The 144,179-nt window shown below is 40.7% G+C and overlaps 2 protein-coding genes and 2 non-coding genes across 7 annotated transcripts; 2 read left to right on the forward strand and 2 right to left on the reverse strand.

Annotated features, from left to right (window-relative positions):
- Positions 1 to 514: 514 nt before the first annotated feature.
- On the reverse strand, positions 515 to 119,306 carry GALNT1 (polypeptide N-acetylgalactosaminyltransferase 1). 4 transcript variants are annotated; one of them, XM_043444350.1, is made up of 13 exons: positions 118,540 to 118,554; positions 74,663 to 74,720; positions 64,908 to 65,149; positions 55,628 to 55,802; positions 33,799 to 33,965; positions 27,787 to 27,994; positions 23,178 to 23,348; positions 20,939 to 21,056; positions 19,298 to 19,478; positions 18,132 to 18,271; positions 9,375 to 9,473; positions 8,762 to 8,896; positions 515 to 2,727 (listed from the first exon to the last, which is right to left on the reverse strand). In XM_043444350.1, the coding sequence occupies exons 3-13, from the start codon at positions 65,044 to 65,046 to the stop codon at positions 2,581 to 2,583; spliced, it is 1,680 nt and encodes a 559-aa protein (XP_043300285.1). In that variant the 5' UTR covers positions 65,047 to 65,149; positions 74,663 to 74,720; positions 118,540 to 118,554; the 3' UTR covers positions 515 to 2,580. The 4 variants fall into 4 exon arrangements, with proteins under 4 accessions (XP_043300285.1, XP_043300288.1, XP_043300286.1 ...); XM_043444353.1 differs by lacking the exon at positions 118,540 to 118,554 and having other exon boundaries at positions 515 to 1,037; positions 2,554 to 2,727; XM_043444351.1 differs by lacking the exons at positions 74,663 to 74,720; positions 118,540 to 118,554 and adding an exon at positions 119,288 to 119,306.
- TRNAG-CCC lies at positions 28,720 to 28,792 on the forward strand. The gene has a single exon. It is a non-coding gene; the product is annotated as a tRNA-Gly (tRNA).
- Positions 43,323 to 43,394, reverse strand: TRNAC-ACA. The gene has a single exon. It is a non-coding gene; the product is annotated as a tRNA-Cys (tRNA).
- LOC122425750 (septin-2-like) lies at positions 81,637 to 84,443 on the forward strand. The gene has a single exon (XM_043444354.1). It carries the CDS (start codon positions 81,684 to 81,686, stop codon positions 82,683 to 82,685), a length of 1,002 nt encoding a protein of 333 aa, XP_043300289.1. The 5' UTR covers positions 81,637 to 81,683; the 3' UTR covers positions 82,686 to 84,443.
- Positions 119,307 to 144,179: the final 24,873 nt, after the last annotated feature.

Below are 144,179 nucleotides of genomic sequence, written 5' to 3' on the forward strand. Positions count from 1 at the left end.
TTGTATACCTTTTTTCACAGTTACCACCTCAGGAATACTACCTTCTTTCTGATTTCCTTCTCCTTTGAAGAACATGTAACCCTGGAGTTAAATTTTTTCTTGGTATAGTTCTTGAAAAATGGAGACAGCACCAAATCTTTACAGAGGAACCTTTGTTTTTCAACTGAATGTAGCACAGGGAAATGAGGACGTGGCCTACATGCTGCTGCTTATTTGCAGAATGGTGAACAAAGTACTATTTTTCAAGATCCCAATTAGACCAGAAAGACATATTAAAATGGGTTGGGACTGGAGTAGGGTGAACAGATTTGTGAGATTCAAATTATCTTTAACGGTCACATTTATGAATGATTCACTGGTCAAGTAATCAAATCTTTTCATCGTCTTTTTCATTCATTCCTTTCTTCCCAATTTAATTTACAACAGTGAGTAGCACACTGCCTAATCTACAAATAGCTATAAACAACAGGGATACATTTTTAACTTCAAATAAAACCAATGTAAGGCACAACTATTCAGGAATATTTTATATTTTCAACGTATTTAGGAATTCTTTAATTAGAAAAATAAAGGCAATGGGATTATCTATCAGGTTCTAAAAGTACCCATGAATGAAATCACTCACATCCCCCTCTTAAAAAAAACACAACAAAACCTTAAATCACATTGTTGGTAAGTTTTCTTACAGTAAGAAATAAGACCAACCTACACTAGGTACAAAATCCTGAAATTCTGAGCATGAAAATAATTTAGACATCCGGTTTATTCAAGCATAAGGCCTACCAAAGATAGAATGAACACAGCTCATGGAGTAGGGAGAACCCCACCCAGCACCTGCTTTGTCTCAGACTTCCCGGGCGCAGAATCCACGCATTCTGCACCACAGCGTCACTCTGCAGCAGCCACGTGTGCTTGGTGTCGACTTGAATGTGGTGTGAGAGACCTTTTGTACACTCAACTTGGCAAGTATCATTAGTGATGCAACTTTCAGAAACAGTCTTAGGCACAAGAAATAGCACTGCCTGCAGTGAGAGTCTCTGATAAAGAAAAGAATATCATTAAATATAATCTTACAAACAGGAAGGAAAATACACGTAATTTTGGCCAATGGATTGCCTCACATATCAGGAAAAATGTTACAATTAGATTTTCTTTCCATTAGATTAAAACATTAATTTAATTGATACTCAACTTTTAATTGATCCTCAGGTTATCTTGTATTTAAAATCGGAACAAGAAAACCGTTTTACCTTAAGTGGAATTTTTAGGGAAGAAATGCAGGCCTAATAATGTGGTATAATAGCTGCACTTCTTTGGTTAACTCATTAAAAAATGCCAATTAAACATTTTCAGTCGGATTTTATTAAAAAAAAAAAAAAAGCAGCAGATCAACATTACAATTCAAGAAACTAATCTAAATATGCACTTGACAATGACGCACATCCGAATATGGAGTGAAAAAATTCTTCCAAAAAACCATCAAATGTATCATCTCCAAATACCCAAATTATAAATCACTTCTGCAGGCCTTTTGTTGAGTGGAATCATAAACAAAAAACAAGATTTATTGCTGTGAAAACCAATCTGTAGTACAGTAGTATGAGTCTTGGGTGTTAAGTAAGCATAATCAGTTGAATCAAGTTAGGAAGTTGAAACTCTAATAAGAAATTTGTGTGTGTGTGTGAGGAAAGTCTGTAAGCCAGTTGACCCAAGAACAACTGAGATATCTAACTTGTTCAGTGACACCAGACACCACTTTAAATCTCCATTTTTTTGAAGGCAATTAAAAATTACAATTCCAACAGCCCACAAACCAAAAAAAAAAAAAAACTGTAGAAAGCAATTAAAACTACGTTCAAAGAGCCACTTTTTTCAGCTCAATTTCAGCACCCCAAGGAAAAAAAAAAACATCCATGACTATCACAGATGAAAATAGAATGAATGTCATTGGAATCAGTTATTTTTCCCCACTGAGGTATAAAATCTATATAGAAATTTGATACTATACTATAACAAATTGTACTTTTCATATTTCTGTTTTAATTTCCTTTAAACCCTGTTTAATATAGTTTGCTTTTTAAATTGTTGTAAAAATGTTTTCATAATTCTGAATCTGGTTCCAGTTCTTTTTCATTTATTTTTATATCAGTATTTAATATACTGGCTACCAGTTCTAATCAGAAAAAATCTTAGACATCTCTTCATTATGACAGCACAATTCAGCGGAAATCACTGATGTGCAAGCAAACCATAAAAGGTGCAGCTCTCTGGAAAGCACATTTCGTAGATTGTTTCAGTCTGAGTATTCTTTACGATGACTCTTGATGAACAACTCTTTCAATCTTGTAAACATCAGTGTGCACAGTCTCGCTACTACGTAGTTGCACGTCCTTGGACAGGAAGGCTGGTTCACAGCTAGTGGAAGCGAGGGCAGTCTATAAAGTTTTAATGGCTGATAAACCTTACATCCTGCAGAAGGAAAGCACTTTTCCTTTTTTTGCTACTTAAGAATGTGGCAGAAATGTATGCTGAGGTAGCCCAGTCAGTCCTTACGTTTTCCTCTTTTGTGAAAATTTGGTCTCAGAATATTTCTGGAAGGGTGACGTTTCGAAGAAGCCACTGCTGGGACCGGCTCCCACTGCAGTCTCTGATGCTGGGCACCTGGCTGTCCTCGTCTGTGGCTTTGTCCAGGCACTGGTTACTATTCACATGCTGCAGGGTCAGTTTCTGAGAGAGACAGGAAAGGAAGTCTTAACGTGAAAGGGGAAGACGGAAACCAAAGCACCTCCAACATCGTATTTTTGTGATTATGAAGTTCCTCTGTAGAAAAGTGTTTTGTTTTTGCAATATGAAATACAGATTATTTAAGACATTGGAGGAATATATCTATGTAAAGACAGCAACGCTGGGGGGAGGCACGGACTACAGTGGGTTATGCTAGAGCTGCGATCAGATGACCTCAATTCTAAGTTCCAATTCTGTGGTAAGCTCTGTAATACTGTGAGAAAATCCCTTTTTGTGCTTTGATTTCCTAAAAAAAAAAAAAACTTATTAGTGATTCCCAATTTAGGATCCTCAGCCTATTTTCCAAAAGGTATTTCAAAACTGCTTCATTTTCCCATGAGAAGGCTGTTCAAATTAACTCTGATTTCAAACTTCAAGTTCTTGGAAACTCAGGTCTTTCTGAAGACTTGAACTCATAAGATTTATAAAACAGTCCTTAATTAGTGGCTGACAGATGTTGCTATGTATCTTCCTCTCTACTTGTCTGCGTTCCAGACCTGATGCTGTCATGTTGATTTTTAGGAAAATTAAAAAAATAAAAATAAAAAAGGACAGATGGGCATTGAGAGACACATACTGACCATACTAATGAATATGATACCAAGCCCTGGTCAGGTGAAGAACTCCAAAGCAACTATGTAGGAAAGCTAATTACTTTACAATATTGTGGTGGTTTTTGCCATACATTGACATGAATCAGCCTTGGTGCACATGTGTCCCCCATCCCGAACCCACCTCCCCCTACCCCATCCCTCTGGGTGGTCCCAGAGCACCAGCTTTGAGTGCCCTGTTTCATGCATCGAACTTGGACTGGTCATCGATTTCACATATGGTAATAGACATGTTTCAGTGCTACTCTCTCAAATCATCCCACCCTTGCTTTCTCCCACAGAGTCCAAAAGTCTGTTCTATGTATCTGTGTCTCTCTTGCTGTCTTGCATATAGGCTGTCATTGTTACCATCTTTCTAAATTCCATATATATATGCATTAATATATTGTATTGGTGTTTTTCTTACAAGGCCTCTTTTGTACCTATTTGAACTTCAAACAAAGCAAAACCTGGTGACTGTCTACAACACAGCTATCTTAGCTTTCAGTCATTTCTTCTTCTGTATTGTGGCCCAAGCAGAAGCTGATAAAGGGCAGTGCACAGTCGCAGATGTCACAGTTTACTATCAACACCGACTTAAGGATTAGATACTTAATCCTTATAAATGCTTCAGAATAGGACGTGCAAGAGTCAGCATGGCTGTGGCTGGTTTTATTTTTATGCACATGCCGTGTAGTTTATGTGTTGAGGAGATGGGCTCTGCAGTTAAGACATTTTTGGAGTGAACCCCAGATCTGTCACAAACCAACGACACGCCCTGAAGCAAAAACCTCTCTGCGCCCCAGGTTCCTTATCGATGAAATGGGGAGACATACTTCTCGAGGCATGAGGAAATATTAATACAGTGTACAGAGAGCGCGGCCAACTCAGAGGCACTCGCTGTCGGAACGTTCCATAACGTCCTGAGCGGCTGTGGACGGTCTGGCAGCCCCAAGCACCGAAGGTCCCCACGCATACCACTGCTGCCAAGGCCTTCGGTCGTGTGTAGGACAAAAACAGAGCACTTTAAAAAGAACCCCCTCAAACGTTCCACCGGCCCTTCAAAGCTTCTCTGGATGGCCACCTTCATCAGGCCCATTGTTAGTATTAATAAAAGTAAAAAATGCATTATTTCACTTATTTAGAGTCATTAAAATAAGTTCGTTAACAAAGAGGTTACGATCCATGCTGGGTATTTAACTGCTCAAAATTAAGACAGAATCCCCATAATTTCAGGGGGCTACCCTCCCTTCAGGAGACCTGGCTGCTGACTGCAGGGCAGAGTTCTGGGGCTCGTGACCATGTTGGGGCTGTGGTCACTGTACGCAGCAGAGTTCTGCCAGCACTGACCAGCATCTGCACAGAAAAAGGGTTATGAAGGCAATGGGCTAACTGTAACCTCTGAAAGGAGGATATAGCTAGTTATCACTGCATAAAAAATTTGCTGCCCCCTGCCTCTCATGTAACTGTGGTAAAAATCTACATTTTCATTCCAGAAAGGACAGCTACAAGCAGTCAAAGCAAAAGAGCCAAGTATCATAAACTCTGCAATATGTAATATAAACAAGACTTAAAAGATGTAAGAATAGATATTAAATAAAAGATTAATTCTTTGCACAGAATCCTTGTTCAAGAATCCCTGGTTTGTCTGAGATCTGGTAGCACTGTTTACCTGCTCTGTGACCCTGGGCAATTAATTTCTATTCTGGGCTTCAATATTTACATGTATTAAACAAGGCCCTGAATTTTATTTCTAGGGTTCCTTTGAAATCTAAGATTTCACAACTTTAGGTTTAGATGATACATTACTGACATAAATCTTATTTTTCCAGAGTGCTGTTTTCGACTGGAGGCAGCAGAACGCTGACCGGCCATCCGGAGCTCCCTGTGCAGTAAGCCAGGCTGTGAGACCCCCGCTGCAGCCTAACTCCTCCTCTGCCCAGTTCTGCCATCTCCCTTTTCACAGGTGTTGATCTAAAGGGTGCTCCCTGGTAAACATCCTGAATGCTAAGGCTTGACCTCAGAGTAGAGCCTGCCTCCGGGAAAACCCAGCGTGCTTGCAAGATGCTCCAGGGGTTTTAAAACTTGACACTCGTAACTGGTTCTTTCAAAGTATCCTAAATCACCTGAAGCACCTTAATTTCTAATCAAATATTTGCTTTTTAAAAAACTGTTGTGGTAGACTATATAGGTTATGCACAGTCTGCCAAAAGCCATCCCCACCCTTGTCTCCCAGCTACATCCTACCGTAAAGACTGGAAAAGCAAATGCCTGCTTTCCCAGCCTCCCGCGCAGCTGGAGGATCACTCTGAGAAGTTATGGCCCATAAGACGAGGATCCAGGAAAAGCTTTGGCTTTCCTGATAAAGAGGAATTCAAGGAGCAGCGTACCAGTCGTCTTTTCTTCTTGCCTTGAACTGGGAGTGACGGTGAACTGAGGCCGCCTTCTAGGGGCCACAAGAAAGCGGCCGAGAATAGTGCTGCAGTTACCTGACAGCGCTGTGTCACTGAACCCATACCAGAAGCCACTTACCTCCAGACTTAAGGAAAAAGCCCACTATTTGTTCATGCTACTATAAATAGGTTTGTTACCTATTTAAATACACTGTCACTTTTCAATAAACATATACAATTGGGAGGCTTTTAAAAATATTTTGGTTTCATAATGACTGTGGGGTGCCACTGATATTTACTGTTTGGAGTCAGAGATGCCATATATCCTGCAGTACCTGGAGCAGCTACACCCAAAGTGGCAACAGCATGCACCATGGAAAACTCCAGAATATTCAGTCCATTTCCAACAGTCATATTAACTGAGCTACTGCACACACACACTTTCTCATACATAGATATACATGTATGTATGTGTGTGTGTGTATATATATATTAACTGTAGTTTGATACTACAGGATCCTCTAGGATCCTGCTAATAGAGGAGAAAAAGACTGGGAGACAAATATTAAGATTCGTGCAAAGCTAACTGCAGTTGCATTGTTGAACTCTGTTATTAGAATGCAATCTTAAAGTTATGTTCTACATCATTTTAAAGCACATTTCTTGCTTTGTTTGCTAATGACTTATTACTTGCTGTGTATTTTATATCATTCTAGAATAGGGAGATGATATTAGACAGAAAGCAGATTCAGGCAATTTTCTTATACGAGTTCAAAATGGGTTGTAAAACAGCACAGACAACTTGCAACATCAACAAGGCATCTGGCCCATGAACTGCTAATGAACATACAGCGCAGTGATGGTTCAAGAAGTTTTGCAAAGGAGACAACAGTCTTGAAGATGAGTGCAGTGGCCGGCCATCGGAAGTTGATAACAGCAATTGAGAGGCTCATCGAAGGTTAACAACTACATGAGAAGTTGCTGAAGAAAATGATGACCATTCTATGGTCGGGCATTTGAAGCAAAGTGGAAAGGTGAAAAAGCTCAATAAGGGGTGCCTTCATGAGCTGACCGCAAATCAGAAAAAGTTATTTTTTCTTATTCTATGCAACAATGACAAACCATTTCTCAATCAGATTGGGAAGTGCAATGAAAAGTGTATTTTATATGACAACTGGAGATGATCAGCTCAGTGGCTAGATCGAGAAGAAATTCCAAAGCCAAACCTGCACCAAAGAAACGTCATGGTCACTGACTGGTGGTCTGCTGCCGGTCTGATCCACTACAGCTTTCTGAATCCTGGCAAAACCATTACATCTGAGAAGTATGCTCAGCCCATGATGAGATGCACTGAAAACTGCAACACCTGCAGCCAGTGCTGGTCAACAGAAGGGCCCAGTTCCCCATGACAACGCCTGGCCACACGCCACACAACCAAGGCTTCAAAAGTGGAATGAATTTGGCCACCAAGTTTTGCCTCATCCGCCATATTCATCTGACCTCTCGCCAACCAACTACCACTTCTTCAAGCATCTGGACAACTTTTTGCAGGGAAAACACTTCCATAACCAGCAGGAGGCAGAAAATGCTTTCCAAGAGTTTGTTGAATCCTGAAGCATGGATTTTTATACTACAATAAACTCAGTTCTCATTGGCAAAAATGTGTTGATTGTAATGGTTTCTATTTTGATTGAAAAGATGTGTTTGAGCCTAGTTTTAATGATTTAAAATTCACGGTCTGAAACTGCAATTACTTTTTCACCAACCTAATAACTACAGAGAAGCACAAAATCACAGGGGTCAGAAACAATTATAATTAAGACAGAGCTAATTTCTGGCTGGGAGTGATGTCAACTCTGGGCCCTCAAGAACAGGCAGGATCTGTCAGGCAGAGTGAACAGTATGACCTTAAATATAAAGTAGGAAAGAACAGGATATGGTCAGAGATAGCTGGTCAAACATGAAAGTAGACCAGAATTTGTATGTGACATAGTATAAGGAGAAAAGGCAGCCAAAGTCAAAACTTGGTTTGGATCTCATTTAAGGGGTAGGGTGAAGCGGCAGAGTGACGCAAGCAGAAGAGAGAAAGCTATTTGAAGAAACTGAACAGTCGGGCATCTACAGGCAACATGAAGAGGATTTAGAAAAGTATCTGCTTAGCAGTCGTAAATGCTATAGAGAAGTTAAGGACAAGAGATGAGAAAGCTCTGGCTTTGCATCCAGGAGCTGTTTCTGCAGTGTCAGGCCAAGGCAGGAGCCAGGGATGAAGAACCAGAGGCCTGAGTGTCAGCCGTTCACTCGCCGTCACGAGAGAAGAGTAGGATGGTATGTAGAAAATGAAGTAGCAACAAAAGTCTGTCCCGATGTGAAGAGAAGAAAGCCAGTGCTGGAAGCAGAAGAAAAAGAACCAGAGAAACACATCCTGAAGATGCCGGTGCCGGTTCCAGAATGGTAGAGCACAAGCATCAGCCGGGAGGTTAGTCGGGCACGAGGAGAGGAAGGGAGGTTTATTGGAGAGGCTCTGAGTCCTCTCTCTGAGCACCACACGGGTGGTGCGGAGGGGGCACAGCTCCACAGGAGAGCAAAGATAAAGTCACTGAAAAACAGGAGCCAGAGAATTTCACTAATGAAACGTACATGTTTAAATCAGTAATTTTATAAGCTACTTACTGTTCCACTTCCACCACACTGGACGGCAAAGCTTGAGGACATGCAGAGGGAAGAGTGGCTAAGTAGTAACACAAGGACCCAGGGCCTGGAGTCAACCCTAATTTAATTACTGGAGAGATTATAACGTGTGTGTGTGTGTTTTGTTGTTGTTAACTTATATTGCTTTTCCTGTCAATTTTGGGAGTATAAGAACAATTTGATCTATAGTATGCAGGCTCCATAAGAATTCATTCTTTTAGACATAAAGTAGTTTATATAGTATACCCTATGACACACAATTTTATTCCTATATTTATTCCTATTTTCAACTGGAATACAACTTACCACCGGGTCATACTCCCAAAGCTGGTTGCCTTTTAGGTGGTGGCATTTGAGCATTGTGACTGGGCCATTAAGTTTGGAGACATCCAAGCAAAGGTCATCTGTTCTAATTTCTTTGTTGGCAGTGTAAGAGAAAACCTGATAAACAAAAATGCACATATAAGCTTTAACAGCGAATTAAGTTACTGTTTTATGTGCCCAAGGATCTGGCAGGGGAATAACAAGTATTGAAAATAAATGCTTTTTGAACTTTTATTAGTATAATAGAGAATAAATGACTCAGAAAAGCCACCACTATTTTTGCAAAGGAGAAGAAAAAATGACCTTAATTTCTCTGTAAACACTGAGTTTATTGTCAAGAGCTGTCATCTGTTTGACTAAAAAGGGCAAAATAAATCTCATGTACAACAATGTAAATGTGGTTCTCACAAAGGGCCGTCTACAAATGTTTCATTTTAAAAACAGTCATTAGATTGAAGGCTCCATTCTTCTAAAGGTCTTTATTATTTGCTCTTTAGAAGTAGGAAAATACTTCCTGAATGATGTCATAAGACAAAAAGGGAAGATTAAAACAAATCCAAAAAGTATCCCTTTAAAGCTTTACTAAAATACTCACCTGATTACCTCCCATACCGTGACAGTTAAAAATCCCAACTTTTTCATTCTCTTTTCTAGCCATGTTATCTAGACACTGATTTGTTTCCACATTTCGTATCTAGGGGAAAATGAATAATGAAAACACCACGAGTTAGAGAGGCTCACTAGACAGACACATACAGATCTACACACACATTAAAACTGATCCAAACTTCCCACTAAATCTTTAATTCCTGAGGCAAGGTCTATGAGTTGGGGGCGTGGGGGGACACATCATGGCCTAAGATTCTGTGGTCTAAAAAGCTCTTAACTATTTATATAATAATTTTTGTGTTTCAAGGAGAAATCCTTTAAGTTCTTATTTCTTTTATCCCAAGCTGTTCTTCTGGGATTTGTATTTAACTCAGTAAGCTCCACTTTGCCTAATAATTTTACAGCAACTGAACTCCCTGTGGACACTGTTTGCCTCCATGATAAGAGGGCAGTACTTTTGATAACTACTTTGATGACTTCTTAGGAGACTTAAGGAGGGTATTTTCTAAGCAAAGAATCTAGAAGTTGGCTTAACTGGGAAGCCTAAGCATACTGCAGTGCAAACACCACTCTTCTGTTAGATATTTGTCAATTACTGTAAAAAGCTGAATCAGTCATCAGAATTAGGAAGAATATTTTAAGCACTGTTCCTTGATATTTGTTTCCCTCTGAACCACTGTAGTTTAAAAGCATATGGCAAATTAACAGACATTCGTAAAGCCCAAATCTATTCTCATGCGTTAGCAGGTAAGCCAGAAGAGAAATGTGTGACAAACTACTTGCTATGTAGATGGAAAGAAAGTTGTGTGTGACAGATAGCATGGCAGTAAAGCTAAAACCACAAGTAACTCATTTATTTTCATAAACATGTGCTGTCTACATATTATTCTGATATTTTAATAAGGCACTAACAAGTCCAGATTCTTTTTTTTTTCATATAAAGATACAATAGTCTAAGTATGAATAACTATTATTCCCAGAGGGTCAGAATAAGAACTGGGGCTTTGGCCTAAGAGGGGGCCTAATCCAGACCCTCTGAGGACAATCTCCTAAGAGTGACTAGTTAGCTCTATGCTGAGGCTGGGTGAGACAGGGCATCCATGTACCTACTCTGGAGTCCAGCACAGAGTGGACTCAGAAATAGTAATAATCTGCACTGCTGCCTCATCACCAGTCACCTCCATCTGGCTATTCCATCAAAACCTCAAACTCGGTTCAAGCAAATAAAGGATTTTTCAAGTCCTTAATGCTAACATTTCTTCACCTGAACATTTTAACATAACACTGCCACTCCTAACTCTGAGGAGACTCCTGGGTATAACATATCACATCAGTCTCCAGGAATTCTTTTACTGCGTAATACACATCATCTTCTTATCCATTATTTTAAAGCAGAAATCTATTACCTCATAAGTAGATTTTATAAAAGGTTTTATATTTAGATACAAATATGCATGAAAGACACCTATCTGCACCCCAGTGGGTAGTCAATTAATACTTGATGATCACGGCTCTCGTATGTGACAAAAAATTTAGTTCCAATTTTGACAAGATGAGTCTTTATCTCATATATCCATATAAACTGATTATTTCCTTATACTGTTGAAAAAGTTACCAATCCCCAGTCCTACATTTTCTTCAATTTTTTTTTTCTTTCAAATATAGATGTAGAGGTTTCTGAAGACAAGTGGTAAATGTCACAGAAATGATTAGGGAAGAACCAACATTATTGTCAACTTCTCCCTCTCACATGAAATGATCTTTTGGTTAAACACTTACCTTTTACCAAACTGAGTATGAATCAAAATTTAAAAAGTACAATTCTCCCCAAGTGTAACTGGACTTCCTGTTACTCTGTAACTATATCAACGTTAGTGATTCTGTTACCATAACTGATGTTGCTAACAATTACAGCAAATAAAGTACACTTACTCTGCACTAGGCATTGTTCTATGAGTTTTACCTGTAACATTTTATACTATTTTATACATTTCTAAGAACAATTCTGGATTGTTTTCTGGCATAAGAGATCTGAGCCTCCATCCCTCGAGGAAACTACTAACTAGATGTGAGAAGTAGAGTTCTCCAAAGACTGGAAACCACGGCTTCCCAACACCTGTCTTGGTGACAGTGAACCTTGACCAGCAAGAAGTGGCCCCACGGAGATGGGTGATCAGGGACTGAGAGGTCAGTCCTCTGCTGGGGCTTGATGGCTCTGCTCCAGAGCACACGGGAAGCCTGGGGAGAAGCACTGCACAGTGAGAAAGCACTTCTGTAAAAGGGCAGCTGTGATGCGTGGTCTCTGGGCAGAGAGGATTCTGTCTGGCTTAACATACAAGTGGCATCTCTGAGCTGCTCTCCAGGCAGTTTTTCCATGTGCTGATTGCTAGAGAAGACACTTTTCAGGGAATATCCTCCTCCTTTGTAGGAATACATATGGGCCACCTCACCTATGGAGTGTGTGAGATGATTTTTTGAGGACATGAAAAACCAGGATGACTAGGGGTGAATTTTGGGAACAGTTCTATCCTTTATGATGTCAAGAGGCAGTAGATCATTTAATAGGCTGGTGTGGTGGGAGTTAATTTTGGAGCCTTTGGAAGAAGAAAAAATTAGGGACAAACATTTTTAAAGAAATGTTGGATTAGATGTTCAACACTATAATTCTATATACAGCCTTAAGGCTATGTAACCAATCACCTGCTTTCCCGTGAACTATGGAAAGTAGAAATGGTGGTGATATATACTTGTTTGAGTGTTCATACTGGAATGGAAATAAGTACCAGACTTGTTTACTCAAAATTTGACACTTAAAATCATAACAATATCTGAGGTACGCAGTCAGGGGGCAATGGCCACTTTCAAGGTGTCTGGAGGCAGATGGATAGGCATGAGAGCTCAGGGCTGGGGGACGTGCAGGGCTGGGCCTCATTACTAGCCATGTGACCTTGGCGGGCCAGAATTCTAAGAGTGATTCCAAAAACTATGATTTACACAACAGTACTTGCCATTAAACAAAGGATTCTGTGATCAAGTATGTTTGGGAAATACTGGATTAACATCACTAACTCAATGGACCTGAGTTTAAGCTCTGGGAGTTGGTGATGGATAGGGAAGCCTGGCATGCTGAAGTCCATGGGGTCGCAGAGAGTCAGACATGACTGAGTGACTGAAGTGGATTAACAAATTTAAATAGATTTTCTTTACTGAACAACTTCTCAAAGCCTTTTAATAGACTGCTGGTAGGGGTGGGGACTGAAGATACAGAAGAATATAAGATATAAAGAACAGCATTTCCCAAACATTTTTGGCCATAAAATCCACCTCTCCTCCCCTGTCCCTTGCCTTTCTAACAGGCACCTTAGAGAGACATCAGACATCAGGAGGAGAAGTTGCTGTAAAATCTCATTTTCTCACCTGTAAGCGAGGTAACAGACCCAGCAGAAACCAACACCCAGTAGGCCCACAATAGCTACCGATTTTCCTTCCTTAGCTTAGTGACACGGCTGTCACTAAAATGTTATTTTCTACCTTACAAGTTGATGATTGTGAATGTGAATGAAATCAGGCAAGAAATCAGAGCCTCAGTTTCTTGGTTTCTGCTATAGTCTCCTCCAGAATTCTGACACCTTATTGGGGGGACAGTGTAAGCAATTAAAGGTATTTTGGGATCTACTACTAAGGAATCTAGACTGACTTTTTCACTCTCTGCCGTGAGATTCATGAGTAATATTGGTTAGACATGAGAAAGAGTATGAGTGTCAGTGGTTATGAGCACAAGCTCTCAAGCCACACTGCTTGTTTTCAAACCCTGTCTCTTCCACTTTGTGGTTGTGACCTGAGCCATGTTGCTTAAATAATTTCTCTGTGCCTTAACTGACGTACCCATAAAGTGGGGGATAATAACACCTACCTCAAAGTGTTGGGAAAATGAGTTAATATTCATAAAGCATCAGACTGGTGCTTGACATAAAGTTCATGCTCAGAAAATTTTAGGGTGGAAAAGCAAATGGTCAGTCCTTAGACTGGTTAAACTGTGAAAGACTGGATTTATTTGCTTTCTGTGGCTATTGTTTAGACAGTTCAACTCCTGGATTAACAATGATTAGAGATCACAATGAAACACATTTATTCAGTTTCAGCTCCTACCAGAGTTATAATTACAGAGCGGGATTTCATGAATCCAGACACACTAAATGTACACCTTCTGATTTCTCTTTCTGCTCTAAAATCTGTGACTTCAGGTTTCCTTGGGCCCTTATAAGATGACAAGTGATCCTTGATGGGCTAAGTTCTAGTCTCTGGGGAAGGAAGGCTCACACAGGAGGAGCTATGATCACAAGCACAAGCTCCCTGGCTGCACTGTGGCAGGTGCTTGGAAACAACCCCAGTCCCCACAGCAGCACTTCACCCGGGACAGCGTGGCCTGGTTTGAAGGGCATAAGTGCTTAAAACCAGCTGTTACTAAGGCAATAACAAGCAGGCCAGAGAGGGTAAAATCTGTTCTTTATACACAAAACCTGCTGGCAAGAGGCAGGTAAAGGGCAAGCTTGCCTTGGCAATCAGCTACTGTGGGTTAGACAAGCAGCTCTTTGTAATACGCCTATATTCTGACCTAGCTAACAATGCCTAAGTGTTGTCCAAAACTGGGTCGGTTCAAAGAAAGAAAAAAAAAAAAAAAGCTCCTCAATCTTTATTCTAAAGGTGCTGTGCTGTGCTAAGTCCCTCAGTCGTGTCCGACTCTTTACCACCTTATGGACTGAAGCCTGCCAGGCTCCTCTGTCCATGGGATTCTCTAGGCAAGAATACTGGAGTGGGCTGCCATGCCCTCCTCCAGGGGATCTTCCCAGCCCAGGGATCGAACCCTAGTCTCTTACATCTCCTGTACTGGTGGGTGGGTTCTTTACCACCAGTGCCACTTGGGAAGCCCCATTCTAAAGGTAAGCAACTGCTATCAGTCTTCCCATGGCCTCACCCACACTGGGCCTTCCTTGACGGGAATGAGGATACAGCAAAGGGAGCAGGTGCTCACTAATGAGGCAAGGAGCTCCACATACCCCTCGTGTGTTTGAGGTGACTTCCTTAAATCACAACAAAGTTCAGAGGCAGGGAGCTCACATCAGCCCTGAAGCAGCCTCGGTAACTACCAAGGACAGACACAGGTGTCCATGCTCGCCCTGGCTCTGGAGATGCTGCGACCAGGCAGCTCCTCACTGCCCTGCAGCTCCCCCTGTGATCTATTTGCTCCACCGTATCCTATTAATCCTTTTCTATTTTACGTCTTCCCCTCTTTCCCCAAACCGCCACCACCAACAATCCCCCTTCACTCTCAGCCAACAATCTTGTGTTCAGCTGAAGAATCAAGTCACCAGACAGCTTCCTCTCACATCCACCTCAAAGTTCCAGCTTCCAGCCCTCAACCCACAGTTCACCTGACTTGGGCCCACCCCTTTACCTTCCCTCCTGGTGCAGTGGAGGACTGCCTTCTCCCCCAACCACCTCCCCACTTGTGCATCAGAGCTCACCATGAACCCCCTCCACGTGACTCCAGCATCAGTGGCTCTTTTCTAGCATCTTCAAATTTTCTCCTTTGTATCACTGCCATCAGCACAGTTTCATCTTAGTAAAATTAAATAGAAAAGCCCTTCTTTAACCCCATTGACCCCTCCGGCTACCACTCACTTCTCTGTTCAGCTTTATAGCACAATTTCCTGTCCACGCTTCTCATCTCCACTTTTTCTCCTGATCTCCTGTGAAGCCATCGGAGATCCCGTCCCTCCCCATCTCCAAGGAAACCCGCCCGACTCTGTGAGAGGCGCTTCCGGACAGTGTCTCCCTCACGGACCCAGTGGCCAGTTCTCAGGACTCGTCTTCCTTCTCTGCAGTGCTCCACACAGTTGATCTCGTCCTCTTTCTTAATGCAAGTCCTTCACTTACTGGCACATCATTCTCCTGGGTATCTTCCTATTTCAAAGCCTGCTCCTTCTCAGTCTTTTTAGCTGATTCCCTCTCACCTTTATAATGTCTAAATTGTGGAGTTTCTTAATGTCTTATTCCTCATTCTTTCCCTCTTGTCCATCTACACTCACTCACCCCAAGGTGCTCTCATCAAGTTCTATGATTTTAAAAACCACCTATACACTGACAATCCCTAACTTTAGATCTCCATCCCAAACTTTCATCCAAACTACAGGTTTTTTTTTTTTTTAAATACAGCTACCTACCTAAAGATAGGAAACCATAAACAAAACCAAGACAACCCACAGAATAGGAGAAAATATCTGTACACGATGCCATCAACAAACGATTTAGTCTCCAGAATTTACAAACAGTTCCTGTGGCTCACTATCAAAAAACTAACGACTCAATCAAAAAATGTGCAGAAGACCTAGACAGACAGTTCTCCAAAGACACACAGATGGCCAAGAGGCACATGAAAAGATGCTCAATATCACTAATTACTAGGGAAATATAAATCAAAAGTACAACTAGGTACTACGTCACACTGCTCAGAACGACCACCATTAAAAAGTCATAACAAGTGCTGGAGAGGTGGTGGTGGGAATGTAAACTGGTATAGCTACTATGGAGAACAGTACGGAGATTCGTCAAAAACTAAAAACAGAGTTGCTGTATGATCCTGTAATCCCACTACTAGTCATATCTGGAGAAAACTGTAATTTAAAACATGCACCCCAGTGTTCACTGCAGCACTGCTTACAATAGCTAAGAGCTGGAGGTGACCTAGATGTCCTTCCACAGGTGAATAGATAAAGAAGGTATGGCAGATATACACAGGGGAATAAAAAAGAATGGAGTAATGCCATCTGCAGTAACATGGATGGACGCAGAGATTATCAGGCCAAACACCAAATGATACCACTTATATGTGGGATCTACAATATGACACAAGTGAATTTATCTATGCAACAAAAACAGACACAGAACAGATTTGTGGTTGCCGAGGGGAAGGTGTGGGAGAGGGGTGGATTGGGACTGTGGGGTCAGTAGAGCAAACTATTACATATAGAATGGATAAACAACTGTAGAGCACAGAGAACTATATTCAATATCCTGTGATAAACCATAATGGAAAAGAACACGAAAAATAATGTATACATACATATATGTATCAATCACTCTGCTGTATGGTAGAAACTAACACAACACTGTAAATCAATGATACTTCAATAGATTAAAACAGAAACCATCCACATCTCCTGGTGCTTAGGAGACAAATTCCTGATAGAAAGAGACTTGAAAAAATAACAACTGGTCCTCCCACAGAAAAGGGTGAGAGGCTAAAGTACTAACGTCAAAACCTCAGAAAGGCAAAACTGTCAGGGCTGAGGAGACAGAGACCCCTCCGTGCGATTACTCAGAAACTTTGAAAGACCAGGCCTAAGAACCTACCTGAGCTGGAAGTGAACTAAGTCTTTATACAACTGCAATCCAGCCCCACCTAGCTCAGTCTCTGTTACAGACCAAACTGTGTCCCCTCAAATTCACACGTTGGAGTCCTAACCCCCATTACCCTCAGAATGTGACATCATTTGGAGACAGGTTCTTTACAGAGGCAGTCAAATTAAAATAAGGTCATTAGGGTAGGCCTTAATCCAGTATGATTTGGTGTCTTAGTGAAGAGGGAGGATTTGGAGTCAGATGTGTACACAGGAGAACGCCATGTGAAGATGAAGGCAGAACTCAGGGTGATGCTTCTACACACCTTGGAACACCACAGACTGCCAGCAAACCACCAGAAGCTAGAATGAGGCAGGGGAGAGAGTCTTCCTCACAGGCCTCAGAAACCTGCCCACACTCTGATCTCGGATTTCTTGTCCTTAGAACCGTGAGACAATACATTCTCATGTTCTCTGCCACTCAGTTTGTGGTATGTTCTAACAGCAGCCCTAGGAAAGTACTGGAACTCCTGACTTGATCACACCCGTGAACTAAGGGAAGGACCCATTCAGATTTCCTACACACAGCACAGCTTTGGCTGGGAAGCAGAGAGACTGGCTCTTGACATCCTAGGAACATGGCGAGGACAGGGCATAGGAAATACTTCCCTGAGCCCACCTGGCAATTACACCAGAAGGTAAAAGGGCAAGCCTCTTTCAAACCAGATCCTCTACTATCGGCATCGAAACTCCAAAAGCACAGCTAATTGTGTTGACTAATTATAAGCATTAATAAATAATTTCAGGTTTCAAGAAGATTTGCTGCTGGATTCTAAGAGCAGAGACTAAAGTCATCATTAGAGTAGGCATGCTAACGCACAAGCCCAAATGGAGATTTTGGGCCCTGAAAGGAAAATAAACAGGTGTTAAAAACACAACTGATTATACACAGTCTTTCAAGTTTCCTTGTCAGTTCTTTACAATTCTACTTTGAAGTTCCTCAAACTTTGATTCAGTCTAGTTAATGCTCGGATATCACCTTCAGGAATATATGGTTTCAACTAAATGGACCAGCTTGTTAAAATAAGTCTATTGAAGACACTAATATAACAAAAGTCCAATTGTGAAAGGTGAGAGGTAAAGCCTTATTTTAATAAAATGTAACATGATAAATTAATAAGACTTCAAGTTATGAGGCAGACTACATCAACTAACAAGGACTTTCCCATACTTGAGTTTAAGTAATTTTAACATACAGGTACACCCTTGTTAGAAGTTTAACCTCTATTCTTTTTTTTTACAAATCAGTGAGAACCACACAGAATACATTTTTTTTTTTTTACCTCTCCCAAAGAGAAATAGTGACGTGGAATCTGAGAATCAGGATAAATATTCTCTAGGTACCAAGAGAATGGTCTGCATTGGAGTTTGTGCCTTAGACCAAGTCTTGATGATATATCTCCATAATCTACCTTTGTAACACCTGGTAAAAGAAATAAGTCACTGAATTATTAATGTTCTGTCAGGCAATACATTTCTATTTAAATATTGCATCTAACAAGCCAAACAGGAAAAGCAATATCATTTTGGTGACATACCACAAATCTACCTCCCAAGGTATAAAACAAGAAAATAATGCGTTTTCCAAAGAAAATTAAATTCACATGAGAACAGTTTACATGCCACTAACAATACACACAAACGTTAAGTTACATGGGATCACAAAACTTTAATATTTGCCAAGGCAAAAACAAAGATCAATTTTGCCCAAATATGAAACAGATGTTAAACAGAGCAATTGTTTCCAGTCAGATATTTCTCACACAGCTCCCTAAATTGTGCACCCCACCTCCATCCCGGACAGTCTCGTGGTGACTGGAAGAGGATAGAATCATAATGTCAGGCAGATTTATAGCTGACGGAACAGCTGTTGCCACAAAACCCTGAAGAGCACAGAAAAACTCCTGGAGGCATGATACGGGGTTTTGCACTGGCCTTGAAATACCTGACCATTTCATGTAAATGTTAAATGTTGCAGTTAGGTTTAAAAAAAAAAAGAAAAAAAACATGGAAAGTACCTGGACTAAAACAGTAATTTCTGCAATACTGGATCATGTATTATTATTGTTCCCTTGTGCGTGCTATGTCACTTCAGTTGTGTCTGAGTCTTTGTGACCCTATGGACTGTAGCCCACCATGTTCCTCTATTCATGGGATTCTCCAGGCAAGAAGACTGGAATGGGTAAGCCATTCCCTTCTCCAGGGTATCTTCCTGATGCAGGGATCGAACCTGTGTCTCTTGTGTCTCCTGTGATGTAAATATTGTACCAGGCTTTTGCTAAGCACTTTCTATATATGTAATTTCATTTATTCTTTACAACAACCTCTGAGGTAAGTGTCTTGCCTCTGCTCAAAGCTTCTTTTCCACCCCTTCTTACCTCTCCTCAGAATGCATTAGGATCAAACCAAGAAAGTTTGTCTTGTGTTTCTAATGCAAAATAATGCTAACCTGGAGAAATTATATAGAAGAAATTCTTGAATTCATCCATCCATACTTCTGCAAGTCGTCTGTTATTTTTATTGATAATCTGCCCCGTGCCTCCTGGAAACGTGTAGGGTGTAGCTTTCCGAAACACATGTCCAACATGTGAGCAAGTAACAATCTCCAAAGTTCCTCCACACTGCCAAATCTGGAAGCAGCCACAAAGGAGACGCCTTTTAAACACCGGCAGTTAAAAAAAAATTGTTCACATCTACTGAATTTCATGGCTGGAATTTCACAGAATCAAGGGTGTATGTGCAGTGGAGCTCCTGCTACATGGTCCCAGAGTCAGTGCCTCCTCAATTTCTGGTTCTGATCAAACCAGAAGTTGAAGGTTAAATTTAGAAAAGACGTGAGGTCCAAAGCAGTGTTTTTCTAACTGCAGTCCATCAATCTTATAAGGGTCATAAAATTCAAATTTGATGAACTGGAACCAGCACTTAGTAACAAGACATACTGTTTGATGAAATGCTTACATTATGGGTTGTATGTATAATGTATTTAGTAATATGGTTCATGGTCAAAAAACTTTTGACCATGGAGTGTTCAGCCGGAGCCCTATCTGTTTGTCCTCCAAACCTGTGTCACAACCTATACATTAACCAGAACCTAGGACTCTCAACTTGTGGATTACTCATGAGTTACTCAGTGGCCAGTGAGAGCAGTCTAGTGTCTTTGTGAGCATAAAAACAAAAAAAGGGGTAAAAGGAAGATCATTAAGTGTGGTTTCACATCCTTAATCAATTATCCTTCTATTCCTTTCAAAATACATTTTTCTGTAAGTTAAAAGTCTGTTTAACTGTAGACTATTTTCAATTACAATGCTTTTTGAAAAGTCTTGACTTTGTTAAATACTCAGTGTGCCTACTTTAACGTTTTCCCAGGATCATAAAGTGATACAGCCAAATAGGATCTCCAAGATGCTCTGGAGTCCAAACCTCTCCTCTTATAAGGAGCAAGGTGATCCACCAGGAATGCAGTGAGCTAGCAGGGTTAGACTTCTGTGCAGTTCACTATGGTTTCCAATAAGCCATGTGTCTAAAGTTCATTATTTTCAGAAATACACATCATTCTAAAAATAAGTTGATTTTTGTGAACATGAAATGCATAAGAATTAAGGCTGACTGGGTTAAATTAATTTAGAATAATTTCAGAATTCTTTTGCCTTTTTCTTTTTATTGAAAAACAGAAAGCTGGTAAAGTAGCCAGGTTTAAATAAGAGAGAACAATTCTCAAACCAGAAGAACACAGAATATTAAAGAAGGTAAAATTATGTTTTTGGCAGTTAAGGAACAAAGTAGCATTTATGAACTACATGTTATTTTTATTTACTTTTAGAGTTTGAATTACTTCTTTGAAAGTAAAGACAACTGGGGAATCCTGTGTAAATTTTACAGGTGGACTACTAATATAACTGAATTATTTGCTTAAAAAACTTTAGAATGAACCTTTAATAGTATCTCCAAACTTTTTATGGGCTGAAGGCTGTGAAGTCTGATTAAACTCATATTAAATTCACTTTTTATTTTTTCTTTAGAAAGAACACAAATATTCAAAGCATATTCATATTTGAGGTTATACAGGTTACTTTTTTCAATGGGAACTTACCCTAAAGGAAATTTCTAGGTTTTCTCCTCCCCAAATATCCATTCCAGCATCATATGTTCCAATTTCCTGAAAGTAATCTCTGTCTATTGAAAAAAGGCCTCCTGCCATTGTAGGTGTTCTGAAATTCAATCATAATACTATACTGTTAATTGCAACAATTTAAAGTTTACTATCAGTTTTTGTTTTTAAAAGTAGCTTTTTAACTGTTTATGGAATAAATGTTGATTCTCACACTCTTCAGAAACTTTCACAGGCCCCAAGGGCTTTGTTTTTATGCTGAGTTATTTGGTTTCCAGATATGACCTGCACCCCAGTCACGCTGTCACAGCTCCAGCCTGGACACCCTTCCCTGCCTGGTCCCAAGGGCTCTTACTGTCTTCAGTACCATTCTTGATCCTCAGGTCCTGACTGAGCTTCCACCCTAAACTCCGTAAGTTGAAGCTATTTCTTGTGATCTTCTTCATCTGACTGTCATGCACTCCAGAGTTTCGAGCAACTAAAAATGCAGTTGACCATTTTAACCAACCAGACTCACGTCAGCAGCTCTAGCAGGCCAGGTTTTAAAGGGTGGCAAACACTGCAAAGATGTACCATTAAACAGGATGAAAACAATGCAGCTCTTCTTTTTTTTTTTTTTTTTAACAATGCAGCTCTTTTCCTGAACTTTAAGGAAGGAGATGAAGTACAGGATAAAATCAATATATTCCTCCTAAGGGGATCATCATCCTGACCAAGTAAATTGTCTGCCACAAAACATCGCTCAGGTATGCAGAGTGGGTGGGAATAGGTTGAATTAAGCAGAGAAATGATAACAAAGGAGGAGTTAAATAAATGAATACCAAGTACTGGTTTACTTGAAGAGTGAGTATGGGAGAAAAATGGGTTCCAACTAGGGAGAACGTAATTAAATTCTAGGGACAGAGGACACATGGAGATAATAGTTTAGGATGAACTGGTCACCTACATAACCCTGAAACATTCTCATTCCATGCACTGCTGAGGGAGGTAGCATTTGCTTTTACAGAAGAAATAGTTGTTTCCACCAAGAAGTTAGGACTTACTTTGATTTTAGAAGACAAAAAAGAATGAGAAAGCCTAATATCTTAGGGGTCAAAGGAAATAGGCTGACACCCAGCATTATCCTTCAGTGCAGGGGTTTCCTGACCTAGGTTTGGCATCTAATTTTCCTAGAACTGTTATGCAAACCCGTCTGTTTATACATGTAAAACAGGCATTTATACAGGCATCCCTGCCTACCGCCCTACCCCCCAGTTTAGGGAAGACTCCTAGCTTTTATCAGATTTTTCAAAGCAGTCTATCATCCATGAAATGTTTAGCAACCCGTGGTTTAGATGCTGATTTGAACTGTGAGCCAAAGAGTACTTGGGCTGGCTAGGGACAAACAGCGCAGAACTAGTGAAACCTCTCTCCAACTGTCAGAACTGGACTCAATTCAAAGGCAGACAGATCTGGGAAGCCTAGGAGAGGAGAAGGCTAAAAAGGCTAAAAATCAAGTCTCAATTACTACAGAAGCAACAAGCTGATGCAACCAGAATAAATCCTAGGATGGCTCAGAAGGCTCAAGGTCTCTCTCTAAAGGTCCTCAATAGCATGAAGCTTTTTATCCCTTTCTGGAAAAAAAAAAAAAGATCTACATAAGACCAAATACAGAACAAAAGAAAAAGCAGAAATGCATCAATGGATATCCCTTTTATACTTTTGTCAATTCTAGTTATTTTTATACTTGAAACAAGTTTTTTCTAACCTTGTCAGATGGTAGATGTCTGAATTTAAAGTCTTACATTTTATTACCCAGTTTTAGGCAATATTTTCACATCTTGGCACTTAAAATTACTGAAGGGATGGTTTAAGTTAAATATTATTATCCTTAGTGACTGAATTAAAGCATAAATTACAGATTTGCAAACTGTTGTTCATATAGGAATGAAAGAACATATGCATGTCACTATCATTTCTCACAGGCACTAGATTTATAGAAATGAAAAATTTGAACTTATTTTTTTACTTAAGAAATCCGTCTTTGAAATAATGACATTATTTCAAATAAATAATAATGATATTATTTCAAATAAATGAAAAATGGCTCTTAACTTCACATATGGTGAACAAATCCTTCATGTTTTTCAAAATACATTTAAAATCCTTCTAATGTGATTCCCGAAGCTTCACAATCCCCTGCCAGTAACACTTTGGGGAAAATGTTTGACGAATCAATTACCTCACAGGAAGAGTCCGATCACCTTTCCTTCTGTCCATTTCTCTTTGGGGAACGGGATACCAGCGAAAGTTGAGCTTCCAGTTGAACCCGCCGTAGGTCATGTCAGAACCTGCCATGTACTCAAAAGTGTCATCACTGATCACATCTATGATGGGACAGACCACTGTCTTCCTAGAATCATAAAAGCAGATGAAAAATCTTTGAAAACTTTCCTTTTTGAGGTCTGTCATAACAACTACGTAACAAGTACATACTAAGTGTTTTTAAAATAAAAATGCATTCTATAATGTTAAAGACAATGGTGAAAAAAATCCCCCATTCTATCCTACCGAGCTAGCATCATTTATCCTATTTATTTATAACCCATTGAAAATAACCTTCCACCCATTTTCCATTCAGACTTTTTACATTTTTTGCCACATGAAAAGTACTTCAAATATCTCTACAGTATTAAAAAATAACACTTTTAATGACTACATATTTAACAGTTTTAAGCTAATAACTTTCTTAAAAAATAAACTTTCGGACATTTGTGTTTCTTATAGATTTTTGCTGTTAAGAAACTAAGGGATCATGTTCATATATATATTTTCACTTTTGCTTGAAGAGTAAACTTCTAGGAGTGAGACTAGTGAATTAAATAATTTTTTGTGGCACTGCTCATTACTGCTTTCCAAAAATGTTTTTTATATATATATATACAGCTTTCTTATAATGCCATCAACTTTGGATGCTATTTTCTTACAACTGTGTAATTATAATAATGTTAAATAGTATCTCTGGGTTTAAAAAATTTATCTTTTCTAATTATTAGAATGAGTACTTTTTATTGCAGTTTGTATTTCTTCATATAAATTGTCTGATCATACACACTAAAATTTTTTCCTTTTGGTTACTGCAATTTTTATGCACCTGAAAAACCATACATGACCATAGCTCTTTCTAAGGAACACTGCCCCTTCTCAGAGCCCTTGGGAGCCACATTTTAGAGTATCCTCCCCATCCAACTGGTGTCTTATTTAAGAAATCTTTCCTTACTCCCAAATCATATTCTCCTATATTATCTTCAAAATGAATTATATTTTGCCTTTCACATTTGTCTTTAGTCTTCATGAAACTGATTTTGGGTTTTCATGCATCAAGTATCCAACTTCGCTTATTTTCCTTATGGGTGACCAACTGTCCTAGTGCTACTTATCTCACTGTCTCCTGTAATCATAAGGGCCAGCTCTGTCATAATTCAAGTTTTCACATAAACATGGACTGGCTCTGTTTCATGAGTCTAATCCCTGCATCAACACATCACTGCCACAATTAAACAGCTTTAAAATAAGTCTTGATATCTAGTAGGACAGGCCTAGTTGTACTTGACTCTTCTTTTTCATGGGTATTTTAGCTATTTTTTTAAAAATATGTATTTCCATATAAATGTCAGCATCAGCCAGTTCCTCCAAGAAAATTCTGCTGAGATTTCAATTAAAAACACATTGAATTTATAGATCAATGTGGGGAGAAATGACATTTTTATATTGACTTTTCTATCCAGTAACATTATCCTTCTCTCTGCTCAGATTATTTTCCAGTGAATTTCAACCATTTTCAATTTCATGCATCATTTGTTAAATATATTCCTAATCACAGCCTATGATTTCCATTGCTATTATAAATGGTATCATTTCTTTTCTTCTTTTTACATTATATTTTCTAACTATTCCTGCTGGTATGGAGAAAGCAACTGACTTTTCTATGGTGGTTTTATATTTGGCAACACTGCTAAACTCTTATTATCTCTACTACTTTGTGTATAGATTACTTTTCTTTGTAAAAAACACACCATTTGCAATTGATAGCACTCGTTTTTTTCCTTTCCAATTCTTACACCATTTATTTATTTCTTGTATTATTGCAAAATCTAAGGCTTCTAATAATACTGAGTAATAAGAATAATTCAGGGCATCCTTATCTTGTGCAAAACACTTTCAACATTTCTCTGTTATGTTTGCCAGTTAACATGTGTGTGTTTAGCTGTCCTTTCTAAAATTTGTAAATTTCCATTCTGTAATAGTTTACTAAGTATTTTAAATCATAAATCAATGCTCATCTTAATCATAAATGAACATTTTTTTCCTGTATCTACTAAAGTGATTATAGAGTTTTAATGACAGGGTTTTAATCACAGTTTCAGAAATATGCTAACATTGTCTACTTTGTGAATTGGTTTTGTAATATTAAACCAAGTAGTAATGATATGTTACATATACACATATATACTGATAAATTATCAGTGGTCCCCCACTTTTTTGGCACCAGAGACTGGTTTCATGGAAGACAATTTTTCCATGAAAATGGAGTGGGGGAAGTGTGAGTTTGGGATGATTCAAGTGCATTACATTTATTGTGCACTTTATTTCTATTATTATTACATCAGATCCACCTCTGATCATCAGGCACTAGGAAGTTGGGGATCCCTGTGTTTTTTATATATGTTGATATGATATTAATAAATCCCAGTTGGACTCAGCTTGCTGGTGGTGTGAGATTTTCGTATTAGGGTTCACCAGTGGGTTTGAATAATTTTCCATGTACTTCTTTTCTGATTTCTTATCAAGGTTATACTAGTCACATAAAACAAGTTGAACTGGTATCCTCTTTTTCTGTATCCTGCTTACAAATTCTTGAGAGAGATCTGTTTTCCCTCCTTCGCCCCATATCAAGGTTGAAACAGCCAGGTTGCCTTTAGTATGCAAGAATTCACTTCTCATTCTAACCCAGAAGTACAAACAACAGAAGTCTAGCTTTATGCAGATATTTGCTATTTCTCTTCACACTGTAGGCAGGGCCCTGGCCTTGGCTCCTATCCTCCCATCTGTTTGTCTTTCAAGAAGTTCAGCAGGAAACCCTGTAGGTGAAAGCTGGCTTTAGTGTCTGGACTACTTACTTGTATGCATTTCGTTCTGAGAGCTGCAAAATTTCTTACTTTAGTGCCAACCTGGTGATGCACTTAAAAATGTGTTTTGTATTTATCCAGAATTTTGCTTTTTCAGTTGGAAAAGTTATTCAGGATACCTCATCTACCATACGGTCCAACTGGAAGTTGTTGTGGTTGTTATTTCAGGCAATTTCCCTTTCATATTTCTGTCATCACTTCACACTGCTTTCTCCAAAGGTCTAGGCTCCTGCTTCATAAAGGTTACAGACTGTCTTTACGCAAGAAAACACTTCCTGAATCAGTCATCTGTTACATACAGAAAAAAATTTACAGATAAACCTATGTCTTTTTCAGGCAGTGTTCTCCTTCCTAAAGCTACTGTATCTTCTCATTGCCCAGGCAGTTCATCTTTGAAAGGGGAGAGATGTAGGTCTAGCATTTGCTTACAAACAGAATAGATGCAATGACAAGCTCCCACTAAACTCAACTTGGGGGCTTCCCAGGCGGCCCTAGTACTAAAGAACCTGCCTGCCAGTGCAGGAGACATAAGAGACTTGGGTTCAATCCTTGGGTCAGGAAGGTTCCCTGGAGGAGGGCATAGCAACCCACTTCAGTATTCTTGCCTGGAGAATCCCATGGACAGAGGAGTCTGGCAGGTTACAGACCACAGGGTCACAAAGAATCGGACATGACTGAAGCAACTTAGCATGCACGCATGCTCAATTTGACTAAAAAGAGTTTACCCTGCTGAAATCTAAATCTTAATGTTAAGCTGACACAGCCAGCCTCTGGTTCAAACTGCAATGACAAAGCAGAAATGCAACAAACCTAGGTCCTGCAGAATGAAGTTAGTTAGGTTTTTTCCTGATATCTAGGAACTAAGCCAGAGCCCAGCAGTAGGCAATTCTTTGAAAACTGCATCATGAAAGACTACAACCATGAACTTGCACTGCTCCCAATGTTCCACCTGTATTAGCCAAGATTACAGTGCTTATTTTCATATACAATCAAGCATTTCAGGGGCAACGTGTATCTCCTCACTCCCTTTAACTCTGTGCTACAGGCTGAGAGATACAGCCTCAGTAAAGATGCAGACAGAGAGGAGATGACCTGCCCAGACCCTCGTGTCAGCCTTAGAGAGCAGGGACAAGTACAGGGCTTTTTATCCTACCACCCCTGAGATAAGTGTCTATATGTTCTGCTCCTGTTCAGTGAAGAGAGCAGACAATAAACATCCTAACAACACGTTTCCTAACCCAGCCTCACTAGCAAGACAGTCTGCAAACAGTGCTTCCAGGCTTTAGAATGTGGTCTTCACATTCAGTCTAGAGCACTCTTCATGGGGCTTCTCAGATGGCTCAGTGGTAAACAATCCGCCTGCCAATGCAGGAGACGAGAGTTCGATCCCTGAGCCGGGAAGATCCCTTGGAGAAGGAAATGGGAACCCACTCCAGTATTCTTGCCTGGAAAATCCCATGCATAGAGGAGCCTGGTAGGCTAGTCCATGGGGTCACAAGAGTTGGACACAACTCAGGAACTGAGCACGAGCACTCTTCATAGGTATTTAAAAGGAAAACTCAGATGAAAATATTTTTATATTTACTTTGAAACAGAATTTTGCAACTTACCATAGTTTAACACAAAGGCACTGAAAACAATTTATAAATCCCATCAAATTACCTGTCGTGTTTGATCCTGGCTAAGAGAGGTTCCAGCCATCCCACTGTGCACTCACAGTGAGCATCTAAAAAGGTGATCACTTGGCCTTTAGACACAGCAGCGCCTTTTAACCTAGCTCTGATCAATCCAGAACGCTGCTCCATTCGAATGACGTGAACGGGTACTTTTAATTTTTTCACGTAACTCTCTAGAGGTCTTTTTAAAAAGTCTGAAAAGGAATAAAACAAATTAAGAAAATAACATGAAAAACCTGTGAGCTGGCATTACCCAGGTGGAAAGCAACTTTGGATTGCAGTATTCATTTAACATGTATTTACTGAGCACTGTGAGTGAGGCTCCCTGACTCACAAACCCAGTTCACCCAGGAAGGCTTTTTATTTCCTGAGAGAATGTGCCAGAACTGCCTCTCCTTTGTTAGAGGAATTAGGAGAGAGTCTCTGGGCTCAGGCTCAGTCAAAGGCATGTTACTACATTTCTTGAAGGAGCTTTCTGTCAGGCTCAATTATTATTTTTTTTTAATCACGCTTAAGGATCAGGAACAGAAAGAAGGTAGTTCAAGAGAATTAAACCCAGACCTCAATAGAGAGAAGGAACGAATACACAATAGCTGTTAAGAGTTCAGAAAACTGTGTGGTTTCTTCAAAGACAGAAGCGAATTGTCTTAGACTGTCATAGTCTCTGACTATGCAGTTCTTCTTGCAGAAGGTGGGGAATGAGGTCAAGCTGTAAGAGAATGCTGGGCTGTAGCTGCAAGACCAAACAGAAACCTTAACAGACAGTTTAGTCCAAGTCAAAGAGCTTTCAAGAGGGAAGAGCAACTAAAGAGAAAATCAGCAGCTATCCTGGAGAGTTCAGAGAAAGGCTGTGCCCTTAAGTCAAGGATTTCCTGCCTCCAGAGTACATAACTGACTTTAAACAGCAGACAAGGGGACTTCCCTGGTGGTCCAGTGGCTGAGACTTTGCACTCCCAATGCAGGGGGCCCAGGTTCAATCCCTGGTCAGGGAACTAGATCCCACAAGCTGCAACTAAGGATCCTGCATGCTGTAAGGGAGACTGAAGATCCCATGTGTAATGACTACAACCCAGTACAGCCAAATAAATAAATTTAAAAAAGAAAAAAGCAGAAAAGTATCCACTTCCTCAAGGCCAAGAGAAGAAGTTGCAGATCAGGTTAGTTTCTGGTAGTTATGCCAGAGAAGCAATGGATGGTGGGCAAATGTCTTTCCAACTTGTCCCCATATAAGAAGTACAAGGACAATCTCTCCAGGGAAGGAAAATCTTGACATGGAGCTACCAGGATGCCTATGACTACCTCTGTCCCATGGGATCTCCATAAGGGTGGTTGGGTATATTAAGGGGGTAAATTCTAAATGTGGGAACCCAAAGGGATTCCTACATACAGGAAAGGGAAAGACAAATAGGAGTGAAATGGTTCTTGCTCACTGGAAGTGGTAAGACCTGACTGATTCAACAATGGAATAATCAGGGCTATGAAAACAGTGAAAGAGAAAAAAGGCCTCTATGTCCACTACACCAGAACACCGATCGTTTCCATGTCTGCTAACACATTTTCTAAAATATCTGAGCTAAAAGGAGTTATCTGAAAAATATGGGGAGAACTCCTACCTGATAACCATGATTTTATGAACCAGAAAGCTATAATTTGATTCTGAGTAAAAAGGTGAGGGTGATGCCAATCCCGATGAAAAGCAACATTTTACCCTTTTAAGTCGGTTTAGTATAATGCCAGGCTCTTTACAGACTTTATTTCATTTAATCCTCATAATGACCCTATGAGATGTTATTAAACCTATTTTAGATATGAAATTCTAAGGCTCAGAATATTAAATGAACTGATCAAGATGATACAGTTTATTAAGGAGTAGATCCAACAGTCAAACCAGCTCTGCCTGACTTCAAGGCCCATCTTTTTACCCACAGCAAGAAATCCTACAAGGAAACAACCAAGGAAAAATTTCAGGACTGTGGATTGCCTGACTTGATACACATTTAAATTGCTTTATGTTCAGAGTTTGATGAATCTCATGTGATGAGGTACGAGTTATATTCTAGTACCTTAGACCAGTCAAGTGCAACTGTGTCACAACACATCTCCCAGTAAGTCTTCCTTCCAGAATTAGACAGTTTGAAGTGCTTCAGAATCAAAGCAATCTAATCTCTGAGTCCTGTATCTTTGAAAGTTATGATACTCTGTCCTGTCTGTAATTAAAATGAAAAAATGCATGGTCTGGTAGCTCAAAAAAGTTGCTATTCAACAACTTTTCTTGGCATTTTATTTGACATCTTTGTGGCTCTCATGCAATATGGCTACAAAATAGGTGTCTTCCTAACAGCTGACAGAGAATTATGTGCTCAGGACTAGATGGGGGATTAGGAACTATTTATTCAAAACTCAGTTTTTGAAAATGAAGCCATGGGGGTTAATTGATTATGACTAGAAGATACGTTGTCATCTAAAAATAAGGGAGAATCCTATTTATTAGATATCTTTACAGCTATTAGTCTATAAACAGATCCCAAGGCATCTCTACCTCAGGCATCACGAGGCTGGCAGAGTAAAGGTCAGGGAAAATTTCACTGCTCCCAGCAACAACTGAGATATCTTAGCCAGAATTCGAAAGAGCAAGGAATTTAGAGTGTAATATTAATAAACCTGACTCCTAATCCCTACTTAAATAAGAACCTGTTTTCTTTTGTGTAAAATGAGAAAAACAATAGTCATGTCAGATTAAGAACATTGTATCAATTCTAAGTCTTAAGATACCCTTTTGAGATGACAACTGCATAACTCTGAACATGAACTAGGGATTCATCCAGATTCCATCTTTATTACAGACCCTGTAACAGTAAAATTATGACAGATGCGAAGTACACAGTAGTTAAGAGGTTAACCCCTAGGTTTATGGTTAAGTCTCATTTTGCTCTAACAATAAAATAGGGATAATTATAGCACCTACTTCATACTTAATAAATGGAGCTACTGATGTCTCAGCAGGTTAACCGTGAAATCCAGTACCCTGAGGCCATGAGCAGACTACACATGCTACACAACCTAGTTAGGAACTCTATGCAGACGAGGAGGAAAACACAAGGATTAACTGACTGTGATTACTCTTTCCTTCATTCACTGAATATATTCTGGACTGCTTACTATGTAACAGGCACTGTGGACACTGGGGAGAAAATGGTGAGCAAACAGTCCTTCCTGATGGGAGTTACAGTGCCTGCCTGGGGAGGGGGGGTGTATAACGGTAAAGCTCTGGGGGGTGCTGGGGAGTATACAGTGTTGTGAGAGGTGTTCAGTGGGACTTGACCTGGTCTTGGGAGGTCAAGGAAGGCCTCTCTAAACGTAACTTGACTCTGATGAAACATCTGAGCTGAACTGTGGGGACAGGGTGGGCAGGGAATTACAAGATGAGACTGGAGATGCAGGCAAAGACCAGGTCATGCAGGCCTTAGAGGAAAGCTGTTCGCTTGTTTTTAATTGAAGTATAGTTGTAGGCCTCAGAGGCATGATTTTTTTTACGTGTAGTTGATTTACAATGTTCTCAGGTGTACAGCAATGTGATTCAGTTATATACATGTTATTTTTCAGATTTATTTCAATTGTAGGTTATTATAGGATACTGATATAGTTCCCTGCGTTATATAGTAGGTCTTTGTTTCGAGGAAACGTTTTCATCAGACAAGTGATGTGGTCTGGTCTGCATGTTTAAAAGCTTCCTTCAGGGAGACAGTGTTTATGGGGAGACTAGTCTATTTCATCAGCCAGGTGAGAATTAATGGTGCCTTGGCTGGGCCTCATGAGCAGGAAGGGGCAGACTTACAGAGCTGGCTCTGGTTCCTGGGCCCATAGCTACCACCCAAACAAGAAGGTCAGACCGTTCTCAGTCTGGGCAGCAAGACTGCAGCTATGACCACAACAGCACAACGCCCAGCGGTGCCCAAATATCAGAAGTGGCAATCAGAACCCCTGAGGCTTTCCAGGCAAGAAGATACAGAAGAACCAAGTTCTTTGTGAGGGCTGTGCAGTGACACTTGGAGACCTGCTTGGTGACTAAGAGCCCAGCGGAGCAGGGAGGCAGACACCTGCCCACACGTTTCCAATTACAGGTTTACACAGGCCACGGTGATTCAGAAGGGCCCACATGAGGGAGGAAAAAATAACTGGGATACGTGACTTTCTTTGCCACTTCATGTTGTGGACACATGGATCTTTCTGATTAGGCTACATCCCACAAAAACTTACTATTTCACACAGCCTTCTCAGGCCTGCAACAAAATGATAGAGAAAACAGGGGGAAATGTAAAAACAAATCATTTCATCTGAGGAAAAATATCTCTCCTTGAGGAACATTTAATTTCACAAGTTTCAACATACAAGTAAGTCACTCAGAGGACAGAGATGTTTTTATATATCGCTGCTAAATTAACTTTGGTTAATTTTCTATAAGAGGGATTAATTAATTCCTAGTTAACAATTATTCAGGTGAAATTTATATGTCTACTGTCAATAGTAATTATTTAAGTGTGGTATTCTTAATTTATAACAGCTCTCATCCATTTTGACATTAATTATAGTATATATTATTATTAAATGTTTTATGCAATTATAAACTATAAACTATCTCCTTGATTAGATTAAGGAAGTAAGCTACAAGGCCCTTGAGACAGCAAGGCTGTAACTTATTTATTTTTACCTCTACAATCTGGCAAAGCAAGAAGATTTAAATTGTTATCAATGTGCAAATTAATCCCAATAGTTGATAGGAAGTAATTAAATTTTATCATGCTTAAATGTATATGTTTAGTGTGGGCACACGGAGAAGGCAATGGCACCCCACTCCAGTACTCTTGCCTGGAAAATCCCATGGACAGGGGAGCCTGGTAGGCTAAGGTCCATGGGGTCGCTGGGAGTCGGACACAACTAAGCAACTTCACTTTCACTTTTCACTTTCATGCATTGGAGAAGGAAATGGCAACCCACTCCAGTGTTCTTGCCTGGAGAATCCCAGGGATGGGGAGCCTGGTGGGCTGCGGTCCACGGGGTCGCACAGAGTTGGACACGACTGAAGCGACTTAGTAGCAGTGTGGGCACAGGAAGGAGAAGGTATAATACTTGACTAAACTATCTTAGCATATGCAATAAGATTAAGCGAGAAAGGTGAAGATAACAACAAAAAAAGGTTTAAAACATGAGTCATGAAGTTTCAAGCTGCTTAAGGAAGGAAAAGCCATTTTCTGTAGTTTCCTCCAAATTTTTCTCATGTGAATATAGGAATATTGGGGAAAGCACATGACCTAATGATCCTAAACAGCTGTGCTGTGAAAAACAAAAAAGCCCGTGAAAAATTCTGAGATTCCTGGAAGAATGTCTGGGCCAGAGCCATTGCAGAGACTCATCATGAGATCAGAGACATACTATACACCACTTTCCCACAAGTCCCTTCATCACCCTTTTGTGCACCCTTTTATGGACCACGCCTGACCTTGGGAATGGAGAAAACGGGAAGACCTCGGAAGAACCTGGAGAACTTGGACTCGCCCAGCTGAGGCTCTGCTCTGCTGGCAGGGATGCTTCCCACTGTCCATGCACTAAATCTCTCTTCATGGCTCTAAATCAGAGCCAGTCTTTCTCCACCGACTCCAGGCTGAGCTTCCCACAGAGAAAATCCTGACAAAATTAAGTGTTTTTTTTTTCCTCCCCCACTGTTTTGCATAAATTTTTACACAGTTATCTCTTTTTAAAACAAGATTAAGATGTGACACAACTAAATGCTAATTAAAGTAATATTTTAAGTTTCACAAGGGTGTAAATTGTTTGCATATGTGAACGAGACCAAATGTCATAAATAACTTTTAGGATAAATTAGAAGCTTGTATAAAATTATTAGGTTAAACTGATAGCAGCTATCATTGATAGCAGCTAGTTTTATAAACACTAGTGATAAAAGGTGTAGTGTATCATTGGCATTAAATGTAAAATTTACCTCTTTCACTGGCATCATCTACTAGAACAATTTCTTCTAGCATGTGTCTTGGTGAGCGATTAATGACACTATGGACAGTTCGCAGAAGTGTGCTCCAAGCCTCATTGTGGAAAACAATCACCACACTGGTTGTAGGAAGGTTATCTGGATACACCTTTGTTTTACACCTGAAAACAAAGCAAATACCTTTGTAAAACTGTTAAGACAGCAAAATCAAGTAACCCAGACTAGGAGGGGTGACAGAGGAATAAAGGCAGTTGGTTCTAGTGGTACAACTCTCAGTAACTTCTCATTTATTTAGGTTTTGGTTAATGTTGCATTTAATAAAACAGTACCTAAAGTTATATATGCTTAGACTGAAAGTATTTTAAAGATGTTAGTCATATTCTTAAAATCAGGCACCTCTCCTGATATGTCTTCTGTTGATTCTTTTTAATGGAGAATGTACCAAGGCCATATCACTAATCCCAAAGTGAACAGGTCTCAAGAATCCCATTAGACAAAAAATCAGAACCACTACAGGCTAACAGTTGAATAATCTAAACAAAAGATTCCCTTCCACAAAGGAAGTGAACTAATATTTACTGAGTATCTACTAGGTACTAGGCACTGAAGCTTCCTAATATTTTTGTGAGGTACTTGGAGCCACAATTCACAGATGAGAAGCCAAGGACAGACCCAGGGAGGGAGTGGCAGGGCCTGACTGTGAGTTTCACAGTCTTGATGCTGCTGTTCCACTATGCAATTTCAGCACACATCTTGTTCAGTATAGACTGTGTCTAGAAATGTAGTCATCAGAAAAGACCAAACACACTCAAAATATCTGCACACAGAATCAATACACTAGCTCTACATGGTCTCATCTTTCAGTCTTGTGAGCTAGATGAAGCCACTAGAAACAGACCCCCCGAGGGCGACAGCAGGACCAAGTAACCAGACGTCAAGGCATGTGTTTCAGGACCTTCTAACATTGCTCAATTGAATCATTTTAAGTCATAAGTCATCTTGTTTCACAAGCTAATCCTACTTATGAGTATTGGGAAACAGAGTACAGCCATGGTGACTACAAAGCTAGCTTACAGAAACAACAAAAAGAACAAACTCCAGTGAGACTTAGATGACGATGAGGTAAATCTGCCATGTATAAACAGTGCTGCTCGCTGGGGAGCCAGCTGGGTGCACAACCTGGAAGCCAACAGGAAGATAGTGGAGAACTCGGAGGGGCCGGCTCTGCAGGTCAGATTCACTACTAGGACGACAGGTTAAGGAATTACATTCTGAAGTTGTATGGAAAGGAAGTCAGGCTACGGAACACTGGAAATAAAGAAGACTAAAACGGAAATCATTCACAGCAGGATGGAAGAATCAGAAAGCAGAGTGAGTATGAGGACCCAGAAGAACAGATGACAAAAAGGCTAACAATTTCCTAAATCAAACAACTGAATTTAATCATTCAGAGAAATACAAACTCACAAACATTCTCCCAGGACTTCCCTGGTGTTACAGTGGGTAAGAAGCCGCCTGCCAATGCAAGGGACATGGGTCTCATCCCTGGTCTGGGAAGATTCCACATGCTGCGGAGCAACTAAGCCCATGTGCCACAACTACTGAGCCCACGCTCTAGGGCCCGTGACCACAACTACTGAGCCTGCGTGCTGCAGCTACTGAAGTCTGTGCACCCAGAACCTGTGCTCTGCAACAAGAGGGGCCACCACAGTGAAAAGTCTGCATTGCGGGCAGACTGCAGTGAAGGGGCTACTGCGGTGAAGAGTAGCCTCGCGCATCACAACTAGAGAAAGCCCTCATGCAGCAGTGAAGACCCCATGCATAATGAGTAAGTAATAAGTGTATAGTAAGCAAGTAATAAGACCCCAAAATAATAAAATAATAAATAAAATAAAAGTTATTAAAAAAAAAAACCCCACACGATTTCATTAAAAACAAAACAGAAAACAGAGAAAATATGGGGAAATCTTTATAAATGATCACAAACATGTAAACACACACACACACACACATATACTCCCCTCTACCTGGAAAAGCCATAAAGCACCCAAGGAGAACCAGAGAGGCTTTCAGCATTCCAGCTAAGCTTCTCCCCTGAAGGGGCCACCTGTCCTTGTGGGGCTGGAGGGAAGGTAACCCTTTGGAGGAAGGCAACATCGAGCTAAGGATGAGCACAGGCTGTGTTATGAAGCCGTTTTCTTCCACTGTGTCCCAACTGAGCCTTTCATCCTTGGGGATGAAAACTCGCAAGTGGAAGGCTATGCTACTTTAAAAACAAACAAAACAAAAATAAAAAATAAAAACAAACACAACAGAAAGACCACACACAGACTTAACAACAGGGTATGGGTTTGGAAGAGAGGGAAAAGAAGAGTCTTAACTTTTTACTGAAATATATACACAAGTTGACAACTGTAAGTATACAGTTCAATGGGTTTCTACAAAGTGAATGCATCAAGGAGTCAGCACCCAGAAGAAGAAACGGACCATTACCAACTCCACGGAGGCTCCCACTGCACCCGTTCCCAAGGTGACCACTCCTCTAGACCGCTAGCATTACAGATGAATTTCGTCTTTTTAACAACTTTATTTAAAAGGAAAAATACAGAGCAGTGGTTCTCAGGGATTCCCAGGTGGGCTAATGGTAAAGAACACTCCTGCCAATGCAGGAGATGCAAGAGATGTGGGTTGGATCCCTGGGTCGGGAAGATTCCCTGGGAGAGGGCATGGCAACCCACTCCAGTATTCTCGCCTGGAGAATCTCATAGACAGAGGAGCCTGGGGGGGTCACAGTTCATGGGGTTGCAAAGAGTTGGACATGACTGAAGTGACTTAGTACATACACAAGATATGGGAGCAACCTAAGTGTCTATGAATAAATGAATGGATAAAGAATATATATAATGGAATATTATTCAGCCATAAAAGAGTGAAATAATACCATGTGCATCAACATGGATGGACCCAGAGATTATCATTGAGTGCTAAGTTGCTTCAGTCATGTCTGACTCTTTGTGACCCTATGGACTGCAGCCCACCCAGCTCCTCTGTCCATGAGATTCTCCAGGCAAGAATACTGGAGTGGGTTGCCATGCCTTCCTCCAGGGAATCTTCTGACCCAGGGATAGAACCAGTGTCTCTTATGTCTCCTGCATTAGGAGGCAGGTCTCTACCACTAGCACCACCTGGGAAGTTGAGAGATTATCATACTAAATGAAATAAGTCATAAAGAGAAAAACAAATACTATATGATATCACTTATAAGTGGAATCTAAAATATGATACAGATGAACGTATCTGCAAAATAAAAACAGACTCACAAAATAAGCCAAATAAATACCAAAGAGCGAAGGGGGTGAGAGGGGGGTAAATTAGAAGTTTGGGATTAGCATATACAAACTATTATATATAAAACAAACAAACAACAAGGTCCTACTGTATACCACAGGGAACTATATTCAATGTCTAGTAATAAACCGTAATGAAAAAGAATATAATTTATATAAAACTGAATCACTTTGCTATACAACTGAAACTAACACAACATTGTAAATCAACTATGCTTCAATAAAATAAAATTTAAAAAGAGCCATTTTCATATGGGTCTATTTCTGAGCTTTCTATCTTATACCACTAATCTATACATCTCTTTTTGCCAACATCATACTGGATTACTGCAGCTTTACAGAAAGTCTTTGAATTGGGTAATGTATTTCCTCCAAATTTATTCATCATTTTCAAATTTATTTTAGTTATTCTATTTCTTTTGCCTTTTCAAATAAAAATTTAAATCCCCTGCTCAGATTCTGAATGGAATTTTACCGAACATTTATTGAGGGAGAATTGACATCTTTTTTTGATGGGCTACTATGCATCTATTTTTTAAAAAATTTTTTATTTTTAATTGAAGGATGACTGTTTTACAATGTTGTGTTGCTTTCTGCCATACAACAGTGTGAATCAGCCATAAGTATACATATGTCCCCTCTCTCTTATCCCCCACCCCATCCCACCTCTCTAGGTTGTCACAGAGCACTGGGTGAGCTTTCCGTGTTATACATCAACTTCCCACTAGCTATCTGTTTTACATATGGTAATGTATATGTTTCAGTGTCACTCTCTCAGTTTCCTCCCACTCTCTCCTTCCCCTGCGGTGTCCACCAGTCTCTGAGTCTGTGTCCTACGTGTCTGTGTATTCCTGTCCTGCAAATTAGTTCATCAGTACCATTTTTCTAGATTCCATATATATGCATTAATATATGACACTGTCCATGCTGACTTACTTCACTCTGTGTAACAGGCTGCAGGTTCATCTACCTCACTAGAACTAACTCAGATTTATTCCTTTTTATGCCTGAGTAATATTCCATTGTACATATGTACCACAACTTTCATCCATTCATCTATCAATGGACATCTAGGTTGCTTCCATGTCCTGACTGTTGTAAACAGTGCTTCAGTGAACACTGGGGTACATGTGTCTTTTTGAATTATGCTTTTCTCAAGGTATGTGCCAAGTAGTGGGACTGCTGGGCCATATGGTAATTTTATTCCTGGTTTTTTAAGGAATCCCTGTACTGGAGAACTGACATCTTTTATGTTGAGTCTTCCAACATAGCTAGAAAGTGAGGCTTTAGTTTCCTCTCTCTGCTGCATATTTTCCAAGACTGTATCTGTGTTTCGGGTCAAACTGTGGGAGACAGAAAAAGAAAAGCAACGGGAATTCAACACATGCTCTGAAGACCAGAGTTCTTCTAATCAAAGAGATGCTTTCCCTTCCTCAGATGTTTAGTTGCTTCCCTGGCCAGTGCTCTCATGGCTGTGTGCCGTGACAGTATTGCCTAGGGGCTGAGAGTATAGGGAAGATTTAAAAAAAGCGATCCTTAAGAGACCCTCTTTTTGTATCTCAGACCAGAGAGGGCTACTTCTGGGGCTCTCTTCCTGTACCCACAGTGCACTTCTGAGTTTTGGATTAGTACAATTTTGAGAAGAAGTGGAGAGCACGCATCCTTTGCTTGATTCTGACCTTAGCAGGGAGAAGTCCAGTCTTGTTCCATAAAATGTGATGTGACATCAGAAGCACAATCCGTAAAAGAAACAACTGATAAATATGATTTCATTAAAATTAAATTTTTCTGTGCCAATGAGCACATTCTGTACCTGAAGGTACCATTAAGCCATTAAAGAAATGGAAAACACAAGCCACAAACTAAGAAAATATTTGGAAATCACATGTCTGATATTTATAATTTGTCCAGAATATATAAAGAGTTCTTGCAACTCAGCAACAGGAAATCAAATAATCCAACTAACAATGGGCAACATATTTGAAAAGACATTTCATTAAAGATACAAAAATGGCTGATAAGTACATAAAAAGATCCCCAATATCATTAGAGAAACCCCAATTAAAATCACAATGAGGTACCACTTCATACCCAGTAAAATGACTATAGTAAAAACAACAGTAAAAAAGCAGCATTGGTAAGGATGTGGAGAAACTAGAACCCTCATACACTGCTGGTGCAAGTGTAAATGGTGCAGCTGCTCTGGAAAATAGTTTGCCAATTTCTTAAATAGTTAAAGAGTATCATAAGACTCTGCAATTGGGAATTTGCCCAAGAAAAACAGAAACATGTATACACACAAACTCCTGTATACAAATGTTCTTAGTAACATTACTCATAATAGTCAAAAAAGGGGAACAATTCAAATGTTCATCAGCGGGTGACAGAAGTAACATCCACACAGCTGAGTAACACTGGGCAATAAAAAGGAACAAAGGAGACATGCCACAAATTGGGAGAACCCCAGAAACATTATCCTCAGTCAAAGAACCCAGACACAAAGACTTCATATTATGTGATTCCGTTTATATGAAATGGCCAGATAAGGCAAGTCTACATAAATAGAGCACATTAGTGATAACTTTAACCTGGGGCTGAGAGTGGGAACGGAGAGTGACTACAAACGCACACCAGAGACCTTTTTGGGGTGAACAGAAATTTTCCAAATGAGTGCAATTGTGTGCTCATTTCACATGCTAGCAAGGTAATGCTCAAAATCCTTCAAGATAGGTTTCAACAGCAGGTAAACCTAGAACTTCCAGATGTACAAGCTGGATTTAGAAAAGCCAGAGGAAGCAGAGATCAAACTGCCAACATCTCCTGAATCATAAAAATAAGTACAGGAATTCCAGAAAAACATCTACTTCTGCTTCATTGACTATGCTAAAGCCTTTGTGTGGATCACAACAAACTGTGGAGAATTCTTAAAGAGACAGGACTACCAGACCACCTTGCCTGCCTCCTGAGAAAACTGTACATAGGTCAAGAAGCAACAGTTAGAACTGGACATGGAACAACAGACTGGTTCCAAATTGGGAAAGGAGTACATCAAGGCTGTATGTTGTCACCCTGTTTATTTAACTTATATGCAGAGTACATCATGTGAAACGCTGGCTAGAGGAAGCTCAAACTGGAATTAAGATTGTCAGGAGAAATATCAATAACCTCAGATATGCAGATGACACCACCCTAATAATAGAAAATGAAGAGGAACTAAAGAGCCTCTTGATGAAGGTGAAAGAGGAGAGTGAAAAAGCTGGCTTAAAACTCAACATTCAAAACACTACGATCATGGCATCTGGTCCCATCACTTCATGGCAAATAGATGGGGAAACAATGGAAACAGTGGCAGACTATTTTCTTGGGCTCCAAAATCACTGTGGATGGTGACTGTAGCCATGAAATTAAAAGAGCTTGCTTCGTGGAAGAAAGGCTATGACAAACCTAGATAGCATATTAAAAAGCAGAGACATCACTTTGCCAAAAAAGGTCTGTATAGTCAAAACTATGGCTTTTCCAGTAGTCATGTATGGATGTGAGAGCTGGACCATAAAGAAGGCTGAGTGCCAAAGAACTGATGCTTTCAAACTGTGGTGCTGGAGAAGATTCTTAAGAGTCCCTTGGACAGCAAGGAGATCAAATTAGTCAATCCTAAAGGAAATCAGTCCTGAATATTCATTGGAAGGACTGATGCTGAAGCTGAAGTTCCAATACTGTGGCCACCTGATATGAATCAACTCATTGGAAAAGACCCTGGTGCTGGGCAAGATTGAAGGCAGGAGGAGAAGGGGGTGGCAGAGAATGAGATGGTTGGATGGCATCATGGACTCAACGGACATGAGTTTGAAAAAATCCGGGAGATAGTGAAGGACAGGGGACCTAGGTGTGCAGCAGGCCATGGGGTCACAAAGAGTCAGACACAACTGAGCAACTCAACAACAAACTTTCTAAGAGTGGTGATACCAGCATAACTCTGCAAGTTTACTACAGTTATTAATAAATACTTTAAATCACTGCATCATACACTTTAAATGGGTATATTTTCTGGTTCCAGGAAAGATGGATTAAGTGCGCTCTACTCTGTTACTCCCAGTGGGTGGAACTGTAACTCCTGAACAGAATGCATGGAGCAGCTGTTTGAGGGACTACTGAAATGTGGATGGTAGAAGGTCAACTGGCAAAGGAGATGGGAATTTGAAGTTCCATCCAACCAGTGGTGAGTTTTCCATTTTTTTCCCTCTGGTATTAGGCAGGCTGCACTCAAAGGCAACTCCAAAACTGGAAGTGTGCACTAGAATCACAAAGAAAGAGCCCTAAAAGAAGTTCTTTCTGGTCTGAGTTACCCCATCTGTAAACTGGGCATACTACCCACCAGGGTGGTAATGTGTATAGCCCCTGTTACATAATAAACACTCAATAAGTGGTATTATTGTTATTTCTTAATCATCTGAGACTAATTATATAGGATGGAATTGCCAAATTAGATGCCTTCAAATTGTATTCATGTTCTTCCCTAAGATTACACATTAACAATGGGGTTTTTTTGACTGTTAATTCTATTGAATTCTTCTTGACATTGTAACAATGTTCTTCTTTGCTACAGTTGCCTTCAAAAACCTGTCCTTGGAGATCCTATAAGGTGGTAAAGGTTCTGCTGCAAGCTGACCTGACACTCCAGCTATACGAGGAGTTAAGCCTACAGCTCAGACAAGCAAGACTTTTCTGGATCCAGATAAGGGGGCCAAAAGGCTGATCTCTAGGCACTGCCCCACACTACTCCTCTTCCGCCTCTGGGGGATTGGTCTGAAAAGCACCTGTTGGCCAGTTTTGTCCAGCTCAATGGAGGGGTACTTAACTATCAGTCTGACAGTTCTCATTTAACAGTGCATTGTGAATACACTTCAGAAGCCAGACAGTGAAAAGTAAAAAAGAGTGAAGATGGAAAAGCATACTTCGAGTCGCCTTTTCCTGAGAATTGCACTGGGATGGAGAGCTCATTCTCTGGACAGAGGCCTTCTCTGCATCCTAGACCAGTGAGTATTCAAAGCACTAGAGTCTTCCAACAACCCCTGTTAGTGTCCTGACCGTACAGATAAGGAACCTGAGGTATAGAAAGGTCAAGGAACTTGTCCAAAGCCACAAAGCCAGTAAACAGCAGACCCAGACTTTGCCCGTATCAAGACATTCATGAGAAATTCATCTAGATACAATTCAAAAAGTGAGAAAAACTAACAGTGCAGATTAAGAAGTTCCTGGTATGTGCACAGGGGCAGTTCCAGAAGAATATCCTGGAGGGCACAGTGACACAGCAAAATTTGAGATTACAACTAGAAATGTCCTAAAAGTGAAAAATAACATGACTGTTTGGATCAAAGGGACACTATACACGCTGAGCACGTAGGTAAATTTACACCTTGACAGACTACAATGGGCCCAGATCTGACCATTAAAGGAATAAAAATAAAACGTGCAACTTCCAAACCAAGAGACAGAAAAACATGAATACTAAAAATTTTACCAGTTGAAAATGTAGCAATTAGTATTGCAGGAAAGAAAAAAATAAAGATGGTAAACAAAATATGATTTATTAGATTGATCTTTTTATAAAGTTGTCATTTCTGTAAGTAAAAAATGAATGAATATCCATTTTATTTGGTTCAGCCTTAAAGAAGTCTAAATATATCAATAGTCACAATAAATGTATATGCATCAGACTATTAAAAACAAAGATTATTAGAGTGATTTAAAAATACAAAATTCAGCCATTTAGTAGAGGTACACTTAAAACAAAAATCATACAGATGGCTATAAATAAAAAAGGAAAAAAAGAAGAAAGACGCACCAGGAAAATGTTAAACTAAAAGTGACATGACAATATCAAAATCAGGAGGAAGAAAGTCAATAAAGATACAGTGAACACTGAGTTTAAAAAATACATGTGCATAAGCACACACACATACACAGAGTAAATTGTCTTAAATGCATCCAAAGCAACAAACTTGAAAAACAAATTAATAGAATGATATAGAAAGAAAGAAAAGAAAGTGAAGTCTCTCAGTCGTGTCCAACTCTTTGCGACCCCATGGACTGTAGCCTACCACGCTCCTCTGTCCATAGGATTTTCCAGGCAAGAGTACTGGAGTGGGTTGCCATTTCCTTCTCCAGAGGATCTTCCCAACCCAGGGGTCGAACCTGGGTCTCCCGCGTTGTAGGCAGACGCTTTACCATCTGAGCCACCAGGGAAACTGTCAAATCCACAATCACAGTGGAAGTTTTTAATACAACATAAAAAAATTGCACTTTCTAGATCACAAAGGAGGTTTCATCACATTTCAAAAAGATCATCTTTATGTACAGATCATTAATCTAGGAATTAATAATAAAAAATAATGAGAAAATCAGAAAGCAAAAGGAAATGTACACAGAAAAATTTTAATGTACTTCTAAGTCAACCTGGGTTAAACAGAAATCAAATGGAAACTACAAACTACTTATAAATGAATATGGATGAAAGAGCTGGCCTCAAATGAAGCAACTTAGCAAGCACACACTACACACAAAACTAGCAGGATGCACTGACTTGTTTCAAAGATGTAAATTTAGTGTTTGATGAATTTATTACAAAACAAAAATGTTTTAAATTAACAGGTTAAGCATTTAATTAAGGAAGTGAAAAAACAGATTAAACACAAAACAGAAGAAAAGATAGAGAACAAATTTTTTAAAACCGGATAAGCCAAAAGGAAAAACTACTCCTCTTAAAAAACTTAAAAATTTCAAACCACTAACAAGACTGCCTAAGGAAAAAAGAGAAAAACAATATTAAAAATGAGAATAGATATATAATTACAGATCTAGTAAAAATGTTTTAAAATCATGAGGTACCTAAGATAATGCTGTGAACAAAACAAAAAAACCAAGCTTTCCAGTTCATCATGAATTACCCAAATTCTAACTGTGATCTGGCTAACTAAAGATCATAATCTGTAAGCCTTTCCACTGTGTCCTCTGGAATTCATGGTTACTGTCATTAGCAAAATTCCTTATAGTCACAGTCTCTTCATTGAATATTCCCGCCATATCCTACACTAATTAAAATATCCCCCAAGAATACTGTTTCCTGAGTGTTCTTTCAAAAGAAGGCTGGCCTTTTTCAACTTCTGTACCACTGAGTCTGGAGGTGGGGGGTAAATATCTCCCTTGTTCCTCACTGCTGTTTCAAGAGTATGATTCTCCCTCCTCCTGAAGAAGTTTCAGGTCCTTTAAAGACACTGCTACCAGAAACTGCCAGCCCAGCCTTGTTCAGTCATCTGGCGCGTTCCCGACCAACTCTGCCACTAGTCTTGCCATCATACTCCTGGTCATTCGCGTTTCCACGAAGTCGATTTTTCAATAGTTAGCCTCTCAGATCTGTGCTATGCTCTGCTCTCCTCCACCATTATCTCACCCACTTACTTTCATGCTATTCCCTTAGATCACATCATTACTGATACTCTCCATTTTAAGCATCCCAATCTCTGGTCACCATTGCTCTTCCACCTCCCAGCCCTCCTCCCTTCCCCCAACATCCAGGCTTATTCCAACTCAGTTACTCCAATAATCCCAGATCTTTATCGTCCTTCATTGGGATCTCCAATCCAGACCCTTCCATCCTCTCACTCGCTGTTACCCTCTTCATGTTTTCCCTTTTTTTATAATCATCACTTTGTATCTCTCCCTATTCTATTTCACTAGCTTGGCATTATCCCAATCCTCGCTAAATCCAAATTTCTGCTGATTTTGCACCTGCACTGGGGCTGCTGAATTAATACAGAAAACATACGAGCATGGTGACTGGTCTCATTTTCAGTTTACAAACACAAACCTTAAGTAGGCTCCTGGCATAGCCAGTATTCCCACTACAGTTCCTAGTTAACCCCTTCAAACTGCTCATCTCCACAGAGTCCCAATACCTTTCCCACTCTCCTCACACACAGGCGTAACCTCTGTTTCTAACTTCACTGAAAATGCCATCAGATGAGGATTTCCATACCCTCATCAACACACTGACCATCCTGTAGGTTTCTGTGATCATAAACATTGAGCCTCTTCCCTGTTATACAGGGAAAGTCTGAATTATTCCTGTTCCTGTCTGAAACCAATTATATTCCTTCTCATCTACTCAAGTTCAGTGCTCTTACCATAACTCTCCCAAACTTCTCTCAATGGGATCATTTCTATCAATATAGAAACATGTTGTGCTATATGCCCTTGATTGCATGATCCCCCCAGCTTACTGCCCCAATTCTCTTTTTCCAACTGCTACACCTCAAAAGGACTGCTGTCCTTGCTGTCTCCACTGCTTCCCCTCCCACTGAGCTTCTCCCACTCTTTTCTCATGTTGATTTTATGTGAAGCATAACAGAGTGTAAAAAAAACAACAACATAAATTTAGAGCGAATGAGTTATCACACAGCAAATGCTCATGTAATCATGACTCAGATGAAGAAATAGGAACATGATGGGCACCTCCCAAGTCCCTCTTGCTCCTGTTATCTTCTCTTTCCTCTCAAAAGCACTCTAGTTTTTCAGAATATATCTTCCAGATACAGTAGATGCCTCTAGGTAAAGGTAGCCTCCAAACTCTAAGCTCATTTCTCTGGGTTTCTATCTTCTCTCAGATTTTGGCTCTATAATTCTTTACTACCTTCTAATCTCTGCCTTCTAACCTCTAGACATTTTCAAGCAGATGATTTTTATGTATTTTTTCCCAACTCTCTATATGTTCTCAACTAGAGAGTTGGTCCAGACCACCAGCCATATAAAAATGGAAAACTTCCCCATTCTTTTAAATCATGATTTCATTCCCATTACTCCAAAGGTACAATTCTGTTCAGTAACCTCCACGCACTGAAATCCACTGGTCAATTTAGACGTCTCACCTTACTTCACCTCTCAGTAGATTTAACATAGTTGGCCAGCTCCTCCTTGAGACATTATTTCACCTCTCCTCAGCCTCTTGCTAGATCTTCCTTCTTTTCTCAATCTTTGACGGCTGGAACCCTAACCTCTTTTTCACCTCATCCACTCCTGGTGGATAATAGCCGGATATCTCAACCAGTACTGTCTTTAAATTCTCTTGTTCCTTTAGTGACTCCAGCTGCAACCTCTCCCCTGAATGCCAGGATTTTATAAATATGTGCTAACAATTCTTGATTTCTATTCCCATATTTCTACTCTCCTCTTCTTTCCATCTTGGCAAGAAATTATCACTATATGTAAACTATCACTATAATTCAGATAGCTCATCAGGTCCGTTTTTTTCTTTTGCTCCACACCCAATCTGTCAGCATTGACAGCCTCTGTCTTAAATATACAATCAGAATTTTATCAGAATTTGAGTTCTTCACCTTGACCATGCCTCTATTAATCTTACTCATGCCACTCCTATACTCTGCATGAATATCTCATCCACTGCAGCTGGAAAACATAAACTGGTGAAACCACAGTGGGAGCAATTTTTAAAAAACCCTATGAAATTTAAAGTGCATTCCTCTCAGCACAATTATTTCATATCTCTGTGAAACTGACCATAATCCATGGTAACAAATATATTTTACAGTAATCCAGAACATATATTCTGAAACAATGATTAATGAAAAATAAACTTATTACATGAAACATACTCTGATTATCTTCTATTTCACTAATTAAAATGCTAACAGGTACTCACATTGTGTATGAAATATCATTTAAAAAAAAACAAACGTAAGGCCTAAGGTTTTCTAAATTGATCTCATATCCATTAATAACTGAAGGGTCATGACCTGCAATTTAGGTTTTTTTATTTAATTTGCTTTATTTTTCAGCGGTACCACACAGTATGTGGGATCACAGCTCCCCACCCAGGGATTGAACTTGTACCCCCTACATTGGAAGCTCTGAGTCTTAATCACTGGACCACCAGCGAAGTCCCAAAATCTACATTCGGAAAGCACTGTTCCAGAGAAAACTTTTACATCTGTACAAGAGATGTAATAACATGTTGGCTTAAAAAGGATATTTACAGATACTTTGTAACTTTAAAATATAAACCCTTAAGTAAAAGCACAATCAGTAAACTGTGATGCATATTCACACAATGGACTTCTACAAAGCACTTAAAATGAATAACCTAGAATTACATGTAATGACATGGCCAAATTTCAAAATCAATGCTTAAACAAAAACAGTTTTAAAGTTGTAGAAGAATATGTACATATGCTGTACTAGCATTTGTTAAAACTATGAAACTATACTATATATTATTTAGGTAGGTAGGTAGACAGAAAGACAAGCAGCAGTGATAAATGCAAAAAATCAGACCTATAGTTAGGGAAGAATGGAATATAACTGGGGAGGGATACACAAATGGTTTCAAATGTAGCTGTAAAGTTTTACTGCTAAAAACAAAATATGAAGAGAATATGGCAACTTATTGAGATTCAATAAAGTTAGTGGTTGGTACAAAGCTTTGTTATCTCCTACAGCTTTCTGAATTTTTAGACCATTTCATTCAAAAAGATTAGGAGACCACCAGTAAAAATGGAAAATGCAAAAGAAAAAAACTTCAAGTATTTTAAAACATTTTTTTAAAACTATATCATGTATGTCTTAGGGCAACAGAAAGAAATCAGGGAACTCACTAGACTTGTAAAACAAAAAAATTTACATTTCATGAAGCAGGTAGAAAACCACATTCTAAGAGGATACAGATACAAAGAGTAAGATTTGGGTAACTGGTAGCCCAGTGGTTAAGAATATGCCTCCCAAAGTAGGGGATGCAGGTTCAGTCCCAATCCCACATGCCGAGGGGCAACTAAGCCCGCATGCTCTAGAGCCCACGCACCCCAACCAGAGAAGCCCACTCTGCAATGAAGACTCAGCACAGTCAAAACAACAACAAAGAGTAGTTTACAATACTGTTTACAAAATTTTACTTAACTGAAACAAAATATACATCAGCCTTGGAACTACTATTTACAGAATTATAACAAAGTCACTGGAAACACCTGAAAGAATACAAAACTGTAGGTCTCAAAAATTGTAAGCAGAGCAATTTTCAGAAGTTCATCAAAATCATCTAAAAGAACCTTATCTGAAATGAGAAAACAGAATTCTGTAGATTTTGATCTGTTTCCAGAATTTTATCTAATAGTAGAAGGAACAGTTAACAAAATGAGGGGAAAAAAAGTAACTTTCAGTAATTAGGTGGAGAAAGAAGGGAAAAAGAAGTCAGAAGCCCTGGATTCAAGCCTGATTCAATTGTTCTGGGCTACAGCAATCTCTCTGAGGCACTTACCAGCAGCCACATGGGACTGATAATTTTTTAAACCAAATTAAAATTACTTTAAAAACTAGAAAGATGAAAAGGCGATTGTTATACTAAACATCTCACAAATATTTCCATGAATAAAAAAGTAAATTGCAGGGTTTTATGTCTATATTTTTAAGAAGTCAGAAAACAATGGCAAGCACTTAGTAATTAAAAATTTAACAAATAAAAGAAATTCAAAAGAAGAGCTGAAAGACAGCCTAAGAGTTCTCCCTGGAAGTAAACAGAAAGATGAGAAAAGATAAAAATAAAAGGGACTCAGAGAATCAATGCAAGTAGTCCAAAGCCTGGCTAATAGCAGTTTCAGTGAGAGAACACAGACTGATGGGACATACCATTTGCATGCTTAGCAGCTTCTGACTCTTTAAGACCCTTTGGACTACAGCCCTCCAGGCTCCTCTGTTCATGGAATTGTCCAGGTAACAATGGAGTGGGTTGCCACTTCCTACTCCAGGGGATCTTCCCGACCCAGGGACTGAACTGGCATCTCCCAAGTCTCCTGCATTGGCAGGAGGATTCTTTACCACTGAGCCACCTGGGAAGCCCAATGAGACATATAATAGACCTGTCTAATAAGCCAGAACTCACTTGACTTCAAGGATATTGGTACAAAACACCATTAACTTATCGATCTACAGGGAAGAGAGGAACAATGAATGGTACCAGTGACGCAATTAGCAAAATGCAGGCTCAGGAAGGACACAAGACACTGTGAAAGTGAGTGAGTCACTCAGTCGTGTCCGACTCTCTGCGATTCTATGGACCATACAGTCTGTGGAATTTCTCTAAGCCAGAATACTGGCATGGGTAGCCTGTCCCTTCTCCAGGGGATCTTCCCAACCCAGGGATCGAACCCAGGTCTTCTGCATTACAGGCTGATTCTTTACAAGCTGAGCCAACAAGGGAAGCCCATAAGACACTTTACCTGGTTTTCAAATAATAAACCATGAGGGTAAAAAAGAAGAGGTAACCTACAGACTGAGAAAGACTTGAGAGAGATACCTACCAGTTGCAATCCTGATACAAACACTATTTAAAAAGGGAAATATATGACATAACTAGGAAATGTAAACACTAACTGGGTATTTCAGGTTACCAAGGAGTCACTCACTATTAATATATTTTGAGGTATGAAAAATGGTACCATGATTTCTCTTTTTCCCTGATTCTAGGAGTCCTATCTTTCAGAGATAAATACTGTAATATTTACAAACGGTATGTCTCTGTCTGGGACTGGGGAATCTGCTTCTCATCTCACTCACCTGATTGATCCCCCAAATCCACAAACCGTGTGGGCTTTTCCAAAGCACTACTCCTCTCATGTCAGCTGGCTGACCCCAGTCAATGATCCAAGTGAGAATAAAAGACCAAACTGGAAACCACAGTGTATTTTATAACCTCTCCTTCATGGATCACAGCTTTTTTGTGGCAAAGGGGCTTGCATAACTCAGTGAAGTTATGAGCCATACCGTGCAGGGCCACCCAAGACGGATGGGTCATAGTGAACACTTCTAACAAAATGTGGTCCACTGGAGGAGGAAATGGCAACCCAATCCAATATTCTTGCCACAAGAATTCCATGAACAGTATGAAAAGGCAGAAAGATAGGACACTGGAAGATGACACTTCATCACCTGTACTGTGTTCTGCCGGTCATACAGACCAACCCTGGCACAACATAGAAAGAGACATCCAGAGAGTAAATACCAGGAGATGGAGATTGTTGCAGGACATCTTAGAGGGTATAAATGAGGCTACACAATAGAACTTTCAGGAATTATTGAAGCAAGGTGATGAATACATTAGAGTTCACATTATTATCTCTATTTTGTATATATTTGAAAATTTCCATAATAAAAAGCTTTTCAGAATGTTTTTAAACAAAGAATAAAAGCACACAGATGGAATAAGAAGGTTTAAGGGGAAAAAAAAGGCTCTTCAGTAGTAGTAGTGATTTTGTGCCACTTCCACCTGGAAGCAGCCTAGTCCCACAGAGACCCAACGGTTGCCAGAAAGACTGTTTTAGCAGCTGGACTAGCAATCCAGCACAAAGCAAGAGTTTTTCAAGTCTGAGAGTTCTCATTAAGCCCCAAATTTGGTGTACAAGCATAAGTATCACATCATTTAAACACTGATCTCCCTATCATAAAGTTGTTCACTCTGCAAAAACTAGTGCTTATAATACAATTAAAAACTACTCATTAATAAAAGTATCTTCAAGAACCACACGAAAGACTTTTAGAAAACACTTAATAAAATGTATTGATAGCAGTGATGTATTTAGGGGAATTATTAAAGTACAAAAACAACTCTCCTATAAACAGTAATAGTTAAGGTTCTTTTAAACATTGCTGAATCTGAGACTTCCCTGAGAAACCTAGCTTGCTTCAATAACTATTACATTATTCAGAAAGTACAATTTGTGAAAATCTAAGTTTATAATGAAGCTTCTTTTGATTGATGTCCACTTAACCAGTTTGCTAGATGAACAGATCCTCTCCAGCCCCTTAGTTTAATTTTTATAGGCACAGTATTCAATGGTTTCCTTATTCTGACTTTATTCAAACCTGTTCCATGTAATGATAAACCATGACTGCATTCTGTGAACAATTTTTAAAAAAATGTTCCCTGGAGTATGTTTTCATGTGTTTGTTAGCCATCTGTATGTCTTCTTTGGAGAAATGTTTATTTAGGTCTTTTTCCCACTTTTTGATTGGGTTGTTTTTCTGGTATTGACTTGTCTGAGCAGCCTGTATATTTTGGAAATTAATCCTTTGTCAGTTGTTTCATTTGCTATTATTTTCTCCCATTCTGAAGGTTGTCTTTTCACCTTGTTATAGTTTGCTCTGCTGTGCAAAAGCTTTTAAATTTAATTAGATTCCACTAGTTTATTTTTGTTTTTATTCCCATTACTCTATGAGGTGGGTCACAGAGGATCCTGCTGTGATTTATATCACAGAGTGTTCTGTTTTCCTCTAAGAGTTTTACAGTTTCTGGTCTTACATTTAGGTCTCTAATCCATTTTGAGTTTATCGTTGTGTATGGTGTTAGGAAGTTCTCTAATTTCATTCTTTTACATGTAGCTGCCCAGTTTTCCCAGCACAACTTACTGAAGAGGCGATCTTTGTCCCACTGTAATATTCTTGCCTCCTTTGGTCTAACATCCTTGACCCCTTGCCTCCAAAAATATGGTACCCATAGGCATGTAGGTTTATCTCTGGGCTATCTTGTTCCATTGGTCTATATTTCTATTTTTGTGCCAGTACCATACTGTCTTGATGACTGTAGCTTTGTGGTATAGTCTGAAGTCAGGAAGGTTGACTTCTCCAGCTACATTCTTTCTCAAGATTGCTTTGGCTATTTGGGGTCTTCTGTGTTTCATTATGAACTGCAAAATTTTTGTTCCAGTTCTGTGAAAAATGCCATTGGTAATTTGATAGGGATCACACTGAATGTGTAGACTGCAATTGGTAGTATAGTCATTTTCACAATATTGACTCCCTGGAGTTAATTTTTTTTTTTCTTGTGATGCTTTTTTATGTAATTATTACTAGTTTTCCATTGCCTTCTCCAGTGGACCATGTTTTGTCAGAACTCTCCACCATGACCCAACTGTCTTGGGTGGCCCTACACAACATGGCTCACAGTTTCATTGAGTTACTCAAGGCTGTGATCCATGTGATCATTTTGGTTAGTTTTCTGTGACTGTGGTTTTCATTCTGGAGGCCACGGGATTGCAGTTCTTGCTTTTCTGTCTGCTCTCTGATGCATGAGGATAAGAGGCTTGTGCAAGCTTCTTGATGGGAGGGACTCGCTGTTGGGAAAACACTCCTTGCTCTGGTGGGCAGGGTCATGCTCAGTAAATCTTCAATACAATTTTCTGCTGATGGATGGGGCTGTGCTCCCTCCCAGTAGTTTGGCCTGAGGTAGACCAGTCCTGGAGTCTGCAGTCTCCGTGACAGAGACAGAGGCTCTGTGATAGCGCTAACGGCAAGAGGACTTATGTCAGCACGCCACGCCTCCCAGGACTGCTGCTGCCAGCACTCCTGACCAGAAGGCAGGCCGCTGTGGGTTCATGCCTCTGCAGGAGACAAAACATGGTCCACTGGAGAAGAGAATGACAGACCACTTCAGCATTCTTGCCTTGAGAACACCATCAACAGGATGAAAAAAAGGTAAAAAGATATGAAACTGGAAGATGGGCACCATCCCTGCAGGTCGGTAGGTGTCCAATACTCTACTGGGGAAGAGCGGAGAAACAGCTCCAGAAAGAGTGAAGAGGCTGAGCCAAAGTGCAAATAATGCTCAGGTGTGGATGTATCTGGTGGTGAAAGTAAAGTCTGATGCTGTAAAGAACAATACTGTATAGGAACTTGGAATGTTAGGTCCATGAATCAGGTAAATTGGATGTGCTCAAACAGGAGATGGCAAGAGTGAACACTGACATTTAAGAATCAGTAAACTAAAATGGATGGGAATGGAAAATTTAATTCAGATGACCATTATATCTACTACTGTGGGCAACAATCCCTTAGAAGAAATGGGAGTAGCCCTCACAGTCAACAGGAGTTCAAAATGCAGTACCTGGGTGCAATCTCAAAATCAAGAGAATGATCTTGGTTCATTTGCAAGGTAAACCATTCAACATCACAGTAATCCAAGTCTACACCTCAACCACTAATGCCAAAAAAGCTGAAGTTGAACAGTTCTACGAACAACTACAAGACCTCCTAGAACTAACAGCAAAAAGAGATGTCCTTTTCATTATAGGGGACTGAAATGCAAAAGTAGAAAGTCAAGAGATACCTGGAGAAACAAGGAAGTTTGGAGTACAAATGAAGAAGGGCAAAGGCTAACAGAGTTGTGCCAAGAGAACTTCCTGGTCATGGCAAACACCCTCTCCTGGTAACACTAGAGACGACTCTACACATGGACATCACCAGATGGTCAATGCTGAAATCAGAATGACTATATTCTTTGCAGCCAATGATGGAGAAGCTCTATACAGTCAGCAAAAACAAGACCTGGAGCTGACTGCAGCTCAGATCATAAGCTCCTTATTGCAAAATTCAAACTTCAATTGAAGAAAAGTAGGGAAAACCACTAGGCCATTCAGGTATGACCTAAATCAAATCTCTTATGATTATAGAGTGGAAGTGACAAATAGATGCAAGGGATTAGACCTGATACACAGGAGTGCCTGAGGAACTATGGATGGAGGTTTGAAACACCATACAAAAGGTGGTGACCAAAATCATCCCCCAGGAAAAAGAAACAGAAGAAAGCAAAATGCAAGAAAGCCTCCTGTCTGAGGAGGCCTTTCCAACAACTGAGAAAAGAAGAGAAGTGAAAAGCAAAGGAAATAGTTAATGGATATACCCAACTGAATGCAAAGTTCCAAAGAATAGCAAGGAGAAGTAAGGCAGCCTTCTTAAGCGAACAATGCAAAGAAATAAAGGAAAACAATAAAATGGGAAAGACTATACATCTCTTCAAGAAAATCAGAGATACCAAGAGAACACTTCATACAAAAATGGGCAAAATAAAGGTTAGGAATAGGGCCTAACAGAGGCAGAAAAGATCAAGAAGAGGTGGCAAGAATACACAGAAGAATGGTACAAAAAAAGACTTAATGGTCCTGATAATCACGATGGTGTAGAGACTCACCTACAGCCAGACATCCTGGAGTGTGAAGTCAAGTGGGCCTTAGGAAGTATTACTATGAACAAAGCTAGGAGGTGATGGAATTCTAACTGAATAGTCAGTCTTTGCTTCCTCCAAGCTGCTTAAAGTTCTGAACTACACTTTCCATGTTTGAGAGTTTTCTGTGATGTCTAGTATTTCTTGGTTATCTAAGATTAAAAATAGAAGGCCAAAAAAAAAAAAAAAATAGAAGGCCAAGAAACTGACTGTAAGCTCTCAGTATGTGAGGCTTTCTGACTATGAGTTTTCTTCATTGGAGTGATCAGGCTACCGTCATTAAATTGGAGCGTCTCTGATGTCAGTGTCTGCAGTTGTTTTCCTTTTCTCTAGGGCTAGTCCAATTCTGTTGAAAAAGATCCTCCAATCTCTTGCCTGGTGGGATAAAGCTCAGCTGCTGGCATTACTGAAGCATTACCACAGAAGGAAAGGTGGCTAAGGGTGTCTCACAGCTAGAATGTTCACTTTGTCCACCTTTCTCTAGACAGCTCCCTTGCTCTTAACAGCGCCTGTTGTCCTCTAGTCCAGACACCTGTATCACATGGCACAGCTGGACATTAGGTGCTGGTGGGAGTGTCAGTTGGTACAACCATCTTAGAAGAATGTGCTAAAGCTACGTAAGTGTATACCCTATTCCTTTCCCCAATATATACACCAAATAGAAATAAGAGCCTAGGTCTTCCTAAAACATTCACAGAAGTATCACCATAGCCTTTATTCATAATAATGAAAAAGTGGAAACACCCCAAATATCTATCAGTGTGTAAGTTATGGTATATTCATATAACAACCACCACACTGCAATGGAAAACAACAAGTTTCTGATATACGCAACAATATGGAACTCAGAGACACCAGACTATAAACAGTATAGATTCATCTATAAAAAGCTCAAAGAAAGACAAAACTAATCTATGTTTAGAGATCAAAACAATGGCTGCCCCTGGGGTTGGGAGTACTGATCGGAAAGGAACATAAGAGAACTTTTAGAGGAGAGGAAAATGTTCTATAATTTGATTTGGACGATGATTAGACAGGATAACATGTATGTAGCAATTCACTAATTTGTATGCTTATGACTGTATACTTCACTGTTTTAAGATACACACAACTTAAAATGATCCTTTATAAAATTGATTATATAAATGCTTTGGTAATAATGAGGTTTAAAATCCCTACTAAATCCATCAAGATAAACAATTATCTTTCAAAGCCTAAAACACATGGTTCCAAAGATCTCTAGAACTTAAGATGTTATTTTACCAGCATTTAATTATTTCTTAAGTGGGGGGTGGTGGTAAGAAGTAACTCAGCGATGTAACATTCATTTCAAGGATAGTCAACACTAAAGTGCAATTTACTGCGAATTCAGAACAACTTTTCATTCATGTTCAGTACTATCAGGACCACACCAGGTACTCACCCTTCTAACCTAACATCTGGTAGGGATCTGTTGAGTGCAATCATCTCACTTGCCATTAAATTGAACTGATTGATTTTAAACATCTCTTTCATCTTTTCTTGATCCTCTTTAGGAATGACGACTGGTTTCCCCATTTCTCCAGGACCTTCATGAGGCTTTTGTACTGGCTCTAGAACTAAGAATAAGGAGGAAATTTAACTAACATTAATTTTATAGCAATTAATTCATGTTTCTATTGAATAACCTTTATGTTTAAACTATGCCCTCAACAACCAGAGCCACCTCTGAGCCCATCCTCTACCGATCTGGGACACAGCCTAGGGGCTGCCCTGTCCCTTGCTTCCACACTGTGCCCTGACTCCAGACCTTCTCACCATGCACCACTCCCTTGAATCACTGCATGGCCTTGGCACTCCCATCTCGAATATTGTGGCCACAGTAACTTCTCTAAAGCACAGTCTTCATTGTGCTATTCCCACGGTCTCTGGGAGTCTAATCTCTTTAACAGGAAATTTAAGTTTCCAAACCTACCACCCGCTGGGCTCTCCGCTTCCCAGCCCCCAGATGCTCACCCTCCCGTCAGGCAGCGCCTCCAGCTCTCCTCTCTGTGCCTCAGGCCTACCTGCGTTGGTGCCTCTGCTCAAACTGGCCTCCTCCCTTGGCACCTCCCACCTCTACCTGCGCAACACCAAACCCACACTAGTCCTCCAAGGCCCAGCTACGACGGCTTCTCTCCTGCAGCTTTTCTGTATCTCTCTCAAGGGCTTGCTACTTTTGACCACATCATTTCATCCAGGGCTCTATGTCTCTAATCAATTGTTGTTGTTGTTTAGACGCTCAGTCGTGTCCGACTCTTTCTGACCTCATGGACTGTAGCCTTCCAGGCTCCTCTGTCCATGAGATTTCCCAGGCAAGAATACTGGAGTGGGTTGCCATTCCCTTCTCCAGGGAATTGTCCCGACCCGGGGATCAAAACTGCATCTCCTGCATTGGCAGGCAGATTCTCTATCACTGAGCCAGAAGCAAAGTCCCTCTAATCAACAGCTTTCCCTAATTATGATTGCTAAACATGCCTATAACACCCCACCTAGCTAGATTATGATTTCTTTATTAGCTGGAGTTTTTTGTTTATTCATGTACCTTCTGTGGAGTTTAGCAGTGTTTAACAGGCATTTTATAACTATATGCTAAATTAATACATGAGTACAAGTGTTATTCAAAATAAATCACAATGAATCCTAGAATTAACAATAGTAGACATTATAATAAGCATTATGCAAGGTGGAACATCAAGAAATGTAATTCTAATCAGAAGTAATGTTGTCTCTTAACATAGAGTTGTTTCTCAGTATCCATGAGGGCCTAGTTCCAAGACACCCGTCACCCCGCCCTGTGGATACCAAAATCTGCAGATGTACAAATCCTTTATATAAAAAGGTATGTGGCACAATCACCCCTCCGTATAATCCACAGATACGGAGGACTGGCTGTATTAGTAAAAAGAAGAATATTTCTGACCAGCAAATCCCAAATCTTGTTCCTAGTTATATACTTTTGAGATATTAAAAAGTGTTCCAAGAAAAACGTTCTTTTATGTTTATGTTCTAGAATATATTAAATTTGAAAAAATTGTGTTAAACTTCCCACCTAAAAGGGACGGATAGAGAATGAGGTGAGGGTAAGAATGGGATGGAACTATCTGTTTATACATTACTTGTTTTTTAAGCTGAAAGTTTTATTCTCCTGCAGTGTGTTTTTAAGGTATCCCCCCAAAGTCTCTGGATGGAAATGTCTGACGACATCACGGTAGTAGAAGAACCAGGAGTTCTCTTCGGACAGGCTTTGCCCGACTGAGAACAGCGCTTGTCGGCAAAGCTGGCCTACAGGACGACTGTCCAGAGCAGGTACAAAGCAACCTATCCATACCAGAGCTGCAGAATATCACTCACTATGCCTTCAACATAAAACAGAAACAGAACATAAAATCTGTTTTCAAGAACTATCAAGGAAAAAATGGTGTATAAGAATGTTCCCCATTCTAGGAAGCTTAGAAACTGATTTCAGGAAGGAAGTTAAAATATTAGGAAATAACTTGAAAAATCATAAACTCTCTGTAATACAATTTTAAAAAACAAATCCTATCTAATGTTTGCCAAGTAAGCTCTTTAAATATAAGAATTTTAAAAAAATTCTCAGTGACAAAAATTTTCAATAACAATAAAAACTATAAGTACAGAAACACAATGTTCATATAAACTTTTAAAACTTAAAAAACCATAAATTATTAAACTCTCACAGTCAGTTTCTACTTACCTGTCTCTGAAAATAAAGAGCAATGAACAGACTTGGGGATTGGGACACTCAGGGGTCAGTACAAAGCACTGGAGTTCTGGAAGTCACACTTACCTTTTGTGCATGGCACAAATAGAGAGTAGGTGGGAGACATCTAGTGGCCCTGGTTATAAATGTCCTTCTGTTACCTGTGCCCTATTTTAGTATAAGATGATGCTTTAAAGAAAAGTTAAAATGGAAACATTCTCACACTGCTCAGTTTTTAAATTTTTAATTGAGTATTATATTAAGTTATACAGAACACCATCTATAACATATTTTCGCCTGAGGCAAGGTGAGGTGGAGTAGATTCTGAATGTAATCGAGCCCCTGGACCCACTTATCAATTCACAGGAAATACTACTGGTGACGGAGGACATGATTTAAAAAAAAAAAAAACATTAACAGAATGCAAATCCTGACTGTGGAAAACTGGAGAAAAGAAAACAGTTTCTTCTTCTTCAACAACAACCAACAAAGCAGGGTGGGGAGGACAAGAAGAAAGAGGTACCATGTATCTATGCCACAAGACTAGCTTTGCATTGACAGCTGCTGAAGACATGCTGGGTATGTGGAAGTTGCCCAGTTGTGTCCGACTCTTTACGACCCCATGGGTGATACGGTCCATGGAAGTCTCCAGGCCAGAATACTGGAGTGGGTAGCCTTGCCCTTCTCCAGATGATGGGTATACGGGAGACCAATTTTCTGTTTTCTCTAATTTTGTTTATGTTTCAAATTTTCCATGAGGATTGGGGGAGTATGAAGGAGCACTCAAGAAATTACAGTAAGAACTAGTAAGACTAGTAGTATAAACTTGATTGCTTATAGCCTAAGAGACTGTATAACCAGAAAACTAAAATCCTGCCCCATCATAGTGAACTCCAGCCTGGAAGTCTTAAAGAATTGGGCAAAACTGTACAACATACAAAATCTTCCTGGCTACAATACTTTACAAATTTGATCAGCTGATACTTATTAACAACCTGAATATCTAGTGTAATACCCACATTACATACTTTAACCTACTGATACATGTGAGTTTTCAGAGCCACATTTAAAATGACCATAAATCAAAAGTCTTGTGACTACTGCTTACAGAACCCACCACAATACCTGAATTTAGAAATTATAATATCCCAAAGGATTAAAGGGGGACCAGTAAACTAATTTTCTTTGGCAAAGATGCCAGGATAAAATGCAACTAGTTAATGAATACTTTTATTGCTGCTGCTAAGTTACTTCAGTCGTGTCTGACTCCGTGCGACCCCGTAGACTATCACACTTGCAAAAAGCAGCTAACAAAAAAGATAGTAAGTATTAACTTTCCTTATTTTCTACTTACCAGTCTTTCATGTAAATTAAAAAAGAGATCAGTGAAATTTGTTTGAAAGCAATGGAAATGGGTTTGGATATTATCATTTTCCTGAACTGAAAAAATACTTTCTTTGGCATAAAATTTCATATGTAGATCATTTCTAAGAATCAAATCAGCTTTGACAAGGGGGTAACTAAGTCTTGTTCTAAAGTATTATGTGAAAACACAATACTAACATTTTATTGTATACTTTAGCTAAACTTCATCTACATGACAAAGTAGAGAAGTTTCATTTCTTAGAAAATTTAATTATCAAAAACACTACAAGTTCACTCTGATTGCTGCCAAATGAGATTTACATATACAAATCACATGACATACCGTAGCTTTAACACATCTTACAAATTTCTACAATTTGTATTTTCTCTTGGAAGTAGAATAAACCCTGGTGGCTCAGTCATAAAGAATCTGTCTGCAGTGCAGGAGACCCAGATTCGACCCCTGAGTCAGGAAGATCCCCTGGAGAAGGGAATGGCTGCCCACTCGAGTATTCTTACCTGGAGAATTCCAAGGACAGAGGAGTCTGGTGGGCTACAGTTCATGGGGTCACAAAAAGTCTGACATGATTGACTGACTAACACTTTCACTTTTTCAAAGTTAGATGATTTCCATTTGGGAAGATAAAAAGCTAAAAGCATTTCTCCCAAGCAATTTTCTTAGGTGATTATAATTTTTCCTATTTTTAGGCACTATATTTCACTTACTCCAAAATATTTTTCCCATATTTTAATATCTCTGAAATTGGGACTTGGCTTACAATGATAATTGAAATGTTTCTGCTTTCTTAGTGTTATATAAAATAATAAGTATTATATAAACAAAGCAAATTACCTAATTTTTTAACATCAAAATATTATTGCATATAACAAAATTCACTGATAACTCTCTGCTACCTCAATACCTGTTTTAACCCTTATTCCAATTTTATATTCAATTCACTTGTAATGTGTACAAATAAAACTCTAAGTACACTAAAAGTCTGTTAATAGTTTCTGAAAGTCTTTACTAACAATATTTTTAAGTTTTTAATTATCTAAAGTTTCTTCTATAAAATATGTTCTCAAAGTCTTCCTAATTTTTGACAACTGAAGTAATTCTAGCATAAGCATGTAAAAACTTGGAATAATCAATATTTTAGTAATCTGAAAATCATGTACCGAGCTGGCACAAAGGATTAACTCCTACTTGAAAGTGTATCTGTAAAAATACTGAATGTTCTATGCAACATCCAAATCCATAAACTGAATGAGTTAATTCCAACAAGGCAGAGGAGTTGCAAAAATACTTGTAAGACATAACTTGTACTAATTTTATTTTTCCAAGGGCAATTTTATCTAATTCCCTAGCAAAAGAAGAATTTTCCTATTCTCAGAGAGTCTGGTGTATAAAATACAAGTAAATATAAAACCATGAGAGAGAACTGCTCAAGAATATAAAACAAAACAGAATAAAATCAACCCTGTGTAATCACCAGACAGGCCTGCTGGTACCTGATGTAGGTGAGTAGCGAGTACATGTAAGACCCTAGGATAATCTGATGAACATTATCATGGGGATAATGAATCCATTCTGCTTAATTGCACATAACAGTATAAAGAACAGAATTTGGTAAATTTCACCAAATTGGAGCTGTAAAGCTGTTCAAAGCAGTTCAGAAAGGAGGTCCTTACAATACTGAGACAACTGCTCTGGAGTGTCATATCTGCTTGTTGTTAATTTGGTTTTTCAAATGCCTCAGAGAATGAAGATCCTGGAGACCTTATGTGTTCTAACAGAAGAGACTTATATTCTTCCAGGTCACTGACTGTAGCTGCTAATCCCAATAAGAAGGTCTATATCCTTGATGCCATTGCCTGTCAACCCTCTCCCAACTACTTTAGTGAAAGATCTCTTCACAGGCACCACAATTTCTCAGTAGCCGTATATTGAGAGCAGTAACCTTAGCGTTCCTACACTATTTGGGACCTCCTAGTGCCCACTGCACTGAAACGTCCCGTCAGAGCAGATTTTCCAAACTGTTCTTGCTTGGCAGCCATTGTCCCCATTCCCTTAGTCATTTCCCCACTCTTTCCCTTCAATCCCTTGAAACACAGTTTGAAAAATGGATGCTCTACGGCCCCGTCTGGAATCACAGGCCTCTCATTAAGTCTCTCCCTTCAGCTATTAACTCACCTCCTGGCATCGTACTGCTCAGCCTTCTCTCATCCTGCCGCTGCTGACCTCTTTCTCAATCATCAATACCATCTTGCTATTTCCACATAGTAAATATCAAGTTTCCTCAACACAGAGGTCCCATCCACCAGACTGAGACCCGACTCTCACAAGGCCACTAAGCTGACAACCCTCACCCACCTTCATTCTCCTTTTGTCAGGAGGTGCTGTTGTCTCTCATGGCTCCACACTGCACTCTCAGACCGTATCTCCTTTACTCTGTACTTCTGTACTTTGCATAAAAGCTACTCCTTTTCTCTGATGCTCCTGTCACTAGTGGTTTTCAGAAGCGTACTAAACTTAGAATCCTCTTCAAGGATAAATTTTTCTTGTGGTTTTGATACCCCACTGTCTCCTCTGCTGAGAATTTGTTCTTTCAAGTATTACTTCATTCCTTTATATTTTCAACCTCTTCAGAATACATAAAAAATATGTCTGTACACAGAAAACCAACTTTTGCTCCATTCCTTTCTTCTAACTATTGTAGTCTGTGTGGCAAAGCTTCCTAAAAGGATAAGCTACACACCAGTAAATATCAAGTCCACTGGTACTGAAATGGCACTTTCTAGGGTAACGAGAAATCCCATTAGGAAACGTATCACAACCACTTTTTCATCTCAGGTGAAATCCCTGAACGAACATCCGTCACTCCTGGATTTCCATGACCCCACTTCCTCTGGCTTTTCCGCTGCCTCTGACTTTCAGAAGCCTTCTCTGCCCTTGCTGACCCTCCGTGATCCTCTCCAACTCTGCCTGTCTCTCCCGCACTCTCCGGAGCCCAAAGCACCGCCCCCATGCTCCACCCCAGCCACTTGCTGCTGCAGAACGCAGCCCCCGGCCCCCAGCACCTCCACCCCCAGCACCTCCACATGAAATGCTCCAAACACAACTCGTCCTTCTGCCTTCCCACTGGAGCTGCTCTGCCTCTGAGGCCCCTCCTCGTATCAATTTACCCAAAGATGGAGACCTGAGAGTCATGGGAGACATTTCACTTGCCCTATTACCTACATTCACTTGCCCTATTACCTACATTCAGTGACTCTCCCTGCTGTGTAAAGCCCACTATCTACAAACTTCCGATATATTTTATTGTGGGCCCCAAGAACATCTCCAAACTTTCCCAGCAGTCTCACAACCAGTCTCAGATGTCTCATTCTCTCTCATCAGCCAAGTGGCCACTCTGTTCTGAAAGTCAGGATCCCATCAGGTTACTTGTTCCCTTCTTTAAAATCCTTCGATGGCATGCCTCGCCTGCAGGATGAAGTGCAAAACCCTCGGCATGTTATAAAATGCCTTCTGCGATGTGGTCTTTGCTGACCTCCCAGCTTCATCTGTGCTCTCTCCTCACGCTTTCCTATCCATCAACTCTGTTCTCTCATGTGCTTATCTTATGCATGCTTTTCTCCTTTGCTTGGGATGTATTCCCTTCACCCATCAAACCTAATACACACCCATGCACCCTGATCTTTAGCCTGAGTGTTACTTCCCTGCAGCACCTTCTCAGAGGCCTCACGGTGTTCCTTCCTCCCACACACCTCTAGTGTGCTATCTACCATATCACTGAAAGTTGCTCAGTCATGTCCGACTCTTTGCAATCCCATGGACTATACAGTCCATGGAATTCTCCAGGCCAGAATACTGGAGTGGGTAGCCTTTCCCTCCTCCAGGGGATCTTCCCAACCCACGGATTGAACCGGGGTCTTCTGCACTGCAGGTGGATTCTTTACCAGCTGAGCCTCTAGGGAAGACCAAGAATACTAGAGTGGGCAGCCTATCCCTTCTCCAGTGGCTCTTCCCGACCTAGGAATCGAACTGGGGTCTTCTGCACTGCAGGTGGATTCGTTACCAAATGAGCTGTCAGGGAAGCTATCATATCACTATTTGTCTATTATTCTTCCTCTCCTATTGGATTGGGAGTTCCCCAAAGGGAGAAACTATTTTGTACTGTTGAAATGTGTATCACTGGCACGTAGCTCAGTGCTCAGCACATGGCAGTTTACAAAACATTCAAAACATTACAAATCATTGGTGAAGACCAAGTGTGTCTTCACCCACTACAGAGGTCCCAGTCTGTCTTATGATTGTGCCTTTGCATTTAAGATAGAACACCATGAGTTCCCACTATAAATGGCAATTGGTTAGGGTGGAGTGAGGGGAAAGTTAATCCGTTCCATTTGGAAATATCCTAGTTTTTTAATGGTGAATAGCAATACCCGCCCTCCGATTTAAATGTCAACAGAGTTACATCTCTAACACCAGTTAAAGAGGCAGGGTCCTGTCACACAACAAACTTTCTAAGCAGCAGGGCCTTAAAGGAAACCAGGAAAGTCAACAGATAGGCTGACCTTGTATGAAAGTGTATCTTATTAAAAATTATGGGGAAGATAAAAATTAAAAAGTTAGGGGTTAGCCTAGGTATTACTAAAGTTCAGGGTTAGCAACTGAGACTAATTTTAGGCAAATTTCCCATAAAATAAACAGAACTGGTTACATAATCTCATCTATAAAAATTATAGTACGTAGGCAAGTAAGTTTTAGACTATAAATTTTAAAGGACCAGGTACCTTCATTATAAAAGTGTAAGATACTTAAATATGGCTGTATATTCAAATAAAACATTTACATATATTTCCTAAAAACAGAATTATTGTTTAGCCAGATATTCTATAACTAACCAGACACAGTGCATGGCCCAGAATAGCTAAATTACTGACTCACAATGCAGAGCCATTTTCATTTTGTTTAAAAATAATAAAAGGAGGCATTTGGTTTTTGGTTTAAACACAGAGTCTAAAATGGAATTTTTCAGGTGTCTCCTTCCTTTCCCACGCCAGAGACTGCAGTGTTCTCAATGCAGCACTGATTTTATAGTCTGATCTTTTCATAAGCTCTCCCTAAAAGTGCTAACTGGAGCTATCGACAGCATTAACAAAATGAACTCACCAGACCACATCTACCTAAAATAACTTCTTCCCTTAGGACTGAGATAGGAGGGCCAGAGAATTCTCTCTCATGCCTGATAATGCAATTTTAACACTCTACTCAGCATTTCGACATTAGACTAATCTCTGCAGTTTTGGTAGTCCCAGCTATGCGATTCCCTACATTATCTGGTAATACGACTTCCAGAAAATTAACTACTTTTAACACTGAACACTCGTATTTAGCAATTGTATACATGACACTTTAATACTGTTATTAGAACCCACCAGAGAACTGATAGAAATATGATCATCATACATAGAAAGCCTGGGATTACTATTAATCTAAAGAAATGTTAAAATTCTATAGTTCCCAAATGAGATACTACAAACAAGTAACATATGTATCAAAACAGGCCCATTATTCTAAAATGTCACTCACCATCCCCAGCAGGAAGTCCTCTCTCTTTTTTTTCATCACATTTGTTGCATTCACTGAAGTAAAGCAGCAGGAACATATCCAAGAGTACCCAAATCAAGGAGGTGGCTAGGACCACCTTGCAGTATGCAAATTTTCTCATGGCACTTTAAGTCAAATGCAAAATTTTAAAATATATATATATAAATATACAAAGATCATGAAAATTATTCCAATCCAGTTTCATCAGAAATCACTTTCATAACCTACAGACAGAAAAAGAAAAAAGATTAACTAAAAAATTCAGAACCTAAAGCACAATCGAAAGATTAACTTAATACTCGTATGAAATTTTACTATGAAGAATAAGTTTTAAATCAGACTTCAAAAAATACTTGTAAAATATATAAAAATTGATAGTATCAAAAACATGCAAATAACTCCTATAAATCAGTATATACAATAAAATAGGAAAATGGGTAAATGACACAAACAAGCACTTTGCAGAAAGGAAACCGGAAGAGCCAATAAACAAGTGAAAATGGGCTTGATTCACTACAATTAGGAAAATACAAATTAAAACAGTGAGCGACTATTTCATATCCATTAAACACGTGGGGCTTAACTGCGTTCTATTCAACTGCTATATTAAATGCTGAAGTAAAAGCGAAGCCATTAACTGCCACAGGGGTTTAAGAAATCAGTAATTCCCAGTCCATTTCAAACACTCCCATTGAGTTCCCATGGTCCAAGGATTTATATGAGCTCTCCTGGTAGCTGTACTACAGCAGTTTAACTGGAGTGATTCTTATCCCTCTGTCCCACTGAATCCCATTCTAAAATGCTAGTCACCAGCTATTCAGAAACAGACTCATGGAAAGCATAGAAGAAAAGGGCATCGAGAGATCTGAGGCCTGGACTTGGCTCTGACAGTAACTGCATAGACTTCCCCGAAGTTTCGTTTCTATGTGCCCCACCCCCACCCCAATCTATTACAACATCTTGAGAAAATGACTGGAGAAATGGTCACCAAATCTGGGATGGCTAGACCGGAAACACTCCTGGCACGTTGGCACTCGTCTGGGGGCACACTGGAGCAGTCCCAGGGACCTCAGATGAGGAGTCATCGCATGGAGCCGTGGGCACCAAGGCTCAAAGGCGCGTGTCAGTGCTGCCTGGGAGACGGAAGAACCAGCTGCACTTGGGTGGATGGAGGAAACACCCGGCACAGGTGCCCCCCACTGAAAGCCAATGCGCAGATGCTCTGAAGGGCTGGGATGCTACCAGGGGGGCCCAGGAGCTTCTTACAAGGGCACTTTATGCAGCATGAACCCAGGACAGACCAGAGAGTTTATCTATGAAAAAGATAACAGTTCTTTCCTACCTCACGAAGGGGCTAGCCGGCAACCTGAAAAGCACCCCCAAAATACTAAGTGACGCTTGTAACTGTGAAGTATGATTTCTGCTCACCTCTCTGGGGACTATGATTTCTTGCCTATCAGTCTCCTTCCATCAAACCAAAACTCCCCACTTGCACCCTGAGAACAGGGGTGCCCTGTTGGATTCTGCCTCAAGTCCCTCACATGTGGTGAGCAACCACTGCTAACTCTAGTGACTGGGGTGAGGGCAAGGCCAAAAGGATTACAATGCACAGGGTCAAGGAACAGCAGATCTCTCCAGAGAAGCCGATATACCATGTATTTCAAGCCACTTCACGTGCAAGGCTACCTCTCTTGGTCACTGGCAAAGCAAGCAGTCTAACTGCTGGTGCGATATCCAGGATGCAAATGTGGCTCTGTGTTCTCTAAAGCCTGCTGATTGTTATTTCTTTCAAAGCTTACAGCCCAGAACACTTCAATGTAAGTCTTTATAACTCTGTACCCATCCCTGTTTAATTTTTCCAAGGCAGCACAATTAGATTCTAAAATTGAAGATGAAACACAGTGGGTGTGTGTGTATTTGGAAGGAGAGCAGTACAGAGAAAGCAGGAGGTGCAGGGAGAACGGAGAATAAAAAAGAGGCAAAAACCTCTGAAACTGGCCAGAGATTCCTCAGATACTAACAATAAAATGCACAAATCATTAAAAAAAAAAAAAAAGACTGGAAGTTGGACTTAATAAAATCTGATCTTCAAAAGACAGTTAAATAAAAAACAAGTCACATATGGGGAGAAAATATTTACTTGATAAATTACTTGTACCCAGACCACATAAAAAACTCTCCAAATACAGTGTTTAAAAACCCTAATCCAAAACAATGGGCGAAAGGTTTGAACTGTCACTTCAGTGGAACAGCAATTCAGGTGATAAATGAGTACAAGAAAAGATTTTCAACATTGTTAGCTATTGTGTGTGTGCACTCAGTCAGATCTGACTCTGCAATCCAGGGACTGTGGCCTACCAGGCTCCTCTGTCCATGGCATTCTCCAGGCAAAAATACTGGAGCAAGTTACCATTTCCTTCTCCAGGAGATCTTCCTGAACCAAGGATCAAACCCATGTCTCCTGTGTCTCCTGCACTGGCAGATGGATTCTTTGCCGCTAATGCCACCTACTAGGGAACTGCAAATTAAAAACACAATGAAACACCACTATGCACCAATATAAACAGCTAAAGGAAAAAAGAAAACTACCAAATGCTCGCAAGAACTGCTGTAACTGGACCACTAACACACTGCCAGTGGAATGCAAAATGGTACAGTCTCTCCAGAAAATAAGCGTTTTTCTCCCATAAGAATCTTACTTAAGAGAAAGGATAATATACGTCCACACAAAGACTTGTACACAATCTTTCTATCAACTTAATCATAACCATCAAAATCTGGAAACAATCCACACGTCCACCACCTGGTGAATGGATAAACAAATTGTGGTACTCTAAACAGTGAAGACTTCAACCCAGAAGTCCAGCAATCAAAAAGAACTCTCGATGTACACGCAACAGCACTGATGAATCTCATAACCCCTATGCTAAGTCAAAGTGGTCAGTAACAAAAGGCTGCATTTTGTATACTATATGATGCCATTTATGAGACAGAAATCAGATCGGCTGTTGCCAGGGGCTTGGAAGAGTAGGGGACTACCCTCAAAAGACAGTGAAGAAACTTGTGATAATGGGAAACCCTCTACTCCCAGCTTGTGGTGGTGGTCATAAAACTGTGTCCATTTGTCCAAACGGGTACGACTACACTTCAAAGGGTGAATTTTACTGTATATAATAAATTGAACCTCAATAACCTTAAAAACAGGTAAATACAGAAGAGGTGAGGACCCTTCAAAGAAACAATTTAAATTTTAGGAGGATAACTGTTGTATATTTCTTTAAGTACCTTAAACACTATTACCAATGGGTTAAGTACCCTCCCAGTCATTCAGAATAAATCAGCGGTATGTCACGTCTTTTTTAAGTAATTGTATTATACCTACATATTCTCAGAACTTTTGGAATGAGTTCTGGGTACATGGTTATAGTTTTACAGAACCAAATAAATTTTTTCATACTATTTATTTATTTTTATTTTTGCCTGCGCTAGGCCTTCGTCGCTTTTCACAGGCTTTCTCCAGCTAGGGTGAGCGGGGCTACTCTGCGGCGCCCGGGCTTCTCCCTGCAGGGACCTCTCTTGCTGAGGGGCGTGGGCTCACTAGTTGCAGTGCACGGGCTGAGCTGCTCCAAGGCTTGTGGGATCTTCCTGGACCAGGGATCAACCCAGTGTCCCCTGCACTGACAGGCAGATTCTTACCCACTACGCCGCCAGGGAAGTCCAGGTATATCATGTTTTGAAGCAAGTGTAACATCTATTTTGACTCAAATATTTTAATGTCTTAAATGTCCCTACAGGAGGAAAAGACTGAAATGTTCATGACCATAAAGGGGTAGCATGAGAGATCTCTGTGGTAATGCTGCTGAGATTTTTTTAAAATTAAACTAATACGCTCAACAGACATTCTAACCTCTTTCCACCACAACCACCAAGTATAATATCTTAGACAACAAATGCTTTAATGATCACTTCAAAAAAGGCCTGATATCCACAAAGCTGTGTCAGAATGCCACATATTGTTTTACACGTTGAAGGTGAAGGTGAAGTTGCTCAGTCGTGTCCGACTCTTTGCAACCCCATGGACTGTAGCCCACCAGGCTCCTCTGTCCATGGGATTTTCCAGGCAAGAATACTAGAGTGGGTTGCCATTTCCTTCTCCAGGAGATCTTCCCGACCCAGGGATTGAACCCAGGTCTCCCGCATTGTAGGCAGGCACTTTACCATCTGAGCCATCAGGGAAGTCTTAAAAGAAGACTTTAAAGACTCTTTAAAGAAGAGACAGAAAATAGACACAGGCTGAGGTGGCTTCCTGGCTCATGATTCTGACTCTTGCTCTGCCCACCCTACCCCAAGGACTTCTGGTAACAGACCTAGTCCCATGGGCACAGGACAGCCAAATGACCTGCCAGGCCAACCACAAGCCCTCAGCCCTTCACCTCCCGAGTCACAGAGCTGGAAGCCCGTGCTAACCTAGTGCTACAGTCAGCTACACTGCCCATCGTGGAGAGAAAGCCGACCCGTAGTCCGAGAGGGTGAGTCCAAACAGAGGCATGCAGGATGAGAGGAGGAGGGTCCCGTAGTGACTGAGTCCCTGTCTCTTCTTTGGCTTTCGTGACCACTCAGGAATCCTTCTAATAATCCCCTTTTCCACTTATGAGAGTTTAAACGGATTTCCTGACATACACCTGGGATGTGGAAGTGGGGGGAGTGGAGCAGAGACAGAGGAAACCTAAAGTCACACAGGCTCTGGTCCACTTCTGAAGTTCCTCTCTACTAGTCAGAACAATTATACATTATGAGGCACACTATGCTACTTGAAAGGACACTGAATTGCTTATAAATGGAAAAATCTGAGGCTTGCTTTTCTTCTAACACTACATTCCTCAAGCCCATTCATGCTGCATGTAGTTGTAGTCACTTCCTTTTCACCACTGTGTAATACTCAACTGGCTTATAGTAATGTAATCATACACTAGGGGGCTAATCATCGTTTATCCCTTTCATGCTTAATAGGCATGGGGTTATTTCTAGGCTTAAGCATGTTTCCTGGTACACATGTGCCAGGGGTCAGCAAACTTCTGCAAAGGGCCAGACAGTAAACATTTTAGGCTTTGCGGGACGTAACATCTCTGTGGCAACCACCTGAATCTGGGGTTGTACCACAAAAGCAGCCGTGATATGTAACCAAGTAAATGTGACAGTATTCCAATAAAATGAAGCTTATTTATGGACATTAAATTTTAATCTCATGTAATTTTTAAATTATAAATTATGAAATTATTTCTTAACCAATTAAAGATGTTAAAAATCTCTCTTAATTCATGAGTTGTCACAACACTGATCTAGAGTACATACCTAGGGATATTAGGTCATAAGACTACACATATTTTCAATATGACAACATATGGCAAACTTGCTTTCCCAGATTTCTAAAGCAAAATGAGACCTCTGGATGTGTTATGTCCTTGGCAACACTTATTGATGTCAAGCTATTTAATTTTTTGACAATCTGGTAAGTGTGTAATTTAATTTGAGTTTCCCCACCATCTCTGACATTTCCATTTCCTCTTCCTAATGTACCCACTGAAGTTTATTGTATTGGGTGAAGTTGTTTTGCCTTTTTCCTATTAGTTTGTAAAGATCTTTATACAGTCTGGATTCTAATCCGTGTCGGTTACATGTACTACAAGTATCTTTTCCCAGTTTATAGCTTATCTTCTTAATAAGAGGTGTCTTTTGTAGTTCATATTTTCTATGTCTTAAAAAGTTTTTCTCTACCTAGAGATCATTAAAAATATTTTAATGTCTACAAGTTTTAAAGTTTTACCTTTCCAGTGTAAGTACAGATTCAATAGTATTTTCTTCCATATGGAGAACCAATTGTCTCCGTGCTGTTTATGGAAAGTTTAATCTTGCCCTACAAGTGTGCAATGTCAACTTTGTCATAAGTCATGTTTCTGGGGTTCTACATTCTGTTCCATTGGTCTGCTTATTCCTACACCACACAGCGTCTTAACTATAGCTTTACAACAATTCTTGGTACCCAGTAAAGCAAATATTCTCACCTTTTACTAGTTGAGGAGTGCCTTAGCTACTTCTGACCCACCGGCCTTCCTTAGCTATGCTGACCATTTAATTACTTAAAATGACATTCCATCTATTGCAAAAGAAATCCAGTAGTTAAAAATGCTTATATGTCTATGGTGGAACAATTTTACTGTTCTGAGAAAATAAACCAATTAAAAATTCACAGAAGTCATAAAAAAAGTTGGTGATGAGAAGAGGAATTAAATTCAAGAAGTCAAAAGAAAAGTTCTAAAAATGTTCTTCAAAATGACATTATTAAAATAAATGTATAGTATCTCTACTACATTGTTATTCCTTTAAAAAAAAAAAAAAAAAAAGCAGTATTTTAGAGTCCCAATCATTTCATGCTGCCTGGATATTTACTGAGTCTTGGCCAACTCTGTTCTTGATACCGGGTCAGACACTGTAGATGCTAGGAGCATGAAGGCAACGATTCACACCATGGAAACTGTTATCACACTATTAAATACCAGGGCAAGAGACATGCCATTCACATTACAAAAGAGAAACACCAGCTCAGGAAACCTGGCAGGAAAAAGACATGTAGATAGGGAAGTTTCTAAACAGGTTTTATCAGACAGTGTAAGATACTAAACTTCGCTGCAACAAGGTTTTCTTTAAATTTTTTCTACAGATGTTTTGTTTCTCTCTCTCCTTTAGCTAAAATCCTTTAAGGGCTTCCCGACGTCCTGCTATTTTGTTCTGAAGAACACCATTTGTAGGACTCATACCTCAGAGTTCTCACTAAAGAAATTCCATGATCAAATAAGTTAGGGAAATGTTACTTCCTCAATTTGCTCTGAGAGATTCATTCTGTATATTACTGCACCAAAGGTTCTATGAAGCCCTGCATTGAGGGAAGCTGTATGATTCTGTTAACTCAGAACTTCTCAGATTCAAGCATGGAATCTCCCCCAACTACTTTGTCTTCCTGTTTTGCACAACACAAAGCAGTTTTCAAACAGCAATAAATAAACTGGTGAAGACTGGCTTTAAATCCTGGAACCAGTTAACTTTTAAGCTATGAGTTATTTTCTTTCTGCAAAACTATTTCTGTAAAGTTGCAAACTGAGTAAAAAGAAAAAGAAATCCGCCCCCCCCCCCAAAAAAGAAAAGAAATCCCACTGTGTTTAAAAGCCTCTCATGAAGCTGACTTTCCTAGAGAGAAGGTCAATGTGTAATTTTGTAATATTTTAATTAATTTAATAAAATTAATATTGTTAATTTTGTGATATTTTAACATAACATATACCTGTACACAGTACAAATGAGAAGTGAAAGTGTTAGTCACTCAGTCATGTCTGACTCTTTGCAACCCCACTGCAAGCCCACCAGGCTCCTCAGTCCATGGAATTCTCCAGGCAAGAATACTAGAGTGAGTTGCCATTCCCTTCTCTAGGGGATGTTCCCAACCCAGGGTTCAAACCTAGGTCTCCTGCATTGCAGGCAGATTCTTTACTGTCTAAGCCACCAGAGTTTGTGGACAAAATGAGAAATCCAAAAGTCACCATTATATATAAATCCCTAAAAGAAAAGAATCTAGAAGCTTCCCTTCAGGTTAAGTGAAATTTGCCTACTATTTCTACTATCATTTATTTTTTTTCAAGTGTGGAGTATCATATTCTACAGAATATATCAACATTAAATTTTGCATTCAGCAAATGCAACATTATTTCATGTGGAAGTCTGTGAGGAAAGAGTTAACACAGCAGGTGTGTTCTACCCTGTCCGTGCTAAGCCCAGGGGGATGCCTAGGGCCACGGCAATGACCCCTGGCCAAATGCTGAGAAAGAAACTCCTGGAATGTTCACGGTTATTTGTTAAAGATATTAGAGGTGGTGAGTCAGGATGTACCAGGCTGTCAGCATTGTTTAAAGAGATCATCAAGATTTATGACGTGCACCTGGTATCTGGTCTGGGGCCCAAATCTCAGTTGCCAAAGCTGGCCACATCGCAGGAATACGCCTATGTGACCAGTTGGCTACCAACAGGAACTCTAGGCTATAACACTCATGTGCTTCTCTGACCAGAGACGTCTTGTACATGTCTCTATCATTCACAGCTGGAGGGGAACTCGTGTTCCTGTGATCCTTACGGAGGGAAGACTCAGAAGTCCACCCCTGATCTCTCCAACATTCACCTGTTTATATCTTTTTTCTGCTGTTCTTGCACTGTATCTTTGGCTGTAATAAAAATGCAGCTGTGGGTACAACACTATGTTGAGTTGTGGCAGTCTTTCCAGCAAATCAAACTAACCGGCAGTCACAGGGACCCCAAAACCAACACCATAATACCTACTTCTCGCATTCCTTTTCAGAAGCTGCAAGATCATAAGGACGATATCCCTGAATGAATAAATCAGCGTACAGCATAAAAGCTAAGACATAGGCCTGAGATTACTGTCTTTAGAAAGGTCTGGTTGCAATGTTAGCCCTTGGCTAGTGTTTGGGAACTTGAGTGATAGACAGTTTCCTACACTGATATAAATCTTACCTTAAATGATAAGCGGGCCTCACTGTACTGAAACTGCCTGTACAACAATATGATTTATGCAAAACATCTCTTTTCCTTCTGGGAGCCTGAAATTCTGGTACATGCTAGGCAGAAGGTGCCTCCATTACCAGGTCTGATAAAAACACTGGCACTGAGTCTAATGAGTTTTCCTGGTTGACAACACTTAACACGTGTTGTTAAAATTCACTGCTGAAGGAATTAAGCTTACCTGGAGGAATTAAGCTTATTCCTAGATTGGACTCTAGGAAGACAGTAACTGCTTCCCTCCAGATTTCACTTCTTCCCTTTGCTAACACTGCTTTGTATCCTTTTGCTGTAATAAATCTTAGCTATTATTCAGAGATCATATGCTGAATGCTATGAATCCTCCTAGGCAATCACTAAACCTGGGGATGGTCTTGGGAAAAGCCAACACAATCAGCATTTTAAAACAGAAGTGACGGTGTATTAGGCCAAATACTGAAATTCACATTTCAATTCCAGAACGTATTAATATCAGTAATGTGCTCCTAGCAACTGTACTTTATTTGCATAAACCTGGGCCTCCTTATTCCTTGAATGAGAAAAACATACCCACGTCACAGTCCCTGAATTAAATGCAGTAATGCACAACACACTCACAGTAAACACTTAGTAAATATTAAACAGTAATTCTGAAGGCTCGTTCTTAGATGAAACAAAAAAATTAGGAATATTTTACATCTGTACTAATGCAACTGGAGTCCTGCAAAGAGAAGCTCAGAGACAAACTTGAAACCTCCATCTTCCTAACACTGGCACTTTCCATGAGTGCTTTCCAGTCCACATGTCAGGATTACTGGTTGAACACAAGCAGGTTAAACCCTATATAATAAGTTATCTTTCTATTTCTAAACCTGATCTTCATTTAGTCTTCACATTGCTTTCACGAATGAGAAGTGAATGTGCTAATTAATTAGTACCACAGGTGGTTATGCTTGATGGTTATATTTCTCAAATTACTATGCTAGGATTTTAGTACAAGTCACTCACTTTCTGGCATGTATATGAGGCATCAAGTCCAGTCAGGGTAAATCTGAACCTGTGCCACTGTTAAGAGCAAATCCCAATGTAAAGAGAAGTCCAACCCTGAAGTCATTTACGCCCAGCGATCAACTTACCCCAAAGTGGCTTTTCAAATGAATTCATATCCCAAATCCACATGTCCCACATCTCCTGCTGAAAAATAAATTTCCTAAAATCAGTTTATTACAGAATAACTCTATCCTCCCCACTTTACTTCAGCCACCCTATTCCACTGAACTAAGTGCCAGCCACCACCTGAGGATGAGGACCAGGTCTTACTCAGCTACTTCCCCCGTGCTGAGCACACCTGGCACAAAATGTGTGTTCAGTTAATGTTTACTATGTGAATAAGTGAGTCAATGAATACAGTATTTCTGAGATCCAACACCAAGCTCAGTGGAAATATTGTAAAAAGTATCTTTCCTCTTCTTGGAAATCTACAAGGATATTAACTTCCCCAGTGGGAAGGCCAAGGACTCACAGATAGTACCTGTGGCAGACACTCTTCCATATCCCACCCCCACTCCATGCTTTTCATGGCATTAGACCTCTAACTGAATTCAAGTGATCATTCTCTGCTAGACTGCCTATTCTTGACTGGTCCCAGCCAACTGTGACTGTTCCACTCCTGTTGCCAGTGTAAATAACCACATCTCGACCAGTAGGACCTGAGGGGAAATCTGTTGGGACGCATTCAGGAAAAGTTACGCTCCCTCACAGAGAAGCAGGAGGAGACACTATTCTGCCTTTGGATACTGCGTGCAGAACATGCCAAGAAGTGCTGGAGCCATCCTGGGGGCATGAGGGGAGTCACCATCAACATGCTAAGGGTGACAAGGTGAGAACACAGAAAGCAAAAGGGACCCTGACTGTCTCCCGGGGCCACTAACAGACTAATCCTGAAACTGCATAGGGCTGGACTTCTTGTTACCAAAGGGATAAAGCTCTGACTGTTTAACTGGATATTCTGCAATACTACAGTCAAAAGTATGCCAATACATCACTATGCAACCTATAATTATTGATTTAGATAGCTATGTAGCCTGTGAAGAAAAAAGAGAAATGTAAACCAGTGGAGCATCCAAATTAGAAAATCTACTTTTAAAGGAGATTCCATAGAAGAATTTCAATATAAATGTAATAGCTGCAAGATAGAATCTGGTGTGTTACATGCCCATTCTTAACAACCCTTAAGCCTATCAGAGAATCACATATCCCTAATTCATTCAGACTTTAATAAACAACAAGGATGCACAAGACACAACACGGAGTAGTCTGGTGTACATAAACGTGAAAAGGGCTCAGCTCTGCCCTCCATGAGCGTGCAGTCCAGACGGACAGATACTCTTAGTAAGTCTGTATGACACTTTACAATTTACAACATGCTTTTCTATGTCTGCAACAGGTGCCAAGTTACAAGGGGCTACTGCGCACCAAGCAGAGAAAATGGTGAAGAACGACTGGGGAACTGGTCTGAGCTAGGAAAAGGCAAAAGGATATTTCAGGTGGACAAAACAATATGAGTTAAAATAGGGAGGCAGAAAAATCAAGGGACTTCTGGGGACAATGAACAGAAAAATGGGGAGATGCGGTTGTGTGTTCAGAAAAGGGAAATCCCATTCTACTTGATGTCTCAAGTAGAGAGAATATAAGAAAGAGCCTTGTTAGCACATTACGATAATGTCCTCTCACGCTAAGGCGTTTGAAGAGCAATGGTCAGGGAATGTTGCCCCGTGTTTTTAATTTTATCTCTTGAATTCAAATGTCAACTCATTACAACAGAACACTGTGGTTTCTGAAAATTTACATCTTTCCTCCTAACCACGAACTCAGATACAAGGAAATACACTACCACCATCAGCAATGGAAAAACTAGAGATTCTGGGGAGGGGTTTCTGGCAAGTAACAGATCCAGGAGGAAACCTCCTCCAGCCCAGAGGCCCACTTTATCTCCTGGCCATAGAGCCCCCAAAGTCTCCAAGGGGAGTTTTGTTTCACATTTTTGCCAGAACATCCATCTAAGCCGTGAGTTCCACAATGCTGCCCTCTTCCCTTCAAATTATCACTCTCTCACTGTATTATATATTACAGTTCCCTTTACTACCTTCTGTGCAAGAAGTCTTCATTTTCTGTGTCTAACTTCTCAAATTCTCAACCCAATGTGGTCTGGCTTCACTTCAATGAAACTTTTTTTTTTTAATCAAATCACTCTAGTATTCTAACTACCAAGACAAGTTCCTTTCTTATATTCATCCCACCTGATGTCTCAGCCTCTTAAATTATTAATATCTGGGGAACAAACTATAAATAGAACCGAACTTCTGCTTGTCTTGGTTCCAGGGTCATTCCTTGCTCTCCCACTTTTCTCAACAAGCTTTGCAGTCTTCTCTGGCTTATCCCCCCTCTGCCCTGGATGTGTCTGCAGGCTGACGCTACACAGGTCCCTGGGGAATTCACCAGAGGTAAAGCGTTACCCACCATATGCTGATGGCTCCCACCTCTCTAAACTTCTGTGACTTTCTGGTTAGAATGCAAGTTCCTCCAGCATGGGAATCAAGTTTTTCATATTGAAGCTCTAAAAATCTCATAAAATGTCTGAGGACAACAGAAACTCATGTACAAAATAACATCTCCACTCCTAAGTCATTCTTTATTTTGTCCTAATGCTTTTCTTTCCATTCTAGCACCAAACACTAATTTACAATGTAATATGTATTAATTATCTTGTAAGCCTCACGAGGGCAGAAACTTTATTTTAATGCTATTACTACAGCACCTGGAATAGTACTTGGCACATGGCAGAAGAAGTTAATAATTATTTGGTTAAAAGAACAAAAATACCAGAAAGCAACAGCATGTAAGAAGAAACAAAGGTACCTGAAATGAAAGCATTTTAAGGGTGCTGTGTTTAGGTTTAGGGCAGACATATTTTATTAATTTAAGGCCTTTACGATTAATATTTTTAAAATTAAAAGATAACAACTAATTAAGTAAAAAGAGCATGTATAATTAAAAACCAAACTGAAAAAAAGAGAAATAATAAGACCAGTCAATTTAGAATAAAACAAGAAGGAAATTTAAAATGATTTAAAAAACCCACAAATAGAGAAAGCACAAAATGGCAGAAATAAATCCCCACACATAGGTAATTTAAATAAAGATAAAAAGCGTAACTGTATTCATTAAAAGTTATCAGATTGGATTTTTTTCAACAAAAGCTACGTAAGGATTCAGAGCAGTTTACAGAGCAGTTAAAAGTGAAAGCAACCTTACCAAAGATGTACAGATGACAAATAAACATATGAAGAGATGCTCCATATACCAGTAAAATACAATTCAAACAACAAAATACCTCTATAGATGTACTCCTATGGCTAAAGCTCAGAACACTGACAACATCAAACACTGGCAAGGAACTCTCATCCAGCAGGAACCATCATCTACCATGAAGTTTGCTGCTGCTGCTGTTTAGTTGCTAAGCCGTATCTGACTCTGCGACCTCATGAACTGTAGCCTGCCAGGCTCCTCTGTCCATGGGATTTTTCAGGCAAGAATACTGGAGTGGGTTGCCATTTACTTCTCCAGGGGATCTTCCTGACCCAGGAATGAAACCTGCATCTCCTGCACTGGCAGGCGGATTCTTTATCACTGTGCCACCAGGGAAGCCCTACCATGAAGTTTCCACCTGAGAAACTTATGCAGAGAAAGATACGCAGAAAAGTATACATAAAAGTAAGAACTGAAAATGTCCACAGCTGGTGGAAAAGAGAAAATTGCGAATCTGAGTTCAGTTAACCCTAAGCAAAATACAAAGAAAATCACAACGAGAGCACATCGTATTAAAACTGCTGAAAACTAAAGATTCAGAGAAAATCTTAAACCAACCAGAGGAAGAAAAAAAAAAGACAGTATCATATACAGAGGAAAAAATGGATGAATTTTCATTACATGAAACAAACACATTTTCAGATAAGTAAAAGCCAAAACACCTCGTCTCTCGAAATACAGAAGGAAAATGAAACCAGACGGAAACTCAGATCTGTAAGAGAAATGAAGACTATCAGCAATGGTAAATATCAGTAAATACAAAAGCCTAGATTTTTCCTCTTGATTTCCTAAAAGAGATGGTTGATGAAAAAAAAATTTCTAACTTTATATTGTACAATTTATTAACATACAGATGAAGTATAAGACAATATTAAAGCAAAGGATAGTGGTGGGAGGAAATATAACTATATGGTTGCAAGGGACTTACCTTTTAAACTTAATAATACAACCTGGCATCTATGCATGATATTTAAAACAAAAACAAAGAAATGGTAGGAAACTAGAAAAAAGAACGAATTTTGTTAAGCTGATAAGGTTATCTGCCCTAAATCTACTGGTGAAGTGTTGGAGGCATTCCCTTTGAATGAAGTTAGAAAAGGTCAAAAATGCCTTCTATCACTTTTTCCTCTGAACAGTGTACTGGAATTCCTATTCAGAACAGTAAAACAAGAAGAAATAAAGGATTTAAGAATTGGAAAGAAAAAAACAGAGCAACCACAAAGGAAATGACAGAAAATCCAAAAAAATAAAAACAATTAGAACTAATGAGAACTTTTAGCAAGGTTGCTGGATTCAAGATAAACATATAAAATTCATCTAAGAATTCTAAGAAAATTTCTTAGAAAGACCTTTTAAAAGATGAAGATATAGCATGCTCACATATGGAAGATTTATTAGAGAAGTAAATTATCTCAGTATCAATCTACATAATTAATACAGTTCCAAGAAAAACCTCAATATAGTTTTTCAAAGAACTTTAAAAGCAGATCCTAAAATCAAACTGAAGGGCAAAGCCACAAAAGATTTTGATTTTTTTGTGGCCAATAAAAATTTTGAACAGCAAGGCAATGCAACTCTGACTGCTACATGTCAATCAAGCTATAGGAATGTAGTCGGTGTGATCCTGGGCAGAGGCAGATTAAAAGATTAATCAAACAGAACAAAGTCCAGAATCAGATGCCCTTGAGTATGCAAATGGTACATGACAGAGGTGGCACCACAAATATATGAAAGGGATGGACTATAAATGTTCATCCACATGTAAAAGTAAAATTCCTACCTCAAACTTTAAAAAAAAAATGAGGCAAAGTATCTGTAAGTCCTTGGTTACAGAAGAATTTTTAAATGAACACTCAAAAAGCACAAACCATACAATGTTGTTCCAAGTGCAATTTGACACAGTCATTTCAGAGAGCAATCTGACAATGTCTAGTAAAGTTGACAAAAGCACTATCTTATCACTCTGTAATTCCACTTCCAGGTACACACCCAGAAGAAACCCTTATACAGGTGTAGAGAGAAACATGTACAAACACTGCAGCATTGTTTATAATGGGGAAGAAAGGTAATCTAAAAATGCATCAAGAGGAAAGTGGATACATGAACCCTATAACAATGCTACACACAGTTCAAGTAGAACTATGTATATCAACCTGGTAAATAACGCTGAATGAAGGAAAAAAGTAATCTGCAGGATATGCACAGAATGTTCCACTTATACACAGTTTTAAAAGATTCTAAAATAAAACACTGTTCATGGACACAAACATATAATGTAAAGACAAAATAATATGCATGAGAATAATATAACACATTCATATACGGTTAATTCTCAGGAAGAAGGGAAGGGCTTCAACTACAATGGACTTTTTTTTAAAGGTAAGAGACCTAAAATTGTGGCAAGTTGCTAGATGTTCCCTGAATATCTGCTTTCCTCTTGTCTCTTTTCAAACTACTGTACTGTGACTGGCAATTTACATATCCTGGCCTGCCACACAGATTAAGGTAGCCAGTAAGGATTAATTTTGGAGAAGGAAATGGCAACTCACTCCAGTATTGTCGCCTGGAAAATCCCATGGACAGAGGAGCCTGGCAGGCTACAGACCATGGGATCGCAAGAGTCGGACATGACTTAGTGACTAAACCACCACCAAGGATTAATCAGAAATCACTGGGCGGGGTATGGGTACTGAGAGGGAACTGACTTCACTGCCCAGAATGTAAACGTGAAGAACGGAGCTAAACCAAATATTAATATTAACTGACACAGAATCAAATAGCAAAAAATGTAAAGATAAGACACGGGGAAAAGGTGAGTTCATGGCTGTTCCTTGTCTTCTGCTACTGTACTTTTCCGTATGTTTAAAATCTTTTATTTAAAAAATGTCCTTTACTTCTCAGATATTAAACAGAAATTCTTTTTTTTTTTTTTTTTTTTTTAAAACAGAGATTCTTAAATGTCACCCATAGGCAGATGTTGACCCACAGATCAAGCCAAAATGCACAGGCAACATGTATACGCTGAGGTGGCCAAGCAGAGCAGATAAAGAATTCACTAGAAACTGGCCAACCAACCATACTCCAAGAATGCAGACAGCACTATGCTATTACCACCAGCACTGTTCCTGCCAGTCTGGATACCAAACAAGACTGTAAGAGCCCACAGTCTCTTGGCTCTGGACTTCGGATGAGAAAAACCAAAAACATTTGCAGACTAAATGGAAATCTCTGTTGTCATTCCCTTTTCCTATTTTTCCTTCTCCCATGCACCCCCCAGAGTTCAGTGCCACACTTTTCCTCCTCCACCATGGAATCATCTGGAAAGAGAGAAGGGGGGAAAACTATCAAAGGACAACAGGACCCTTAAATGAAATCTGGCTTTTATGACTGCAAACATGAAGAGGCTTTTGAGAATTACTTCACTTAAAACACTGTCTGATATTACTTGGATGTTAACTTCAAGTGACCTTTTGAGATTGAAAAAGTTTTAAATTTGCTCAACAGACCAAAATGGAAATCTGGGATGAAGGTAGGCATCAGATCAAGATAATGGTCTGAAATATTTAGTTGCCATTAAAACAAGACAGGAAAACAAAAACAAAACACCAACCCTTTGTTAATCTATTACTGTGTTACAGAAAGATGGTATTCCAGTTAGTCATGAATTCTACTTCACAGATATATTCCAGGTCCACACATTACAGGGTTTCCCTGGTGGCTCAGCAGTAAAGAAATCACCTGCGGTCTCAGTTCTTCTGCGAGTCGGCGATTGACGAAACTTTACTAAAGATGTCTAAGCAACAACCAACTCAGTTTATAAATCCAGAAACTCCTGGATATGTTGGATTTGCAAATCTTCCCAATCAAGTTCACCGAAAATCAGTGAAAAAAGGTTTTGAATTCACGCTGATGGTGGTCGGTGAATCGGGGCTGGGAAAGTCGACGCTCATCAACAGCCTCTTCCTGACCGACCTCTACCCAGAAAGAGTCATCCCTGGAGCCGCAGAGAAAATTGAAAGAACTGTCCAGATTGAGGCTTCGACTGTTGAGATTGAAGAGCGCGGGGTGAAGCTGCGTCTGACCGTGGTAGACACCCCGGGCTACGGGGATGCCATCAACTGCAGGGACTGCTTTAAGACTATCATCTCCTACATCGACGAGCAGTTTGAGTGGTACCTGCATGACGAGAGCGGTCTGAACAGACGGCACATCATCGACAACAGGGTGCACTGTTGCTTCTACTTCATCTCCCCCTTCGGACACGGACTGAAGCCATTGGATGTTGCGTTCATGAAGGCGATCCACAACAAGGTGAATATTGTGCCTGTCATCGCGAAAGCCGACACACTCACCCTGAAGGAGCAGGAGCGCCTGAAGAAAAGGATTCTGGATGAAATTGAGGAACATAGCATCAAAATCTATCACTTGCCTGACGCAGAGTCGGATGAAGATGAAGATTTTAAGGAGCAGACGAGACTTCTCAAGGCTAGCATCCCTTTCTCTGTGGTTGGATCCAATCAGCTGATTGAAGCCAAAGGCAAGAAGGTCAGAGGCCGCCTCTACCCTTGGGGTGTCGTGGAGGTGGAGAACCCGGAGCATAACGACTTTCTGAAGCTGAGGACGATGCTCATGAAAGTAGAAAATGAGGACATGAATAAAGACCAGATACTGCTGGAGAAGGAAGCTGAGCTCCGCCGCATGCAGGAGATGATCGCGCGGATGCAGGCGCAGATGCAGCTGCAGCTGCAGGGTGGCGACGGCGACAGCGGGGTCCACGGGCACCACGTGTGAGGAATCCCTTTGCAAGATAAATATTCCGATGAGTAACACAGCTGCGTGTTTTCAAGACTGTTGGAGGGGTGCCTGTCCACATTTCACAGTACCTGTGCCTGAGAATTTAATTTTTTAAAAACCTTTCAATGTGTTATTTTGTATGAAGTACCTTAACATTTGCATTCATTGTTATGTTATACTTTATATTTTGTGAGGTGAACTGTCCATTTTCCTTCTTCTTGCATTTTAAGTAACCACTGATGCTAGAACTGATTCCCAGGGACCAGTCAGCACATATAGTTAATAGTGGAATTTGATTTGACTGGCCTAACCAACTAATCGTGATTTACTTCTAGAACATTCAGATTCCCGAGAATGTTCCTGAGCAGTAGAGATGAACACAGAAAGATGAGCTGCCTGGGTACGAGGCCATTTCTCACCAAGCCATGGCACCTGCTTCCCTGCCTTGCTTTTATTTGACCACAACATCCAAAACCAGTTTTGCTGCTATAACTCCATACTGTTAATCCATCTGCACATTATCTGTTTACCAAATGAAAAGATACCTAATTAGATACATGTTTATACTTCAATAGCTTTTTTACAAACAGGCTGTTAGGGGTGAGTTTTTTAACAAGTCTTTGAATTCTGAGGTCATTTTTTAAACCACTATGCAGAGAACTCGCCACAAACCACGTTCTATAGAGTTTGCCACGAAAACCCATGAGCTGCAGTTTCCATGTCACAGCTAAGATTCTCACCTATGTGGTGAGAGTCAGTAAACTATTTGTACTCAACTAGATTTATAGCATAACTTTTTAAGGAAAATTAACAGTTGATCTGTGCAGAAGCCTGCCTTTTTAGGCTGCACTTGGCATGTTTTCTGTGACTGCGGTGTGGAAGATGCGCCTCGGCAGGGGCATCACGGTTCCCAGCGAGGTTCTCCTGGTTTGGCTTCACTTGGACTGATCCCGTTCTGAATGGTTTTCAGGCAGATAGCAGCATGTGGCCTGTCCCGTCAATTTTTAGCCGCCGTGGTTTCCTTCCTTACATGTTACACAGACTTGTCCACAGGGGGCTTGAGAGTGACGGCTCTTGCAGACTTGCTCCTTGGGCTGGCTGATGGTCAGCACCGTGCCGCCTGGTTTCCTGTGCCCGCGGTTGATCGGTCATCAGAAGTGACACATGGAAGGAGCCTGGAGGGAGTGGGTGCTGGCTCAGCATTCTCATTCCACTAGAGCACGAGGGGCTGACGTGGAGAAGCACTGAGCTCCAGGGCTGAGGACACCCAGAAAGGAAAGGGACATGGTGACAGTTGGCCAGGTGCACTGCAGACCATCTGGTGTTCTCCCGACTGCCCTTTCACTGTTGCCTAATTGCAAGTGGTCAAGAGCTATAGGTTTAGGTGCATTGTACAGTTTTTACCAAGAAGTGTTCCATGACCTTAGGGGTACTTCCATGCAAGGCCAGTTATTTGGGTTATTTTGGCATTTATTAACTATGCTAGTAAAAGCTCTTTTTTAAAGGGCGGTGGGGTGGCAGTAAGTGGTAGACATAATAAGCCCAGTATAGTCTGCATAGTGCCAGCTGCCACCTCATGGATGCGTGGGTGTGGGTGGACCTACACTTTCAAATTCCCTTTTGTTTTTCTGCCCCAATCTAAATACTTTTGCTAATAGATAATTGCTCTTTAGTTACTAAGAGAGAAAACTTTACCTATAAAAATGTATTTTGAAAACTTACACAGCAATTTTGTATCCACTGAAACTAACCTTTTACCAATAAAGCACTATTGTTTAGATATTAAAAAAAAAAAAAAAAAAAGAAATCACCTGTCAATGCAGGCTTCTTCTTGGGTTGGGAAAATCCCCCGGGGAAGAAAATGGCAACTCACTCCAGTATTCTTGCCTGGAGAATCCCAGGGACAGAGAAGCCTGGTGGGCTACAGTCCATAGGGTCTCAAAACAGTCAGACACAACTTGGCGGTTAAACAACAATAAGCACCAGAGATTATAAGACATGCTCTTCAGATTCTCCCCTTAACCAGACAGCAATGTGGTATATCAGGTTTTGTGGGGATTTTTTCCCCCCAATTTGGTTTCTCCCTACCGCCACTTAACCTCTTTGTTGCTTATATTGTTTCTGAATTTTCTCTTGCTGTTTTTATCCAACTCTGGCCCTTTGCCTTTTGTTTCTGTGAAAAGCTATTTTCTACCTCACTCCCTTAATTTAGTCTTCTAGTTTCACATGGCTTCTGCACTGATGCTACTTAAGATCCACACTAGGAGATAATACCCCAAGTGTATTTTCTTGGAATTTTTTTTTTCAGCTCTTTGGGAGTAAACACAGGATTTGCCTCTTGCTCTCAGAAACCCCCAAAACCACTGCAATTAAGATATTAATCACTTAACAATATAATAGAAAGTTAACAAGGAAACTGTTGAAAAAGTCCCTGAAATAACTCTATTTAATTCACAAGAACTCAAAACGTTACTTCTGCACTATTTTTTTAAGTTCCACTTAATTCTCAAAATTATATTCTGCGAAAACCTCTAAACACTTGAGTCATCGCTCCTTTCCTTATTATACACACTGAACAGTTATACGTTTTTATTACTGACAAAAATATAACCAAAATGTAAATTTTCTACAGATGATATTTCTCCATGTCAGAACTTAAGAATTAGGTTCATCAATAAGTAGTTTTCCAAACATACTATGTTACAGCCTAGATTTAGCTTCCTCCTTACAATCATAAATTCAAGAAAAATAACTATAAAATATTTAAGATACGCTTAAACATTATCTAAGAGCATAACTTTTAATGAAGATAAAATAGTTTTATAGGCTTAATGAAAAGACCTAACGGTACTGCAGGAAACTGTTAAATTTAACAGCTTTCAGTCTGCATTTTGCTGTGCTGTTGAGGATAGTACTGCCCTGTACATGTTCAGTGATTAACAAAAAAGAACAGCAAAGCAGTCTTAAAGGAAATAAACCCTTTACCTAAAATTACAAAGATTTTGGTTTTATTATAAAGAACTCTAATCTTGAGAGAGCATAAAGAAAAAAAAAGGGGGGAAGAGAGAAATAATAAAAACTAGGTATTAAAAAATAAAAAAATAAATAAAAAAAAACAACCCAAAACTAGGTATTGCTTTATTTCTTAAGAAGGGTTTTTTCACAAAAACCAAATGTAATGTGTGGATTTGTCTGACTTATGAATCAACAAGCCAACTCAAATGGACACTAAGGAACCACTGGGGAAATTCGACTATGGACTGGGTAACAGATGATACTAAGAAATTATTGTTAATTTTATTAGGAATAACAGCGTTATGGCTAGATGTGAAAATATACTCACTCTTAAAAGATCCACTATGAAGACTGTTAGAGGCAAAACAGCATGATGTCTCCTATTGCTTTAAGATACTTGGGTTTCTAATGCAACATCTTAAATCAACTATGCTACAATAAAATTAATTTAAAAAAAGATACTTGGGCTTGGGAGGAGGGTGGTACAAAGAATTGAGAGGTGAAGCACACGTGGCAAATCTTAACTTTTGCTGAATCTGGAAGATGGAAACCAGTGTCAGGGGTTCGCTTTACTATTTCCTCTACTTTTAAATACATTACAATTTTTTGAGATATAAAGAAACAACTTTTAAATTTGTTTCAGATAGCTAAAAGCTGATTTAGAGTTATGAATAGATTTAAAATCCTACTTTGGCAGGCCAATTATCAAAAACACTGGTGTTTTGTGAACAAAACCAAGTTATGAATACATTCATTCACATAACTTCAATATACTAAGCACCTATGTACTATATGCCAAGCATGTAACCAGACCACGGGAAAATAAAGGTGAGTTAGACCACGTCATTATCCTTAGGGAGGAGACAGCTAATATGAACATCTGTGATCAGGATACTGATGGTATGAAAGGAGGTTACAGAGAACAGAAGCCACAGACAAAAGATCGAGGGGAAAACTGTCTGAATGGGTTTTATCATTTTTCAGCTGAAGAAGCTGCTATGTCATGAGTTTCAGGGGTGAGCAACATTTAGAGAACTGAAAGGTCTAAGAGGTCAGAGAAGAGTCTGGAGAGTGGGACATAAAAGCAAAAGATGACAGAGCTCTGAGAAAGGAGTTCCTACAATGCTACATGTTACAGAGGCCGGCTAAGTGACACTGGAAGCTGTTTTTGTCATGTATTTAGCAAGTTACACAAAGTCTGGTGATTTAAACATGACACTAAAACATCAGAGGGTCTCACAAACTGTGCTAATTAAAAGAAATTAAACCTTACTCAGGACTTCGGGGTAAGGCTATTTCAAATCAGCCACATTAACCACATGCAGTGCAAGGCTGGATGAAAAAAATACCTCAAGTTCCCAAAGCAAGAAAGGTTATCCTTTCTTTTAATGGAAATTTAGGTTGTAAAAGGAGAATGAAGGCAGAGCCACAGTTACTGAACTTTTAACTTTGTGCTAAGCACTTTCAGGGCCACGATACAACAAAATCCTCCCAACAAGCCAAAGAGCTAGGAACCATTAAGCCCATCATCGAACAGGTAAGAATCCTGATGCTCTAAGAAAGGTAGATAATTTGGCCAACAGAGACTCTGTTAAAAGGCCAGAACTCAAAATCAGTCAAGTCCTAGTAAACATGGTAAACCCATAAATCTGTATTCTTTATGTCCACCTTTGGAAGGTACATTCATGGAATCACATGATAGTATCTTTTCTGCTATCTTAGTAATCCAGCTTGTGAGATCTGTCCATGTTGATTTATTAATAGTTCATCACCTCTGGTGCCACAGAGCAGGGGTTGGTAAACTACTATTTTTATAAATAGAATTTTATGGAAACACAGCCACACCCATTCTGTTTGTTTATGTATGGTTTATGGTTGCTTTTGCTCTACAATAGCAAAGCTGAGCGATTACAAAAGAGATTGCACAGCCTGAAAAGCCTAAAATACTATCTGGCCCTTTATAGAAAGTTGGCTGACCTTGGCCATAGAGCATTACAGGAGTGTACGGGGTATTATTCAACTTTTATAATTTTGTCAATGTAGTTTTAATCTACATTTCCCTGTTGACAAATATTTAGTGGCTATTCATTTTTTTCTCTGAAAAGCTTTTCCTCTCTATTGCTCATTTATCTTTTCACATTAACATATGTGTGTGTACTGACATATATGCATATGAGCGTATATATTACTGCAACAAAAAAAGTCTTTGTCAGTTGTATGTGTTAGAAATAACTTCTATTTGTGCACTTGTAACTTCTCTTTACACACCGTTTTCTGTTCTTTTAGTTTATTATTTACTTGCTGAGCCAGGTCTTAGCTGCAGCATGTAGGATCCAATTACCTGACTAGGGGCTGAACCCAGGCCCCCTGCATTGGGATTGTGGAGGCTTAGCCACAGGACCACTAAGGAAGTACCGACACACTGTTTTCAACAAGAAACAAAACATCTTAGTTTTAATACAGCCCAATTTATTAACCTTTTCCTTCAACAGCTGTGCTTCTGGAAACTAGTTAAGAAAGCCTGAAATCATAAAGCATCCTCTGAAGGCTTAAGTTTTGCCTTTCTCAAGTTTTTAATCCATCTGGAATTTTTTTTTTTTTTAAATATGGTGTGAAGTAAGAAACTATCCCCCTCTCCTCACTAATTTCTTGGCTTTTGTGTGTGTGTGTGCCATTCTGGTAGCATGAGCTCCAACCCCAAACCTGGTGAAGAGTGGACGTGTAGTTATCATTTCCCAGGGAGGACTGTTCACCTTTCCAATGAAAGACAGACAGGCAATCCTCCTCACCTCACATCTACTGTCCCCACTCACACACTGTGCGACAGGTTTTTAAAATTTTTCCTAGTTTATCTACCAACATCTATTAGAGAATTTCAGCTTTATACAAGGGTCTCTGGACCTAACTTCTCACCTTGCTTGATCCAGAGACTCTATCTAGACAGTTTCCCCACGGGCACCCTGAAAACCCAAAGCTCCAGGCCTCCAGGGATCTACAGATACCAGCACCCCGGCTCAGCAGCTGTAATCCCATTAGCGTACCTCCCTGGATTCAAGATGTCTTGTTTTTGACTTCTGAGGAGTTTCCTTGCTTGTCTGTTCCTCTACACATTTAAAAGGCACTCTGAATATCTGATCTAGTATTTGCAATGTTTCTAAGAGGAAACTTTTTTTTTTTTTACTGTCTAATTTGCCACACTGCCAGAAACGGAAGCCTCTATACATTTTGAATAGTTTGTTGCTGAGTATCCTCCCCCAGCCAAGAAATGTACCTCTACTTCTAAAACCCAAAAGAAAAATGATTCATTTGATTAACAAAAACATACCAAACACTGTTCTACACACTTGGCATATATCACTAAATAAAGATTAATGCATTTAAAAACCGTAAGTGGGAAGAGATGTACAGACAGCAAACAGTAAAACATAAGCAAACTGAATTGTATCCCAGAAGGTAGTAGGAGCAATTGAAAGAAATAACAATCCTTTAAGAAGGATCTAGGGTAAGGTGGGGACTTCAACCTTAAACAAGGTAGCTATTACTAAAACATTAAGTATTTCCACTACATACCACCAATTAATTTTTACTAGACATACAATTATAAGAAATGAGTATTTTCCTCTTCTCCTGATGTTAAGTAGGATGCTAAGCAGCCTACAGATATGTTAATATTACACAACTCGATCCACTTCAAAGAAACAGAGGTACACTCTAATATTAACAGTACACTCTAATATTAATAATTGGAGATGCTACTTAACAAGTTATTATGCTACCTATTCAAAAAATTAAAGTAAATGAAACTTAAAAATAAACTTATGATATCCAAGCAAAACAGACACTTTAACATTTACTGAGAGAATGGTTAAATGAGAATCATCCTTCATACTTCTAAAGATAATTAGGGAATCAATTGCTGTTACTAATTAGGCAGTTCTTCTGAATGTTAAACCTAATAATGAAGGCAATTTGCCCAATTATATTTAATTCTGTCTTTTATGGATAGAATATAAGTGCCCTACTTATAACTCTTTAAAAAGACATTTTTCTCTTTTCATAAGAATCACATATTGAGTCAGTAATTAAATCACACCTTAAAACACTGAACTACAAAACTGAGACTGTACTTTTCAGTCCTGTAATTATTTTCATTGCTCTTCTCTGTATCCCTCAATCTTCCCTTCCATCTCTTAAAAGGCAGACAATAAAGCTAGAGTTTATATTTAAACACTGTATTGTAATTATAAACAATGGATGATCTCTTTCTTAATGATACTGGGAATAATGATGGTAATGGACTAATGTTCCAACATGGTCACTTTACTTTGTCAGTGAAAACTCCCAAAGGACAGGACCTACAAAACAGAGAGATGGGATTTACTTGTAAAAAGAGAAGCTTTAGAGGAAACTGTAATCTTTCTTCAAGATAAAAAATACTAGAAACAGTTCCACATAATAACAAAACAGACTAACTTGAGAATGTTACCTGAGGCAAAGTGAAAGTTGCTCAGCTGTGTCTGACTACAGGGAAGCTCCTGAGTTACAATAGCATTTTAAACACAGCAGCATACTAAAGACAGCTAGTGGTGATGCTGCTTATAGCAGTGGCCAAGGCTTCTGATAGTGAAGAATCCGCCTGCAACACAGGAGACCCCGGTTCGATTCCTGGGTTGGGAAGATCCACTGGAGAAGGGATAGACTACCCATTCCAATATTCTTGGGCTTCCCTTGTGGCTCAGCTGGCAAAGAATCTGCCTGCAATGCAGGAGCTGGGTTCGATCCCTGGGTTGGGAAGATCCCCTGGAGAAGGGAAAGGCTACCCACTCCAAGATTCTGGCCTGGAGAATTCCATGCACTGTATAGTCCATGGGGTCGCAAAGATTCCGACACGACTAAGTGACTTTCAATTTCACAAGCACTTGCTGGCTTCTTGACAGCTGCCCCTCTCCTCCACTCTCCCAACCATGAGAATTTCTCCTGTATTTGGCAAGTAGAATTAGATTATGTTACCTTCTCACTTTGTCTGATTACATACTGGGCCTTGATTCAATTTTATTTTACCTACTCTTAGATGTATAAAGAAACCAACTAGTTTTTTAAAAACCTGGGTTAGGTAATGTTTAACGGCATACATATTTCTATAAGGTTGCTGAAAATATCAGTACAATTTCTTATTATTGGAAAAGTAAACCTAAGAAAGTAACGTCTCTGGTTGCAATTAATCTTTTTTTTTTTTTTTTTAAATAAAAGCAAACCAATGATAATGTTGTATTTTAGGGAAAACAGCCTTTATAAAATTCTAGTAGTGCATGCTAAAACATAGTAAGCTATGCGATATTAACAGCCATTAAATAAAACACTGAAAAAATAAAATAAAACACTGAAATTTAACTATGATACCAAGTGGTTCAGAGCAAACACACTATGCTCGCTCACTCACACAATGTTCCCATTCTGGAAGTATTAAACTCCTTGGCCAATTTAGCAGCTTAGCCAAGGAATGAGAAAGAAAGTGAATTCAGGGGTCCTGGGACCTAACTCCCAACACAGATGCACTGTTCTACACACTTGGCATATACCACTAAATAAAGAGTAACGCATTCAAAAACCTTAAGTGGGACGAGAGGTACAGACAGCAAACAGTAAAACGTAAGCAAACTGAACTGTATCCTGGAAGGTAGTAGGAACAATGGAAAGAAGAAATAACAATCCTTTAAGAAGGATCTAGAGTAAGGTGAGGACTTCAACCTTAAACAAGGCAGCTATTACTAAAAAAAAAAAAACATTAAGTATTTCCACCACATACCACCAATTAATTTTTACTAGACATACAATTCTAAGAGCATTTTCCTCTGCTCTTGATGTGAAGTAGGATACTAAGCAGCCTACAGATATGTTAATATTACACAACTCGATCCACTTCAAAGAAACAGAGGTACACTCAAATAACCCATACAGTAACCCTTACAGCTCTCTTTATCTATACATTGAAGCTTGGTAGAAGATATTTGAGAACACACTCCTGCTACTAAAAAGTTACAAAACCATCCACCTACAGCAGCCGATCTTAAAACGACAGCAGTCCACAGACCCCATCTGGGGTGGGGGTCCTCAAGATCCTTTCAAGAAGTCTGCAAGGTTAAAACTAATTGAATACTAACATCAAGTCACCATTCGCCTTTCACTCTCATTCCACCACGAGTATATAGCGGAGTCCAGAGGATAGGGGACATATGATATTGTAAAAGACTGAATAGGGAAGAAGATCTGAGAATCTGGCTGTGAGAAGCTGGACAATGAGATGTGCACAAATGTAACACTTTCACACTTCTCACTCATTTTTTGCTTTGAAAGACAGTTATTTTTTTAATACATTTATATTAACATGTAATGGGTTTACTATTTTAAACCAATTAATGTCTTTAAAATGTCTAAGTTATCTTTAATATGATAAATATTAAGAGGCATAACCCACACACACACAAAAAAACTTTGAAGTTTTCAATAATTTTTTGGTATAAAGGGGTCAAGAGAACAATAATATTGAGAGCCATTGGTCTACAGAATAAAATCCAAAATTTATAGTAAAACATTCATACTTAAATTCGTTCCACAAACACGCAGCAGATGCCAGCTGTATGCTGGACTCCAGGTGCGAGGGACACAGCAATAAACATGACAGACCGGCTCCTGCCCTCACTGGAGCCAAGTGTCGGGACACAGAATATAAATAAAAAATAAACAAAAAGCGTCAGCCAGTAAGGAGCGCTCCGAAAATAAACAAAAAGGACAGGTGCTGTGTTATCAAGGGCCTGGGCAGTTCCTCTCTGCCGGGTGACCAGGAAAGGCTTTCCGCGGCAGTGCCACTGAGGAGGAGACGGGAAGCCACAGACGAGCCTGGAGGAGCGCCGGGCGCGCCCGGCACGAGCCGCCCCGCGTCAGCCCCCGTCCGCACCTCCCTCAGGGGCCCTGCCTGCCACCACGCCCAGGCGCCAGGGCCATGCTCTCTGCTTCCCCGTCTGCACAGGTGTTGAAGCCTCTGTCTGAAACGGCCTCTACCTATCCATCTGCCGGATTCATACACCACTCGGGACAGAGGTCCGTGAAGGCCGGGTTTGTACTCCTGCGACCCGGGCGGTGCCTGCTGACACACGGCTGGGGCTCGAGGAACGGCTGGCGCCTCACCTCTACTGACGTCATCACGCAGGTGTACGTCTGACCGTCAAGTCCACTCTCTGACTGCGGGTCCTGGCAGACACTTCTGAACTCGCGGAGCGGAGCAGTGTCTGCTTCACCGAGCTATGAGAAAAGTGACTACATCACTGAACCAACTTTTAATCTAACTATAGTTTTAAGTCTTATCTTTAACTACAGCAGGGATTATGTCTATCACTTACAGACTCTAACACATCACACACACTCCAAAAATGTTCACCAGATTACTGAATTTCACCTGCAAAGCACTTTATGAACTTCCGAGCCATTCTGTAAAAGGCAACACTCTCAAACAGGCATATCATTTCCCTTATTCTGTTTTTACCCTAATGTGCAAGAGATGTCTGGTATGCTCGTCACGGGTCTCGGCTTCTGGCTCAGCGCTTAAGCAAATGCTCCCTGTTAGACACCAGACTGTACTAAAAGTCAGCCAAAAACGAAAAGTTGAGTAAAGTGGATTCAGCATTCTAGCGGGCAACTTCACAATCAAAACAGTAAAAGATGACCCCCAAATTATTCAATTTAGAAGGGTGTTAGGTCTTATTGTTTCTCATCAACTGAGCTGATTTCTGTTATGTGAGCTGAGAGGCGGCCCCACGACATGGCAGCTGTCTGCATCACAAACCCCTTAACCCCAACATGCTCCTAAGTTTGTAGCTTGTTTGCTCGTGAACTTTTTTAGTAGTTCTCTTCAGCTGGCTATCCAATGGGTTCTACAATGCCAGAAAAGCAGGTCTACTTCACATTATATTGTCTGTCAGTTTTATTAAAACCTCATTTAAAATTGGCTAAGCTAATGAAACAAGATATAAAAATGCCCCCTAAAAAAAATAAAATTAAAAAAAAAAAAATGCCCCCTGAAGTAGCTATCTGAGCAACATTTAAGTTTTAAAGTGATGTGACCAGCCATCATGCTCAAGCGCTAGCTGCTTCCACTTATTTCCATCAGCAGTCATAATTAAAGGGATTCTCCAAAACCATCTGATTACTAGTTAATAAAAGTATTTAAAAAAAAAAAAAAAAAAAACTATAGTGACAGGGATGTATACAGCAGACTTTCAATAACTAACACATGCTGGGGACTTCCCTGGTAGACTTCCCTGGTAGTCCAGTGGTTAAGACTTCATGCTCCCAATGCAGGGGACAGGGGTTCAATCCTTTGGTCAGGGAACTAGATCGTACATGCCACAACTAAAAGTTTGTATGCCTCAACTAAGACCGGGTACAGTCAAATAAATAAAATAAATATATAAAAATAAATAACAAACACATGCTGCCTGTTCTTCCACATGCCCCACAACAATGGAATATCCACCACACTGACACAGGCACATTCTCAGTTGTAAAGGGCTCATTATCTACACTGTAGGTTATAATGTCCTCTGCTTCTCTTCAGTCCCTTTCCTGTGGGGGCCTTTCAAGGCTCATTAGAACTCTCAGGGCATTTCCAGGAGAATAAAGAAATTTAAATCTAAACTAATAAAATTTGCAGCAGGACAGAAGCTATGACAAAAAGAAAAGAGAAACCTTGCTGGATGGAAAACTGGGAAACAATTTAGGATACAATCCTCTGGAATCATTTATTTCACCTATCAATGTCATTATTTTTATGACCACTACGAATAACTGGTAGCAGTTTTAAATTACACTGACTAAATACGCCTAGAGAAACCTTCAGAAGGGCAATCTTTAAAGGTTGAGGTTTTGGTCCTGCTATATGGTAATAATGTATCAGCATCTCATTGCATATAAATGCTATGTATTTTCATCTATAAAAGGAGGGGCCGGTACTAAATGTACACTAATATTTCCTTGCAGGGCAGGCTTCACACACCTGTGACCTGTGGAGTCACATGGGGCCCCACACTTGGAAGGGCTCCACATTTGGTTAAACGCTCTTTCACAGTCTTGAAATTCTTCATGGCTTTTAATAAGAGGCCCCGCATTTTCATTTTGCACTGGACTCACTCACATTATATAACTACTGCTATCCCTTGGTGGCGCCGGTGGTAAAGACCCGCTTGTCAATGCAGGAAAACTAAGAGACCCAAGTTCGACCTCTGGGTCAGGAAGCTCACCTGGAGGAGGGCACGGCAACCCACTCCAGCATTTCTGCCTGGAGAATCCCATGGACAGAGGAGCCTGGTGGGCTACACAGTCCACCAGGTTGCAGAGAGCCGGACACAAGTGAAGGGACTTGGCACACACGCTATTCCTTTAGATTCTAATACTCTGTGACTTCATGCAAGTACACCTCTACCATTCCAGGCACAATGAAGATTAAAAAACCAACAAACAACAACCAAAAACACCTGAAGTTACCTATGCTCTATTAGTTTCAGAATAATGACTTTCAGAACAAATTTCTACCTCTTTCAAAAAGAATCAAGTGTACATTGAAGATAATTTAAATGGTAGGGACTCATTCCATTTTTAAATACAAAAAATGTTAAGTATTATTTGAGATGTCATTATTACAGTGTACTCCTTCAAAGAGGTAATCTAAGGGATTAATATAAGCAAAGAGTAAGCAGCTGATTATAATCAATATAAAAAATTAATTCACTTTGTCTCTTAGTCACTGCTCTCTCCCAAATGCTTCTGACCATATCTGTCTTTTTCACCTTCCATATTAAAAAGTAATTCTGAGGAAAAAAATTTTAAAAGTCCCAACAGTACTTATGATTAGAATTAAAACAAAATTTAGTTATAATTAATCTAAATAAACTATGATGTATAGCAGTGTTTTCAACGTATAAACTTAACACATAATCTAACAGAGCAGACAGAGAAGAGTTCAATGAAAGCAACGACAGGCTCTAGGTAAAATCATCAAAGAGGAAAACACCATTTCAGAGAAGAGGTCTGAAAAACTGCCATTTCCAGATCCCATGAAATAGGCTGCAGGAGCAATGCTGTATTAATCTCAAGTTATCCCCTTCATCTGATAGGCTGACAGCACTTTAACTGATCTGAATTTTTTTGTATAAAAATTCCATTTCAACCTAAGATTTCTGTGTACTCCCTAAAGTACCACTAATTCCGATCAAAGATCAGCCCTCTACAGACAGAGGCAGGCTAAACGTAAACAAGAAGATTTAAAGTAAAACAAAAACACCATCGTAACAAAGACTGTCATATAGATAATATCCAAAAGAAATCTTAGTTTTGCTAAAACTAGGTAACTGGATTTCTGGATAACTGAGGTTTGTAGTGAGAAGGCTATATGACAAAGCACTGTACATACAGATATGTGTATATTATAAACTGTGCATATATATTGCTCTTCACTGTGATAGACTCAGGGATTTGCTTTTAGAAACCTTTTACTCTGCAGACTAACAGGAAAGCACTGGGAAGTTCTTACAGGTAACAGTGTCTGCGTTTGCACAAATGGTGCCCTGACCACGGCTGGCGCTCAGTCAGGGCGAGGGCGCCGGCCTTCACTTCCTGTGTCTTGACGGAAGAAAAGAGGGGCATGATCAGCCAGCAGTCCTCTCCGCCATCCTAGTCAGTGTACTTCCTGTCTTCAACAAGGATCTTCATTACTGCGTTTATCACACAACAGTGCTACTATTCACTTAATCTCTCTCTGCCAAACTGTGAGCTCCTTGAGGGCAGGAGTCATGTATTACTTCATTTTTGTGTTTTCTCAATACCCAGGACTGTACTTGAAGTGGGATGATGATTAAAGAACATTTTAGTAAACAGACACATGAATCTTTGCTTAGTTTAGCTGAAACTAAATTAGTGGAATAGGCACAAATAGGCATGAAATGAAAGGACATTCTGAGAGGTGACTTACATGCCTTTTGTATCAAGGCATGAAGACAGCTTAAGCAACAGAGTTTACTTTCAAGATACACCAAGCAGATCGTGAGGGGTCCACTGTTTGAGCCACTCTCTGTAGTTACAGAACCCCCAATTTTTACAAGGCACATGGACGGCTAGAGTATGGTTACATTTCCCAGTCTCCCTGCAGTGAAGTTCTAGCTGATATGAGAAGTCTTGTGCACCTTTCCTGAGGTGTCCGAAGAGGACTAGAGCTGAGGGCAGGAGAAGGGGGCGACAAAGGATGAGATGGTTAGACAGCATCACGCACACTCCGGGAGATGGTGAAGGACAGGGAAGCCTGGCGTGCTGCAGTCCATGGGGTCGGACACAACTTAGCAGCTGAACAACGACAACATGCAACCTCTTCTATTCTTCCTCCATCCTGCTTAGTGGAATGTGAATGTGACGGCTCCGGCCACGAGGATGAAGACGAGACCCCGGGAAGGCAGAGGAGGGAGCTGGAGCTACCAAGGTCTCAGAGCCCCGCGGAGCTGCCACGCCCACCAAGAGCCGTCTGTGCCCCGACTTGGATGCGCGAGAACAGCTTTTCTTGCCCCAGCTACTCTTGTTCTGGGTCTTTGGAACAAATATGCCTAACTAATTCTATCCTACAGAATATGCAAGGAAACCAGGACTCCCAAGCCATGCAAGACAGAAGTGACCAGAGAGCTGGGTACACAGACAGAAGCAGAAATGCAAAGACCCTTGGCAGCGAGAATTGATCTAGTCTCTTTTCTACTCTACCCTGGCTTTGTAACAGGCTCAGAGCCTCAGACTCAGTCTTGGAGGTTAAATTCTCCAGAATAGAGAGGAGCTAGCTGGTCTCACTTATCTTTTCAAGCCAGGCCTCATAGAAGCCTGGCTGCCTTGCCTTGGTCTGGTGCACATTCCTGAAGGCTATAAAATCAAGACCAACCAAGAGCTCCTTGGAGCAGTGACCAGAGGGGATCACATACTTTCCACCATAAGATGATATAAATATGGCCGGTACTATGACTGACAGGACTCATGCGGCACGGTTAGAATACAGCAAAAGACATACACAAAAGAGATCTGATATAAAATCCTGAGCCCCACTTGAAACATTCCAGGGGTCTGAACCAGGATTTTACCCATGTCAGAATTCAAATCCAAAATGTTATTTTTTAGAAGATGAGGGGCAAAGATGGGGAAAGGTCTTCCTCTGAAGAGAAGTGAGGCAGCTGCAATTATCCTGCCCATTCCCTGACCCACCGTATCAGCTGAGAGACATGGAAAACCTGTCTCTTCCAGAAAGAGGCAGGGATCTGATCTCAAAACTGGTATTTCCTCTCTTGAGAACTTTTCCTAAATACTTGTCTGAAAGTAGCTTTTAAATAAACAAGAGCTAAGAAAACAATGAGGTTAATTTTAATATCATGACCTATACTTGTTCCATGAGAGGAAACAAGTTTTGAAGCGTTAGCTGTTACATACAAAGCTGAAAGGCAGAAGAGACTTTCTATTTGTCTCAATACTGAGATAATCATTTAGTGCTATCCACTAAATACTTCTGATTCCCTTGGCAGGCAGCTGGTAGGTTTGCAATTTTCCATCCCCTTAAAATATAGGTTAGCCATATGACTTGCTCAGGCCCCTGATATGTGAACAAAAATGACGCAAAGAAGCTTTAAGAGACAGTGCACAATTTGCCTGCTCTCTTCCTTCTGTGACAGTGCTGGCGGCATTCAAGACAGTAACTGCTCCCCCAGCTTGGCTCCCAGAGGGGGAGAAGGCAGAGTCCCCAGCCAACTAGTATATAAGCCACTGAGATTTGGGGGATGCACATTAGTACAGCATAACTCATCCTACCGTGACGTGTACAAATACAAATGCCTAAACAGTCGTAATTGTTTGGACACAGCTGCTAACAGAAAGACTTGTTTTCACAGTGCTGTAACTTCTTCTGATGCTAAAGAAACAGTATTAAACAAACAAATGCAGACAACTGAAACCTTAAAGCAAGGGAGACCCAATTTAGCTCCAAAGTTTAGCTGGGGAGAAAAATCTCTGCCAGAAGAGCCAACTATAAGCACTGAAAAAGCTACGGCTTTAAGACTGTCAAAATGTTGGTAATTACTGAAGTGAGAAGATGAATATATGGGAATTCATTATACTATTCTACTTGCGCATATATTTGAAATATTCCACAGTAAATGTTAGAGAGAGAGAGAGACATGATGGGGGGGATACAAACAATCTGAAGAATCTTAAAAAAAAATCCAACAAATTTTTAAATAAATAAAAGTGCTACTGGCTTTAAGCCCTTGGAGAGTTGGGGTGGGTGGAAGAGTTTTTAAAACAGTTAAAAACTTTACCGGTGCTATGTACACACAAGCCACAGAAACACGGTGCCTCGGGGCTCCTAGACTGTGACAGAAATCTAAGATGGCTCACTGTTTAAAAAAAAAAAAACCCTCAATTCCTAATTAAGTTTAACTAGATACTTTTCATGGGCCCCAAAATAGAGGATGTTTGAGATGAAAAGTACTTGGCAGCTTGTTCAGGGCAACCTTCTTGTCACTGCTGATAGGAAAATTTAGTTCTGTGATATCCGTGCATGTGTGCATGCACGCTCAATCGCTTCAGTCTGCCTCTTTGTGACCCACCCCATGGACTGCAGCCTGCCAGGCTCCTCTGTCCATGGCATTCTCCAGGCAAGAATATTGGAGTAGGTTGTCATGCCCTCCTCCAGGGGATCTTCTCAATCCAGGGATCACACCCACATCTCCTGCATTGCAGGCAGACTCTTTACCACTGAGCCACCAGGGAAGCCCGTGACATAGGTACTTAAGGGCAAAGCACAAACTATAACTCGGGTCCTCTGACTCTACCTCATGCAATTTCTTCCTTCCCAGGCTAACAGACCAGCCTGTTTTAACAGTACCTCAATAGTTTTACTTTGAATATCTAGCAGAAGGAATCTTGTTATCTCTTCCCACTGCAATTCTGCATTATGACATCTGCCGAGATGCCATTAGCTGTAAGTGAACAGAAATGACACCTCAAACTGCTTAAACGTAAGGAAAATTACTGGCTCATGTAACTGTTATTCCAGGGGTAGGGTGGAATTCAGGACTGGCTTAGCCTAACAACTCCTGCTCCATTCCTCTGCAATTCTTTCAGCCACATTCTAGAGCTGGATTCCTCCTCGAGTTTGATAACAAGATCACTGTAGCAGCTCAGAGCCTCATAGTCAGATCTGACAATACCTACAGAAAGAGATGGGCCTCTTCCCCGTGACTTGTACAAGGAAAAAAGTCTTTCCCAGAAGACTCTGCACACTTTCTTCAGCCTAAAATGGGAACATGGCTATTTGTGAATGAGTCGCTAGCAAGGGGTGTGGGACTACCAAGACTGCCTTAGATTACTCAGGGCCACTGACAGTCACACAGTGGGGAGACGAGAAGCCATGACTGGGAGAGAACTGCACATCGACACAAGCATGGCCAGTGATTCCTAATCTAGAGCCGAGAAGCCTTGGGAAGTTGAAGAACTCCCTCACTAACTTTCTGAACACATTATATAAGTTGGGTGTAAGAGAGAGAGATACATGGTACCACCATTTAAAAATCTGCACACACACAGGTTAATAAAACTCAATTTTATTTAAAAGCATTAACTAACTCATAATTTTTTGAACAGCACAGAGGCGATGCAGCACACACTACCTGGGTTTATACCTGGCTCTTGAACGTTTCATCAGGGAAGTTCACACAAGTGGTTACCCACATTACAAGACTCTTGTGATGATTAAGGAAGCAGCATGTGAAGGGCTGATATCAGACAGTATAAACTGTATTGAGCAAAGCACTAAATAAATTCTAGCTATTATCTGTCTCCTACAAGTAAGGTACTACAATGGGAAGAACTGCAAAAACATTTCTGAGGTAACAATGGTTTGTAACATAAATTTCACGTGTACAACATTGTATCTCTACCTCTATATACCCTACAGGGTGCTCACCACCAAAAATTCAGCTTCTATCTGTCACCATACAGTTGCTCTCCTTTATCCATTTTGCCCTCTGGTAACCACTACTCTGTTCTCTGCATAAACATGTCTGTTTTGTCTGGTTTGTTCATTTATTTTGGTTTTCTGTTTGTTTTTTAGATTCCACATGAGTGAAATCAAACAGTATTTAGTCTGACTTACTGCACTTAGCATAATACCCTCAAGGTCCATCCATGTTACTGCAAATGGCAAGATGCCATCTTCTTCATGGCTGAGTAGTAGTCCATTCTGTCTATATACCACATACTCTTTATCTGCCCATCTGCTGATGGGCACTCAATTTGTTTTCATGTCTCAGCCATTGTACATAATGCTGCGATGAATGTAGGCATGCATATATCTTTTTGAATTAGTGGTTTTAATTCTTTGGGTAAATACCCAAGAGTGGAAGGTGGATCATATGGTAGTTCTAGCCTTGATTTTTGAGGAACCCCCAAACTGTCTTCCATAGTGGCTGCACCAATTGACACTGTCACCAACTGTCTATGAGGGCTCCCTTTAAGAATCATGAAAATTTTTGATATTGAAAAGGAGACATTTCTTTTTAGCTGTTTAGCATCCATCCTAACTTCCTTTTGGGAGAATTACCTCTTCCTGCCTATATAATCTTGCTGAGACTACAGCAGCATACGCCTACCTCAGGTTCACTGCTGATTTCGATACAAAAATACAAAGGGGCAGACCTTCCCCCTCTTTCTTTCTCTGGTGGAAACCTTTTTCCCTAGTTCTGCACACTTTAGCATTTAAAAGGTTCATATTCATAATGAAACTCTATTATAGCTCAACAGTATGTGAAGTTGAGTGAAAGTGTTAGTCGCTCAGTCGTGTCTGACTCTGTGACCCCATGGACTGCAGCCCTCCAGGCTCCTCTGTCCATGGGATTCTCCAGGCAAGAGTACTGGAGTGGGTTGCCATTCCCTTCTCCAGGGGATCTTCCCGACCCAGGGATCGAGCTCGGGTCTCCTGCACTGCGGGTGGATTCCCTGTAGTTGGAGCCACCAGGGAAGCCCGTGGCGCGTGAGGGCAGAGATTACCCAAAGGGAGGAGAAAAGCGCCAGTTATCCAGCTAGGTTGTTCTAGGTGTAAAGTCCTCAACAAGTTTTCCTGGAATTCTACTTGTACTCTGCTACTCTACATCACTAGATTCCAGGCTACTGTGATCCGTCTTCTTATTTCCACTTTCCTGCCCAATCTGAATCTGGCTCCTGTTTTTAGCTCCCATTTTGAGTCTGTGGAGAAAAGAAGTTTTTAATTCTCAGGGCTCAGAGAAACCCATCCTAAGTGACTTTGTGTTGCTTTCTGCTCTGACAAAACCTATCTTAACGTCTATATCTAACATCCTGTGTCCTAAGTTCTCTCCCAAACCTCTCCTGTTTTCCCTGGTCTCAACAGCACCCTCTCTCTCCAAAATATACTCCTTACCTTCTTTCATTTCTCTAAATACAACCCAAATTAAACTTTTAAAAAATGCCTACTGAAAATCACATCCAACTGGGAGTTTCTTTCCCTATAGCTTAGTCTTTATGTCTCTCTGTAATATTCTAATTTACAAAAAGAAAGTTAAGGCAACTTTCGTCTGACCCAGAAACGTCTATGACTTCCATTTGCAAGTGAAAAAAAAAATACTGGGGCAGAAGAATTACTTTTCACTGTATAACTTTTGGTACTGTCAGGATATTTTACTATGTAAACATTAACTTCTATTAAGAAAAAAAATTCCCATTACTTAATAATGCAAAAAAAAAAAATGACTTTAGTCTCCTTACTCTCCCAGTAGTATCTTTATGCAGGAACATGTGGACATCAGATGGAGAGAAGAAAGCATCCCTAAATTCATAATCATTTTTGTTTAGTTTTGTTTGGAGGGTGCCAAGTCAACAGGCAGCAGCTTGTTGCCATAGGCTTATGGTCTGGTTACTAAGCCAGACAAGGTCTTCTGCTGCTGGAAGTTTAAGGAAAATCTGAAGACCTTCATTGAGCCCCTGACCTTGCAGAAAGTGATATAGGCAAGGATTTCTAGGTGCCTGACTGGGTTAGTCACTGCCACTTCTCAAAAGTCTGGGAGCTGCTAAGAAATGAGAACAGAACAGGTCAGGGCTGGCAATCAAGCTTTGCTGTGGGTGTGGGTAAAGTGAATTGCAAGTGGGCCCCACCTGTCTGCCCTAAGAAAATGGTTCAGTCCCAACCTTCTTACATGTCATTTTATTACATTTTTTGTAATATATAAGAGTATTCTACATAGGACATTTGCCATATTATTAAAAATAGTGTATTGTAATTGTTAAGCTTGAACTGTGGATTAGTCAAAATCTGCTGCTTCATTTAGGCCCCACCCCCAAAGTATCCTTATTTTGAGACTGATCTTCAAGACACCACCCAACCTTCCCCAATGGGTTGAGTCAGCACTGGATTCACTACCCACTTCCAACCCCTCCATCTTCTGTTGCTTGCAACACTCAAGTTGCCTTCTAACACTGTCTTCCTCATCAGCCTCTATCCTGTGATCTGTCTTCTGTCTCACAGCCTGACACCAACCTACTTATTGATATCTTACATGATGTGTGTGTGTGCTCGGTTGTGTCCAACTCTTTTGCAACCCCATGGGCTATAGCCTGCTAGGCTCCACTGTCCATGAAATTCACAGGCAAGAATACTGGAGTGGGTTGCCATTCCCTTCTCCAGGGGATCTTCCCGACCCAGGGATCGAACCTCGGTCTCCTACATTGAAGGCAGATTCCTTACTGCCTGAGACACCAGGGAAGCCCCTACCTTACACGATCCTTCAGCCCAAACCCAGACACAGACCACACGGGGCCACACTCTGCCCATCTGGCGCACACACTCCTCACCCCACCAAATCTGCCCTTCTCCATCTGCCCCTGAGCCACTTCCTCTTCCCCCATCCCACTTCCTACATGCTCAGCTACCAACCTAGAAGTCATCCAACCTTGGTAATAACACCTCCTGACACAAAAACCCCTCACCCACTGGACCTTTCAGCTTTTCAGTCCGAACCCCAGGCCAGCGCCACTGTTTTATTCTGCTTCGACTTCCAGCATATTAACATTACAGAGAAAGTCCTGACAACAGGCTGACTACGTCCACTGTAAACCCGCCTCACCAGCCCGGCCGGCCACGTGTGCACACCCCTCTTGGCCACGTGTATACACTCTCTTGACCATGTGTGCATACCCTCCTGGCCACATGTGCACACCCTCCTGGCCACATGTGCATACACTCTTGGCCACGTGTGCACATCACACCCATGTGTGCACCTCACACCCACATGTGCACACCCCCTTGGCCACACCAGGCAGCCCCAGCCCCGACTCCACAGTCTCTCTTCCTGAGACTCACAGCCCTCTGCTCCGCTCAGAGCCCTCCCCACCCTCAAGGGCCGTGCTCTCCTCTGGCACACTTGACTCCTCCCTATCCACAGCCTCGGAAGCCCTGTTCACACACTTTCCTCCTGTCTCTCACACTCACCAACCCCTTCTCCTGAGGTAACTGTCAGAGGTGAGGGCTTGGTCTCTCCCCAATAAAACAAGATTCTAAAAAAAAAAAAAATGAACTGCCAACACTGAAAAATCAGGACTTTTCACTTAAAAAGATCAGGATTCCTGGCTCCTGTGGGAAAACAGAACCCTCTGCCCCGAAGGAGGGGCACACCCAAAGAGCAAAGTCCTTAGAGCTGATGACTGGCCGGCTGGCCGCCCTGGTCCGCGAGGCAGCCGCCGCCTCCTTCCTTGCCCCGCCGGCCCCGTGCGGGCCCCTGCTCGCACAGGCCACCCCGCTGCTTACACACCGGCTCTGCCACCCACCCCCCCATCGCGGCCCTGGAGGTCACCCCACCCAGCTGCCCCCATCGACCCCCCCTCTCCCCTTCTCGCTTCCTCGGGGAACTGGCTCCCCCTGCGGCCACCACTTCTCACGGTGTAACAGGATTTCTGCTGTCAGCTCTGCTGGAACCGCAGAGAGGCTCTCCAGGTCCTCCCGCCCAAGAGCACCGGGACCTGAGCGCTGGACAGTCGCTCTCACAAGGCCGCCCCCACGGCTCTCCTGACTTTGTTCGGTGTCGCCTCCCGACCTCCGGTGACCGGGCACCTGGAAACGCCTCTGAGTGCCATACTGACCCCACAGTGAGCACACTCTCCCTAAAACACTGCCACCGGCCAGCCCTAGAGTTTCTCTCAGGGAAAAACTCAATCCAAACCTAACCACAGTCCTGCACCTCCAAAGGTTTGCAGGCGAATTTTCTTATTCAGCATTACCGCTCACTCCTCAGCTGTGAAGTACCGGTGCTTAAGAGACCAGTAAGGGAAGGTCCCTACCTCTGCGGAGGAAGTCACAGTCTAGAGGGAACACAGATGGATAAACTGAACGTCAACATGATACATAACGCGACAGAGAAAAAAGCAGCATGAAGGGGAAGGCCAGGGAGGGCCCGGGCCGCCTGCTGGGAGAAACACTAGCGCGTCCTCGGCCTCGCACACACCCACCGCCACCACTGCAGCCCAGGCCTCCTGCAAGTCTCCTCACTGGTCTCCACGCCGCTCTTCCACCCATCCTGCCTCCTGCTCAAAACCACGCTCCCCACTGCAGTGGCGTGATCTGCCTAATATCTGAAACAGAGTTCTCTCCTGCTAAAAGCCTTCCCACAGCACTGGGATTAACGTCCCTCGTCCCATCACCCCACACTGATTTCTCTCCCTGCATCTCACCTCTCTTTCTGCTGCGCCAGTGGCCCTTCAGCTACACTGATCTTTCAGTTCCTTAGGTGAGTTCTTTTCTGCTGCCTGACTTCTGCACACACCATTCTTGTTACCTGGAATCCTCTGGCCCCCACTCTCTGTACTAAAATCTTTTCTGACATCTGGATCTCAACTGGAACATCATTTCCCCATTATTTAGTTTCGAAAACTCCCATAATTCACTTAATTATCTTTATTTTTCTCTACCCCATTAGACTTTTTGATTAACAAGCACAGAGACCATGTTTTTTGTTCACTGTGTATTTCCAGTAACTGGCACTTAGCAGACACTCAATAAATATTTGCTCAGTGATGATGTAAAAGGCCCTTTCCTTCTCTGAAGTCCCAAATGTAAGCATCCCCTTGGGTTCGTTTCTCAGCCCTCTCTCCCACTCCCTGTTTTCATCATCTCCATGCTTCTCACGCTCATCTGTACCTCCAGAACTGACCTCTCCTGCCAAGATCAAGCGCCACAATTACGATGACTGCAGGACGGTTTTAGGAGTCCCTCTCTGGTACCTGCAGCTGAATATGTCCCAAGTCACACTCACCAACTATCCTCAGACAAACTTTCCCGTCTTTTTGCATTTCTGTTAATGATGATATTCTTCTAGAGCTCCAGTGACTAACTTCTCTCTTTCCTTCACTCACTGACAAGAAAAACTGATTACACCTCTGAAAATTCACCTATATGTTCCCGTACATATGGTCAACTAGACAGGTGCACTAGCCTCAGGTCCTACCTCTAGTCTCAAGATAAAAGTCACCCAACTACACACATATCAAAGTTGAATTCGGATGTCAGCCAACAGTCCCATCAAAATCAATGGCTCTCTACTGTCTTCCAAATAAGTGATCTTCTTCTGCTTGGCATTCGAAGCCTCTCGATCTTGCCTGCACTATCCTAACCAGGCGGTCTGCTGAGAGTTTAGTGGTTAAGACCATAAACCCTGGAGCCAGACTGCCATGTAAAGGCACAGAAAGAGGGATGAGTGCAGACCCCAGCTTCCCCAGCTCCCCTGGGCTGTGGTCCCGTCGCCCTTCATCTGCACAATGGGATAACGGTGAAAGTGTTAACCTCCAGGAACTGTTAATAGATGAATTACAATGAAAGCTAAGGAACAGGCAAAACAACAGATTAAATGAATTCGTATACATGGAACACTTAGAACAGCGCCTGGCACTGATCAGTGCCCTAAGCATTGTGTCCTGTGTGTGTTTTGGAGCACCGTCTCCAGCTGTCAACAGCCTACATCCCAGTCTATCTCGATCAACCTGCTGTTCCCCGACACTCCCCAAGCTTCCCCTCGTAAGGTGAGAGCCCGCAACAGCAGCTCATCAACACTGGCTGGTAAGCCGCCAGCACTGCACCCCTTCCTCCAGCTCAGAGCACTTCCAGTCTAAAGCTCCTACCAAGCCCCTTTCTCTCCGGGGCGTCCTTACAGCTCAAGCACTGAAATGCGCCAGAGGCTGCTTGTCGTTGGGCTCCAGCTCTGCGCAAAGACGCCCTGTCTACCATTAACCGTCTTCGTTCCTCTCCTTTCTCACCCCTCTCCCAAGTTTCCCATCAGAGACCATCTTGCAACCCTGCTCCATGCTGAGTGGCAAAACTGTTTTTGTTCTCTTATGCCCCTGATTCTGGGTAAAAGTTGAAATTCTCATGCCTGCTCTCCCTGCAACAGTCCTATTTCGTTAGGATGTGTTCTCTTTGCATGGAAATGTTTATAATAATTTAAACTAATTCTGCAGCCTGACTATGAACAGAATACGGAGTTCTCTCTGAAGCGGTCAGACCTCACTTAACCCTCTACAACGCCTGCCATGCACAGGGACTTGTAAATACTAGTAAAATGTTTATTGATAACTCACTAATCCCAAGAGACGGAAAAATGAGATTACTAGAAATTTTCACTCGCTCTTTAACCTGAAGAGAAACAATAAATCATAAACTGCAATGTACAATTTCCAAAGACCAATCCAATAACTTAGCATGTGGCTTTACCAACAAATGCAAATTCTACTTCTTTTTATAACTGATACTTTAAAAAAACTTTTTTTTTTAAACAAAAAGGAAGTCATAACTACCGAGGACACAAAAATCCAGCAAAAACCATGACATCTAAACCTAAGGAACTGTTTTCAATTCACTTCAAGGCTCCCCAGAAGGCTTCATCTAGTGTCCCTCAGTGTCTGCCCCATAGTGAAGGCTGTCAACCAGACTACATACCAGAAACCTATGCTTAGACATCTTTACAGAACCCAAAACAATCATACATTCTCTATGTAACATTGGAAGTTATAGTGACTGTAAAGGATTCTTATAAACATGCATAAGAATTTATTCTATAACTTATGACATTTTATAAGAACCCTAAAAGTTAAAGGGGAAATAAGACATATAAAATCAGAGATGCACTCTGAACTCTCATTGCTAATGCTACATCTGCCCTGAAACATTCCTCCTCCTTAAGGATTAAAAGGGTTTCACATTGAAGACGTCCCTACAGAAATACAAGGAAAATGGCAGAGGAGAGCCTGAACTGAATGACTGATTACTGACTTCTAATTTCAAAAAGAATCAAGTAGTTACACACTAGGCAATGAAAGTCAGTGTGGTCCTTAGACAGCAAACTGCTTGTACATACTCCACGAGCAGTGAGTGCAGAGACTGAGAGTAAAGACTCAGAAACACTGACAGCAACGTTACAGAATTTTACATCCACTGAATCTAAAACTACAAAATTGGAAGTTATATAGTGTACGTTTTTTATTTCATTTTTCTTGTAATTCATTTTTTACATATGTTAGAAAAGAACTGGCCCAGAACAAAGGAAAAATGTTAAAAAAAAAAAAACTGGTCGTCAGGGACATTTGCTTCCGGGAAGAAACAAACATAATAAAACTCATAAATGAGGAGAGAAGGCAAAACCTCAGTCCCTGAAGAACAACACAATGGTGACTACCCTGGGTCTTACCTTTGCCTCATATATCCCGGACTTGGAGCTGAAGGAGCTGGCCAACTGGAAATGCTAACAGGCACAGACCAAAAAAAAAAACAAACCCAACAAAAGCCTGCTCTCTCTAGCCAAAGGACCAGAAACGGGACATCCTGGCAAGACAGAAAACTCTAGGGGGAAAAAGAAAATCACTCTACTCCAGACAAACATCATAGAAAAAACTGTGGCCCACCCAGGCCAACAAAGGTAAGGTACAACAAGCTCAGACTTCCATATACTCACCAAGCTGTAACGAGGCACCCCAAACCCCTCCACAATGGAGTGGTGCTGAGAAGGCCAAGTAGAGAGCCCAGGCTTTCATCTATGTCAGCTGGTAACAAGGCACCCTTCCACACCATGTTCCCTGAGAATCCTGGACCTCTAACCCCACCTGGCCATAACAGAACACTCTGCTTCTTAGGTCAAGGGGAGTCAGGTGGGGAGCCTGTACTTCTATTATCCCTAGCAGTAACAAGGCAGCACCCCATGGTACCCCCTACCCCTGATGGAGAGGTATCAAAAAAAAAAAAAAAAGAGCCAGCTAAAACAAAGGCTTAAATAAGATCTAGAATTTCATACCATATTGTGAAAATATCCAGGTTTTAATTTAAAAAAAAAAAAAAGAAAAGAAAAATCACTCGCAATACCAAAAGCCAGGAGGACCTCAAACTAAATGAAAAAGACATCAGCAGACACCAACACTAAAATGACAGAGACAGCAGGATTATCTAAGAATGATTATAATGCAGCTATGACAGAAATGCTTCAACAAGAAATTTCAAGCATGCTGGAAATTTAAAATAAATAAAACAAATAAATAACCTCAACAAAGAAAGAAGAGATACAAATAAGAACAAAATGGAAATTTTAGAGCTGAGAAATACTGAAATAAAAAGTTGATGAACTCAATAGCAGAATGGAAGGGACAAAACTGGAAGATACAGCAACAGATATTACTCAATCTGAACAGTAGAAAGAAACCAGAGAAGAAGTGCCAGCCTTAGGAACCTGTGGGACCATAAGAAAAGATCTAACATCTAAGTAAGTAAGAGTTGAGAAGAGAGAGAAGAGAGTGGGCTGAAAAAGCACTCAAATAATGGCTGGACTTCCCTGGTGGTCCAGTGGTTAAAACTCTGAGCTCCCAATGCAGGGGGCCTGGTTTCAATCCCTGGTCAGGGAACTAGATCCCACAGGCCACAACTTAAAAAAAAAAAAGATCCTGCATGCTGCAATCAAGATTTAAGATCCCAAGAGCTGCAACTAAGACCTGGTAAAGCCAAATAAGCAAATAAATATTTTTTAAAAAAGAAAAGAAATAATAGCAAAAACTTACCGAATTTGGCAAAAGACATAAACCTACAGGTTCAGGGAGTTGAGTGAATGCAAACAGGATAAACCCAAAGGAATCCAAACCAATATTTACTGCAATTAAAATGAAAACTAGAAGTAAAGAAAAAGTCCTGAGGATGGTGAGAGATAAATGATAACTTAAATACAGAGGAAAAACCTGCAAACAGCAGGTTTCTCATTAGGAACCATGGAGGCCATGCAGCTTCCCTGGTGGTCCAGTGGTTAAGACTCCATGCTTCCAGTGCAGGGGACATGGGTTCGATCCCTGGTCAGGGAGCTAGGATCCCGTGCTGCATGGTACAGCCAAACAAAACAAAAACAAGAAAACGGTAGAATAAAAAAGGCTATAATTTAGAAGAAGAAAAGGAAAGAAGAAACCATAGAAGCCAGAGGTAAATGGTACAATAGCTTTTAAGTGCTGAAAGAAAAGACCAACACGGAATCCTGGGCTTCCCTGGTGGCTCAGTGGTAAAGAATCCACCTGCCAACACAGGAGTCACAGGTTCCATCCTGATCTGGGAAGATCCCACATGCTGTGCAGCAACTAAAGCCCGTGTGCCACAACTACTGAGCCTGTGCTCTAGAGCGAAAAACTGCTGAGCCCATGTGCCACAACCACTGAAGCCCGCATGCCCTAGAGGCCATGCTCCGCAACAGAGAGGAGCCACCACAATGAGAAGCCCGTGCACCCCAACTACAGAGTAGTCCCGATCTCTGCAACTAGAGAGAAGCCCACACAGCAACAAAGACCCAGCACAGCCAAAAATAAATAAATAAAAATTAAAAAAAAACCACAACACATAGTCCTATACCCAAAGAAAATATCCTTCAGGAATGAAGAGCAAAATCAAGTCATCCTCAAACGAAGAAAAACTAAGAAAGTCTGTCACCAGCAGACATACCCTTAAGAAAGGCTAAAGAAGTGCTCAAAAAAGAAATAAATAATAAGGGAAGGAATCTTGAGACATCAGGAAAAAACACAATATGCAAAAATATAAAAAAACAGGCTTCCCTTCTTCCCTTGAGTTTACTCATTTATGTTTGTAAAAGCAAAAACTATAACAGTGTGTAGGGTGCTTATAAATGTTTTTAGAAGAAATATATACAATCATATTAAAATGAGGGAGGATAAAGGGAGGTACAGGGAAGTATGAGTTCCGTGCTACATTTGAACAGGTACAATGATGACACCAGTAGACAATGATTAGCTACATATATATAATACTTAGAAAAATATGTAATACTTAGAAAAAATACACCAGTAAAAACATTTTTAATTAAAAAAATGTACAAAGAAATACACTCAAAAAAACAGTATGTGTGTGTGTGCACGTGCTCAGCTGTGTCCGACTCTTTGTGACTCCATGAACTGTAGCCTACCAGGCTCCTCTGTCTACGGGATTTCCTAGGCAAGAATACTGGAATGGGTTGCCATTTCCTTCTCCACAAAAACAGTATAGACAAATTAAAATGGAATTCTAAAAAGGAAAAAAAAAACAATAAGTTCAAGTAATCCACAGGAAGCTGGGGGCAGAGCAAAATCAAAAAAATGGAGAGAATAAACAGAAAGTTAAAATGTCAGACTTAAGTTCTAACATCAAGAATTACATTCAATATAAACGGTCTAAATACCTCAATGAAAAAGACAAAGATTGCTAACATCAGTTAAAGAAAAACAACCCTACTATACGCTGTCTACAGGACACAATTCAAACAAAACAGTTTAGGCAGGTTGAAAGTAAACGAATGGAAAAGGATATATCATCCAAACAATAAAAGGAAAGCAATCAAAGAAGGAAAAAAGAAAAGTAGTGGCTATATTAATATCAAAGTAGAATTTGGAGCAAAGAGAATTACTAGAGACAGAGAAGGACATCATGCAGTGACAGAAAGGGTAAAGCCACCAAGAAAACACAGCCACCCTAAATGTGTGTGCACCAGAGAACTGCAGAATATGTAAAGCTAAAAACGGATGTAACCGAAAAGGAGAAACAGACAAGGGACTTCCCTGGCAGTCCGACAGTTAAGACTTTACCTTCCAATGCAGAGGGTGCAGGTTCAATCCTTGTTAAGAGAGCAAAGATCCCACATCCCTAGGAGCCAAAAGACCAAAACATAAAACAGAAGCAACATTGCAACAAATTCAATACACACTTTAAAAATGGTCAACATTAAAAATTAAAAAAGAAACAGACAAATCCAAAAATATAGTTGGAGACTTCAGTACCCCTCTCTCAAGAGTTGACAGAACACTTAAGCAGGAAGGTACAGAAGAACTCAACACCATTAACCAACAGGATCTAATGAACACTTATAAAACACTCCAACAGCAGAAAAAACATTCTAGTCAAGTGTCCACAGAACATATACCAAGATGGAGCATACTTTGAGTCATAAAACAAACCAAAACAAAATTAAAAGAACTGAAACATACAGTTTGTTCTCCAACCACAAAAGGATCAAAGTAGAAGCCAAAACCAGAAAGATAATAGTAAGATCTCCAAACACCTGGAAGCTAAACAACACACTTCTAAATAATCCATGGGTCAAAGAAGTTTCAAGGGAAATAAATACATTCATTAAACTGAGAGAAAACAAAAAAACACAACATAACAAAATTCAAGAGACACAACTAAAACAGTGCTTAGAGGAAAATTTATAGTGCTAAAAGCCCCCAAGAACATAAATCCAAAAAGTCCTTTACAAATTATTAGTAACTAGAATTCAACAACATATAAAAGAGATAAAAAACTAAGTGGGATTTATCCCAGGAATGCAAGGCTGGCTCAATTAAAAACCAATCAAAATAATCCATCATATCAACAGGCTAAAGAAGAAAAATTACATGACCATAAAAATCAATGCACAAAAAGCACTTAACGAAATTCAACACCCATTCATGATAAAAACTCTCAGAAAGACAGGAATAAAAGGGAATTATCAAGGGTGAAACAGATCACCAGCCCAGGTTGGATGCATGAGACAAGTGCTCGGGGCTGGTGCACTGGGAAGACCCAGAGGGATCGGGTGGAGAGGGAGGTGGGAGGGGGGATCGGGATGGGGAATACATGTAAATCCATGGCTGATTCATGTTAATGTATGGCAAAAACCACTACAATATTGTAATTAGCCTCCAACTAATAAAAACAAATGAAAAATAAATAAATAAAATAAATAAAAAATAAAATTTTAAAAAAAGGGAACTTCCTCAACGTGATGAAGAGCATCTACAAAAACCCTACAGTTAACACTAACCAGTATGTAGCATAAATGCCCAACAATCAGCTTTTTTGGTTATACAATATAAATGCCTAGCATTAAGCTTCTGATGGCATCTGAAGACATCCATCTTGAATAAACACACTGCCAGATATACAATATAAAGAGCCAGGCCACCTCACACATAAAATTTGGTTTTTTCAAGAGAGCTCTGTAGATTAGTAACTGACCATTTGACAGTTTACTTTTCCCTTCCTGTGTCCTAACTCTTGCTCTTACATTTTACATTCACCAACAGAGAACCCACAACCCCAGGAACCTCACCATCAGCCACAGTGAAAGCAGAAGCCCAATCAGCACTCTCTACCCACAATCGCACTGTGAGGCCTCAGGCGTGCCAGGCACCCTCCTCCAGGTCCTGTAAGTAACAAACCTTTCCTTTTCCAAGTTCCCTGATGGCTATCACTGAGGCATCTCTTACAATCATGGTAAGAACCACCAGGGCCAGTCCAGACACAACACTGGCTCCAAAAGGGGAGAAGTCTGGGTGGGGGCTCACCGGAGGCCCAGGTGAATGCCCTCGGTCATTTCCAGCCAATGGCGTCACTACGAACTGCCTGAGATTGACCCAAAACGTAGTGAAAGACTGAATGCTTTTTCCCTAAGATCTGGGACAAGGCAAAGACGTCTTCTCTTACTATTCTTCTTAAACACAGTACTGGAAGTTCTAGCCAGTATCAATAAGAGAAGGAAATAAACAGCATACAGATGGAAAATGAAGAAATAAAACTGTCCCTATGTAGACATGACAAGGTTGTCTATTTAGAAAATCTCAAGGAATCTACCAAAAAACTCCTAAACTAATAAATGGGTTTGGCAAGGCTGCAGCATACAAGATCAACATAAGAAAGTTTTAATAATACTTCTCTATACTAGCAATGAACACATGGATCCCCCAAAATTTTAAACAGCAGTTGCTCAAAACAAATACTTATATATAAGTCTAACAAAAACCCAACAAAATTTAACAAAACATAGACTTGTAAGACAAAACTACACAATGCTGATTAAAGAAATCAAAGATCTAAATAAATGGAGAGACATACCACATTCATAGATTAGAAGAGACAACATGGTAAGACATCAGTTTTCCCCCAAATGATATACAGGTCTAATTCCTATCAAAATTCCAATAAGATTTTTTTGTAAATATAAACAAGATTATTCTACAATTCATATGGATAGGCAAAGGAATGAAAAGCTAATACAATTTTGAAAAAGAAGACTGAAGTGGGAGGAATCATTCTACACCTACTTAAGACTTATTATATCCCATAGTAACCAAGACTATAATACTAGAGGAGGGATAAACACACAGATCAATAGAACAGAATAAAGAACCTAGAAACAGACTCATACACATATACTCAACTGATTTTTTTTACAGTGAAAAAAAACAATTCCATGGTGGAAAATGTTGTCTTTTCAACCAACATTGCTACAATAGCCCAAACTGGAAATAACAAGAGGCCCTTCAACAGGAAAATGGTTATAAGAACCATAAAAGCAGATCCACATTATGAAGTAGTACTCAGCAATAAAAAAGAAGCAACTACTGATATACACAGCCCCTCTCTCAGTCTCCAGAGAATTATGCTGGGAGGAAAAGGGGAGAGGCGAATTCCAAAAGGTACTTACTATATGATTCCATGTATAAAACATTTTTGAAATGACAAAATTATAGAAATGGGGAACAGATTAGTGATTGCCAGGACTTAAGAAGTAGATAGAGCTGGGAGCGAAGAGGGAATGGTTATAAAAGAACCACATGCAGAAACCATGCGGTGTGGAAATGTTCTCTATCTTGACTGCTTCAGTGACACTGTCCTAGTGGCTGATACTGCACTACAGCGTTACATGATACCACTGGGAGCAACTGGGTAAAGGGTACATGGGATCTTTCCAGATTATTTCTTGTAAATGCATGTGGATCTGCAACTATGCCCCATAAAAACAAGTTTAATTTAAAAAAGCCCAAAACTGGACCTTCACTCACTGCTCTAACATTCATTACCCAAATGTCAACACTTCAGAGTAGGTCTACCTTTGTAACAACCCCTTATCAACCTTGGCTTTGTGGTCGACTGGGGATGCATAGTTATATATGTAAAACACTATGCCTACCCTCAAGCACCATACACTCAAGCAGCAAGACAAACACAGGCATAGATCAACAGTGAAAGACTTCATAAAGGAGATGGGATTTGAGCAAATTCTTGAACAAGAGACAGCACTTCCACAAGTGGAAGTGGACAGGGGGACACCCTAGGAAGAAGAAATCACATATAAAGATGCGGAGCTAAAAATAAGCACAGTACCTATGGAGAAAGGGACACGTGTGCGTTGTGAAATAACAACAAAGATGGAATAAGCAGTGTGGGGTAACAATGAAAGGCCCCCAAAAGCCAGAGCGAGGGATGCAAATGTCACTTACTGAAAGAAGACTTCTTCACCAACCGAGCCAACCAAAAGCGGCAGCTCCACCCACCCCCCTCCTGTCTCTCCAGCACCCTTCACCTTTTCTTTCTAGCACCCAGCACAAACTGTAATTATCATGTATTTATCTGCACGACAATCTAATGCTGTCTCACTCGTCATCTTGAGTACCTAGCAGCACTGGATCTGATGATACACAGTAACTGCCCAGTACACGTGAACTGAGTCAGTGAACAGACAGTAGGTGCTCACTCCCAGTCCTCTTCTACGCAGCTGCCTGTCTTCCTTCCTCCATTGTCTGTTACTCCATGCAGCTTGGTCCCTCTCTGACCAGCTACCTCTTTCAGCTCATCCCTCCTTTTTCCTTACTCCACCTCAGCCCAGTTCTCAACCCATCATAAAAATAAAAACAGTATATTTTAAAACAGGGGTTCATATGCAATGCTGTAAACACTCTTTTGAATCTCAACCAATTAAGAACCTATCCCGAGTCTGCTACTGAAAACCGAGTACTACAGTTACAAGTTGTTACAGAAGCAGAACAGATTCATATATTACACAAACACACCAGTAGGAGCTGTTCCTGTCATGGCCTTACTTTCCTGAATATGAGAGGGTTTGCCCAGAATTGATGATCCTATCTGGTCCATGGAAAGCTGTCCACTGAAGACAGCCAGGACCGTACTCCTCCAAGCTACCAAGGTTACACAAAACAAGAAAAACTGAGAAACGGCCACAGACCAAAGACTGAGCAGACATGACTTTAAATGCAATGTGGTGCCGTGGACTGGAGCCTGGAACAGAAAGAGGGCATTAATGGAAAAACTGGAGAAATCCAAATACAGTCTGGAATTTAGTTTAAAAACAAAAGATACATATATATATATATACATACACATATATATATATATATACACACACGCACATGTGCGTATATACATGGTATTAACATACAATGAAGATTCAGATTTATAAATACTATTTTATATTATTAAAAAGAGAAAGAGATGGGGCATGCAAGTGAATCAGGAAATGAAACTTAGGTCAGGGTAGCTAGGGGCTTAGAGCTGAAAAGCTACATGTAGATCCACCTTCATTTTGCTTCTGGTGCTATGCCCTTACCTGATGCCCTGAAAATTACTTGGCCTGAAACTGCTTGGAATTAACTAGTTTTGACTTCTGAATAGGCTCATTAATATATGCAACAAGCATTTATTGAGTGCCTACTGTTTACCAGGCACTGTAAAGCCTTTGGGAATATACGCCTGGAAAAGACACAGAAACGGAAGACACCCTCTCTGCTCTCATAAAAGCTGACTCTCTGCTGCAGAAGCCAGGCATTTAACAAGTATCTATGTAAATGATGAGTGTTCCCAAGCCTTTCAAAGTTGGCTTAAGGGTCCTACCAAACAATCCATCAGGACAATTGCTAAACCCAGTTATCACTGGTGTTCTGAATAAGGCCTTCAGTGTGAAATTAAATCACTTGAGATCTGATATCTGTATCACCTGTGACCTGCTAAATCACTTTAACAGAAACTCATTCAGCTGACGTGGTTTGTGACCCGAGAGTCGGCATTTCTTCCAAACTCTTAGATGACAGAGATGCTGCTGGATCACAAACCATACCGAATTAGCAAAGCAGTGAAGGTACCACGGAAAACATCCCTCAAACTATCAAGTAAAATGCAAGCTCCATAAAGCCAAGGACATTTTGCCTCTTATTCACCACAGTATACCCAAGACTTAAAACTGTGCCTTATACACGATAGCACTCAATAAATATTTACTGAATACACAAATGGATAAATGGTCTTAGACAAGTTCAACAGTAGCCACTAGTCACACGTGGCTACTGAACACTTGTAACGTGGCTAGTGATTTTTCAAAACTTCAATTTTTATTAATTTAAATAGCCACATGTGGTTAGTGGCTACCATTAAGAGCCAATCTAGGTCTAGACACAGATGTGATGTTGTGAATTCCAGCTTTCCTGCTTTAGCTTGTGACCTGGAAAGTTACAATCTCTCAGGGGCTCAACTTCTTCATTTGTGAAAGGAGGACAAAATACACCCCCACCCCACCTCTAGCCTCTCAGGGTTCTTGACAAGAATTGTTACAGGTCATTGTATTAAGCATAAAGTATCGTCTCTGCCCTCCAGAAATACTTCACAATCACCAAGACTACCCTGACCATTGCCCACACTTGCCAGAAAATGCCAAGACCGCTTGGTTAGCTGAGTGGCTCTGTGAATGAGGCCAAGGTCATAAGTTCGGAGGAGGGGGGACCTTCACGTAGCAAGGTTGACCAGGTAAGAGAGGCAATGACATTGCAAATCATCACAATTCCTGGCAAATCTTTAAACGGGCATTGTATTGATTATGGATGAGTAAATGACATTTCATTCATTCATTCTTCCAGGAAGTGCTGCCACATTACCTAAAGCCCGCTACTTCCCATCCACAGATATTTGCTAATTCAGGGCCGGGTCCTCTTCGCGGATAGAGGGCCGGGAAGCCCCCACCTCCGGCCACCCGCGTGTCCTCCCCGCCTCCGTCGCGCCGGCCCGGCGAGGGTCAGCCTGGCACCGCGGCTCCAAGTACCACACCGCCGGACCGAACCAGGAGCCATATTTAGCTGTATTTTTTGGTCAATAAAACAAACTTCCGTCTTCTAAAGAAAAACGGTCCCAACTCAATGTCAAACTAGGACGGAAACTCGCTGCTCGCCGCAGCTGCCAACCAGAGACGCCGCGTGTCCAGCAGCCCCCGAGTGCCCGACCCGGACCCCGCGCCTCGCGCGCCCTCGCCCCGGCCACGGCCGCGCCGGCCACAAAGGGACGGGAGACGCGGACGCGGCCGGGCCTCTCCGCCTCCGCCGCCGCCCGCCCCGCGCCAGCGGCCGCGGCTCCGGGACGGCCCGGGCGCGGGCGGACACTCACCTCGCTCCGCGCGCGGCGGCGGCGGCGGCAGCGGGGGCTCCTCGGGGCCGGCCCCGGCGGTCGCGGCGCGGTCCCGCGGGCCGCAGCGCGGGCGCTACTCTCGGGCCGCCGTCCGCCGCGCCGCCTTCTCGGCCACTGCCGGCGGCTCCCCCGGCGGGCGGGCGGGCCCGGCGCGGGCCCCGCCTCCGCCGCGCCCGCCCCCGCCTCCGCGCCGGGCCTCGCGGGCTCGGCGCGCTACTCCGGGCCGCCCCGCATGCCGCCGCCGCTGCCGCTCGCTCGGGGCCGCCTCAGAGCGGCGGGCCGGGGCCGCAGGGCCACCCGCGCAGGCCGCTTGGGCGCGGTCCTCCCCGCGCGCGCGGCGTGCTCGCGGCGGCGGCGGCCGGTGCGGCTGCGCGGGGGAGGCGGGGGCGCCGCGCGCTCACCCGGATGCGCCGCCCCCGCCCCTGCGGCGAGCCCACCTCGGGGCCGCCGCGCTTCCCTCGGGGCCCTGGAGGTTCCGGCTCCTCGGCGCCTCTGCCCCCTGCCGGCCCGACGCGCGGGGAGGCGCGGAACCCGAGCCCTGGAGCGAGGGGTCCCCGGGCGAGAGGCTGGGGCTGCGACGGGCTCGGCCGTGCCGTCCGGGCTGGTGGTCTCCACTTGAACCTGGGCACGGACAAAGGGGCCGCCGCCGCCGCCCCAAGTGAAGCACAACTTGGGCCGTTTCACGTCGAGCAGATCGCGGGGTGGGAGCAAAGGACGGTGCCCTTACCGCGCCGACGAGATCCTCTCATCGAGCCCAGGGCTGCTCCTCACCCGCGAGCGGCGGCGGAGGACTTGGAGCGGGAGGACGGTCAGCGGCCCCTCGGTCCGGCCGTGCTGAGCTCTGAGGCCGGCGCCGGGGATGCAGGAGGTTCTGGACCTAGGGTGGGCGGTGAGAGGGGAGGCCCCCAACCGGCACAGCCGGAAGAGGCAGCCAGGCCTTGGGGGGTACTGAACAGCCGCGGCCCCCCGCAACGCGGGTAACTGGGGCAGTGTCCCCCGCGTGGTGCTGAGAGGGGCCCTTCCTCTTGTGCCCGCCCTGGGAACCACTCTTCCTTGGCACTAATTCCAGTACCTAGCTGTCCCTTAATCTAAGAGAAGACGCAGGCTGGTCCTCTGTCACTCATAGACATAATAAATTTTCTACTTGAATCATTCAGAGGTTTTTGTAAAGTCTTGCTTGCCAGCCAAGAGTTGGAATGATGAAGCTCATGTTTATACTTTTTATTTTTTAAATAAAGGTATGTTCACAGAAAGAACCCAAAAGCTGGAAGCGAATAATGTTACCGAAGATTGTCTCTGGAATTTTACTATCCTATTTTGTGCTTATCTACATTTTCCAAGTAGTCTAAAATAAAAGTTTAAAGTTGCTTTTTAAAAGTACTTACATAATATTTTGAAACAAAGTGAATCATGATTGGCCTGTTAATGTACCACAAGGAAACTTCACTTTGAAGTTTGTATCTTTTTTAAAAATAACCGTATTAAGGGGGAAAAAAAAAACCATCTCAGGCAAAAAAGAGTTGCAAATTGTATACCTGCTAAAAGACTTGTATTCAGAATATATAAACAACTCTTATAACTCAATAAGACTAATAATCCAATTTTAAATGGACAAAAGAATGGAATAGGCATTTTACCAAAAAAAAATATTTAAATGGTCAACTATAGCCTGAAAAGATGTTCAACATCATTAGTCACTAGGGAAATGCAAATCAGAACCACAATGAGAAAGCTCCTCACACCCACTATAATGACTGTAATAAGACTGAAAATAGCAAGTGTTGGTGAGATGAGAAATTAGAACCCTGATCTACATTTCTGATGGGTATGTGAAATGGTGCAGCCACTTTGGAAGTTGATTTAAAAGATTCTTTAAAAATTATACCTAAGAGTACCACATGCCCCCAGTGATTCCACTCCTAGGTGGAAAAAAAAACCTGAGAATATGTTCAGATAGCAAGTTGTATATAAACTTTCATAGGAGCATTGTTCGCAATACCCGAAAGGTAGAAAGAGCCTAGATGTCCAGCAACTGGTGAATGGATACACTAAGTGTGGTATATGTTTACAGTGATTGCTATTCAGCAATAAAACAGAATGAAAGGTACATAGAACATACGTGGAAGGTACATACATCACAGAGGAACCTCAAAAACATTAAACTTAGTGGAAGTGGCCAAGTGGGTGGCGATCATGGGTAAGGTTAGGCAGTAAGCATATGTCAGCATGGTGAAGGCAGGGATTAATGGGGATTAATGGGGATCATAAGCAGTGGGGAAGTTAGTTGCCTTGCTTTGGATCTGGTGATAAGAGCAGTACATTTGAAGCATTTGTAAGGGGCATGGGCAAGTAATGGTGACTAATTGTTGTGTTAGTTTATTGATGTCTACATCCAAAAGCCCCAAGTGCTGGGAGCTTACACAGTTCCTTTCCGGCCTGCACTCCATGTCCTTTGCGGGTAGCGGTGGGGGTGGGGGACATCAGCCCAGGCTGAAGAAGAGTCCAGAACAGCACATGGTTCGTCTTTGGTAGAGACAGTAGAAGGGCACATGGCAAGTTGCACAAGGTCTCCTAACACTTCTCCCAGTGTCATTTTTGTATATGTGTTTCAATGGTCAAATCAAATGACCTGCCCTATGTAACTTTCAAAGAAGCAGGAAAATGCAATAAATCCCAACATTGTCCCCAAAAAGCAGAGAGCTGCAAAAATCTGGATTATAATGTTAATGACTATCATAAGTATCAAAATTGGAGTATAACTTTTTTTAACCTTTTATTTTGAAATAATTATGAATGCATAAGAAGTTGTAAAAACCATACAGAGACATACTTCATACCCTTCACCCATTCCCCCCAGTGGTCACTTCTTATAACAGTAACTTATTAAAAAGCTATAAACTCATAACTATACTTAAATATCAAAATATCAAAACCAGAAAATTGGCATTGGTACAATGTATGTGTATGGTTCGGTGCCATTTTATCACATGTGCAGATTCTCTAACAATCAAGGTACAGAACTATTCTATCACCACAAAGATCTCCTTCACACTTTTCCTTCATAGTCACCCCCATCTCTCCCCCACCCACACCCTCTAACCCCTGGCAACCACAATCTGTTTTCCATTTATAATTTTTTTTTATTCAAGGATGTTATGTAATAGAATTATACAGTATGTGGCCGTTTGAGACTGATGTTTTCTTTTTTATCTCTGCCAGTTAAGCGTGGACTGTGGGCCCTCCATGTTGCCCACAGCCTTCTATTTTAAAAAAAAATTCTTATTATTTATTTATTTGGCTGCTTCTGGTCTTAGTCATGTCATGTGGAATCTTGTGTGTGGGCTCAGTAGTTGTGGCACTCAGACTTAGTTGCCTTGGGACACGTGGGATCTTATTTCCCTGACCAGGAATCAAACCCATGTCTCCTGCATTGGAAGGCAGGTTCTTAACCACTGGACCACTAGGTAAGTCCTTTTTTTAATTATTATTTTGTTTTAGACAGCATAATACACTTCCATAAGGTTTGGTCATTTTGTTTGTTTTTGCTCGTCACTTGTCAGTTGGTCTGGGGTAAAAGTGTTGGCTCCTCATATGGTCTCTAACACCACCCCAGCAGTGGGTAGAGGGGCCCTGAGTGGTGCCTTCTAATGTTAGGGTGAAGGTGGTACTCCCTCTGTTCAGCCTTTAGTTACCTGAGACGGGAGTGAGGTCACTTTTTCTCTTCTTTCTTTCTTTCTTTCTTTTTTTTTTTTTTTGCTGCAGGCTTTGGCTAGAATAAAGTGAAGTGAAAGTTGCTCAGTCGTGTCCAACTCTCTGTGACCCCATGGACTGTAGCCTGTCAGGCTCCTCTGTCCATGGGGATTCTCCAAGCCAGAATACTAGAGTGGGTAGCCATTCCCTCTTCCAGGAGATCTTCCCAACCCAGGGATCTAATCCAGCTTTCCTGCATTGCAGGCAGATTCTTTCCCATCTGAGCCAGCAGGGAAGTCAGAATAGGGTAGTTCCTGGTGTAAACGTTTTATACATTGCGCCTTTCCTGGTCCTCTGGCTAGTGAGAGCAGGCATTGCTTAGGGTTTGTTTTTTTTTTTAAAAAAAAAAAGCTCTGTTGGGCTCCTGGGTTGCCAGCTTCTCCAGTCCAAGACATACAGGGCAAAACAAACCAACAGAAAAGCTCAGAGAACTCACCGTCCTGTCATTCCTTGGATCCCAAAGTCCTTAGTCAATTGCTTTCTCTCTGCCTTTCCGAGTTTTCTCTTGTTTGTTTCATATACAATGTCCAGGGCTTTTACCTGTTCTTAGTGGGAAATGCACTCCAACCAAACTAATAGGAACCAGAAGTTGAGAATAAAGGTTTAAAACCTAAACTAGAGCAGATTGCAGATTATTCCTATTAAAAAAAAAAATTACTCCCAGTTTCTTGCATTTCAGTAGGCCTTTATGAGTCAGAGAGAAAAGACAAGATTTATTGCTGGTTTATTAGGAATTCTACACATACTCTGAACATTTACGTGGGCTGTAATCTCATATGAGAAATAATAGAGGAAATCTTGAGAACGGCCAGATCATAGACTCAGTGGAGTCTGAGGTCAGCAAGCATGAAGGAGTGGAAAAGCTGAGACAGCCAGTTAGAAGAAGCTGGAGGTTCTGCAAGTGCAATAGGCCTTGCACCGAGGAGCCTCAGAATATGCCATTTGGGCACATGGTCAGTGAAGGTGAAGAAAGCATTGACAGAAATGAACCTAAGACACTGAAAATAACAGAATCAGACAAGTCATCAACATGATTTTTTTTTTTTTTTTAAGGTTAAGGAAAGCAGGAGACAGGTTAGAAGCTAAAGCCTATCAGGAGCAAAAATCATTAAGGGCAAGGGAAGCAAGTCAGTTGACAGTAGATTTGGGTGGGCAATCATACTTGAAATCAAATGGAATGAATCTGAAAGGAAGAAAAATGGGAGAGACGATGGATTCACCGTTCAAAAGAGCTAGGTGGAGTAAAACAATCCAAGTTTTAGCACATGTGAATTCATGGTATTGTTAGATCACATTCAGGAAGACTCAGTGAAAAAAAACTTGGTAACTAGCACATGGTGGAAGAGGAGACTGCAGGTCTTTTCCAGCTAAGAATGGCTTTGAGAAATTTATAAAATGCATTTTCTTGGCCCCTTCTTTCCCCCAGTCATAGCTTGCCAGTCTTGCAGGGCACCAGTCAACCTGAAGAATTATTTACACATTTTTAGTAAAGGACTGAGGCACTGCTTTTATAGATTTAGATCCAAAAGATGTGGTAAGAGAAGCTTTGTGACTAATAGCAAAACCCTCACAATATGCCACACCACCTGGCTAAGTGACCCTTGAGATAGTTTCTACTAGCTCTGAGGATTCTGAATACAATCCGTCTTACACTGCCCTGCCGTGTTGGTCTTCCTGAAACACCAAGTTCATAAAACCGCTCTGTCCACACACATATTACTCAAGTCATCCAAGCCCTTCACAACGTGGTTGATTTCCACCCATCCCAGCCCTCTTGCCCACAGCTCACTCATAAGTATTCTCTGTTGCAGTCACACCAGCCAGCTCACTGCTCCCTCTCTCCAGATTTATTATGCTGTTTATTTTTCCTGGCCTTCTTTCCTCCACCTGTCTTAATCCCTAAGGATTCTTTTCCAGCGCAATCTTCTTTACCTTCTACAATTTCTTCAGTAGAGTCAATCTTCTCTTTTTTTTTGAATTCCTATCATCTGGAGCATTTTTTCCCCCACACAAATTAGCTGACTCATGATATGGTATATACAATGTTTTATGTGTTTATGGTTTATATCACCTCCTAGACAGTATGCGCTATACTTTGCACATTTTACATATGAAAGTAATATATACATATATAAAGTACAGACATATGATAAAAAATTCAAATAGGATGGAAAGATATGAAACAAAGGCTCAAATTCTTTCAACCCAACAGCATCCCCAAAGATAACTGCCTTTAACTGATCCTTCCTGTCATTGCCACCCCACCTCTCCTGATGGAAATCTCCCCTACTTCTAAATAATATAGTTCAAATTCTTGATATATCAACTTTAGACAATTGTGTTTATCAATCCTGTGGTCATACAAATAATCCTCAACTAGTGATTTACAACAAACACTTAGTGCAATCTCACAAGTCATTGGTTCCCAACATGCTGGACTTGGTTTGGCTTGGGTTAGTCGTGGGCCTTGGGCTAATGGAGTGTCTGTTATTATTTGGGATATGCTTTTCCCATGGCAGAGGGCCATAGCTGAAGAGAAACAATTGAAACACGTGTTACTTCTGAAAGCCTCTGTTCAGAGCTAACCACTATTATTTCCACCCACATTGCATTGTTCAAAATAATTCAGATGGCCAAACCCAGAGCTCATGGGGTAAAGGAGAAACTATGTATGCCCTTCAATCTTTCCCAGCATCAGGGTCTTTTCCAATGAGTCAGTTCTTCGCATCAGGTGTCCGAAGTTTTGGAGCTTCACCTTCAACATCAGTCCTTCCAATGATTATTCAGGGTTGATTTCCTTTAGGATTGACTGGTTTGATCCCCTTGCAGTCCAAGAGACCCTCAAGACTCTTCTCCAGCACCAAAACTCAAAGGCAAAAGGAGAAGAGGGTGACAGAGGATGAGATGGTGAGCTAGCATTACTGACTCAGTGGACATGAATCTGAATGAACTCTGGGAGATAGTGAAGGACAGGGAAGCCTGGTGTGCTGGTGTCCATGGGGTCATAAAGAGTCAGACGTTGACTTTGTGATGGAATAACAACATACATGCCCTGTGAGGTAGCATGACAGAGTGGATGCATTATCCACTACATATAAGAAGCAAACATTTGGAAACAACATCTAAAACATGCAAGTTTTTATTGATTTCCACTTATCAAAGATTAGGACTTGGGCCTATTAACCCCACCTCTGTCCTCCTCTTTTCAATACTTTGTTAGTTGTGTTATAAGTACTTCTTCTACTAGCTTACTTTATAACCTTAAATTACAAAGAGAAAGTGCTTTCTGGATCACTCAACTTTGGGAAGTGTCTCACAAGAGTCTTCATTATAAAAAAATGAGGATATGTACACCCTTATACTCTTTTTTTTTTTCACCCTTATACTCTTATATCCCCTCTTCTCTTTACATCTCATAATTTATACATTATAGAGGTTTATAACGTTTTCCTTCTGTTCTGGAACTATAAGTAAATCTTCCATGCTTTGTGTATAAATTGATTTAAAAAACTAAAATCCCGTAAAAGGTGCTTGAAATATAAAATTGTGTACATATTATTTTCTGTAGAGTCAAGAAATCTAGATAGACCTGTGGAGAAGGAAATGCACTTACACTTTTCCTAAACATGTATAGATTCAAAAATAATATTTCAGAAACCAAGATTGAAAATTTTATTTTCATTACACTCCATATGCTAGTGAGAATCATGTTACATTTGTTTTATATAGGCTGTGATTTTGCTATAGAGATTTTTTTAGAAAACTTCCGTTTGCCTTACTTTTCTCTTGTTAACAGAAGAAACAATTACCTTCACTCTATCACTAAGTTTATGAAACTTTTAACATAATACTTATTTCTTAAAGTGAATTCATTTTCTTATTGAATGCGTTTGTTTGAAAAGTCTTATAACTAGTTAAATAGTTAAAAGCCTTCTATTTTATTTTGAAACAATTATCTTTATACCTGCTGCCCAACAAACAGCCTAGGGATTCGTTTTATTGCTGTTCTGAGTTGTGGCCATTATTTTTTGGATTCCATATCTTCATCTTTTTTTATTTTGATTTTCTTTTTGTTTAAATTGGAATGTAATTGCTTTACAATGTTGTACTGCCTTCTGCTATATAACAAAGTGAATCAGCTACATGTCTACACATACCCCTTCCCTCTTGAACCTCCTCGCGCCCTCTGGGTCATCACAGCGCTGAGCTGAGCTCCCTGTGCGTACAGCAGCTTCCCGCTAGTTATCTATTTTACACATGGCAGTATATGTATATATATGTCAATCCTACTCTCCCAGTTCATCTCGCCCTCCTTTTCCCTCCCTGTGTCCACATGTCTGTTCTCTACATCTGCATCTCCATTCCTGCCCTGAAAACAGGTTCATCTTTACTATCTTTCTAGATTCCATACATATGCATTAATATATGATTTTTTTTTCTCATTCTGACTTACTCCACTCTGTATGACAGACTCTAGATCCAACCACATCACTACAAAGGACCCAATTTCTTTCTTTCTTATGGCTGAGTAATATTTCATCAAATACACATGCCACATCTTCCTTATCCATTCATTGGTCAATGGACATTTACATTGCTTCCATGCCCTGACTATTGTAAATAGTGCTGCAATGGACACTGGGGTACATGTATCTTTTTGAATTATGGCTTTCTCAAGGTATATGCCCAGTAAAAGACCCTGATGCTGGGAAGATTGAGGGCAGGAGGAGACGGGGAAGACAAAGGATGAGATGGTTGGATGGCATCACAGACTCAATGGACATGGGTTTGGGTGGACTCCGGGAGTTAGTGATGGACAGGGAGGCCTGGCGTGCTGCGGTTCATGGGGTCGAAAAGAGTCGGACACGACTGAGTGACTGAACTGAACTGAACTGAGATTGCTAGGTTTGATTTTTATTTTCTTAAAGCATATATACTCAAGTGAGTTTTTTTCCATAAAGGGAGGTAAACGTTGAATTCTTTCAGTGTGCCTTGCAGACTGGTAAATTGGCTAGATAAAGAACTCTACATTCCAAATGGCTTTCTGTTAGCATTTTGAAGGCATTGTTCTACTGTATTCCAGCTTAAAGCTGAAAAATCTGAAAGCCATATGTGAAAGTAAAGTGAAAGTTGCTCAGTCATGTCCGACTCTTTGCGACCCCATGGACTATACAGTCCATGGAATTCTCCAGACCAGAATACTGGAGTGGATAGCCTTTCCCTTCTCCAGAGGATCTACCTAACCCAGGGATTGAACCCAGGTCTCCTGAATTGCAGGTGGATTCTTAACCAGCTGAGCCACCAGGGAATCCTTCAGCAAATGAGTTGTTTTTGCTCTCAAGAAGCTTCCAGAGATTCCTCTTTAATTTAGTACAGTCAAATTTCATAAGAATTATGTGAGTCCACAATAAGTGCTGTTCAAAAAGCAGTCAACTATTTAACCAACAAGCATTTTTGATATCCTATTACATGATAAACAGTGTTGAAGATATGTGTGGCACATACAAGAGGAACACAGTTATTTCTCAGAGAGCTTCAATGTATAGGAGTACATTTGTGGTCAGGAATAAATCTTAAACGACTCTTACATAATGGATTCTTAAATAAGCCAAACTGCATTCAGTCATTTATTTTGTGTTTGACGAGACTGTGTACAATAAAAGCTATTTATTTTTCCACCTTCTGGTAAAAATACTAAATTCTGTGACTTTGTGAGGAGGAAATAAAGTTAGCCATTCCTTTGTTCTATTGCCCCCTTTTGCTGAAAGCTACCTTTTATTTTCCTGTCTAAAGTTTCCTTTTCTTCTAATCTTCTTCCATTACTGTCATTTAAAAATGATTATTAAATATTTTAAATATTTAGTAAATGACTATACAGTTGAAATGCATTCTTTTTATTCCCTCTTTTTGGCTTCTCCTGCAACTTGATCACATTTCCAATGAGCTTCCCGCTGGTTTGGTTTGTCTATTGCTATACTTTCTTACAGGATCATAGCACTCACACCCCCTAACCTAGGTATCTATACCAGCAAAGAAAACAAAACCATGACCGTTTCTTTCCTTTTCTTGTGGGTATACTCCTAGATCACTTAGACCAGTGGCCTCCAACTTGTTGGCACCAGGGACTGCTTTTGTGGAAGACAATTTTTCCACAGATAGGAAGCGGGGTGGCAGGGAAGGCTTCAGGATGATTCAAATGCATTACATTTATTGTGCATTTTATTTCGATAATTATTACATCAGCCCCACCTCAGATAATCAGGTTTTAGATCCCGGAAGTTGGAGGACCCCTGACTTAGACCATGAAGGCCAGATTCCTGCCATTACAGTGCGTAATGACATGATCTCCTTTTAAAGTTGATGAGAATAAATGAAATATGATTGGAAAAAAGGACCCAACATGGTTTCTCCTCAAAATAAGGTGAGAACACTACCTCCAAATGTCTTTATAATCTGTGTCACCAGTTTAAAAAAAAAGACAATCAAGGAATATGTTAAAGAAATAGATACTTAAAAGCATGGAGAAAGAGCTCACTTCTTTTATACTAAAGCCTTGAGATATCTTAAATTCATGTTTCTCAATCTTTAGTGTGATTCAGACTCCTCTGGAAATGCCTGTTAAAAATAGGATTCTCTGGGTCCCACTGCTGGAAGATTGTGGAGCAGGTAGAACAGGTTCTATCCACTCCCAGATCCGGACATCTTCCAGGAAATTTTTTGAGATTTTTAGGATAGATCTTGATCTAGCAGTTTAAAACTTGAAGATCTGTATTGCAAAAGAACAGCTGAATGCTATTGCCAAACAGTTGCCACCCACCCCACCCTCAAAATGTGTTGCGTATTCTGAAGACTTTGATATGTTTATCTTTCTTTGCATATCTGTTAGTGACTCAGACAACTAACTGTTGTTGAGTAAGTGAGACAAGGTAAGACATTAATATTTTCCTTTGGGAGTTTTCTCAACATCCCTTTCAGACAAATGACTGGAAGACAAATCTTGAAGCAGAGGAAGTTGAAGCCTGAACAATGTACCTGTGTGTCTTCTTGTTGCTTGGTCGCTAAGTCGTGTCTGATTCTTTGCAACCCCATGGACTGCAGCATGCGAGGCTCCTCTGTCCTTGACCATCTCTAGACATTTGCTCAAATTCATGTCCATTGAGTCCATGACACTATCTAGCCATCTTATCCTCTGCTGCCCCTTTCTCCCTTTGCCTTCAATCTTTCCCAGCAAAAGGCAGAAGAAAGCAGAGGAGGCAGGAACAGATTGTGATGTGCTGTGCTATGCTTAGTTGCTCAGTCATGTCCGACTATTTGCAACCCCACGGACTGTAGCCCTCCAGGCTCCTCTGTCCATGGGGATTCTCCAGGCAAGAATACTGGTTTGGGTTGCCATGCCCTCCTCCATGGGATCTTCTCAACCCAGGGATTGAACTCAGGTCTCCCACATTGCAGGTGGATCCTTTACTGTCTGAGCCACTTCACTCAGTCATGATTGAGTCTTTGTGATCCTATGGACTGTGGCCCGCCAGACTCCTCTATCCATGGAATTCTCCAGAAAAGAATACTGGAGTGGGGACCCATTACCTTCTCCAGGGCATCTTCCTGATTCAGGGATCAAACGCGGATCTCCTGTGTTGTAGGCGGATTCTTTACCATCTGAGTCACCAGGGAAGTCCTCTTTCCCAGTATCAGTGTCTTTTCCAATGAGCCTAACACACACAAAAATTACACTGTTATGTAGACATATATGTGCAAGAGACTTTTTACTTTAGAGATGAGGTAAAAAGGAGATGAGACAGGAATGAAGGAGCTTCCTTCTGATACATGACTAATCAGAAAATCTTCTAGCCATCAGAAAATAAAATAATTTGAAAGTCAATGGGAAAAATCAGATAAGATATTAGGATTTTGGCATACAGAGAAACTGTATGGTCATCAAATTCCTACCTTTCTGGATGTTTTATTAATAATGTCCTCCCTAACATATCTACCAAGAGGTCATCACCTCAGATTTTAATTTCTCAAAGTATTGAGAATTCAGTGACTCCAGAAGTCACTCATTCCACTTTTGTTATAGCTCCCTTAGACATTTCTGGCTTACACTGACAGAAAATCTGTGTCCTTTAGTTTCACCTTAACATCAATTTTGCTGACATTAAAACAGTTACACTATCTATTTTTGTGTTTTGGATATATTTTTTTTCCTGTCCTTTTGAGACAGGAAGGGGACAAAACATTTAAAAGAATGACATAGCCCAAGGACATGACATTAAACCCATTAAAAGCAACTAGATCCAGGGTGGTGGATGAACTGACTTTCACTTGCCCTTGAGCCTCAGTATACCCTCACTGTAACACATCAACATGCTAAACAACACCGCCACAGGGGCCATGACCACAAAGGTCAAAAAGTGGGCGATGGCCTGATTCCTGAAAATCCCCACCCCTTTCCCAAAGTAGCTGGAACACTCCTTCCACTCATTAGCCTGTGAAATCACCCACCCCTACAAAAACTGACAACCCCATACCAAGGGGCCTCCCTTATCCCTCTTGCCTTCCGAGACCGCCCTCCCTCTGTCTATGGAGTGTGTTTCTTCCCTGAATAAACCTTCTTTCACTTTACTGTGGCTCACTCTTGAATTCTTTCCGGTGCAAAGCCAACAACCCACAATTGGCAGCCATCCCATGAACTCGGACGTGGCCTGGTATGTGACCATCCGTCCTCTCCTGCCCCACTCTTTGCTGACCACTTTAATTTTCAACTTTCTGTGTCTCATGTTTTAGGTATGTCTTTTGAAAATGATGTATAACTAGAGTTTAAAAGTAAGCAGCAAATTTTGTATTCAAGACTGAGTTCATTCTATTTAGAATTATATTTGATTCTAGTCCTACTTTCATTTTATACTTTCTTGTCCTATTTTTCTGATTTTGTGTCTGGTGTCCTTTTTTTGTCTTTTAAAAAATTCATTCTACTTTTCTCCTGTCACTTATGTTTACCCATCTAACAGTTTAGAGATTATAGTACAATATTTCTATTTCTTCTAGAAAGTCTAACAATGTTTAGATTCACTGATACTTTTACTGATGTATCTCTCTTTGAGAAATTTCTAGTCAAATCCTTTGCCCAAATTTTAAAACCATTTTAAAGCAATTATTTTATTATTGAGCTGTAAGAGATTTTTACGTATTCTAGATATAAGTCCCATATCAGATATCTGATTTATAAACATTTTCTTCCATTCTGTAGGTTTCTTCTCACTTTCATGATGGTGTCCATTGAAGCACATTTTTTTAAAGTTTTGATGAAGTCCAATGTATCTGCTTTTACTGTTGTTGTGTGTGCTTTTCATGTCATGTCTAAGAAATCATACAACCCAAGGTCACAAAGACTTACTCCAGTGTTTCCTTCTAAGAATTTTGTATTTTCTGTTGAGATGCTTATGTGGTTTTTGTCTTTTATTCTATCAATATAGTGTTTTACATTGATTATCTTTCATATCTTAAGCCAACCTTGCATCCCTATGAAAAATCTCGGTTGTTCATGGTGTATAATCCTTTTTATAAGCTGTTGAATTCAGTTTGCTGGTATTTTGTTGAGGATATGTGAGTCGATACATAAGGGATTTTGGTCTGTAGTTTTCTTATGATGTCTTTGCTTAATTTTGGTATCAAGGTAACACTGCCCTCATAGAATGAATTGAGAAGTGTACCATCTGTTCTAATTTTTGGAAGAGTTTATTAAGAATTGGTGTAAATTCTTTCTTAAAGGATGGTAGAATTCACTAGCGAGGTCATGTGGGACTGGATTTTTCATTTTGGCAAGTTATTGTTTGGTTGGTGTTTTATTTGTTTTCTTTTTGTTTTTGTTTCACTGATAATTCAATGTCTTTACTTCTTATAGTTCTACTCAGATTTTCTCTTTCTTTTGTACTCAGTTAAGATAGTTTGTGTCTTTTTAGTAATTTGTTCATTTTATCTAGTGTCTTTTTAGTAATTTGTTCATTTTATCTAGTGTCTTTTTAGTAATTTGTTCATTTTATCTAGTCTATTGACTTTTAAAAATTATTATTGTTTTCTAGATTTATTGTTCTGCTGAATGCTTGAACTTAAGTGATAGAACATTTAACATTGTATTCCCTTATAATCCTTTTTATTTCTGAAAGATCAGAAACACTATCCCCACTTTCACAGATAATTTTAGTAATTTGAATCTTCTCTCTCTTTTCTGTTTGACAGTCTAGCTCATGTTTTGTCAATTTTTTGATATTTCAAATAAAAAAACCTTTTCATTTTGTTGATTTTTCTCTTTTGGTTTTATATTCTTTGTTTTATTTATTTTCTCTCTAGTTTCTATGATTTTGTTCCTTCTGCTTGTTTTGGGTTTAATTTGCTCTTCTTTTTCTAATTTCTTAAGGTAGAAGATTAGGCTCTTGATTGAGATTTTTCTTTCTTTCTTTTTTTTAAATATAGGTGTTTGCAGGTATAAATTTCCCTCTAAGCCCTGTTCTGCTTGTGTTTCATTTTCACTTTCATCTCAAAGTATTTTCTAATTTCTCTTGTGAATTCTTCTTTGACCCATTGGTTATTTAGGAATATATTATTTAATTTTAATATATTTATAAGTATCCTAAATTTCTTCTGTTATTAACTTCTAATTTCTTTCTACTGTGTTCAGATAACATATTTTGTATCATTTCAATATTGATTTCTATTATTGAGGCTTGTTTTATGCCCTAGAATATGCTCTATTCTGGAGCATGTTCCATGTGCACTTGAGAAGAATTTAAATTCTGATGTTATTAGATAGAATGTTATACACATGACTATTAGATCTACTTGGCTTATAATGTTATATAAAACAGCTACTTTTTAACTGACCTTTTGCCTGCTCTTGGAACTATTATATTTTTCATTTTTTAGAACTTCTTTTTGGTCATTTAAAATTATCCTTGGTTATTTTTCTTACTGCTCTTTTTCTCTAGTCATATTTCTCTCACCTTTTTATTTCTATATACAAATTAAGCAAATTTATTTTATAGTTAGTATATGATACTTCCACTTAATAGACATTTTTGTAGATTGAGTCTTCTGTCTGCTCTCACTTGGGTTGCCCTGTTTTCTTGCATATTCTGTAGTTCTTGAGAGTGAGCTCCTGTTCTTTGGAACTTTATCTGGAAATTCTTTAAGGTCTGACTTCAAGTTTTCACAAAAGATTTGACTTGCTTCTCTAGGTACCTGAAGTTACTTTAACTTTTTAGACTAAGATTTTTTTAGAACCTTGTAGATAGTTGAATACAGTACAAAGCTCAGATGAGGCTGACTGAGACAGACTTACACACCTTCCCAGACAGACTTTTACCAGGTGGACTTACTTGACTACTTACCAGGTAGACTTTTCTCCCTCTACCCCAATCCAAAGTCAACATGTTTCCTTGTTGTCTTTTAGGGTGGATTTCTTTGTAATTTATCATTTTATCAATGCTATGTTCCTTGGGGGTTCCCAACATTACACAGGATATCCTTTTAGATTCTACACTTGGGCAGGCCTTGGATTTTGGCTTCTGTTTTCCTATCCTGAAGGACTACCTATTGAAAGATCAGGGTCACTTGGGCTGATGGTCTCAAGGTAAAAGCCAACATCAGGGCTATCTTCCCTCCCTGGATTTAACTTTCATTTCATTTTTGGCTTGTGAGGCATTTTTTCTGCAAGTTCAGTAATGCATTTTTAAATACATGTATTTTAAAATTGTATTCAGCAGTTTTAGTTGTATCTTTGGGATGGTTATTTAAGGTATGTAGTTCATCATACTGCCCCATATTACCCATTAAGCCTCAGAAGCACAGCAACTTCTACACTTCAGAGAAAAGAACACATTAAAAAGTTGTTACTTTTGGGAATTTGCTGGCAGCCCAGTGGTTAGGACTCCATGCTTTCATGCTGAGGGCACAGGTTTAATTTCTGCTGGGGAACTAAGATCCCACAGGTCACACAGCAAAGCATCCCCCCACAAAAGAAAAAAAAGTTACTGCTTTTAACTGCCTTCTGGATGCATTTCACAATCTGAAAAGACACTGCTTTAACGGGAAGTTCTTGGGGCATAACCATTCACACTGCTCACCCTTAGTTTCTCCACTCATGTGTCTACCCAGTCTCCTTGATTTCAAGGTCTCAGGTCAGAAAGACAACGTTCCCAAAGCAGACAGCAGCAGGATGAACCAATATGTGAGGATAAGCAACAGTAATAGACTGGCAATTTGAGGGTCAGGAGCAGGGTGATAGTTGTATACATGTGCGTGAAATGTAAACATCAGAGTGAAGGACCAAGGCCATGTCTGTGTACAGTTAGGATGCCACAGGAGAGCCCTCCAATGTTTGAGGTCAGTTTCATGTCTCCTCCATTCTTTCAAGCCGTGCCTCTATTTATCTTTCAGATCATGGCATGAGAACTGCCACTATGAACATTGCTAACAGACCCATATCCCCCCCTTGGCAGATGCTGTCACCCCACTAACAGAGTCAGCCAGGACTGCCTCAGTTTTGCCCTGTTGACTCATTTAGAGCCATCACCTAAAACACTTAATAATAATTCATATCTCCCCCATTTTTTATTGGATCGGTTTTTTTAAAAAATGAGTATATAAATACACATTTATTACTTCAATTTGTTCGTTTCATCCTTCCAGTCTAGCCAGCAAGAGCTCTTAGTTCTGATTCTGTCTTCTTTAGTATATACTGTTTTTCTTGTCATCTGCCAATAGGATGCCAAATCACTGATAAAATATTAAGCTAGATCAAAGCTTACCTCTTGAAATTTCCTTCCAAACTGATGTTGATACATTACTCAATACCTTTTGGGTATGATTGTTCAACTGATTATTAATCCACCTAGTTGTATCCAGAACAAGTCTGCATGAATGCCACGTATGTTCTTGTCAGTAGCCTTATTACAGGCACACATTTCGCTGAGCTACCAGTACAATAAACATCTCGAAAGAGTGAAACAAAACAAGTTTAACAAGACTTGTTCTTGGTGCAACCATGTCCAAGCCTAGCAATCTGTGTTGCCTTTTTAAGTGACTCACCAACATCATTTTATTAATCCACTCTAGAAAAATTACCCAAGACTGTCATCAAATTTACCAGTTGGCAGTTTGTGTAGGCCTTCTTCCTTCTTTTGAAGATTAAAAAAAAATGATTTTAATTTAAAAAAAATTTATTTATTTGGTTGTACAGGTTCTTAACTGCAGTACGTGGGATCTTCAATCTTCGTTCCCCAACCAGGGATCGAACCCAGGCCCCCAGCATTGGGAGCATGAACTTTAAGCCACTGGACCACCAGGGAAGTCCTTCAAAAACTCCATTTATATCCATTTAAATCATTTAGCTTGCCTGGTTGAGCTCTTGTATACTGTATTATGTGTAGAAAACTTTAAAAGGAGGTCTGAAATATCAGCTTATGCAAAATCGAAATTTATTTCTGTCTTACATAAAAGCTGAGTAGGCACCTCTGTTTGTTATGGCAGCTTCATAATAATCAGGGGCTCCTCGTCCTTCTCTCCTGTTTCTGTGGCATTCTTAACCTGCAGCTTCTATCTCATGGATTAGGATGGGCATGCCTGCTCCTGCTCTCACATCTTCATTCGAGCCAGTGGGAAGGCAAAAAGGGAAGAAGGAGGGGAGGGCATGCTCTTTCCTTTAACGTGAATACTTAGTAAGTTCAGACATCATCTTTGCTTTATGTCACTGGTCATAACTTAGTTGCATGACCACATCTAGCTGAACAGGAGCCTGGGAAGTAGACATCTTCATTTTTGATGGCCAAGGACCTCCCTAGGTTTACCAAGGTCTTTTCTAGGAAGTCCTGCATCCTAGGAATCCCTGCAGACCTGAGCAAAAAGAGAGGCTGGCCACTCTATATCTAACTAATACTCAGCGATTCTAAAGAAAGAAGATGTGTGTATGTGCTCAGTAATGTCTGACTCTTTGCAAACCCATAGAGTGTAGCCTGCCAGGCTCCTCTGTCCATGGAATTTTCCAGGCAAAAATATTGCAGTGGGTTGCCATTTCCTACTCCAAGGGATCTTCCTAACCCAGGGATCAAATCTGTGTCTCTTGTTTCTCCTGCATTGGTTGTGTTTAGCCACTCAGTCGTGTCTGACTCTTTGCTACCCTATGGACTGTTGCCCACCAGGCTCCTCTGTCCATGGGGATTCTCCAGGCAAGAATACTGAGTAGGTTGCCATTTCCTTCTCCAGGGGATCTAGCCGACCCAGGGATCGAACCCAGGTCTTCCGCGTTGGCAGTGGGTTCTTAACCACTGTGCCACCGGGGAAGCCCAAAAGAAGGAAGGGGGAGATGATTATTGGTGGACCACTAGGTCTCTCTCTCACTCTCCAATTTGTTTTATGGATCCACTATATCTTCCTATACACAACCTGCCTTTCCTCCTTTTAGACTGCAGATTTTCCCCTGAAACAGAAGCCTAAAGCAAAATAAACGTTAAAGAGTCTGCATTGTCCTTATTATCCAGCAACGCTGCATCTATGGTCCACTCTCTCTTCTCTTCCTCTGAACATTTGTGTAAGTCCCTTTAACTGATCTTGGCATTAAAAAAAAAATCACTCAAACAATTCACAAAAGAATTTATTAAAATGGCAAAGAAGGGCATGAGCAGATGGTTCACATCACTAGTCATCAGGAAAATGCAAACTCAACCCACAATGAAACCCCACTATACATCCCCTAGAATAACTAAACTTTAAAAAGACAGACAGTAGGGACTTCCCTCCTGGAGGAGGGCATGGCAACCCACTCCAGTATTCTTGTTGGAGAATCCCCATGGACAGGACCCTGGAGGGATACAGTCCATGGGGTCGCAAAGAGTCTGACACGACTGAGCGACATGCTTAGCACAGCTAAGCACAGACACTTCCCTGGTGGTCCAGTGACTAAGACTCCACAGTCCCAATGCAGGGGGCCTGGGTTCAATCCCTGATCAAGGAATTAGATCCCACATGCCGCAACTAAGAGTTTGCCTGCCACAGTGAAGGTTGAAGATCCCACGTGTTATGGCTAAGATTCACTGCAGCCTAAATGAATAAATATATGCTTTAAAAAGACTGATAAAGCAAGTAGTGGTGAGAATGGGACACAACTGGCCTTCTCATACATCACTTTGGAAGACAGTTTGCCTGCATCTTAAGGAGTGAAACGCACACAGTACGATCCAGCCATTCCACTCCTAGGTATTTGCCTAAGAAGAATGAAAGCTTATGTTTCTCCAAAGACTGGATCATGGATGTTCACAGCAACTTTGTGCAGCTTTATTTGTAATAACCATAAGCCTGTAATGTCTTATGTCTTCTGTCAGCTGGTGAATGGATAAACAAATTGTGGTGTAGTCACTCAATAGATGCTACTCAAGCAAACAAAAGAACAAACCACGGACTTATGAAACAACATGGATGGATCTGAAAATCATTACACTGAGTAAAAGAAGACACGAGTTAAAAAAAAGAATATATGATCCCATTTATTGTAGGATCTCATTTGCATAAAATTCTAGTAAATGCAAAGAACATAGTGACAGAAACACATCAGAGGTTACCGACGGGGAGTAGAGGGGATGGGTTACCAAGCGACAAAGGAACTTTTCAAGAGTGACGGAAAGAAATGTTCAGTACCTTGACTGGGTGTTGTTTAATTTCACAGTTAAATATGTTCAGATTATACCTGAGCAAAGCAGTTTTATGAAAGTGAACTATTTTTGGCAAAACTAAGATATCATGTTAGAAGTCAAAATAGCAGTTAGCCACTCAAAATAGCCAAGAGTGAGGGTTGGGGTGCTTCATGATTAGAAAAGCCATGAGGAGGTTTCTAGAGGTGCTGGCTGTGTTCTGGTGATGTTTTTTTTTTTTTTTTTTTTTCTGGTGATGTTTTAATCTGGGTGCTGGTTACATGGATGTGTTCAGTTGTGAAAATGAATGAGTGATATGGTTGTGATTCTTGTGCTTTGGGGTATGCATGCTGTTGTTCCATAATGTTTACTGAAGGAAAAAAATCAAGCCCTGTCTCCACTTGGGCTTTGTTCTTCCTGATAGCGTTCTCACACATCTGTCTAACCGTGCAATCATCCTTGGTTCTGTGTCCTCCTTTCCCTCTTCTGTGTGTGTGTTTTCAAAAAGACTGATTACAACTCAAGCGTTCAGTGAATGAACATAGCTTTCTTGTAGGTACGTTGTTATTTACCCACTAGAACAATTTGGGATTATTTATACCTGGATGAGGGCTTCTCCTGGAGGAGAGCATGGCAACCCACTCCAGTATTCTTGCCTAGAGAATCCCATGGACAGAGGAGCCTCGCGGGCTACATGCACACATACCTGGATGAATTCAAAAAGCAATTCGAGCTCATGGACTATAAGCTTCTTGAGAGCAGCTGTTGGATTCCAATATCTAGAATAGCTACTATTAGCTATTAGATAGCTAATAGATATCTAATTACTAATAGATAATACATGCTTGATGAATACACTGATTTCATGAAGGTTGCTACACATTTTCTTGATATGTAAATACATGTTTCTTTTTAATAAAGTAAGGTCTTCCATCACATTCTACTTTTGAATTTCAACATATCAGTCTTAGTTAACTAAAATTATGAATTTACCTTATTGGCCGTTTCCTCCACATTGGGGAAACTGAGGCCATAAGCATTTTGCTTCTCAACCACTTTCCTCATGAGAGTCATTGGGAACCTCTTGCCTGCTTAGTCCTCTTTCCATGTCATACTTGTTTTCTTTCCCTCCATCCTCATTCATATTTTGTATAAAAGCCTTTTAGGTACTGTTTAAACTTTACTCATAAATGCATAAGTTTTTGTATCTCTTCATTGTTTAAAATTAAGATTTATTCTGTCCAGTAAACTTTTGAATCATTATTGTCTTTATTACTGTGTCTCTTTATTTTTTAAAAAACTAATAGGCTTAAAAAAGAACAAAAAACCTAATAGGCTTTCCTTTAGCATCTTCCTGAGCAGGTCAGCTAGTCTCTGGGCAAGACTATTCTTCTCTCTCTTTGTGGGCTCCCTTTTCCCTCTGGTTAGAAACATCTCATCCCAGCTGTTTATGTGAAGGTCCAGAATGCCAAATGGGCTCATACCATCTGGTAGAAAACCACTTCCTCAATAAATTTCTCTCCCAAAGTCCCATAGACAGCTTGTGAGAAGTAACAATAATACCATGTATATTCCTTAGGTCTTCAGTGTCCTGCCTAATCATTTACAAATATTGAAAATTCCCTCTGACCTCTTTTAAGCTGGACCACTTGTTTTTCTGTAGGTTAGCCGATGTGGTCATCTGTGAGTGGGTCTGAGATGACATTCACTCAACTCTGTGCCATCTAGGAAGATGCCTTGGTCATGCCTGGATCTGTTAATTCATATCTATCTGTCTATCTATTATCTACCTATCTATTCTGTGTTTGTTTTTGAGGAGGTCTTATAGCTTCTCATTCAGTTGCTTGGGCACTACCCTGGTTCTTCACTTTCTTCTCTGTTGCCTTTTGTTCTAGTCAACAATACTTTGATTCCAGCCTTATTTCCGTTCACTTCCTCAAAATCTTACATTTTCTAGTTTCTTTTCTTTCTGGACTGTATATTATTTCTTCCAATGATCTAGGAATTTTACCTCTTCTCTCAAGTGACATCAGAATAATATTAAATTGGTCTTTGGTCATGGAAAATATGAATTTAGAAATATGAGCATCCCTTCTAAAAAGGGGATTGATGTTTGACGAAGGAGAAATAAGGACGCGATCTCAGGCTTTGTTTATTCAGGTGCAGTAGGGAAAATTGCCTCTGCTCCAGCATTTTTCCAAAGCTTGTGAGTTACACAGCTCATTTCAAAACCAGCCCAGGTGGACTCAGATCAAAGGTCTGTGCAGACAGCGTTCTGCTCTGCACTGGTTTTCCCTCCTGATGTCATTGGCTTTTTGCTTATTGTCACTCAAGTTCTGAGGAGATGAGAACGCTCTCAGATGTGGCCTTTATCTTACAAAATGAAGCCCTAGCTCCCAAGCATGCACATGCCTCTAGGCCTGTGAACACTAAATAACCTCACAAAGCCACAAGCACAACTTTGGAGAAGACAGTAGAGCACCTGCCTGGCTGGAACCCCGAAGCACACAGCTTCAGGGCCACAGCCCCGGGTGTGCACGCTAGTGTGAGAAAATGAGTCACACACGGGCAGAGCCGAGATCTGAACGAAGAGAGAGTACATTGATGTTGTCTCCGAGGCCTGCCCCACCCAACTTCGTCATTGATTATTTACTTCCACCGAAACTTTCTTAAGCTACCTGAGAATACCTGGGTTTCAGTCTCTAGTAACCAAAAGAGCCTTGCTCAGCACACGTGCTCCCTACACCAGTGGGATCCTAGCTGCCCACAGGCTTTGTCGCTAACTAGACTTCTGGGAGGGCGGGGTTGGATCTAGACCCTCCAAAAGGAAGCGGGAGAGAGAGAAGAGGGTGGTTCCACAAACAGGTCCGACATGTGGCTTATTCTTCCACATTCTGGGCCAAGGTCAACCTGGTAAACCAAGTGCTGGGCAGCACCCTGCAGACCAGCAAGGCCTGTGCTTGCCCAGCTTCAAGACCGAAGAAAAGAGCCTGGAGTCAGCAAAGGAGTTATCAGTGTTTAATGGATGGGGGAGCTTACATGTCTGAGCAAGGTCTTGCAGAGACACCCCACCATGTATGGAGGACGACAGACAGGACATGGCAACAGTCAGCTCCTGGGGGAAAGGGGAGAGAACCAGTTATAGGGGAGTTGACATCAGGTGGGGTCATTAGTCACCAGAGAAACCAGCAGAGGGTCCTGCCCCTCACCGCCCTCTGATGAGAACAGTCACTAGCTGAAAGTATGCAGGAAGGTCGGTCAAGTGAGTCGAGTGTAGGTGAAGCAGGCATTGGTCAGGCAGGCGATTTACAGAGACCAAGAGAACAGCCACCTTGAGTGGCCTGACCACACACCAAGTAATCGGCATCTACAAAAAGCAAAATGAGAAGTGTTTCCAAGCTGTAAGCAGACCTTTGCCCCTCTTTTCAAAGCCCATTTTCTTCCCATTTCTGGGGGAAGTACCCTACAGAGGTGCTTCTGCTCCAGCCATGAGGGACTCACCTTCCCCTCTTCATCTCAATAATAAACTTTTGGGGGGCTTTCAGGTACTAATTCATTCTGTTATATTAACAATACTGTGAGGTCCTCCAACCCAGTGGCTCAGACAGTAAAGAATCTGCCTGCAATAAGGGAGACCTGGGTTCAATCCCTGGGTTTGGAAGATTCCCTGGAGTAGGAAATGGCAAGCCACTCCAGTATTCTTGCCTGGGAAATCCCATGGACAGAGGAGCCTTGTGGGCTACAGTCCATGGGATTGCAAAGAGTCAGACTGGACTGAACAAGTAACACACACATGTGAGGTAGTAAAACCAAGCAGCACCCTGTGGGGCTCCAGGGCACAGAAGTCTTTCTGTCCCCCATTTTCTGCTTGCAGGGAACAGACTCCAGCCTCCATGAACTTCCTTGACTTCTAATCAAGGGAGGAGCAGCCAAGAAAGCACCTGAGGCTAGATTTAAGGAACTAGAGAAACTCATCAAGGTTCTGTGAGTTCAGTTCAGTTGCTCAGTCATGTAGCAACTTTGTGACCCCATGGACTGCAGCATGCCAGGCTTCCCTGTCCATCACCAACTTCCAGAGTTTACTCAAACTCATGTCCATTGAGTTAGTGATGCCACCCAATCCTCATCTTCTGTCGTCCCCTTCTGCTCCCACCTTCAATCTTTCCCAGCATCAGGGTCTTTTCAAATGAGTCAGTTCTTCACATCAGGTGGCCAAAGTATTGGACTTTCAGCTTCAGCATTAGTCCTTCCAATGAACACCCAGGACTGATCTCCTTTAGGATGGACTGGTTGGATCTCCTTGCAGTCCAAGGGACTCTCAAGAGTCTTCTCCAACACCACAGTTCAAAAGCATCAATTCTTCGGCGCTCAGCTTTCTTCACAGTCCAGCTCTCACATCCATACATGACTACTGGAAAAACCATAGCTTTGACTAGACCTTTGTTGGCAAAGTAATGTCTCTGCTTTTTAATAGATTGGTCATAGCTTTTCTTCCAAGGAGGAAGCATCTTTTAATTTCATGGCTGCAGTGATTTTGGAGCCCCCCAAAATAAAGTCTGTCACTGTTTCCATTGCTTCTGCATCTATTTGCCATTAAGTGATGAAACCAGATGCCATGATCCAGCATCATCAAGGTTATCTGAGACCAGATTAGAGAACTGCAGGGCCTGCCTACATCCTTTTCTTATCAGCAGCCTCCATCAACCTTGAGTATTCATTGGAAGGACTGATGCTGAGGCTGAAGCTATAACACTTTGGCCACCTGATGCGAAGAGCCCACTCATTAGAAAAGACCCTGATGCTGGGAAAGATTGAAGGCAGGAGAAGGGGATGACAGAAGACAAGATGGTTGGATGATATCACCAACTCAATGGATATGAGTTTGAGCAAACTCCAGGAGATGGTGAAGGACAGGGAAACCTGGCGTGCTGCAGTCCATGGGGTCACAGAGAGTCAGACACGACTGAGCAACTGAAGAACAACCACCACCCATGAACTGTTACTATAAGACTCCTCATCAAATCCTCTCAGGTTGGGGACACACAATTTTGAGGGCAAGAGCCTGCTATGCCTTCCTTTGTCTGGCAAAGCAATAGAGCTATTCTTTTCTATTTCACCCAGAACTCTGTCTCTAAGACTCAATTCTGCTCCTGTGCAGAAAGGCCAAGATTTCAGTATCAGCAGTACTATTACAATACCCCTGTTGCATAGGTAAGAAAACTAAGGCATAACGAGAAGCAGTAACATGCCCAGGTCACGTGACTGCTGACTGGGGGCTAGGATAGGAGCCCTGCTTCAGAGCTGGCCTGGCAGAGAGATTCAACGTGTTATCAGAAGCCCCTTCTGAGCTTGCTATTATCCCCTCTTTGTGGATTTCTTTTCAAGGCCCTATGTGGCAGACCAGTCTCAGTTACTGAACTCTACTTCCCCTCAAGTCCCACCAAATTATAGTAAACAAGTAGGGAATGTGTCCACCCATGAGGAACAAGAATATTAAAGACAGCATTGGATGAGAAATCTGAACACATTTTTTAAAAAAGATTAACAGAAAGGGGAAGGAGAATTGATTTAAGCAAGGTCAGAGAGAGGCTGCTGAGGGGAGGGAGGGCTCTCTCAGAAACCCAGCAGGCACCTCTTAGGTGACCTCAAAACCATGGATGAGGGGGTGGCGGGCTGCCTCCAGGCCAGGGGGACCACCAGATTGATTCTTCCCTTAATTATCTCCATCCTACACCACTTCCCTCAAATGGGCAAGGGGAGGTTACTTTTTTGAGAAATTGTACCGCAAGGGCTTGCCTGCTTCATGTTCCTACAGCTTGTGGACAGTCTGCTGTGCTCTGTTGAAATTCTTTTTTTTTTTCTTTTTTTGAATGTTGAGTAAATCCCCTCATTCAACGGATTTGAAGAAAATGTTCATTCACTCCCTTAAGTCCAGACACAAAGACTTCTCCTTCCCTGAATGTTTTAAATACTTTTTAAAGCCTGGCCTTTTGGGGACTGTGTTTCTTGCCAGTAGTTTGAATATAAAGGTTTAAAGATCAGATTTGATGTTATTACCACATCAACCTTTGTATGATTTGGTTCGTTATCCCCACCACAGCTACTTTGCTTTTCAGCTTTATAGAGATATAATTAAGATACAACACTGTGTGCTGGGGCTTCTCTCATGGCTCAGATGATAAAGAATCTGCC

This window comes from Cervus canadensis, chromosome 23 (genome assembly GCF_019320065.1).
Source record: "Cervus canadensis isolate Bull #8, Minnesota chromosome 23, ASM1932006v1, whole genome shotgun sequence".
Lineage (NCBI taxonomy): Eukaryota > Metazoa > Chordata > Mammalia > Artiodactyla > Cervidae > Cervus > Cervus canadensis.

Bases quoted from the DNA above. Each gene is read 5' to 3' on its own strand.
- GALNT1 (XM_043444351.1), bottom strand. From the start codon at position 65,046: ATGAGAAAATTTGCATACTGCAAGGTGGTCCTAGCCACCTCCTTGATT. The intron at 55,803-64,907 runs GTGAGTGACATT...CCTTATTCTTAG, and splicing joins AGGACTTCCTGCTGGGGATG to TTCTAGAGCCAGTACAAAAG. The intron at 27,995-33,798 runs GTAAATTTTACA...ATTCCTTTTCAG, and splicing joins AGATGATGCCAGTGAAAGAG to ACTTTTTAAAAAGACCTCTA.
- LOC122425750 (XM_043444354.1), top strand. From the start codon at position 81,684: ATGTCTAAGCAACAACCAACTCAGTTTATAAATCCAGAAACTCCTGGA.